Source organism: Gopherus evgoodei, chromosome 5 (genome assembly GCF_007399415.2).
Source record: "Gopherus evgoodei ecotype Sinaloan lineage chromosome 5, rGopEvg1_v1.p, whole genome shotgun sequence".
NCBI classification, from domain to species: domain Eukaryota; kingdom Metazoa; phylum Chordata; order Testudines; family Testudinidae; genus Gopherus; species Gopherus evgoodei.
The window spans coordinates 36,644,895-36,768,549 of NC_044326.1; the positions used below are offsets into that span (position 1 = coordinate 36,644,895).

At 40.6% G+C, this 123,655-nt stretch overlaps 2 protein-coding genes across 7 annotated transcripts in view; one reads left to right on the forward strand and one right to left on the reverse strand.

Moving 5' to 3' along the window:
- The first annotated feature begins 5,511 nt into the window (after positions 1 to 5,511).
- On the forward strand, positions 5,512 to 88,957 carry RBPJ (recombination signal binding protein for immunoglobulin kappa J region). Of its 6 annotated transcripts, none has more exons than XM_030563112.1 (11): positions 5,512 to 5,837; positions 54,635 to 54,673; positions 59,418 to 59,513; positions 68,574 to 68,739; positions 69,384 to 69,558; positions 73,781 to 73,918; positions 74,122 to 74,234; positions 76,608 to 76,748; positions 83,284 to 83,439; positions 84,453 to 84,556; positions 84,739 to 88,957. In XM_030563112.1, exons 1-11 carry the CDS (start codon positions 5,677 to 5,679, stop codon positions 85,052 to 85,054), a joined length of 1,605 nt encoding a protein of 534 aa, XP_030418972.1. In that variant the 5' UTR covers positions 5,512 to 5,676; the 3' UTR covers positions 85,055 to 88,957. The 6 variants fall into 6 exon arrangements, with proteins under 6 accessions (XP_030418972.1, XP_030418975.1, XP_030418973.1 ...); XM_030563115.1 differs by lacking the exon at positions 5,512 to 5,837 and adding an exon at positions 28,779 to 28,810; XM_030563113.1 differs by lacking the exon at positions 5,512 to 5,837 and adding an exon at positions 36,204 to 36,228.
- Positions 88,958 to 123,308: 34,351 nt separating this feature from the next.
- CCKAR (cholecystokinin A receptor) overlaps positions 123,309 to 123,655 on the reverse strand; it is a 7,049-nt gene continuing 6,702 nt past the window's right edge. Inside the window, exon 5 of the mRNA XM_030564280.1 lies at positions 123,309 to 123,655. This exon is cut by the window's right edge and continues 557 nt beyond it. The gene's annotated coding sequence lies outside the window, so the exon portion shown is untranslated.

Here is a 123,655-nt window from a genome sequence, read left to right on the forward strand (position 1 = left end):
AAAGGATGTCTTTAATAGCAAGCATTTTAACTCACTTATTTAGGGACAGTCCTGGGTGTAAGATTTGGTCCAGCATGCAGGTAGGTCACTATTGTACATGATGAAAAGCTTAGAGCTGAAGCAGCACCTCTGGTTAACTACTTTTTCCTGCATGATGGCTTCCATTTTAAGTGTACTTTATTTTTATATTATAGGTGATAGATTGGTACAATTATTTAATTGCAGTGTAGACATATTCATTGAATTCCAGCACTGTAAAGGTGCAACTATGGAGTGCCCATTACCTCTCTTATACATCCATCAGTCAAAGTTCAGAACTGCTGACATTTTCAGGGCTCTTGAGATTGTAAAGGCCCTGCCCTGGTGTTAGTGGGAGTGTTTTCACATCAGTTCAAAATTGTAGCTGTTACAGATTCAATCCAGGGTGCAATTTTAATTATAGATAAACAGCAGATGTCTTTTTTCTAGGATGTATTTTTTCTATGCTTATTCTTAAGGATCCATAAAGATATAACTCCATTAAAAATAAAATAAAAATGGACCACTTTAATTCCTGTTGTAACTCCATTGATTTCAGTTAGGTTAAATCAAAAATGAATTTGCTTCTATGAAACTATTCTCATCATCTCAGAAGCAATCCTATATGTAGAATAAAGAATGGCAAGGAGGTACACAGACAATATATCATCTCACTTTTCTCTAGCATATTTTGAAAGATTGGGAGAGATGCTATGGAATAAAATTCCAGAGGTTATTTGTTATTTCTCTTTTTAGTAAATTATTTTGTAATCATATCTATTGCTTTCTTAATACTAGAACAGGTTTGGTGTGTATTACATATTTACCACTGCACGAATCAAGTACTCTAGGAGCCACAGCTCCAATAGCTCCCTAAACTCCCACTAACACCAGGGCAGGGCCTTTACAATCTCAAGAGCCCTGAAAATGTCAGCAGTTCTGAATTTTGACTGTTGGGTGTGTAAGAGAGGTAATGGGCACCCCATAGTTGCACCTTTACAGTACTAGAATTCAATGAATATGTCTACACTGCAATTAAATACTTGTAGCTAGGTGGTGGTGTGGGTGACAAATGGTAATACAGTATGAGGGATTGTGGTTTGATAGGGAATTTTTAAAATGATGCTAAAAAAAATTATGTGATTCAGAGCCATCAGGCTGTGTACACTGTTAACCTACATAACCACATGATATTAATACTGTTAACCTCATCCTCCCTCCCCCCTTCCTTCCTATTGTTTGTAATACTCACTTGTTGCAGTTTGTCTTTAGATTGTAAGAGGGTGTGTGTGTGTGTGTCACAATGCAGCCCCAACCTGACTCTAGCATTTGGAAGCTACCATAATATTAGTAAAATCATATATAGTAAGATATAACCTATTAGCATTAAGATTTAGACAGATTATAGGGTTTTTTTTTTGTCCCAGTGGCCTACTTGAGAATACAACACACAAGTGTAAACTGTTTAATTTAAAAACCATACCTTTTTGAGACTGCTAGGAATAACTATTCTTATTGATTAAAAGGAGACACTGTAATATCTCCTTTTCTTTCAGCTATGCTGAATAAGAACTTCCATTTTAACCAGCAAAGGCACTTCTGAGATCTAGCTGTTCAGTTAGCAGTTTAAGTGATAACTTTTGTTGGCGTATACACACAAGCTTAGATGTAAGATATACTCTGTGGCCAACTGTATTTATTTTCTTTCCTAGAAAAGTGGTTAAACCATATTGCACATCCTGTGCTTATAAAATTCCAGAAAGGCTGTATCATAGTAAGTCCTAGTAGTTTATGTGATTTACATCCAGAAATGTAAACTGAAACGTTGTGAGATGAAATGTATTACTTATAATGAACTAAGATATAGATAGGCTGTGAGGTACTGACATATATGCTGCTTGTTAGGGTCAGTATCTTTTATAAAGCAGCTAGGGCTTAAAAATACAATTATTCACGACTCTTATGTTTATTAAAGCAGTAAAGAATGGGACCCCATTGCACCAGGCACTATACAAACAGTAGTAGTAGTAGACAGTAGTTGCCACAAAGAGTTTATAAACTAGGTTAAAAACAGTAATTCCTTATTTCGTCACTTTTGAAAATTTTAATCCTACTGTTTTCAGGTGCCCAACTTGACACCTTGAAAGGGGGCTAAATTTTAAAGGACAGGTGATCAGCACTTTCTGAAATCAGTCCCCTTTGTGTCTCAAGTTGGGCTCCCAAAATGCAGTTCCTAATACCTGATTTAGAACTCTTTCCATTGAGTTCAATAGGGGCTGGGTTAGATACAAGATTGTATATTGGAGTGGCAAAGACTAGCTAAAGCACTGACTTGTATAACAAATAAATCCAAAGTCTACTGCCCTATACTGTATTTAAAGTTATTCTTATTCCTCAAATCTGGTACTGTCTTCCATTAAGGATCAGATGTTAGGGCTCTGTCTCATGAAGTGCTGGATGCTCTCAACTCCTATTGAAATCAATAGGAATTAAATACTCAGCACTTAGTGAAATAACAAAAAACAGTCAGTACTAGCAATACTGCAAAAAATCCATACAAAAATTTAAATTTGCCTGAGGTTTCTTTCTTTCCAGAGCCTGCCTTGTCTCTGACTTTATGAGTTGTGTTCCTGATTTTTAATTCTGGACTGTGAGGGTAAGTGACCTTTTACACTACTACAGAATCCTTATAATTTCTTAAAACAGTTTAATATTTATCTTGGGGTTTTTTTTTAAATGCATCTGAATCAGAGATAGGAAGCACTTTTCTCAAATTATTAATGATTAATCCTTGGAAACAATATACCTTCCTGGGATCCAATATTTTAAATAAAAATATGTCCTCTTTGGAAAATATTAAAGTCTTGACATATGGCACACAAGAATATTTTTAGATTTTCCAGTTTGATTCAAAACTCACAGAAAAAAGAACAGGCCCCACAAAGTGACTATGTACAGACAAACTAGGGCAAAAATCCAGAAACCATTCTTACTGCAATGGAACTACCATGAACTGAGATCATTCATCAGTCTTGGAAAAAAATATGTTTTCAGAAAGAGCTCTTTAAAAGGGGATTGTGAGTTACTGCTCAACAAACAATACAGAGGATTTGTAGTATGCATTGTGCTTCAGATGAGGAGTGTGCCTGTAAGGAACCAACCAAAATCCTTTTGGAACTAATGAGGCGGGAAAAATCATGATGGGAAAAGAATATTCGTAATGATAACTAACACTAGTTCTTTATACAACTCCAGCAAACTCTGTGGCAAAGCAGTCTTTTTAAATGCACAAATTTAGTGTAGTTTGTCTAGGAAGGTGTTCTCCATTGCGTTATATTAGCATTACCAGTACAGAGTGAGCTGAAGAAGCAGACAAAAACTCAGATGACAGAAAATTCAATCTTTTGTATGCATGTGAGCCAGCCCTGTCAAAGTAAAGTGATGATAAGAATGAAGTAAACTTTAGAATCTCATTCTCACATTGCATTTTTTTATTAACATGGAGGATTTGAGTGTTAAACTAGATGAGTTACTGATACCACAGATGCAGCAAGAGGAATCTGAAGGAGTGAAAGAAGAGCTAGTAGTGAACTTGTGCACCAGTAGTTTACTTTTCAAATGTAAATGATAGACTTCCAGACCCTGAACTGGAAAGTCATAGTGCACATTTAGTTATGAAAATGACCTTTTATGCTCCTAAATGCCAATTTCAGGGCCCCAAAGCAGGATTTCCCACTTCCTCTTAATCCCTACTGCAAGGACTATTTTAGACTATAAGGTGGATAGAAAGCTGGCTAGATTGTCAGGCTCATTGGATAGTGATGGATGTCTAGTTGGCAGCTGGTATCAAATAGAGCATCCCAAGGGTCGGTCCTGGGGCTGGTTTTGTTCAACATCTTTATTAATAATCTGGATGATGAGATTAATTGCACCTTCAGCAAATTCGCAGATAACACTAAAATGGGGGAAGAGGTAGATATGTTGGAGGGTAGAGAGAAGGCCCAGAGTGACCTAGACAAATTGGAGGATTGGGCAAAAGGAAATCTGATGAGGTTCAACAAGGACAAGTGCAGAGTTCTGCACTTAGGAAGGAAGAATCCCATGCACCGCTACAGGCTGGGGACTGACTGGCTACGCAGCAGTTCTGCAGAAAAGGACCTGGGATTACAGTGGAGAAGCTGGACATGAGTCAACAGTGTGCCCTTATTGTTAAGAAGGCCAATAGCACAGTGGGCTGTATTAGGAGCATTGCCAGCAGATCAAGTGGAAGTGATTATTCCCCTCTATTCGGCACTGCTGAGGCCACACCTGGAGCAATGTGGCAAGTTTTGGTACCCACACTACGGAAAGGATGTGGTCAGATTGGGGTGAATCCAGCGGAGGGCAACAAAAATGATTAGGGGGCTGGAGCACATGATTTCTGAGAAGCTGAGGGAACTGGACTTATTTAGTCTGCAGAAGAGTGAGAGGGGTTTGATAGCAGCCTTCAACTACCTGAAGGGGGAAGGGGTCTAAAGAGGATGGAGCTAGGCTGCTCTCAGTGGTGGCAGATGACAGAACAAGGAGTAATGGTCTCAAGTTGCAGTGGAGATCTAGGTTGGCTATTAGGAAAAAATATTTCACTAGGAGGGTGGTGAAGCACTGGAATAGGTTACCTAGGGAGGTGGTGGACTCTTCATTCTTAGAAGTTTTTAAGGCCTGGTTTGACAAATCCTTGGTTGGGATGATTTAGTTGGGGGTTGGTCCTGCTTTGAGCAAGGGGTTGGACTAGCTGCCCGCCTGAAGTCTCATATGTGCACATCATTTAATATCCTGGTTACTCCCATCACTTCTCTTGCCTGCTCATTCTCCTCTCTACCTTTCCAGTACAGCCAAAAGGCAGATGCCAAGTTAATTATATTGAAGTGAGGCCCATGCTCGCCACCATGGCATTTCTCTAGTTATCGGTCTGTAACGGAGCTGGGGAAACGGGGATGCACGCGGATCCCCTGCCAGTTGGGGTGCACTGGTAACGTAGCGGGGGGGTGTCCCATGGAGGCCCGGGAGGGGCTGGGAGATGGGGGAGCCTAGTCTGGAGGGAGGAAGGACGCGCAGCCTCGGCAGAGGGTAGGTTTCAGCGAGTCTCTAAATAGAGGGGCTGGAGACTGGTGGGCCGCAAGGAGCTGGGACATCATCGGTTACCCAGCGTGCAACCCCTTAGTGCGGGCGGCTGCCTGAGCCGGGCTGGGCCGTCCCGCCCGGCGGAGAGGGAGGCGCTGGAGGGGAGGCCGGGACTGCTCCCACCGCTGCGGCTCCACGCCCGGCAGGGGCGCACCCAGCCCCGCGGCCGGGCACGTCGCGTGCCTACAAGAGGCAGAAAACCGCTCCGCTCCTGCCCTGTGGGAGAGCGCCCGACTGCCCACGCAAATGTTCCTCCCGCCCCTCTCCCCGGAATGGTTTGTTCCTCGCCTGCTGCCGGCTCAGGACAGTCACAGAGACAAGAACCACAAACGCGGAGAGCGGCAGCGAGAGACTCCCCCACCCCCTCTCTTCACTTTCTTCTCGCGACACTAATCTGGCTTCTCCCTTAGTGCCCGGCAGGCCGCTGCAGGAGTTCTCGCGAGTCTTGGGCAGGTTCCCACGCCTGCTGCCGCTGTTGTGTCTGAGGGGAACCCGGGAATGAGGGGGCGGCGCGCTCCCCCATTCTCTCCCCTTCGCGACCGCGTGTGTGGCTCACGGACACGCGCACGCGCGCACTCGGCCAGGGGAGGAGGAGACATCTCTCGCGAGAGTAGGAGTTTTGGCGAGAGTTTGTGGAAGATGGCGCCTGTTGTGACAGGGTAAGTGCGGGGGGTTCGCAGCGCCGGGCCGGGAGCGATCCCTTTCTGCTGGCACTGGGGCCCACCTACTGTCGCCCCCCGGTTCTGCTGCTTCCCCGTCCGGGGAGGCGGGAGCTTCTATGCGGGCGATCCAGGGGAGGCCCCGAGATACAGACCCTTGGGGGCTGGGACCCCCCCCCCAGGTGGCTGCACTGGAGAAGGCCCCCGGGCGATAGGCCGGGATCCCCAGGTGGATAGTCTGGGGGCGGGTACAGGGAGGCCCGAGATCCCCAAACCCCAGGCGGGACGAGGGGGAGGCGGGCTTAGTGCCGGACATACTCCTTCCCCGTCCCTCCTCCCCACGAGGTGGATACCTGTTCGTGGGGGTTCCTAACCTGGGTCCGGGCGAGGGCCCCCTCAGCCCCCGGCCCTGGGGCACCAGACAAAGGCTCCTGTCTGGCTGTGGGAAAGCCGACTGGTGGTGTCCTCCTTTCTAGAGGGGCGCGATGAAAGGGGGCATAACGCTCCTTCCCCGTGCGCCCGGCTGCGCTGGATTCACCAGGCTCTAGGTCCCATTCAGTAGGAACAGCCTCCTCCCAAGCAAGACCCCTGCTCCCTTGCAGAAGTGAGTGCAAGTTCCCCTTTCGCTGCTTGTTCACCGTTCTCTGGGTTACAAATGAATATTCTTAGCTGCTTCCCTCCTGAGAGAAGAATAGCAGCCTTCCCACTCCCTTTGCTCCACATTGACTCAGCATGAAAACTACTTGCCATCCCCATTAATGCCACTGGGTCATACTGAATAATGGCCTTCTACCTGTGAACTGTCATGGTAATCAGTGACATACTCCTAATCAGCTGCTGTTAGGTAATAATGGTAGATTCACTAGTGGTACGGTGTATCAGTAGCTGTTTTGCACACCTCTGCCACATCTTGAGTTACACTTCATGTAGCAGGCACCATGGGTCTTGGGTCCCACTGAGTAGTTGCGTCTACTCCACTGAACACATACTGAATCTTGAGGAATGGGGCTGCAAGTACAATAGCAGGCCTTGTCTGCTCACCACCTGTTCGTTCAAAATAAAATACTCATTGGTAAGAATATTGCTGGGTATCTTTACATGGTGCACTTAGTTTGATATTTTCACAGTGAATGTCACAGACACACTAAGTATTCATTTTCCCGTGAGATTACACTGTCTCCAGCCATGGGTATGTGGTTAGAGAGACCAGCAGCCTGTTTAGGGGTGGGGTGGGTGGTTGTTGCTTTTGTTCTCTTGGCAAAAGTGGCATTGTTTCATTTTGGCCTTGATGGTGGTTCCATTTTTTTCTCTTGATTGTTGAAAACAAGATCTAAACTGCTGCCTGGATGTTGCCTGGTTTCTTTCATGTTCAAATGGATCTTGCTGCTGTTGCTTGTTTTTCCTATTTAACATTTTTAAGTCAGCGGGTGTTTTTTTCAGTTTCCGTGTGATACTATTTGGAGCCCTAAAGTTGGGGAAACAAGACAAAAAAGTGCTTTAAAATGTTTGTTTTAAATGTTTCTGTGGCGTTAGTTATAGATTAATTGTATTCCAGTTTACATTCATTTCGTTTAATTGTCTGATCATGTGACAATTATTTTCTTTGCTTGCTGGTTAGCCAACTGCTGTCAATAATGCTCTAGGTCTGTGTCATCCTGTCTCTTCTTAGGAGATACGTACTACATTTTGACTAATTCATAATCCTAGAAAATTTCTTATGAATGATAAAACCATGCTAACAGTAGGAGAGAAGTAAATATGTTGTGCTTTAACATGATAACAGAAAAGACCGTGTATGCTTGAGGATTCTAAAATTGGTTGTATTGGTCAAAACCTGTATAAATTTACTAATTCCTATCAAAAGAAGAAGTGCAATGTTACTCCCTGAAACCCTGAATCATAATACTTAATAAAGGTGGGAGTTCATTTGTTACTACCTGAAACCTTGAATCATTTATTATTATGGATAATCACTTCAAACATATTTTTATCACACAGGTAAACTTTAAAAGACATGCTAAAATTTATTAACAGGTGTGGCTTTGTTGTGTTGAGGATTATGCATTAGAATATTGAATGATAGTCTCAGGACCTGCTATCTGGTAGAATCTTGCTAAATGCAGATGACTAAACTTTGACAGGTGTAGTTTAGTTTGCCATGATTTATAATATTTCATATTATAAAATGGAATGAGCTGATTGGTTTTTTTGAGAATTATCAGGTTTGTGGATTAACAGTATTATACTCTAGTTTTGAATTAGCATTGTTATACTAATGTTATGCAATGTTATATCCTGTTTTCATTGTGGATATGTTAAAATTAAAATCTGATGTGTCCTTCAGTAAATGAAAATTTTTCAGTGGTGGCTTGCAATTTCTATTCACACTGAGATTGCTAGACAAAGTACGTAAGTGATTGTTTTCCAGTCAATGCAAGTTGAATGTCTTTCTATAAAACAATCTTTCTATGAAAATGGTGAATGCTAAAACTTTAATTACAGTTAATAAATCTGCATGCATCTATTCACATGTACCAGTAACTTGTTCATGAAATAGCGAGGTTAGCACTTCACCACAGAAGTTGTTTTTCTGGTATGGCCAAAACATACCTGATTTCTTATCTACATGAAGTTACATACTATACCATTTTATTTCAAAGAAATTTTTATTGGAATAGTGAAGTATGCATTCATTATTATGACTGAACCTAAATTACTTACTTCAGGGGCAGAGAGAGAGGTAATGAAAAATATGTTAGAAATGTAGCAGACAAGTAACTGAAAATGTCTTATTCCCAAAAATATTTTACTGATGGAAATGGATAACTTATGACAGAATATGATAAGCTTTTCTGCATGTGAATGATTTGGAAAACTTTAATCATTTTAAGGCTATGAAGTATTAATGAAAATGTTGACTGCTAGAGATGCATAGATCCAGTAGGAAACCTTCATTCTGATCAGGTTTGTATTATGCAAGAACCTAAAGGCCCCAATTAGGTCAGGAACCCATTGTGATAAGCCTCCTACAAATATGACATAGTGAAAGACAGTTCCTGCACCAAAGACCCTACAGATTTGTTTAAAAACAGAAGGGTGTATAAGCAAACAGAGGAGGATGGGGTAACAGTAGTGTGAACTATTTCATAGACTTAGCTGTGTGAACAATGGATGGTTATACAGTTTTTAATTATAGTTGTAAAATTATCAGATTTATTATTGTTTATTTGTTACTGTAGTGCTTAGGAGCACTAGTTGTGGACTAAGACTCCATTGTATTTGGGTGCTGTACAGACACAGAACAAGACAGACAGTCCCTGCTTCAGAGAGCTTACGTTTTAAATATAAGACATGATAGCTATAAACAGACAGATGAGACAGTATCGGTCAGCATGATAGGCAGTGGTACTAGTACACCAGCAGCATTTCCATTGTCAAGTTTTTTTGTAGGTATCACAAAAACGGTGTGACAAACACACACACTATATGCGTTTATAGAGGGGAGCGTGCACATGACTGCGTGTGAGCAAGACAAACTTTTAAAAAACAAACCAATTCCAAAACAGCTAAATGGTCTTGAGCCAGTAAGTGGCCACTGAGTCAGCAGTGTTCACTATGTGAAGACCTCTGGGGAACCCAACACAAAAGGTGACGCCATCCTGCACAGCATTAAAGGTATACAGATAGCTGTCCTTGATTCTCTAGGCATGGCCTGTCTTGGCATAGCGAACCATGCCATACCTAGGCCTATTAAACTGTCTCCAAAGGTAGCATGGGAGACCAAAGCCAGGTTTGCTGTTCATCCAGCCTAGTGATGATGTGAGAGTTACAGGTGGTGGGAGAGGTTCTCTCTTAATTCTGACCACCACAGTGAGCTGAGGATATCATCAGTTGGATAGAGAGTGTCCAGATAAGATTTCTGCTATGCAGTTGATGATGGGGTATATCCCATATATTCCTGAAGAGTGGCAAGTGTGGCATTTGCTATATTTTGGTGTCTTGATAAAGGTACCTTGCACCTTGATCAGTTTATTGGCTGCATTCTGATGCCAGCTGTAAGGTTGAGGATTTTTGGCTAGAATTTGTAACCATACAAGTTTTGTTGGCTTCAGTGTGCCTGTAATAATTCTCACGGTATGACTGAGTTGTTTGTCTGATAGTGTAGCACGTGCAGAGCTTAACCAAATGAGCACAATATTCTCCAACTCAGTAGCATATGGTGAGCCCCAAACCACACCGCACGTTGACTCCAAGAGAACACTACTAGTTTGTTCAGAAGACGGTTTCTGCTCTTGATCTTTAGTGAGGTGGCATTTGTATAGAAGTGTGTGACTTAGAGTTACCCCTTGATACACTGGTTTTAGAACATGTGCCAACCTCTGACCGTTCAAAAACATATTTAAGCTCAAGTTGGCTCTGAGCATGATGTAAGAGGAAGCAGTGTTTCGTGTACTTGGTTTGTCTCCATTTCTTAGAGTAGTCACCTTTGGCAGCAATATCGCTGTTCAGGTTCTCTTCGATCTTTCAGAATTTACAGTCCCTGGAGGCCAAGTAGATATCACGGGACTACCTGAATCTCCTGGAGATGGTGTATGGCAAATTGTTGGTGAACGCATAAGAAATTTGATTCCAGCATGAAGCTTTTCTACAGTCTATTGTTCTGGAATCTTCAAGTGCTAGTTTTATGGCCCAGAGCCACTTGCACATGTCTACCTTGGAGCAATAGCTCAGTTGCCTTGACAACCTATCTAGGAAGAATTTTTGACATCTTGTACAGCAAACCTATGTGCCAGATGGTGTCATAAGCTGCTGACCAAAAGAGAGTGCAGATGTTTAAAGGGAGTTCCTCCCAAGCATGAGAGACAGCATATGAGAAAGCATCAAAGGTGTTTTAAAAATTGAACAAGTGCATGATAGTGGCTGGCATCATGGGTTGATTGGAGGTAGGAGTAGATGTTTGTGTGGCATATGAGTTAATAGGTAGGGAGGAGACACAGACAATGAAGGGCCTTGCAAATGAAGACAAGCAGCTAATGTTTGATTCAATAGAGAAGAGGGGAGCCTGTTGAGGAATGCAGAGAGAGGGGTGACATGGTCGAAGTGCCATGCTAGGAAAACGGTCTTTGCAGCAACGTTCTGAATTAGTATGAATGGGGCAAAATTGCATTTGTCAAGGCCAGAGAGTAGGATAATGCAGTAACTGGGATGCTGGATGAAAGTTTTGACTCTGTGGATGAATAGAATAGATATCTTAGAGATCTTATGCAGAAGCAATCAGCAAGATTTAGACATAACCTGGAGGTCCAGCTCAAAGACGATACTTTGAGCATGAGTGACAGGCAGGATGGTGGTGGTGTCCATTGTAGCCAGGAAAGAAAGTAGCAGGGGGATTGTTGGGAGAGACTACAAGCTTTGTTTTAGCCATGTTGAGGATTTGGAGAGGTCAGCGAGAGAGGCTGAGATTTTAGTGTAGACAAAAGGCATGTAGAGGAGAAAGAGAGGAGTAGAGAAGAAGCTGTGTGAATTGTCAGCATAGAGATGGTAGTGAATTTGTGTTTGTGAATGAGATTACGCAGAGACAAGATGTAGAAGGAAAAGAGAAGTGGGGACTTAGAACAGAGCTCTGGGGAACTGCCATTGAAAGTTGGAGGGTGGATAAGGATATGCAAAAGGAGTGATTAGAGAAGTAGCAGAGCCAGAAGAGGACAGTCATGGAAACCAAGGGAGAACAATATTTCAGTTAAGAGTATGTGAAAGGCAGCTGACATGTCAGGGAGTACTGGTTCTGAGCTTTAGCTAGGAAGAGGTCATTAGAGGCTTTGGCAAGAGCAATTTCAATGGAGTGCAAGGCACAGAAGATGGACTGGAGGGGATCTAGGATGGAATTGGAGGAAAAACTCCAGACGCAATTATAAACAGCTGTGCAGTGAGCTTAGTGATGAAAGAGAGAAGGGAGATGTGCCTATCGCTCTAGGTTTAAATTTTATGGTTAAGATTTGAGAATAGTAAAACTATGGATGTTTGTACTATATGCACACATACATAGTCTAGAACAGGGGTCGGCAACCTCTGACATGCGGCTAGCCAGGGGGCCAGGCCAGTGTGTTTACCTGCTGCATCGGCAGGTTCGGCCGAGGTTCGCCCTCCACATGCCTCCGCCCACACCGCTTCCCGCCACCCTCATTGGCCTGGGACGGCGAACCATGGCCGGTGGGAACCACAATCGACCGAACCTGTTGACAAGGCAGGAAAACAAACAGGCCCGGCCCGCCAAGGTAAGCACCCTGGCGAGGTGCTTACTAGAGGTTGCCAACCCCTGGTCTAGAAGGGTTGTTTTTATAAAATCATTTATGCTCAAATGGGTAAAAGTCACACAAGCAGGAAGTATTAATATATAAATAATTAGCCATGAGTGTTACTGTTCTGAATTTGGCTATAGAGAAACCTTTTGGGAATCCTTGAAAATCTGAGATAGTTCTAAACACATTTTTGATGGTTTTATTAAGGATTGTTGTATGAAAATATTATCATTGATTTTTAGTGTGTTTGCATTTGCTGCTTATTCATTGCCTTAAGTCCTCTATGACTGTTATTTAGTTGCTGCAAAAAGGATTGCAGTGTCCAATGCAGGAGTAGAGTGACTTAAAAACAAGTATCTTGTTTTTATTCAGATTATGGTAATAGGTAGAATTTCACTAATCTGTACATATTTTTTTATTTGACACACACCAAAAAATTTTGGTCTCCATTTCTTAGCAAAATATTTTAGAATATTATGAAGTCAGAGTAAAAAAAAATACTGTACATTATGAAGTATAATTTATTTAAAGGAAATTGCACTTGTCAAAATACGAGAACAGAGTACTTTTTTAAATTAGCAATAGAACAATTAATTCACTATAGTGTTCTTTGACATTAGCATCTTGTTATTTTTATTATTGTACTAAAAAGAGAAATATGGAAAGAAGGAGAAATGTCTCTAGCTGGATTGGCTTACCAAGATATTGATCTTCATGGTCAAAGTTTGGTACTAAACTATATAGTCAATAATAATTGACTTTTACTCTTCTTTGGTGGCGAGCAGGATTTGAAGGGGGAAGAAAGAAAAAAGCTGTGCTTTTAGATGTCCTAAGATGTAAATTATATAAACATCATAAATATTTTGGTTTATGCAATACATTCTTATATCTCTTGGGGTGTAATTTACCCAGTACATAATTTTGATTTTGTCTTTAGAAGAAAACTGTGCAAAGCAGAACTTTATGTAGGCTTTTATCAGTAAATATTAGTAAATGTCAATTTCATTGTACACACGCAAATGAAAAAATATTTCCATTGATGATAATCAAAATTTACATATCTGCAAAGTAAGAAAAATGCTGCTTGGGAACTTATTAAAATTTGATTTCAAGGATATTTACTCTGTATATTTTGACATGTAATATTGACAGTTTTTAATGTTTGTAAAGATAACTTTTTTAATCTGTATCTACACAGTCACCAAATTTCCCACAATTTTGAAAGTTTAAATAGATTAAAAATAGAAGAGAAATGCTTAAAAATATTGATATTATCTGTCTTTAAAAAAAATCAAGTTTTCCAAGCCTAAGTTTATGTACGCTGTTATTCTCTTACAGTACTCTTCATCCCAAGTCTTTTGAAATTAATAATAAGCACTTCATTAATTGACCTACATGTTACTATAATATATTAAATTGTTGGCTCCCAAGAAGCATTTTACAGGAAAGGCATAGTTGAACATGCAAGTGGGTTTTTAATAAAAAAAATACTTTGATTACATTAGCTGAATAAAAGGAACAGTTGTAACGTTCATTAATTTAAATATAACCAGTGCAAGTGTTTATATTCTAATAAAGCTGTACATTTTTCCAATATAAAATTGACCTCTTACTTGAATTTGCTGAGTGATTGATGTTCCACTGTGGAAGGTCATCATACAATATTAAGAAATTCACAGTAAGTTTTCATAAGTGTACCAAGACATGGGTAATATTGATTCTTACACATAATTTCAATAAGTAAATTTATATGATTCAGGGGAATAGGCTATGAAATAAGCAAGCAACAAAAGAGCACCTGTCCAACAGCTGATCCATTTATTTAAGGAGGAAATTGAGACTAGCAGTTCAGAAATCAGTATACCATTATTGAATCTAAGAACAGTAAATTTCAAACCCAGATCTGTAAGTTTCAAACCCAGTTTTGTCAAAAAATAAGCAGAAAGGGATTGAAACACACACAAGATGGCAAATCTGTAATAATTTAAGGTGGTATCATACCATTTCATACAATCAGAAGGTGTACATTAACAGTAAACTAGCTTGCAGCACACTAAGTCTCTGTGTGGACCCTGCTACTGGGCACTAAAAGTTACATAGTGTACTTTGTCCTCCTGCTGTTTGGAATGAAAGTTCCACTAAATTTTTAGTGAAAGGTAGGTGGTCAGATTAGTGCATGGAAGGCTAGTGGGATGAACTGTCACAGCCTGACTTGCCTTTTGCTAAGTCTCTGTATAGACAAGCCCTAAGATTACACCTGTGCCACAACTCCCATGTGCAGCAATTTTGCGGACCACGAACATCAAACTCAGAATGAAATTTGACAAAAGCCTACTCAGTTTTATATACCTACCTTAAGTTTGGGAAAAGGCACTGCATAGAATGGGGATGGTTAACTGGCAAGCTGGGGGACACATTTGGCTTGCCAAATCATTTTATTTGGTCTACCTGGAGGCAGCTAATGAAAATATTCTCATGCGTGGGAGGCTGAGCAGGGTTGAACCCCAGCCTACCCAATCAGCTCCTAGGCTCACCCAATCTGAGCACCAAACACAATGCTTAAAGTGTGGGGTGTGGTGGAGCAGAGCCTAGAACTGGGTGCAGGAGCCCAGGCACTTGGTCACAATACCACTCACTGGCCCAACCACCTCAGTTTCACTGATGCAGGGAAGGGGCGTCTCTCCAAGCCACCTGGCTCTAACTGTCTTCTCATTGGCTCCCAGCTCCCACAGCCAGTCTGATTGGGGCCAGCCTAAACCCCTCCCCCCCCACTCTTCAGGCTGTGGATGAGTCAGGGCATATGTCTGCCAATGGGGAAGCAGTAACCAGAATTGGGTAGTGCAATGGCAAATCTCTTCCCTGTTGGTATGTTGAAGGGGTGTTCGGGCCAGATTTGAATGGTGTGACCTCACACATGAAATTCTGCTTCTCTCTGCTGCACCATGCTACACAGCTCTGGTTACTTCCTTCCCATTGATGGGTGGATAGGGGAAATGTGGTTCTTATTTCCTAACAGTCAGCCAATGGGGCAGTAGCTGGAGCTGGATGGCATGGACTAAAGTCAGAGCCTGTGCTGTTGGGGAAGTGGAGCCTAGCGATGTGAGACAACAGCAGCTTTTTTAAAAGACTGCACCCCTTAGTAACCCAGTGCAATTTTTTTGAAAAACAAACAAACAAAAAACCCTATATGGCTGCCATAGGGGTTTAGTGGATTTTGTGCCCTAGTCTACCTTAAAGTTGCTCATCTCTGGCATAGAAAGTGGTGTTTTGCTCAGCAGGGCGCTGTGTGAAACTTACTAAACATGTCAGTTTCTCTCTGGTGGGCAGCTGCTACTTTGGGTAGTTCTAATATGTACTAATTTTGTTATCTGCAGGGAACTTTAAAAAGGGGGTTGGAGAATAGAGGGAATATTTTCAAGCCCACTCTGAATTTATGCCATTATATGTAAGTTCCAAGATCTGCACAAACAGAATATACAATACTTGCAGCTTATTCAGTGATTCTCCGCCATAGATCTGAAAGCACTTTTGATACACGGGGAAGTTGAAGCAGAGGGAGGCTGAAAATTCCCCAAGGTCATGCAGAGTCAGTGGGAGAGATGGGAATGAGTCCTGGTCTCCTGATTCTCTGAATTGTGTTCTAGCTCCTGGGCAGTGCTCCCTTTCAGGTGTTCTGTTATTGACAAGTGGAAGCAGTGTTTTATCTCACCTATCAGAAATATGTAGAATCAGAATACTGAGGGAAGACATCAGAATTACATAGTTTTGTGTGTCTTATTCAGTGAAGAACAATATGGAAAGAAAAACCAAAAAGGAGTAATCATTTGCATGGTTAATCAGTTTTAATAGCTTTAATTGCAACTAGCGTGAAGCTACAGTGGCAACAGAAGGGATGTTACTCCCTTCATGTAAGTTCTTAAGGGGCGTAACAATCAGACATCAGGAAAAGTGCAATTGTAGAGCTCTTAGCAGAGCAGGCATGAAACCTTCCACGGCCATCTCTTTATTTCTCTATACAAGTTAATCTGCATAGATGATTGGGTTTTTCTTTTATGCCTATACCACACTGAGTAATTCAGACAGCCGACCAGGGAAATAACCCACTTCCTTCCCTGACAGACCAAGGGATGCACCTCACCCATGTACCTATCCGCTCCACTGATACGGACTTGGACTCCTTATTCATTCCATGGGCGTCATACCCGAGCCCACTTATCCATTGACACTTTAAAAACCCTTGCTCCCCAATCTGAGTCTGTTCCGGTTATGCAATATGTATGCATCTTTTCATCCTTGCAAACAATACCTGTAACCCCCTGTAACCAGGCGCGACTCACCCCCATGGTGCCTCCTGCTGGTTGCTTCAGGGATTAGCTCAAGTTCCAGTGGAGCGCCCTCTGCAGGCCGGTGATCCGCCTTGTTTCCTGCTACAGGCCCCGTGTCCCTCCCTGGTCCCCAGTGCCCCTTTTACATGGGGTTCTGCCCCATGGCAGCAACCCCTTTTCCTTAGGAGTTTCCCTTCCCTGGGAACCCCCCACCCTCTATCCCCACTTTGCTTCAGTGTAGGCTACTGCCAGTCATTGTCTAGCCCCACACACTGGGGCAGACTGCAGTATCAGCCACTCATCATCAGCAAAGGGGTTTAGACCTGCTGCCTTGGCCTACCCCTGGGTTACACCCTACAACCCCAGTACCTCCTGGCCTAATTCTAGGCCACAGCCTGGGGCTTTCCAGGCAGGAGCTCCCCAGCTCTACTGCCTTTCCCCAGCCCTGCTTTACTCTAGGTACCTTATCTCAGCTTCCAGCAGTCAGGCCCTTCTCTCTTTGAACACAGAGAGAGAGTGTCTGGGCTCCTGGCTTCCCTGGCCTTCTTATTAGGCCCTGTCACTCAGTTTGGGGCATGGCTCCCAGCTGCAGCCACTTCCCCAATCAGCTCAGCCTAAAAGGCTGCTTTCTCCAGCCCCAGCCCTTCTCCAGAGCTGTTTTAACCCTTTCAGGGCTGGAGCAGGGGTCTGCCCTGTTACACCCCCCATAACCCAAGCCTGACCCCAGATGGTACAGTACCTTCCCTCTCAACCTGTGTATAGTTCATTTCAAACATTTACTTTAATAAAATTTTTATATTTCTTTCCAGCTTACCAAACAAAAGTAAGACAAAACTGTAGTGAGCTGGAGGAATGAAAATAGGGCAAAACCAGTTATATCGGGGAAACAGATTTTTCCCCTTCTACTTTTTGATTGATAGATCAACTAGTCAGTTCTTTCTATATGTTGTAATGTCTTCCAGTGATAAGTTCTGATACTTCTTCCTCCTTTGACCAAATCTCCTGTGGCCAGCTGCTTTCTGAGCCAACATTTATTTTTCTTCCATTGTGCTGAGCACTTCTGCCAGCATTTAGTCTTTTTGCATTCAAGATTTTTTCTAACATTTCATGATTGGTTGAGGTGAACTGGGAATTCTCCAGCTAACTTTTTTGAGAGTGTACTGAAAATAACTTTCCTAATCACAACTTTGCTTTTAAAACCTAACTGTGTTTTATCGCAGGACTGTAGAGAGGTAGTAGAGTAGTTAACCAAAATAATTAGTTGGGACCATGACTCTCTGTGTGTGAAATGAATTTAAAAATATTTTCCAGCCTTTTCGTATGAATGATTAAGATACTAAACAGCTATTTCACCTCTCTCTCCTTCCCCCCCCCCCCCCCCCCCCCCCCCCCCGCTTCTGGAGTTTCACAGTCACTGCTGATAGCTACCTAGCAAAGCAGATACACATTCTTTAGCATGCAGATCTTTCTCGGTTTTAAGTTCTAAACACAACTGATACGGTTTTTTTTAACAGAGAGATTTTTCCCATTTACACCAACCCTTAAACAATTGTAACTGTTATTATAGAGTATAAAGGAGATAATTACGTCCCTGCCTTGTTTGAGTATTTATAATGTTGACAAGTTCAGGAGATGTTTAGAGCCATATGTGTTCTATGATTCTGTAGCTGATGAGTTGCATTGCAGAACTTAACCTTCTAGTCCTTGTGGAATGAAAGATCTTCTGAATATGAATCTGTCCATTGTCTTCCTGATACTGCAGTGAGCCAGTGACAAGTTTGAGACATACCCTGTCTCAGTTCAGCTCAAGTGATCATATCTATGCATCCCAATGACTTAACTAATATTTAGCTCTATATAACACCTCCAGAGATTCAATACACTTTACAAAGGAGGCCATAAATGCCAATATTATCACTATCATTTCTGATTGTTAATAGAAATTTATAGTTTACTATGTTTATCTTACTGGATGCAATGAAAAAAATACTTGGGATAGGTGACAGTGGGACAGTTGGTTACTCTAAATTACTCTTGGGGATGATGTGATCGGGCCTGGGGTCTGTCATCTAGTGGTTACAGTCTCTGGCAGTTCCCCTACCCCCAGTGGTTACGGTCTATAGTAGTCCCCCCTGCCTAATGGTTACAGCTGAAAGACTAGGGGAATGTGGGCTCTCCCGCTCCACCAAGTTCTGACCTATGCCCTGTGAGGCCTGTCTACCAGCCTTCCCCTGGATTGCCTCTAGTTAGCCTCCCTGGGCCACTACCTACCTCCATCTTATCTTCTGCAGTCTGTCCTAGTTAATGCTATCCTGGTGGTTGCCTATCCCCCTGCTGTTCGCCAACGTGCCTTCACTCAATTTGTATCTGGCTGCCTTCTGCTCTGGAGCTCCGAGAGTCAATCCTCCTCCCTGCTCTGTCCACCCTTAGGTGAGCATCTCCTTTGTAAATCGTGCCTCCAAGCAGAGCATGCTCTTTAACTCCTGGCTGTCTAGTGAGGGTTTCATACCACCCTGTCACAGATGGGAAGCTAGGAATTTAATTTGAAGTAACGTTTGACCCTGCCAATAAGGGTCTTCAAAAAGGGAAAATTTAAAAATGATATAGAATGTTGTTGTAGTGTAAAAATATTGGACTGACTAAACTGAATATGTAAGGGACTAATACAATAAAATCTCCATTGGAGACTTGCTGCAGAATAATGTTTGCTGCACTCTTCTTGAGACAGAGAATGGCTTTTGATAACACTGACAACCACTAGCTTAAACAAATGTCAGAGTTGCTCTGTAACATAAGTCGCCTATGTTTTGCCTATTCAGCTATGATAATGAGCAAGTATTTTCTTTGTGAATGTAATTTGAACATTCTTGCTAGCTATATTAAGATTGAGAGTTCCCATTATAAAATCCTTATTTGTTTGAACACGTTTACCCATGTCTATTAACCTGGATGAAAAATACCCGTGCTACTATACTGCCTTCCTTCCCCTTCACTTAAGCTATGTCTAGATTACAGACCTTACAGCAGCACAGACGTACTGCTGCCACTGTGTAGCTGTTCTATGCTGACAGTTCTTCTGTCGGCATAATTAAACCACCCCCAAGGAGTGGCACTAGTTATTGTGGTGGAAGAGCATCTCCAGCAAATATAGCGCTGTCTACACTGGTGTTTTTGTCAGTGAAACTTATATCAGTCAGGGGTGTGCTAGTGTAGACATAGCCTAAGAAACACTCATTGCAGTCTGAAGGAAGAAAACAGTTCTATGTTGTTTGTTGTGCTCTGTATTTAGTTATAGCATTGTTGATCAGCTGTCTATTTAATTTAAAATGTTATAATCTTCCTGTGATTCTAATTATGCTTCCTTTCCTTTCTGACTTCATTGCACACTTTTTCTGCTTTTCTGTCGTAGGTCCTGGCTAAGGCTAATTGTTTCTGTCATGACACAAAAGTTTAAAAATGAAGAAAAGGATTAGTCTCAGAAAAATGCAGAAGTCACAAGTTTATAGAGAAGTGCAAAAGTAATGGTCCACATTTTTTAAGAAAATTATCCCTTTTACAATAAGAAGTAAAAATTATTTATTTACTAAATAGCATTTAAACACCCTCATTCTGATATACTGGACATAGATAGAGAATGTTTGGAATCATTAAGAAAGGGATAGATATTAAGACAGAACATATCATATTGCCTCTATATACATCTATGGTATGCCCATATCTTGAATACTGCATGTAGATGTGATTGTCCCATCTCAAAAAAATATACATCTCTACCCTGATATAATGCGGTCCTCGGGAGACAAAAAATCTCACCACATTATATCAAACTTGCTTTGGCCTCCCATGTTCCTTATTCTCTGACTGCCCCCTCCAGAGACCCCCATCCCTAATCACCCCCAGGACCCCAGCCCCTACCCAACCCTCCTGTCCCCTGACTGCTCTGACCCCTATCCACACCGCCTGCCCCCTGACAGACACTCACTGGCCGTGGCTGGGAGCTGGCGGAGTGGAGCTGGCTGGGGCCGGGCTGCTCCGCTTCCTGCTGCCAGTGAGTGCAGGGAGGTTGGGGAAAGGACACCCTCCACACTCATCTGCGGCGGGAAATGGAGCAGCCCGGCCCCAGCCAGCTCCACTCCGCCAGCTCCCAGCCGCGGCACTGTGCTTCCCACTGCAGGTGAGTGCGCGGAGGTTGGGGAAAGGATGCCCCTCATAATCACCTGTGATGGGAAGCGGAGTGCTGCGGTTGGGAGCTGGTGGAGTGGAGTGGGCTGGGACTGGGCTGCTGGTTAGTGTGGGGCGGAGGTCACTTCCTCTAGGCCCCTTCCCTTGAGCGAGCAGCGTGTTGGAGCTTTACCACATTGTATGCGAACCTGCGTTATATTGGGGTAGAGGTCTATGTTGGAATTGGTTCAGAAAAGGGCAACAAAAATGATTAGAGGTATGGAACAGCTTCCATAATTAATAAGACTGGGATTTTTCAGCTTGGAAAAGAGATGACTAAGGGGGAATATGATAGAGGTCTATAAAATCATGAATGGTATGGAGAAAGTAAATAAGGAAGTGTTATTTACTCCTCCTCATAACACAAAAACTAGGGGTCACCAAGGGAAATTAATAGGCAGTAGGCTTAAAAGAAACAAAAGGAAATATTTCTTCACACAATGCACAGTCAACCTGTGGAACTCTTTGCCAGAGGATATTGTGAAGACCAAGACTGTGACAGGGTTCAGAAAAGAATTAGATACGTTAGTGGAGGGAAGGTCTATAAATGGATATTAGCCAGAATGGGCAAGCATGGTGTCCCTCTCCTGTTTGCCAGATGCTGGGAATGAGCGACAGGGGATGGATCACTTGAGGACTACCTATTCTGTTCATTCCCTCTAGGGTACCTGGCATTGGCCACTGTTGGAAGACAGGATACTGGTCTAGATAGACCTTTGCTCTGACCCAGCGTGGCCATTCTTATTTTCTAAAGCCAGTTTCTTAAGGAAAATAATAAATCATACAGTTATCTAAATCAGTTTAAATCATGATCTCTAGCAACATACCAAACATTTTTTGGGGGAAAAAAGTTAAAATTAATAATGCCTAATAAAATTTTACTTTTTAAACAGGAAATTGTCACCTTGTCTCTTTGATTGTATTGGGCAGTAAAAAAATCATTTCAGAAGTCCAACAGTAACAGTAAAAACGTAATTGATAAATACTCCAACAACACACTGACATACCAATTATATTATAAACACAAACATTTTTAAATTCATAAGTAATCCACGTTAGGCAGTCCATAAGAATGGTGCAAAAAAAGTTTACTAACCAGTTGATCCAGATTGTTCAGGCATATGTCCGCAGCCACATCTTCCTAGTCATTGACTTCTGAGGAACATTTTTCATAATGTTTCATTTTGACAACCAGGTTTTGCAACTTTGTTGCCCTGTTTACATTGGTATGTGTTCCTTTTTACCTGAGATACAGAAATTTATTGAAAATACTCCCAAAGAGGGTCTGTTTTGTAACCTGCAGCCATGGTAGGATTTTTGTTCTTCAGTTCAAATCAACTGTAGAGACTGCTCTCTGAAGAATGCTGTCCCTTCTTCCAAGTGTCTTGTTTTGACACCAGAGTTGCTTCTTTGTGGTTGCACACTCTGCTCCTTCTCCCTTGTAACATAACTTCTTTGCTGCACCCCACTCCAACCATTACCCCCAGAAAAACAAAACCTAACGGTCGAAGACTTCTGCTTGTGTAACCCACATGCCTTTTGCACTGTAATACACCTCAACCCTGATATAACGTGACCCAATATAACACGAATTCGGATATAACGTGGTAAAGCAGCGCTGGGGGGGGTGGGGTTGGGGCTGTGCGCTCCGGAGGATCAAAGCAAGTTCGATATAGTGCGGTTTCACCTATAATGTGGTAAGATTTTTTGGCTCCCAAGGACAGCGTTATGTCGGGATATAGGTGGTATTTTATTTTTTTGGAGACAGAAGGCGGAGCTGGAGAAATTAATTGATTTCTGTGTGTTTTGTATCTCTATACACACATGCAAGGAAAATAGAGCAAGACCATTTACTTGAAGTGCCTAGGACCATCCAGAAACAGGCTGGTAGTTACTGGGCAGATAAGTGTTTTCCTTTAGCCACAGAGTACATATGGTGGGTGGAGTCATAAATAGTCATGATTTGAGAACTGAGCCAATTGGAGCTTAGATATTGAGAAGCTGTAAAATAGGAGTAAAATACCCCTCAGGTGGGCATAATGAGTGATCCTGATGAGATAGATAAATAATGGTGTCTCCTGGAATCAGGGGCCTTGTCCCAACATTTGTGGTGATTTTGCCAGTTTCTTGCACTCAGTAGCAGAGTGCCTGGATCCCCCACAGTATCAAGGTTTCAATACAGTACATGACCTACTGTGCCATATTTATAAAGGTTGACCTCAAAAGTTAGATTTCCCCCCCAATTGTTTCTTTATATATAAAAACTCAGTTTTTGATTGAGACTCATGGATTCAGCATATTTATTTTTTATTTAAGTGTTTTAAGACAGTGGTTCTCAACGTTTCCAGACTAATGTACCCCTTTCAGAGGCTGATTTGTCTTGCGTACCCCGAAGTTTCACTGCACTTAAAAAGTAGTAGCTTACAGAATCAGATATAAAAATACAAAAGTGTCACAGCACACTGTTACTGAAAAATTGTTTACTTTCTCATTTTTACGATATAATTATAAAACAAATCATGACCCCTCCAGTCGAGAAACACTGATATAGTATATAGAGCAATATAAAGAAGTAATTGTATGAACTTCTAGTTTGTACTGACTTCGCTAGTGCTTTTCATGTAGACTGTTGTAAAACTAGGCAAATATCTAGATGAGTTGATGTATCACCTGGAAGACCTCTGTGTACCCCAGAGGTATGCGTACCCCTGGTTGAGAACCACTGTTTTAAGAGGTTATAAGGTTAGGCCAATAACATTTTTTGTATTCAATTCAGATTTCATTGTAAACAGGTTTCATTTTAAAAAGAAAACCTTGTTATTTAAATAAAATCAAAGATCGATTTAAATGGGAAAAAAATCTAATTTAAATAGAAAGTTTGATTCTCTCTCTTCGCCTCTCCCCCCCGCCCCCAATCATTGACTTTTAAGCCATTCTCATTTAGAGTAAGTCAGATTCGAGTGGTGGGAGATTCCAAATACCCTTTGGGGAAGAAAAAAAGAGGATGAGACTGAAATAAAGAGAAGGGAATGAAAGAGAGCTAAAATTCATGATGCAGCTAGTTGAGGGAAGGGAAATGGGCTGGAGAGGAACAGAGAGTAAGAGCTTCACTATAGGGGAATTTTTCTTTATTAGTTTCTTTTGGCTTTCTCTCTCCCCTCAAATTTTACTGTTCTTTCATAGTTTTAGAAGTGTGTGGGAAGCTATGGCTGTCTTCTCTTCCTCCTGCTGCCCCAAGAGAGACAACTGAAATTGAACTTGTGAATGAGCAGAAGAGAGGTATTTCTGATACCTGCTAGGAATCATTCTTATAAACATAACGGGAACATTTCCTAGGCACAAACGAAACCATTAGGCATCCAATTCTCAATGACTTTTAATGAGGTGAGTGCTTAACTGTCATTTGTGCCTTTGAAACACTCCCATCCTGATACTTTGTTTGTTTTTAGTCCATTGAGTTTTTTAACCAGCTAGGAAGAACTTATTTTCACTTTTTAAAATGTATGTAAGATAGAATTCTTTACAGTATAAAAATAAGTGTAGTGTGACTGACTGGTACCATAAACCATTTTTTAAAATATATTTTCACTAAATTTTCTACTCTGCAGGATACTAACTACTAGGTTAGGACACAGTTGGATAGCTGTTGTAGGTCTTCTGTTGCACAAGCATTCACAGTAAATGCTTGTGGTTTTATAGAGACCCTTTAGAATAAAGACTGTAAAAAAAAAACAAAACAGCAGAACATCTTAAACTTTTATTATAGTGGCACGTTTACAAGGGAATGGAACTTTTCTGGGGGAGGGAGGATTAAGATAGTGTTTGGACCTGCCGAAAATAAAAAAAAACAGCATTTCTAAATGCTGAAATTTACAGCTAATTAGTGCCTAAAATAAAATACCTGACTTAAATTTTAAAATAATTTATTATGCAGAAGGAGTTTTCTTGTGACTGTATCTGTGGTTAGGACAGCATTAAAAACCTGCTACGTAAAACCATAATGGTTCTTTTGTTACATTAAATTTTTGAACGTGCTATTCCAGCTACGATATGAAAAATATATTGCATTCTTGTTACATTAACTTTCTGAACATGAGCTATTAAGCCACAGTATGAAAGAATTAATCTGTTGGCAGTGCTTTGATATGATATCTTCTCTTTCTGATAGAATCCACTTCCATTATTGTATGACAAATGTATGACACTTATTTCTAAAAGTTCACTCTGGGAAGATATTCCTATAAGTATGTGAAACAATAGTGTTACTTCTTTGGAATCTGATGCCCAGCTGCCTCTGTTTACCCTTTGTGGTCATGCTGTTAATTTAGACCTTTGATTTAAATTACAAAAATTCACCTTCTGTGGTATACAAAAATCCAAAACAAACAATAGCTCCATAAAGAAGCCAGTCTTTGTCCTTTTTGGGTCCTAACGGTTTTTCAAGGGTCTGAGCAATCTTACTCACATCTGGTATTGGAAGCCTAGACCCTGGGCCCTGGAAAAGAAAGCTAGCACTAAGTTTATGTCACCAGTTCTTTATGTTCCCTTTGTCCATAGCCTTTTTCTTTACTCCGTTAGTCTCAGCTTTGCTCCTGGGACTTGACTGCTTTTGACTATTTAGCTTAAAATTATTTCTGTCCTCTCTAGTTGCCCTACCTTCCTCTCCTCCCCCCACCCACCCCTCCGATCCCCAAGGTTTGTAACAGAATCCGTAGAATTTTCTTCTCTCTTGGGTTCCTTACTCTTTTGTCCACCTGCCTCCTAGGCTAGCTTCCCAGACCCGTCATCTCCTTAGTCCTTCTTTGTTTCCTTCACAGGAGAACCTCTTCCCTCAGGTGTCTCCAAAGAACATGAGGAACATAAAATATAAGAATGGCCGTACTGGGTCAGGCCAAAGGTCCATCCAGCCTAGTATCCTCTCTACCGACAGTGGCCAATGCCAGGTGCCCCAGAGGAAGTGAACCTAACAGGTAATGATCAAGTGATCTTTCTCCTGCTGTCCATCACCACCCTCTGACAAACAGAGGGTAGGGACACCATTCCTTACCCATCCTGGCTAATAGCCATTAATGGACTTTACCTCCATGAATTTATCCAGTTCTCTTTTAAACCCTGTTATAGTCCTAGCCTTCACAGCCTCCTCAGGCAAGGAGTTCCACAGGTTGACTGTGCACTGTGTGAAGAAGAACTTCCTTTTATTTGTTTTAAACCTGCTGCCCATTAGTTTCATTTGGTGGCCCCTAGTTCTTGTATTATGGAAACAAGTAAATAACTTTTCCTTATTCACTTTTTCCACATCACTCATGATTTTATATACCTCTATCATATCCCCCCTTAGTCTCCTGTTTTCCAAGGACGGCCATACTGGGTCAGACCAGTAGTCCATCTAGAGCAGTGTCTTATCTCTGACAGTGACCAGTGCCAGAAGCTTCAGAGGGAATGAATAGACGAGGGCAATTTCAAATGATCCATCCTCTGTCATCCAGGCCCAGCTTCTGGCAGTTGGAAGTTTAGTGACACATGGAGCATGGGATTGCAACCCTGACCATCTAGGTTAATAGTTATTTATGGACCTATGTTCCATTAACTTATCTAATTCTTTTTTGAACCCAGTTATATTTTTGACTTTCACACAGTCATCTGGCAACAAGTTCCACAGGTTGACTATGCATTGTATGAAGTATTTCTTTTTGTTGGTTTTAAACTTGGTACCTATTAATTTCAGCAATGACCTCTAGTTCTCATGTTATGTGAAGGGGTAAATAACATTTCCTTCTTACATTCTCCATATCATTCATGATTATATAGAGCTCTATCATACCTCTCCCTTAGTAGTCTCTATTTTGTAAGCTGAACAGTCCCAGTTGTTTAAATCTCTTCTCATATGGAAGCTGTTCTGTCTCCTTGTTATTTTCATTGCCCTTCTCTGTGCCTTTTTCAATTTTAATTTATCTTTTTTGAGGTGGGGTGACCAGAATTTAAAGCAGTATTCAAGATGTAGTTGTACCATAGAATTATACAATGGCACTGTTATTTTCTGTCTTATCTATCCCTTTTCTAATGGTTTCCATCATTCTGTCATTGCACATTGAGTGGATGTTTTCAGAGAACTATCCATGATGACATGAAGATCTTTCTTGACTGGTAACAGCTAATTTAGATGCCATCATTTTGAATGTATAGGTGGGATTATTCTTTCTAATGTGCCTTACTTTGCACTTACCAGCACTGAATTTCATCTGTCATTTTGTCACCCAGTTTAAGATCCCTTTGTAACTCTTCTCAGTCAGCTTTAGACTTAACTATCTGAAATAAATACTTTTATATGCAAATTATGCCTCTTCACTCCCTTTACATTAATGTTGAATAGCACTGGTTCTAATACAGTTCCTTGGGGAACCCCACTATTTACCTCTCTCTGTTGTGAAAACTGACCATTTATTTCTAATCCTTTGTTTCCTTTCTTTTAACCAGGTACTGATCCATAAGAGGACCTTTTAGTGCTTCCTATCTACTTTCCCAAAATGCAGGGCTGCCCAGCCAATAATTCCTGGTGTATGTCTGGAAACTCCTAGTTTCTGAGGGTGAAAGTTGGAACAGGGAGAGCTGGTCCTATAGCCTGCCTTAAAGTGCCAGCTCACCCTGTTGCACAAATTTAAAGCATTTAGCTGCCATTGTTTTCAGTGATGTACAGCAGTCTTTGTTGCTACTCTAATTTTTACATTGTTCCAGTTTGAAAAACAAAGCCAAAGCCGGTGTAGCTCCATTGTTTTCCTTTTTGGTTACTAGAGGCAATTAAGGCTGGTGCTTCATCATCATAGGTACTATAGATTTGGCATTCTGTTAACGTCCTTGCAGGCGACCAAGTGTGGAAACCTGGAAAATTTTTAACTCTCCTTTATTTAAATTCTCATTCTTATGTTTGCATTAGGAAGTTAGTCTTCCCGCCCACAGAGGGAATTTCCTGTATACATGAAAAAGTACAAAACAGAAGTGAAAAGTACCTCAAGCTTCTGAACCTGTCCCCCACCCCTCACTTCCCCCATCACAGACAGCTTGCAGCTCTTTCTACACCCCCACACAGTGACATCATCTACTAAAAAAATAGTACCTATAAATTAATACCAGCATCCTGAAAATCATTAGGGAAAGACAAAATTAAATCTCTCTCACACACACAAAATATTTCCTTGTGTATCATTAAATTGCCAGTTTTCTATTAGACATTCTCCAAACTAGTAGGCAGTTGGTTCCTGCTCTAAGAAACTTTAAGATAAAGTTCGTATTCGTCCCATAATTTTTTTTCTTCAATTTGTATGAGTCCATTTCAGGCAGGGACTCTAGAATTGTGTATAATTTTAGAATTAAATTGTGATATTTACTTAATAACTTATTATAATTCTGGAAAACCCTCTATTTATAACCATAAAGTTGGACAAGGATTTGCCCTTAGTTAGACTTGGGTGAGTAGCATATGTTCGTATTATGAGAGGGATACCATGTGTATCATGGCAAACTGAAAAGCCATGTAAGATGGAGCCTTGATGTTATATCCAACTACATAGCCTTGTTTTCTTAAAAAAGGGGTTTAAAATTACCATGATTCACCTAAAAAAAAAAAAATCAGAGGGATAAATACGAGAGAGAGGAGATATTTAAATTCAGCATCAGTGTAGACACAAGAACAGGTGACTATAAACTGGCTATCAATAAGTGTAGGCCAGTGAAATTAGGCAAAGGTTTCTAAACATGAGAGAAGTGAAGTTCTGGAACAGTCTTCCAAGGGGAGCAGTGGGGGTTAAAAACCTAATTAGCTGAGCTTGATAAGTTTATGGAAGGGATGATATGATGAGATTGCCTGCACTGGCATGTGGTCCACTGGCGACTGCCAGTAGCATAAATCCCCAGCTCCTGGAGACAGGACAGTAGATGTGGAGGTCTCTGAGTTACTACAGAAAATCTTTCCCAGGTATCTGCCTGGTGGGTCTTGCCCACATGCTCAGGGTATAACTGATCATAAGAACATAAGAATGGCCCTACTGGGTCAGACCAAAGGTCCATGTAGCCCAGTATCCTGTCTTCCAACAGTGGCCAATGCCAGGTGCCCCAGAGGGATTGAACAAAACAGGTAATTATCAAGTGATCCATCCCCTGTCTCTCATTCCCAGCTTCTGGCAAACAGAGGCTATGGACACCATCCCTGTCCATCCTGATTAGTAGCCATTGATGGACCTATCATCCATGAATTTAGTTCTTTCTTTGAACCCTGTTATGGTCTTGGCTTTTACAACATATTCTGGCAAAGAGTTCCACAGGTTGACTCTGTGCTGTGTGAAGAAATACTCCCTTTTATTTGATTGCCATATTTGGGGTCAGGAAGAAATTTTCCCCATGGACAGATTGGCAGAAATCCTGGGGGGGTTTCGCCTTCCTTTGTAGCATGGGACATGAATCGCTTGCACATTTAAACTAGTTTAAATGGTGAATTCTTTGTAACTGGAAGTCCACTTCCTCACCCTCGGAGGGTGAGGAGCCCCGGTGTGCCAGCCTATACTCTACCCTGGTCCCGAGGCCCGCCAGGGAAATCAGTTGGCGGCTCCTCCACGGTGCCGAGAGCACGGGCGTGTACTTGGTACGGTTTACCCCTGTCCCAGACACCTGCCCCTTCCGCAGCGTGAGGGAGACCCTAGCGCACGTCTACTTAGAGTGCGCCAGGTTGCAGCCCCTATACCGGCTCCTCACCAATCTCCTGTTGCGTTTCTGGCTGCACTTTTCCCCTCACCTCCTTCTCTACACACTCCCTGTCTGTGGCCCCACAAAGTCCCGGGACCTCCTGGTCAACCTCCTCCTTACCCTGTCTAAAATGGCCATCTATACAACCAGGGAGAGGAGGTTGGCCGATGGAGGCTCCGGTGACTGTGGGGCTTGTTTCTGATCCATCGTCCGTTCACGTATTCAGGTGGAGTTCCTCTGGGTGGCATCCACTGGCTCCCTTGACGCCTTTGAGGAGCAGTGGGCGCTGTCCAGGGTTCCCTGCTCGGTGTCCCTGTCAGGTTCCCTTCTTATGACCCTTTGACCGCACTCCTGTCCCTGTTTTTTTATAAGTTGTCCCCCGAAATCGGTGGGTCCTGTGGTCCTGTGGGTCCTCCCCTTAGGCTGGAGGGGGTATCCTTTAGCAGTGGGTGGGCTTCGCCCGCCCACTTCCCAGACACCCAATAGATGCATGCCCAAAGAAGGCTGTTCCAAACCTAGGGTCCTGGAACAATTTGTATAGTGTGGGGGCTGAGAGCCATTGACCTAGTCTGTAAACCCTGTATATAATGAAAAGCACTTCAAGCCAGGGGGTGCAGTAGCCCCCCCTCACCGGTTCCAGCACCTACATCCAAACCCAATTTGTGATGGTACTTTGAATGGAGTGATCCGGAGGAAAGATCCCACTAACGGTGTAGGGCGCCAAGCGTTCAGCCACGGTAACCAGTCCCCTCTCATTTCCCCAACAGTTGCATGCCTTTCTATGAATTGCAGTTATACACTGCTGAGGAAACAGGAAAGTTCCCCAAACAGAAGTGATAGCAATACTTAAAATCTGTGTGGGTTAAACAGTATCTCAGAGAGATCAGCTTTCTGTGGTTTCCATTAAACATGGTGCGATGAAGTGGGGGATTTTCTTGTTTTTTCCTTGTTTTTCCCAATGGTTTGCATGCAGACAGGGAGCCGGGGTCTCTAATTCTGCCCAAACAGACAGATGATGAAAGAATATTACGGCGGGAGAGGGCGTGTTAAGCTGTATTTTGTCTGGATTAAAATTATGTGAAGTTTAAAAAAACAAAACAAACAAACAAACAAAAAAACTGAAAGTCCTTAAATCATGATTTGAGGACTTCGGTAACTCTGCCAGAGGTTTGGAGTCTGTTTCAGGAGTGGATGAAGTTCTATGGCTGGCAATATGCAGGAGGCCAGACTAGATCACAGTGATCCCTTCTGACCTTAAAGTCTATGAGTCTAATTAAACCAGTTCAAAATGGACTTTCTGAATTCTTTTTCATCATCAATCTAGAGAGTAATTTGTCAGCATTACTTGTTGACTACAGAGGGTTTCCCTTGTGGGTTAGATAAGACAGTCTTTTCTTGGTGTGACCATGGCCCTTCTTCATGCCATTTTCGTAGTGTAACGCTGACAGACCCCCGTTGTCAGTGGACGAGATCAAACCTGGGACCTCTGAAGCTTAGTGCATGAGCCTCTACTGCATGAACTAAAAGCCAACTGTTAGCTAGGGCTGTAGAGCAGACTCATTTTATCTCTTTCTCTAAGTGGTCTCGATGCCACTAGATGAGACAGAACAATGCACTCAGGTGTGTGAGTTACAATAACACACATCACATTATCCATATTTCCAATGAAAGATTGACACCCTGAAGGAAGACACTGGGAATCTAATATCTGAGCTTTAATTTCTCAGATAAACACAAATTCCCGCTATTTCTGTCCATCTATCTTAGCTATAGAAGAATCTTTGCGGCAACTCCACACTTTTTTTCATGGACGATCTAAGGTCTCCCAACTGGTAAGCTGTGTTGTTGGCTCCAGTTCAGTGCATCTGCTGAAGTTGCTTTCTTCATTGCTCTTTCTTGGAGAGACCATCTACCTCTCTATCATCATGTGGGAAGTGGCAATTCCAGATTTTTTTCCCAATGAATCCTTGTATCAGCCATGTACCATAGCTTCCTCTGACCCCCTATGTTCAGCAATCTCCAAGTGTTTCAAAGATCGTACCAGACTAGGTCCTCATTGTGGAGTTGGGGCAGCTGAAAAAAGGCCTGCACAGTTCTTTGGCATGTCATAACAGTTCTTACAAATTCACCTTGCTTGAGAATATTCTTTAGAAGATGAGACTTTTAAAAAGAGGTTGGGTGCGGAACTGAGGAATTGGTGTCCTTACAACACTACTTATGTGCTCTTAATTTTGTCTTGCAGTACAATCATAATGCTAGGTTTGTGATATTATGATTGTCATTATGGGATCTCAGTATTGTAATAAACACAGAATTATGACCATTATGCTTAAGCAAAAGTAGTTAAGCTCTGTGAGGTAGAATTTTCATTTAAAACACTAGTTTTGTAGTGATAGCAAAGGGAGCTCAAAAATTCTAGGCAAGAAAAATTCTAATTGAAAGCATTTTTGTTTTCAAGTTTGCTTTGTAATATGCAGGAACTTCACTGTGGTTCATGGAGAAGTTTTAACTGTAATTTGCCTATAGGTGGTGTTTAAATGTGATAAACCTGAAAAACAAGGCTCCTGACACTAGTGAGATACATTTGAACAACAATTATTTGTGTTTTGAAAAATATATTTTGTACAATAATGACTTTGCATTTGTTCATTGGAGAGCTCCTTCATGTGACGATCCCCCATAGAAAACATGTGTTTCTCCTCCGTGGATGAAATAATTAGATTTTTCTTTTAATGTCTTTTTAAAAGTAATAAGATTTTTTTAAAGAAAACATTACATTTTGATGAATATACTTAGAGAAAGAAGACATTAAAAAACACAACAAGATACATAGCTGAGATATTTATAAATGTGCTGTTTTACACACCCCTATTTTATACTGAGATTTTGTATTAGATGCTACAATTCAAATGGAGCAAAAAGAACAGAACATGAGATACTGACTGAAGTATGATTGAGATGTCAGTGTATCTGAGTCATGTGATATATTATAGAAATACTAAGATATGAATAAAAAAGCATATTTCAGAAATGTGCAGGTAACCTTCTTATTCCTACATCATTGACCAAGTTAACCATAATAGTATATTAGGTGTGGTGCTTTATTCTATGGATTGTCACAAGTGGTTTGTGTATTTAAAAAAGTAATTAATGATATAATCATAAATACTAGGAGGCCTTAATAACTGGTTAATAAAACATCTAGCATCAGATATTCAACTTTAAAAATCTTTTTGCTCTTTAGAAAATGTAAATGTCTGATTTTCTCCATAAAAATAGTTGATAACACAAATTATATGTCAGTTGTTGCTAACCCTTTTCTGCAGAGGGCAGACTCAATTCTATGAATTGATTTCACTTAGGAAATAGCCAGAGTAGAAAGAAGTGGCTTAGTTTTGCCTGGAGATTAATTTAACAAAATAATGAAACTTTTAAGTCATTTAAAATTTTTATAAAATTATGACATTTTAAAACATAAAAATTACTTGGCTGCCATAATACACAGGAAAAAGTTGGTAACTCTTCTCACTTTTCAACATTAACTTTTTTCCAACATGTGTATGCATTGCTGATGTTTGTATATTCATGGGATGGTGTGTTATTGGGTATATTGTCTCATAGTATTGCTTATTTAAGATTAATTCTAGACCATGACACTCAATTGAACGTTCTGTAACCTCATACGTCTTGGGTGATGTAATTGATCACTTTGAAATCTAAGAAACCATATAATTTTGTAAAATTTACTGTTACTAAATATGATTTCATTAAAATACACAGAAAATAGACTGGCAAAACCTGTGCATTCACACATTTCCTCACACTGCTTTTGTCTAGTGAAGAAGAAAATGCTTTTAGGGAAGTTAGGAAATGGCCCCATTGAATAACTACCAACAAGTTTATTATGGCTTGATTTTCATCCTCTGCCTAAATACTGTTGATGGTTATAATCTGTCATTTTCTGAATTCAGGACCAACAGGTGGAGCACTCTCTCCCATGGAACATCTTTTATCACTCTAGCAATCCTTTCTTACTGCATTAATGGCCTTAATAAGTAGTAGAGGTAGCTGCAACCATTCCTTGGTGGAAGGGAAGATTAATGTGATGCCTTTGAAGGGGGAAACAGGAAATAAAAGGGAGAGGGAGATATAAACATCGTACACCCGCTTGCTTCAAAAAGGTTTTCAAACGCAAAATGAAGAGTATGACTGTCTTGTCCAAAAATAATGTGATGGGGTAGGGAGTAGAGGGGTTACAAACAGAATTGAAAGAAAACAATTTTTTGGAATGTCCTCTTCCCCTCTATTGTTGGTTATGTACACAGCCTCATGTGGTACACAGAAGCTTTCTTTTGTAATAGAGCTTTCCTCACTGGTGTCTGATTATTTTACTACATGTTTCAAGGGCTTACCTTTCAAGCACCCGCATAGTCCCAGACAGGTTGATATTGGAACGTCAGGTTTTTTCATGTGTCAATTTGTCAGGGAAGAAGAAAAGATTGAGATAAGTCTTTCTTCAGGATAATTTTCAGAATAAACCCACTCCCCACATGTTGGTTATCAATGGTAATAAGATTTTTATTTCTGCTGGGGAAGTGTTTTTTCTGTTTTATGTCCTTACCTACAGCATGATAGGGGAGAGTAAGAGGATTCCAAAAGTTACTTAGAGCAGTGATTCTAAAATGGTCATAATATCTCTCCCCAACACAGTCTTATTGGTCTTTCCACTGAAACTTGATAAAATTGTATGTAAATAGAGTAACCTGTTCAATTTTTTTTATTTTTATTTTTAAAGAGGTGTTTTGGACATCAGTATTTGGATTTGGAAAAAGCAGAATTATTGATTGACTACTAAGTTGAAGTTAATTATTTTATTAAATGGTTCTACTTTTGAAGAATTCTAAGTAGAAAGAATGTCATGTCCCTCTTGCTTTAACTTGCAAAGGGTTTGGTGTCCTTTCACATATGGTTATAGTCAGAAGAGTGACAGCGTATGAAAATGATACCTTCATACTCAACAGTTATATTCTCTCGGTGTAGTCAGTCTCTCTGTCTATCTTACCTTGGTGACAAAAATATTTGAAACTGTTTCCCACACCTGTAGGAGAATGATCTAGATTCTGCTTTGACTCACGCATCATAAATAGAATTGTTAATTGAATTCCAGCTGCAAGATCTCTATTAGACTTAATGATGGATGAGCCAGAAGGAACACAGCTTGTCTCTGAAATTTCAGTTTGAGTTTGCAGTACTGGCTCTTGCAAGGTGGTGGGGAGGAACTTTCTCAGGAAGGTACTTTTAAAAAATAGAGTTGTATTTCCACCTTGATAGTTTAATTGTACCTCCATCACAGAGAGAATTTAAGACTTCACTATACTTGCAAGAGTAATCAGTTATGTAATCATATTTTCACATATTCTCAAGTTTTCTAGATAGTATACCTGGGATGTCGCTGTCCTTTTTTGTGGTTGTCTTTAGTAGACTAGTTCTGCCTTCTTTAAAGTGCAGAATGTTGTTTGTTTGTTATTGTTTTAGTATTTCAATATAAATGCAAGATACACAAGTGATACTTTAGCTCCAAGTTATACTCAAACAATATAACGTTATTACACTATGTGTAAATATCTCAAGGGTTAACACATTTCACTGCCACATAGGGTTGTGTTCTGTAATCCCCATATATTTTAAATGTCTGTCCAAAGTTGGAGGAAAGCAGCAAAACAGAGTCTAGTCAGGCAAGTCAGCAACACACTGAAACAATACAGCTAAAGTACTCCTAACTTCTAGTTTCTAGAATAAAACTTTATTATCCAGATTTTACTCCTACAAGACACTTGCTTAAAAGCTGCGGATTCATTGTCCTTTTTAATCTTAGGCCTGGGTCTACACTTACTGTTAGGGTGACCATAACTACAGCACTCAGATGTGAAAAATTCACGTGTTCAGCTGACCTAACTCCTGATGTGTTCTTCTGTTGACCTAGTTACCGCCTCATGGGGAGGTGGATTACCTAATCTGTGGAAACCCCCCTTCCATCGCTATAGCAAGTATCTGCATTACAGTGCTACAGCGACATAGCTGTAGTGCTTATAGCTGTGCTGCTGAAGCACCCGTAGAAATGGCCTTAGTTAACAATTGATCATTTTTTTGCAACACCAGTCTAAGATTTATGGCAGACTTGTAGCTACAATCATTTCTTCTTGGAAAGATCTCCCTCACCTTCTCCACCTCTGTTGTGAGAGACTGTGTGGAAATACTGAACAAATTTTTTGTTTCCTTCAAATATTAAGTCTCTCTTTTGAGATCCTGCTAGGATTCTCTGTCTTCTCTTTCTTTGAAATTGTAGCAATAACTGTATTTTATTTTGTTTGCTATAACTGATCCGTTGGTAGGGAAATAGTGGTTGCAGTAGTGATGATGAAATTCCCTGTTGTAAGGCATAGGTAAGCATAAGAGCACAAAAGAATGATCACCCTTTCCTACTTAGTTGAGCAGTGGGTAGAAGTCTCTCAAAAGTGGATTGTGAGCATCTTGATCCAGAGCCTGAAAGATTGTTTAAGAGGGTCAGAAATGCTCAGGAAAAAAAATATTATTTCCTTTTAAGGTTAGCAGGATTGGTTTAGTCTTGCAAGAGCCTTCCTCCTTGGTAATGACACTATTGCAAGCTCAGTTTAGTCCTTTACCACTTCCTTGTTGGGTCACTCATAGTTTCTCTTTATAGTGTGTAGTACTAGCATTGCGTGGAATGATGGCAGTTAAAAGAAATTCATTATGGCTCAGGATTTTATGTGATTCGTATGAGACACCTTCCATGTGAGTATAAGATTAAAGTCTATTACTGTCTTCCACTTCAGGGATGGAAGGTATAGTTAAGAACAGGAACGGTTCGGACATTGAAAACAAGATAGAACAAAACCTCATATTACACTGTAGAGAACAACCAATCCCAGGCTGGCAGGAAAGTTGCCTAAATAGCCAAATAGTAGGTTTCTTTCATTTCTAACTTCTTTCAGTTTATGATGTTTAAGTAGTCTAACAACAGAAGTAAACATATAATGTATTGAGAAGGTTTATTTAATTTAAATTAACTCCTGCTGCAATTTAGAAATTGCTGCTATAGTCTGAACTCCACTATGCATTTTTGGTCAGAAAACAACTGTAAAAAATGGTCCTTCTGACTCAGTCTCTCTGCTTCTTTATATTCACAGTTTCATCAGCTGAAAAATAAGTTTTTACTCTGGCTAGCACTGTAGAACTAGTACAGCTTTGGGAGAGTGAGCAGGATTATCTTCTGAGAAATAACTAAATTCAGTTGCAAAATCTCTTACTGATTGTGATATGTGGATCAGGTCACATTTACATTATAGGTGCTACAGTAGTACTGCTATGCCACTGTAGCTATTCCACTTAGGTGCTGTAGTGTAGACAGTTCTTACAATGATGGAATGGGGTTTTCGACCTCTCCAAGTAGCTAGGTTAATAGAAGCATTCTTCCATTGAACTGTCTGCATCTACACTGGTGATTAGGTCAGCATAGCTACAGCATTCAGGAATGTAAATTTTTCACACCCCTGAGTACTGTAACAATGTCAACCTAACTTTTAAATGTGGACCAGGCCTCAAGAGAGAACAGAACTTGACATTGAGGTCCCAGAGGAAGTTTACAGGGCTGGCAGTTAGAAAAAACATCAACTTGTAAGTTGAGCAAATTAGGTAGCAGTCATGAGATGCATTAAATACGTAACACTATGATATCACTCCAGAGTATGACCACCTGTTAAATTCACTGATCATTTCAATGGCTAGTTTTCTGAACTACTTGTGTATATTTTACCTCTTGCTATCTCAGTTTCATCCCTTTTTTGGTAGATAAAGATATTTCAGACTAGAGCCTTACATTGAACATTCCCAGTGTAATCATAATAGCTGAGCCAAATTATATTGTGTTTTAGGGACTGAGATTCTCTTGGCATGCCGATTTTTTCAAGCTGATATCTCTTTCAGTTGCTGAGGTAAGTGTCTGAAAGTCTGCAGTTTGCACTGAGCTTTTCAGTCAACCTTGTTAATTCATGAAGGGTTAATACAAAATGCAGTAGCTCTTCTGATAAAAGATAAAATTATTCCTTTTATAGTGTGTTAGAATAAACATGTTAAATTTTGGTTTTCTGTATTTATATTAATCTTTCATAGATCTGAGATAATTGGAATAGTGCAGCCTATAACAGCAGATAACTACGTACCATTTGAATACATGAAAAATATCGTCAGATTTATGGTCAGGCGCATTATTGTCCTTAGACAAGTTATCATACTGGCTTTCTTGGTTAATTTATTTATCCTTGTGGCAGAATTGCATGAGTTTTAGTTGGATTAAAATGCTAACTGCTTTAGGTTGGACTGTAGCTTGTGTTCCTTGGAGTTAGGTAGCAAAGTTGTGATAACTTACTAGCTGAGTTTTTCTTCCAAATGCAAAGTGATACTTATATAAATAAAAGTGAGCTTGTTACTCTTGTAAACTGTTTAAAAGTTAACCTACTTATTAAAACTGACCAACGATGCAGCATTGCAATTGTGGCTGCCTATGTTTTCTTGCTGTGAGGATTGGAAAAGAGAGCAGACAGCAATGAAAGAACTGTGGGAGGATGAAAGAGGGTAAGAAAAGGAGGAGAGAGAGTTTCTAATTGAACAAGTGATTTCCAGTGAGAGGGTGTGACTAAGTGAACCAGTGCTCGTCTCTTGTATTTATGTGAGCTTTATTTGGTATAGTGCCAAAAGTATGTGTAGTGCTGTACAATAGGAGACTTGTTTCGAACAAGTAGCACGTTCTCTGTTTTGAGGACTTGCCGTCTGTGAATTAGTCTGGTGTAGTACAGGACCATGCCGTACAAATATATAATGGTGCATGGTCCATGGAATTCATCATGGAACAGGTGGGTTTTTAAGAAAGTTTTGAAGGACAATTGAGGGATTTTCTGTGTATTGATTTGGGGAGGGGGGGACCTGTTTTATTCTTTTACTTCTGGACTCCCCAAAGAATCATGTTGGAGTTAGGCCGTCCAAAGGGGGAAGAGCAGCTGAAGTGACATTGGAGCACAGCGGTAGGAAATGTCATGCCTTTATTCATTTTCAGTCACTCAGATACCATTAGGTTGGTGCAGTTTTTTAATTCTTGTATCTATTTCTGTATCTTGGGCAGCAAACAGTGGGTCAGCAGTGATGAAGCAAGCTACCTACAGTATGAGCATGGGTGCAGATGTTGCATTTCATTTTAAAAGTGGCTGAGGCTAACTAATGATGTACCTTTGACATTGTCTGTATTTGTTATCGTTTGTCTTGACTGTTTCTAAATGTGTTTATATGACTACTAGAGCAGTGGGGCCCCAATCCAGATCACAGCCTCTAAATGCTTGTAGCATATAACTAATAAATGTCTGCAGTGTCATGGTGGCTGAAAGCGATTTTGTCAGTGTATACGCATACCTTGCATAGGCTGAGGCAGGAGGGGTGACCTTGTGAACTCTTAGATTTGTGTTGACTGACAGACCCAGACCCTAAAGGCTGTGCTTATGATATAATTGTACTGGCAGGGGCGAGGACAGCAAGATCATTTTTTCCAAGAACAGTGCCAATTCTTCAGATGCAAAGTACCTTTGCAACACCATTTATTAGGCTGTCAGCATAACCAGGCGTTTTGTAAAAAGAAAACTTCATTTTGGAGAGAGTCTGCTGAGTATTTTAAACAAATGAGCCCTTTAAAAAATGTTCATTACTGTGGTACAGTGGATCTGTATAATTTTCAGTGATTTCTGCATAGAATTGAGCTTCTCCAGCAGCATTTTTATTGAGGAAATGACACAGAGACAACTTTCATGGCCATACTTAAGTGAGAGGAAGCAGCAAAGGGCATCTGAAATGTTTAGGATGTGAGCAAGCTGAGGAATTTTAAGATTCCTTTCCCTCAGAAGTTACCCAGACTAATAAGCAGAAGTTGTAAATTTTCACAGCTTTTATTGACTTGGGCTGCAACGGCCTCTAAAGTTCTGATAATCAGTAAAAGTTAACTTAAGAGGGAAGGTTGAGGATGAGAGCAGCCAGTGCACTTAAAAATTCTAAAGAATTTATTTATGGAATCATAGAAATTAGAGAGAAAAGACCCATCAAATCATCTAGTCTATCTCTTTCTCAGTGCAGGATTGTTCCCTACAGTAATACATGTTTCTAGTATTTTGTCCAGTTTGGTATCAGATGTCACTAGAAATGTAGCTTCCACCATATCTCTTAGGGAAGATACTCTACAGTATAATAATAACATTTTTCTGGTTATTCAACCTACATTTTCCTTTTTAGAAACTAGGATTTTTCTATTGAAGGTGCCTTCTATTCCCTGAATTTTAGAAAATTCGAACAAATTGTAATACCAGTGAACATTTAATTGAGTGTCAAGACACTTGATTGTCAGCTGTCCTTTTGTGCCATGCCTCATGCAACATTTGGAATAACAAAGTATGAAATGCCTTAATATTTCAATAAAAAAATTCAAAATATGCATATTGGGGCATATGGCATCTTAATAGGTTGTGTTTATTTGCATATTAAGTGACAACAAATCTCAAATGGCTCTCTAGTTCCTGGGATAGCCTCTAAAAAAATAACCTTCAATTTTTTTAACTGCGTCTAGAGGCAGTTTGTTTTTAAGCCAGAAGTTCCTGGCTTTTGTGTGTTACAGATTTTTAGCTTTGGGAAACTCTAGGACGCAACCTGCTCAAATACAGATCTCATATCAAGGTCTCAACAGCACATTGCATGTTATTTGATGCTTCTTGACACCTGGGTCAGCTGTCAGAAAACCAAAAATCTAGTCTAGTACAAATCAAATATCTAATTCAATCAACCTCATCTGACAACAATCAAATATTGAAAACTGAGAGTCAACAACTCAGGTTAAATACACAGTTGTGACACTGAGTTTAATAGAAATTATTGTGTTATACAAGAGGTCGGACTTGGTGATCACAATGGTCCCTCTGGCTTTAAATCAGTGAAAATCATTCATGAATATGCACCCACAGAATGGAAAAAAATCATGAATGGATAAGGTTGTCTTTTAGGAGATTTTGTTTTTGTTTCTGAGGACATCACTACATGGGAGGATTACAGTTGTTTTGATGATATGCAGACAGCAATCTTACCAGTGTTTACGGTCACACAGATCTTCACAGCCTTAAACAACATAGGCAAATATATACTTTTCAAATTAATAATTTAATTACAGCATAGAGAAATCCCAGATGCTCAAGGTTCATGTATCTGTCTTTGGTTCCTGTCAGTATGGTTCCCTAGCACCTAAGTCACTGATGTGTTAAGTACTGCTGTATACACATATGTAAATACAGAACTAGTGGGTCTATAGATATTAAGCTTTTGAAGTCTGGATCATACTGCATATTTAAGATTTTTACATATTGCTTCCAAGTTCTTATGAAAAGTATAATCAAGAGAACATAAAAGGATGGCAGTGTTATGGTCATTACACCGTACATTGGCATTTACAAATTTAAGATGTCAACAACTATATATGCAAACTTCTTAGAGTCCTTGAAATCCTTGAAACAACCTAGGGTGTCTCCATCTTACATACCATTGACTATGCAAACTTCTGCAGTATCAGGCCCTAATTGTGAACTATAGTAAAAAAAAAAAAAAAAAAAAAAAAAAAAGAAGAAGATTTGAGGCTGATGTCTCTATAGGGTTGTTAGAGTTAAGATGATTTTAGTTTTGCAGACAGTTTTTCACTCCAGGATATATGTAAAATTTGATTTAATTAAAAGTCCTGTTAAGCAGAAATTGGTTTTTAATATTTGCTTTTTCAGTGATGTGTGTTGAGTGGTGTGTTTGGTGTAGAATTGCAAGTAGAAAAACTTGACTACAAGTTAAATTTTTTTTGCATTATACCATTTGTCTATCCTCACTAGTGTTTGCAGCCTCTTCCAATTTTGTATCACCAGAAATTTAATGGGTATACTCCTATTTTCAGAAGTATTCATATTTTAATAACTAGCTGAACTCTGATGGCAAAAGATAGTCCCTTCTCTAACACCTCCACTCCCTTTCAGTTTGAATCATTGTACTTTATTATTAGCCAATTTTAATTCCACATGATGTTATTACATCCAGGCTAATTTGAATACATTTTCAGGATTTCATGGGACTCTGTCCATATATTTTACATCCTTTGCATTCCCATATTCAGTAATTCTGTAATTATACATTTTTATAAAAAAACTGGCACTCCTCGTCTCAGTGACAATTAAATTTTACCTGAGAGAGACCAGAAATAAGATAAAATATGTAAAGGAGAAGTAGAGTCCCAATATGGCTGTTTGGAAAAAAATAAAGATTCTAGCAGGTGCAGCTTTTGCTCAAGCCAATTAATTGCTGAAAGAAAGATTACTTCCTTTGCAAGTTTCATAAATATAAAACTGACCAGGCAATTGTGAATTTCATTCTCTGCATTTTTTTTTAATTGAACCTTGTGCCAGTAGCAATACTTTATGCAAAATCTATAAAAATACTATAAGTAAAGTGAATTTTACCATTGCAAATATGAATATGTAGGGTACAAGGGTCATCAATAGACAAGAATAGGACTCAGAACAACATAGCAACACAATATATGCTTTTTTAAAATATGTTTTGTTTATATTGTGGTAGCACTGGTAGGTCCAAGTCAGGATCAAGACCTCATTGTGCTAGGTGCTGTACAAACATACAAGAAGATATGATGCCTATCCAAAGATCTTGCAATCTAAAAAAACCCATAAGTGACCTACAAAGAGTTGTGGGGAGAGAGAAAACATGTAAGTACAGTGGTCAGACTGATTTTGTTAGGGCCTTTAAAAAAGTAATAATGGAAACTTCCCTCCAACTGTTCCTCAACCAAGCTGAAGTTATTTATTATTTTTTCACTTTTTCAAATTTAACTGTTACAATGTTTGTGTCATATGGTTTATAAAATAATCACATCTGTCAGCTGCGAACTTTGGTTTTTAAATGAAGGATTAAAAGTCATGTTGTATGCTAAAGCACTAACCAGAACGTCACCCAAAGTTCATTTCAATGCCATTCCCCATAGTTTCCCTTTAAGGACCCTCAGTGTACTACCCATTTGCAGAAATGAGCAAAAAAATGCTCTATTATCATGCTCCCAAGTCTCCGAAGTTGCCCTCCTGCTTATCCTTACTGCTCTGGCAGACGCCAGAAATTCTCTTACACTCTATGGGGATCAACAAAGAAGGAAGTATCAAAACTCCTCCACTGGTTTTTATGAAAATCTAGAGTCCTGTTCAAGGTTCTCTGTCTTTCAAGCGTTACTCTCCTCTAGCAGTTAAAACCAATGCCTTCTTTATCTCTATGACCTCCACGTAGGGTCTGGTTCTTTTAGCTGCCTTGCTCCAGTAATGAGCACACAATTCACAGGGCTCACCTTCTGTAACTCCTGAGTAGAGTGGAATCAGTCCCCTACTCAGTGCACTTGAGTGACATCTAAAAGTGTGAGAATATTCACTTGATAAATACATTTAAGAATTTTCATATTGGATCATGTAAGTCTAGTATCTTATTTCTGACAGTTGCCAGTGCCAAATGCTTTAGAAGAAGGTGCAAGAAACCTTGCACTAGGCAACAGGATAACCTTTCTCAAGGGAAGTTTTCTCCTCACCCCAAATCTGGAGCATTGGCCTGCTAAACCCAGGGTTTTGAGTTCAATCCTTGAGGGGGCCATTTAGGGATCTGGGGCAAAAATCTGCATGAGGATTGGTCCTGCTTTTGAGCAGGGGGTTGGACTAGATGACCTATTGAGGTCCCTTCCAACCCTGATATTCTGTGATGCTACAATTTCAATATAAAGGTTAATGCCCTCTCTAAGCATCTGTCTGAAATATTGCAAAAATCTCTTTGGCTCATGAAAAGTTGTTTGAACCCTCTAAAGATGTTCTGTAGTATAGACCATCCCTGCAATACTAACCAAGTTTTAATGCGTCACTGATTTGAGATTTTTACAGTTAAAACAAGAGTTCATTTCACAATTCAGTGGCTTTTATAGTGAAGTGAAATGTGCTTTTGATTGAACCTAATTTGTCCCTAATTTGACCTGATTTGTGCCTGAAGTTTGATTGCAAAATTTTCTTCTGTTCAATTTTGTGGATGAAAATTTTGTGGGCAGAAATAGTACCAGTCATTTTCTGTGCCTTTTTGAACATCTGCTTCATGCTTTCTGTGTAGAGCTGATTGCACATTTTTCATCAGCATGTTTTTTTCTTACAAGAATGTCATTTTTTAGAAAATTTAAATTTTGCCAAAAATTTCTGTTTTTTTCCCATTGGGGAAAATTAAAATTACTGCCTGCCTGGAAGGCTCTTGTCAATTTCACATTCTGCAAGTGAAGTTGACAAAAGCTGTCCCTTAGAGTTGGTGTGGCAGAGACCCCATTGCTCTGCCTCCACCCATGAAATTGATGAGAGCGCACACACACACACACCCCCTTGTTAAGACAGTTGAATTTTCCAGGCAGGTGGCCAAAAAAAAAAAATAGTTTTGGTTCTCCCAGAATGGATTTAAAAAAAAAAAATTTCCAGTGAGTAATTCTGTTTTTTTGACATTTTGTAGTAGTTTAGGGCAATTTTTTTCTTTAGAAAAAAACAAATTTTTCATGGGAAGGGATTTCCATGTTTTGGCCAACTCAGCTTCTGGGAAGGAAGCAGGGCTTTTTCCTTTTGAATTCTCTTCACAAGGATATTCAGAGATTTTTTACAGCCAGAAGAAAATATTTTACATAATCCAGTCTGATCTCTTTAATAACACAGGCCAAAGAAATTAGTAACCCAGTAATTTCTGCATCAAACCCCTTAATTTAGTTTGACTGACAGCATATATTTTAAAAAGAGGTCTAGATATTTGCTATAATATGTTTCTGGTTCCTTTGAGGGAAGACAAGACATTTTGTTCTATTTTACTTCAGAATTTCTGCATTGTTATATTTTGTGTTTTTTCATTTTTGTTTCTAGTAAGATGAGCTGTTTTCTCATTTTTAACTGTGCCTTTATCAGGCATTTGTTGGGGCTTATTAGCTTAGTAGGCTACATGTGTGAATTTTGTTCTGTGGTTTCTACTGTATGACTTCCTATACATTATAATGTTTAAAATATAAAGTGACAGTATATTTCAGCTCCTGTTCATCAGCCAGGAAACTTTACGGGAGTCATTCTTCTGTTCAAAATTAGTCTTAGTCTCTCGGGAAGTCTTACTGTATCTATGTATCAGAGAACTAGGACTTGTACACATGAGAGTCCAAGGAATTCTGGATATGCTAAAACAAGTGAAAATAGATGTTGTTAATGGTATCTCATCACTGGGGTACTATTCCAGCTCTGTGACAGGAAAGAATAGCAGGAATGGGAACGAAAAAAGCAGTTAAGCATTGGTGTTCACTTTTTTGTCACGTCCAGATTGCCATAGCTAAGCTACTAATTTGTGGTACCATTGTAATTAGGAATCTTGTTGGAATTCATACATGTGACAAAATTTATTTCCTGTAGTATTTCAAAGTTACACGGAGAAATGTAATTACAACATACCCATTTAATTTTTTATTCATTTTAATCCTTAAACCTGGAGCAGTATAAATGAATAAATTAAATATTGATTTAAGGACAATTAATGTTGCACTTTGAAGATGTTTACAATAACATTTCAAATTCCTGAAATCATCATTTAATATAATTTAAGGAAAAGTGTAAATATACTGGGGTTATTCACTGCAGAGCTAACTTTCATAGCAGAGTAGGTGGGATATCCTACATTAGGTCTACACAATTTAGAATGAAATAGCTGCTTAAATTAATCTAAATTGTGGATTCCATGAAAGGTCTTATCTGATACCATTGAAATCAGGACACATAATTAAATTTTAAAATTCAGTTTTTATTTTAGCAGTCAATATGCTAGAGAGATAGCAGGAACTAATATAAAAATTGTTCATTTTTACTTAAAATAACTTTCTCAAGGTTTTAGTTAATTTATAACTAAACTTAGGGGCGTATGCCTTTGTGTTGGTTGCTCTAAACAGTTGTTGATGTCATACAAACTGTTTCTCATCTTTTGAAGGGAGCTAGTCTGCTCCTACAGTTTCCACTTGACATTGCCACAATAACGTTGCAAAGTCAGATCATCTTGGTATCTGAATCTCTTCTCTTCTCTTCTCTGCTGTTTTCCTTCGACTGGGACTCTCAAATGGTAGTTAAAAGGCCCAGATTGACAGGTCTTAGTTAGTATGAAACAAAACTTTAAAATAGTTTTGAAAACTGTGCCATATGGTAAATGTGATATCATACAATGCAGGGCTTGGTAAACCTCCTTGCCCAACACTAGTGTAGGCAAAACTCAGTCACTGTTATCCCCATCATCTAACGCTGTTCAGAAGGTTATATGACACGTAAGTAAAAAATGTTTGGGCCTTGTCTACTCTAGTGTTTTCACAAATGTTAGCACTGAAGGAGTGCTTCTTGGTGGTAATAACAAGAAAGTTTGTATAGCAAGCATGAACTCATGATGGCTATTTCCTGTCCATCAAGCAGTTTTTTTCCCTCCCTTTGTTTACTTCACCTGAGCCATGCAGATACATGGTAAGAAAATAAGGTTAAAAAGTTATCTTCAGCTACCTGACCCAGAAGTCAGGCTAAGAATCCATCTACTCTAGCTACTTATTACCATGCTCATCACCATGATGTTTGAGGATGTCAGTGAATTACACACTTCTTCACCCAGTTTTCTGCTGAGGAATCAAGTGCAAGTGTCTGCTCTTGATCTGTTTAGGACCTGTTTTCTCTTTGACACAAACTTTGTTGCACTCATTCATACATGGCACCTCAGTGCAACTTAATCTTTTTATATTTCATTGTTGTCAAAAGTTTGGGCCTGAGGTATCCCACTAATATTGGGTGCCCAACTTGAGACCCCGGGACCTGATTTTTCAGCATACTTAGCATTATATGTGGGCTTGAAAGAATTAGTTTTTTTAATCACTAAATGTTGATTTCGCCATGCACATGCAAACTGAAGAAGAAATATTTTCATCAAAAATTACAAATAGACAAAGTAAGAAAAATGCTGCTTGAGAATTTTAGTCAAAATTCAGTGATACAGACGTTTGAATTAGGCTTGTTACGAACGGAGTGGTGAATGAATAGTAAAAACAGGTATGATTTGTTGATTTAAGGATTTTGCACAGGCAACTTTAGTGTTGGCATTTCCTAATTTTGGAACTTGACATCGCAACCTTAATGTGTTTTACATAGTTCTTGTGTGTAATTTCCTAGGTTTTTCAAAATGCAGACTGAAAAAGTAGAAATGCAGTCACACGGTACCATATTGATACCCACGTGGTTCCTGAGCAGGGTTGGAACCTTTAAAACTAACACAGACCTTTACACTTTGTGCTAACAGAGTAACCGATGCAGTAGAAGGTTCTTGTCCTCTCTGGCTAGAGTAGTGGTCTCCACACTAGGGGGCACACCCCCCTAGGAGGGTGCAGAGGAATGTCCGGTTGGTGTGGCTGGGCACGGGCCAGCCCCACAGGGCGACATGGAAGAAGCGCCACCCATCCCCCCTCTGCCCCTAGCTCCGCTCCTGGCCCCTGACCCTGGCTGCAACTTGGCCCCTGGCTCCTACTCTCAGTCGCCGGCTGTGGTTCAGCTGATGGCTCCACTCCAGGCTGTGGCCCCCAGCCCAGCTGTGACTCAGCTCCCAGCCCAGTGTGTGTGTGTGTGTGGACACATGCCGTTACTGGTAAAGGGGAAGAAGGATGTGGGAGGAAAATTTTGGGTACCACTGATCCAAAGGGAGTGGTACACATTGCTAGTAGGTTTCACAGATAGTCGTGGACAGCAGAGGGGGAATGGTGAGAATCAAGAATCTTGGGTTCCATGGAGACAAGTGTATTCTAGTCTGCATGGTCTCTTCTGCCCATTCCACTCAAGCATTACCCCATATGTCATGTCCCCTTCAACCTGACCCTGTCCCAGTTCTGCCTTCTCCCTACCCTGACTCCTAGTTCCATTCATGTTCTTCTCACCTAGCCAGTCCTAGTCATCACTCTTCAGGCTTTTGATCCCAAACTTAGTGTCCTTGTTCAGCAAGTCCTAGTCTTACCCCTCCAGACTCCCAGTCCCAGTTTTCTTGCCCACCAGTCCCAGTCTAACCCCCCAACCACCCAGTTCCTTCTTCCTCCCTCTCACTCACAAGTTCCTCGTCCGCGTTGGCTCCCAGTCCCAATCTCCCTGCATGGGTGGCTTGTCCAATCTGTTTCTTGCCTCTCCCCACTTCTTGGCTGAAATTGGGCTTTTTTCACATGGATGGCAAAAGTCACATCCTTGGCACAAATGTTAACCCCTGCCAAATTTCAGGTCCCTGTTCCAAAACCTTGGGGTGCGAGAGCCGTTAAAAGAAAGGGTTGACAGAATTTAACAGGAGCAAACAGGATCATTTCTAGTCTTGTTCTCAGATATGGCTGAACCATTTTGGTTGAAGTTTTCCCAAAAAAGTCAATCTGAGTCAGACATCCAGCATGGAGAATTTTTTGTGTTCACAAGAGGCAGTGAATAACCTAAACAGCACATCGTTCCACCTTACTGCCATAAAAGCAGGAGCCAGCATGTGATACAACAGCTGTCCTGCCTTGTCAAGACCACCCTTGCCTAACATTAAAGGTGTATTCCCTGGGGAGAGAATGTGATAGGCAGGGATTTTGCAAACAAGCCACTTGAACTGGACAGAACTCTGTCCCACCAAGGATGCAAAGTGTGCAGTGGAGGTGCAGAAACTGTGGAGGAAAGGTTGTGGCAGCCCAGGGCCAAGCTGAGGAACTGCTACTGTTGGTCTGATCTCTGTCTGGCCAAGGTGCAAAGTATGCAGAGATGGATTAAGGTTTCAGAGGGGTAGCTGTGTTAGTCTGTATCAGCAAAAAACTGAGGAATCTTTGTGGCACCTTAGAGACTAACAAATGTGTTTGGGCGTAAGCTTTCATGGGCTAGAACCCACTTCATCAGATGCATGGAACGGAAAATACCATAGGCAGGTATGCGTCTGATGAAGTGGATTTTAGCCCGTGAAAGCTTATGCCCATGTATATTTGTTAGTCTCTAAGGTGCCACAAGGACTCCTCGTTTTTGTTTGTTTGTTTGTTTGTTTTTTAAGAGTTGGATTAAGGCAATCTTTGGGGCCCTAAGCACACAACACAGGATAACCCACCAATAACTATTGCATCTCCACCAGTAACCCCAATGCCCACTGGAGTGTCAGTGGCACAGGGCCCCCCTTAGAAGTGTGGCAGAAGCTGGGGCCCATAAGGGGTGGGGCTTTACCCAACTATCATATACTGTCTCCAGAAGCTGAGTGTTGTTTGTATAGGGATTCTCAACATTCAGCCTTACTGGGAAACTTCTGCCCTTATCTAGAGATCCCGTAGAAGATGTTACTTCACGTCAGCTATACCTTATGAAAAATCAGCAAATTAACATAATTAATATTTCAGTGCAGGTATGTGTTACCTGCTGTGGAACTGAAGAGTACCTGCAGCAGAATTTGGGTCCATTGTGCTGCTGAGTGCATGGAGCCCTTTATGTTGTTCACTGAACACTGACAGTCTGCTAAGCAGCATATGTAAAAGAGACTTGTGTCCTTGGTACCAGTTAGATACAAACAATACCTGTTCACATTGCTTTCCATGCATAAGGCAAAAGATGTTAGTCAGTAAATTATATATTAGTATTGCTGTGACTGTGACCATTTGTGCATACAAAGCTTTGGACTTTAGAACCTGTTTGTAGTGAGAAAAGAAATATTGGTCAGGACATAGAGGGTAGCATCCTCTTTTCCATTTGAAAAATGCCATGATATGACATTCACCTGTCCATGGACTTGAGGGGACTGAAATAACACAGTTGTAGAAAAGGCAGCTCTATTTAGTATAGGCAGTCAAAATTTGGGCTTACAGTAAACAAACATGGACCTATAACCCCAAAAAGTATTTGTATTTTAAAAAGATAGCAGCTTAGAGAGTTAATAGTTTGTTCTCTCAGGCTTGATTTTAGATTTATATGCTTAGAAATAGTTTCTTTAAGTAGAGGCAGTACCTATACAAGGTCACACATTGGTTTCAACAAAATCTATAACTTTCATCTGGAAGTGTACAAAGTGAGGCTGGTTTGGGGATTGACTCGGGATATTGGGGATCAATTCCTGGTTCTACCACAGACTTATGTGGCCTTGGGCAACTCACTTAATCTCTCTGTGCTTCAGTTTGCGATCTGTAAAATGTGGATGATAATACTTTTTGTCTTATCTAATTAGACCCTGTCTAAACAAGAAAATGATACCAATTAAAAAAGTTGAGAAACTTAGTTAAATCAGTGGAACTACCTGGTGTGAACACTCCAATATAAGGTGTGTCTTGGAAAGTTCTTCCCCATATTATTATATCATCTATGTACACTTGTATGCCATATATATTTTCAAAAATGTTTTGTATTGCTTTGTGAAATGCCTCAGGAGATGAACATAATTCAAAAAGTGATCTTTTAAAACATAACATCCAAAAGATGTATTAAATGTGCATAGCAATTGACTTTCTTACTCCAGTACTATTTGTCAAAATCTATTCAAAGCATCTAAAGAAGAAAAGTACAGTATTTTGTTCCTGATATTTGTCCAAATATTTCTTCCATGGTAGATATTTTAAAATGTTCTCTTTTAACATATTAAATTAAGTCTTTGGAATCTAAACATAACCATCAGAATCTATCTTTGTTTTCTACTATTACTAATGAATTCACCCACTCAACTGGCTCTCACACTCTTAATTATATTTAAATTAACTAACCTTTCCAATTCCTTGTGTACTCTATTTCTTAAAGCTAAGAGTATTTTTGTAGTTGCATGTATGATTGGTTTCTTTGTTTCATTTAACTCTATTTTATGCATTGTAACTAATTAACCAATGCTAGTGAATAACTCTGTAAATTGATATTATATTTTCAGTGTTTCAGAATCCTGAGTAGTTTGAATTCTACCAGTGCTAAACATGTTTCTAAACCTAAAATAAAAATAACTAGTCCCTTAACTACTACAAAAAACTTATATTTTCTAAATTATCTTTAACTATGACTTGTAATTCACAAATACCCAAAACAAGAATTTTTCACCACTGTAAGTTTTCAAATAAATATGTAGTTCTCTTAATACAAGTTTTTACTTTTAGATATTTTGTAATTTCTTAAGTTATCTTAGCTTGTGCACCTATATCTATTACATAGGAAATAAATGTACCATTAGCAGATAGTGTACTGTCCAGTCCTTCTTGTAATTCACAAAATGACTCTGTTTCAGCATACCCAGAAACAAATTGTCTTCATGTGTACTATAAACTCTGTATTCCTTATTCAGCATCTTCTGAGACTTTTGAATTTTGAACTAAGTGTATATTTCTAATTTTTTCAACTTTTGTTTACAAATTTTTGCAAAAGAATTTTGTTTCTTGCAGATATGACAGGTTTGACTGTATGCTGGCTGTTATTTAGATTGGTATTGTCTTCCATATTTAGAACATTCTTTCATATGCTCATATTTTCAACTTTAATATTTTCACTGTTTCCCTTCATAGACTTTTTCTTATTAAGTGTATATTCACATCAGTGTGTTTTCTTTCTAAAATGTAAAATTATTGTTGATTAAGTTCAGCAGTTTGGCAAATTCTCACTGCTTTTTCCAGATTCAGATCTGGCTCTTCTAACAGTCTTTTTCTTCCACTGATATCTATTATACCCATCACAATTTGACTGCTTATCATTGACTCAGAGTCTTGGAAATTACGTTTCTGACTTATCTTTAGATCTGTTAAAAATGATGCAGAAGTCTCTTCTTACTTTTGATTTCTTGAGTGAAATCGAAATCTTTTGAATGTTTCATTTCTTTTTGGTAAATAGTATTCCTTACATTTTTTTAAGACAAACTCAGTGAGCTCATTCTCGAACATTAAGCTCAAATGAATTATATAATGAAATTCCTTCAGTACCTGCAATATTAAAAAAGATGGCAGTCTTTTGTTCATCTTTATGATTAGATCCCTATGTCCTCATAAATCAATCAAATACTTGTCGAAACCTTTTCCAGTTTTCCACAGCATTTCTCAACATTTTTAGAAATGTGGGAATTCTTAATTGATCCATCTTAGTTCAATCAAACTTGTTTTTCAGTTCTCTATAACTTTTACTGTCGGTGGTTTTTTAACATCTTTCATTGCTAGCACCTCAACTATAGACTTTATTAGGTACATAGCTAACATATATACAGGGCATCTTAACTCAGATCCATCTATCAGTCTAACCTAAACCCAACTTCTTCCCCTCACTGTCAGCTCCCACACACTGGAGATTCTATTCATTCTCTTAAAGCCACAGTAACACCACATGAGACTCTTAAACTGAAATAAGAGAGTCTCTGCAAGGGAGTTGCACTGATTTAACTCAGAAAAAAGTGTGTGTGTAGAGAAGGCCTTAGATTGTGATTAGTTAGGGGCAGGAACTTTTCCTTTCTTTGAATAGTACAGCCTCTTGTACAATAAGATCCTGATCTAGATTGCGGTCTGCAATTGCTACTGTAATATAAATAAGTAAATGAAATTTTAATAACTGATCTGGTCAGAATATAAATATAAAAATTTGAAATCCCACTTTTCTCACCCAGCATTGGACCCTAATCAGATGGTCTTAGTGAGTTGCACTACATAGGTGGCATTGCAACAGAGAATGCACTTCTCCACAAAGTCATATTGCTTACTCAACTTGCAGGTTCTGCTTCCTTTGGTCAGATAGCATTGGTTAGAGAGAGTTCACTGCCTGGTCAGTGAGAGTCTCAGACAGGTGAATCTTCAGGTTTTTTTCACCCTATTTATTCCTTAAATTGTCGTAAGTCTCCAATAGTGACTAAATAGATGTTAGTGCAGCTTATATTCTTGTTAAAATTACACGCACACTTTTACATTCCTAATAGAAGCATGTAAGTTCTTATAACGTTCAAAGGCCAAACAGTTCAGCATTGCACTAACACGTAAGAAATAAAGTGAAAGCAGCTACATACTGATCATAAAAATAAGTGAAATTGAGCAATCTGCATTCATTATTCAAGCTGAGAAGAATGTAAAAAAGAAACAAAGCATAAATAATGACAAGTAAAATCAATTTTTATACACTTTTTCGGTTTTAGGCCAACACTTGGAAAAATGACAAGTAATGTTGGGTACTTCCATTTTGGGGTGCCCAAATTGAGACACTTTAGAGAGACCTGAATTTCAGAGAGTGGATGGTTGTCATCTGCTCAGAACTAAATGCAAAATCCTTCACTCAAGCTTGTGGATTTATTTAAAACAGACATGTCTTCCAAAACACTAAGGTCTGGTCTACACAGAAAGTTGAACTGGTTTAATATTTCAGGTGTGTTTTTAAATTGATGTAATCACCTTAAATTAATGCTGCTGCCTGTCCCCTATAGTTTTTTCTCTTTTGGTGGTCTCCTGAGCAAGATGGCATTCCTCTGTTACAATGCAAATTAATTTATGTGCATTAATTATATATTTTCACTTTGTGGTGCATTTCTGGAATTACTTAAATAACATCTAAGTGTATTGAATAATTGCATAATCAGTTGTACTTGCTTTGCTACAGAGTTCGTTGCAGATCAGCTCCATAAATTAGGGGATCTCTTGTCATGTAATTTTAGGTCTCATGCTCCTTATTGCAATAGGGAGCCTCGAATATTGTAGTGCAATATTATAGATGGATTTTCATTGTAATTGAAGCATAAAGGGAAAGATATATCTGTTTGATATACTGTAGCAAGAACATTGCCGTTCTGAAGTGTATTTACCAGTAATGGCTGCGTATTCATTGCATGGTTGAGTTCCCTGTCTCATATCATTTATTTTTAGGTAGAAGGGTGTTCAGCTAGGTGCTGCATGTTTCTTGTTCTCATTTTAGCTTGTGACTGTACTTTCTTTAAGAGATTGAACATAGGAACAGATGTGTTGTGAGGCAGAGAAGCAATATCCTTGCCTTCCTTTTCTCAAGACTTCTTGACAATTCTGACGTAATCTTTTTGGTTTGCTTTGTATTGCTGAAGAGGATGTTTCTATACAACTGCATGTGTGCATCTTCTTACATACTTTAACATTTTTAGGAAGATTTAGCTTAAAGTTTGTGGTGAGGTAGTATTACCTCACAATGCCAATGGATTATTAGATGTTTTTGAATCGCCCTCTCTGCACCTACGTGTTTAGCTGAGAACTTAATTTTTTTTGAGTCTTGAGACCATTGTATATAATAAACTTCATCAAGCCTACTGTAAGAAGTTACTGGGGGGAGGAACCCCCAGTTTCTTAGAAGAGTCATTCTGATGTGCAGTATTTATAGTGCAATGTATTTGCCAACTCAGAATCAGACAGCTGATGGTCACAATATTAGTAATGTTGTTGTCTTTGTGTTGCTAGTAACAGTTCTTACTGGCACTTCTAGTAGATGGTAATAGCAGATCATCTCTGATTTTTGATGTAGTTAAGAACCTTGGACTTTTAAGTAAACTTCAGAAAAATGAGGCAAATGTGACTTTTTGCAGAAGGCATAGTAAACAAAGACATTAATACGGATTGTACTACATTTCCCCCCCTAACTGGACAATAATGAATGATTTCATTTGCCAGGCCTTTTGGTACATTAAAAATGTTTTCACAGTGAAGGGCTTTTTTTCATTTTCATTAAAATTTGAATAATATGTGATTTTTCTGATTTATTTGAGTAAGGAATGTCTTTAGTATTACAGAAAAACTCTGTAAAGGAGCTGGTTTGCTTTAAAAAATAGAAATGGAACATATTATATTTAAAACATTCTGAATCACAAATGAATTATCGATACTTTTACTGTGTTTTTAAATATCTCTCTGTGTGTGTATGTATATATAAAAATATAATATACACACATACTTTATTATGTCAGCATAAAAGAAAAGAAGAATAATCAAGGAAATAAGATACAGCACTACAGCAAATTTTAATATTAAAGTGTAAAAATCTATCACAGAATGTTTGTTTTAAATTACTGGCTTCTTGTTTGTTTACAGGAAATTTGGTGAGCGACCTCAACCTAAACGTCTTACCAGGTAAGCATAGAATAGTTTATCATTTTATCTAAACTTATTTTTTCCTTTAAAAAGTTTCAAAGATAAATAACAAATTGTAGCTTGTCAGCCTTGAATTTCAGTGCTGAAAGATAGTCATTCGGCAGAGAGTGAGAGTACATTTCGAAATTTTAGTTTAAAATCTTTTCCGAAAAATGGAAAGCTTTAACAAACACATTATCAACCAGAAATAATACTGTGACCATTGATTGCTTTCCTTTCATTTCTTGGTTTAATCTGAAATTCAGAATTCTTTGCAGAAATCACTTGGCTTTTATGTAGTCAAGTGTTTATTATTTGTAGAGCATCATAGTAGGTATTAATCTGCTCAGATCTAAGTTTCCAGAGATGACTTCAAACATCTCCTCATTGACAGGTATATATATTCTATCCCTATGTTCTATATTCATTGGTAAGTGTGGCTGATGAAATCACATCAAATGCCAAAGCTCTTCTACTGGCAGAATTTAAATATTGTATTTGAGGGCTTTTGTGGTGCACTGTATATCACAATCAAGAATGCTGTCAGGGAACGATTTTAACCTAAAAGTTTTGTGAAGTGTGACCAGTGATAAATAGTACCACATTCTCAAGGGAAGCTGTTCATGAAAGGCTGTGAGAAGGGCTGTGAAGTATTATATCTGAGTTATTCCTGTTCCGTTTTGGAATAACTTACTGTAGAAGCCATAAAATAGTCACCATTTGCCAATTGTTACCACATAATTACTATAAATACTGATTATTCTGTGGAGAGGGGAAAACTGTAGTAATCTTGGATACTGCTTTGTGGCAACTGTAGGCAAATGTTTACTTAATGATGGCCACTGCGTTTGCCTGATGTGCACAAAAACTGCACTTTTTCCATAGCACTGTGTGTGAACAATAGTATTTGGGGGCATAACACACCCACTGGTACCCTGGCCTACTTCCTTTTATGTTGGGGAGCAGGATGCCTTATGCAAAACAGGAAGAAACATGTTTTGTGTCATGTCAGGTTTGGGATACATTTAATCAGGAATGCATTTCCAGATATACTCTAGCTTTGTGATCAACTTGCTTTATATTTAGGCTGTGAGTACTTATAACTCAAACCAGAGTTTATCCCACAATAGTTTTAAATAAGCTCAACAGGTAATTTTCTATTTTCCTATATGACTTGTACAATTATTATCTATACCTATCTGTGGATTTTTTTTTTTGAAAGGTTGGGTTTAAAATCATGAAGTATTTTCCCCTCTTGGAGGTTAATCACTTTTGGAATTTTCTGCTTCTGAAGTTATTGGTAGAATCCACTTTCCTGAGATTAATTAAAATTAGAAAATTGATTAAACATCCTGTTGTATATCAGGGCATAAACTGTATTGTGTGCTTAACTTTGATGAATCTAGGTTTTATGCACAGGGTTCAGCTACTTGGTTAGTAAAGTATCTTCCTCCTGGGATATTGACAGGGATCCTGGGAACCATTTCCCATGTGTGAGAGTGGGTGGTTCTAAATTTTTTTTTTTTTTTTTTACATACCAAGACCTCATGTTCTGAACATGTAGTAAAATGGTTAGGGACTGCCATCCCACAAAATCTGAACAAGGAAATGCCCTCCCCTATCCCTTACCTAGCAAGACCTCCCAATACCTCTTGTGGTCTTGACTTCTACATTGAGAATCTATTCTTAAAGAATTGAGCAGAGAACATCTTTTAGGATCTGGTAGACGTATCCCAGAAGATAGATTTCTTGTGAGTGTAGGAGGGCAAAGAGAGTGGAAACTGGTGAATTGGAGTCCTTTCTTATATCTCTTTTTCCCTTTGAATTAGCAATCCTATACTGAATACATAATAGACTATGTAAGTAGGAATATGATCCATTCAGATAGTCTGAAGAATATACCGTTATGTTAAAATTCAAATGCTCTTTTAACTAAATTCTTTTCTATATATGAAAAGTCCTATATGACTAATGGAATATCATAGAATCATAGAATATCAGGGTTGGAAGGGACCTCAGGAGATCATCTAGTCCAATCCCCTGCTCAAAGCAGGACTGATCCCCAAATACATCATCATCACAGCCAGGGCTTTGTCACACCTGACCTTAAAAACCTCTAAGGAAGGAGATTCTACCACTTCCCTAGGTAACCCATTCCACCATCCTCCTAGTGAAAAAGTTTTTCCTAATAACCAACCAAAACCTCCCCCACTGCATCTTGAGACCATTACTCCTTGTTCTTTCATCTGCTACCGTTGAGAACAGTCTAGATCCATCCTCTTTGGAACCCCCTTTCAGGTAGTTGAAAGCAACTATCAAATCCCTTCTTTCTTTTCTTCTGCAGACTAAACAATCCCAGTTCCCTCAGCCTCTCCTCATAAGTCATGTGCTCGAGTCCCCTAATAATTTTTGTTGCCCTCCACTGGACTCTCTCCAATTTTTTCCACATTCTTTTTGTAGTGGGGGGGCCCGAAACTGGATACAGTACTCCAGATGAGGCCTCACCGATGCCGAATAGAGGGGAATGGTCACGTCCCTTGATCTGCTGGCAATGCTCCTACTTATACAGCCCAAAATGCCATTAACCTTCTTGGCAACAAGGGCACACTGTCGACTCATATCCAGCTTCTCATCCACTGTAACCCCTAGGTCCATTTCTGCAGAACTGCTGCCTAGCCACTCGGTATCTAATCTGTAGCAGTGCATGGGATTCTTCCGTCCTAAGTGCAGGACTCTGCACTTGTCCTTGGTGAACCTCATCAGATTTATTTTGACACAATACTCTAATTTGTCTAGGTCCCTCTGTATCCTGTCCCTACCCTCCAGCTTATCTACCACTCCTCCCAGTTTAGTGTCATCTGCAAACTTGCTGAGGGTGCAATCCACGCCATCTTCTAGATCATTAATAAAGATATTGAACAAAACCGGCGCCAGGACCGACCTTTGGGGTACTCCACTTGATACTGGCTGCCAACTAGACGTGGGACCATTGATCACTACCCATTGAGCCTGACGATCTAGCCAGCTTTCTGTCCACCTTATAGTCCATTCATGCAGCCCATACTATAATGATGGGTAATGGTGCTTACCTCCTTAAAGTGCTTTGAGATCTACTGGTGAAAATGGCTATATAAGAGCTAGGTATTCTTGTTCTTATTGAACATTTTCTTGATAAGCAGTAGAGAAAGAAGAGTAGTCTTTGTATTCTTAGGAGGTTAGGTCTATGTGGCAACTGTGATTTTATGAATACAGCCTTTAGAGCAGGAGAAAGGGGCAGAGATAATTTGATCCTGACACAATGCTTAATATACACTAGAACTGACAGACCATGAGCATTCTTTACTATATTTGTAGCAGTCTTTTTGAGAAATTGTTTAACCTGAGTACCGTAGATATTCATGGGTATTACGTAATGCACTCTGCATCTTGAACATATGTTTATGACTAAGTTAAATGAAGCTAAAATGAAGAATTTTGTTAGTACTGAAATATGTAAATATAATTCATTGAGAAAATATTAATCTTAGGTTTGGTAGTTATAAAGTACTGAACATCTGAATACCTATATAAATAGTCTCAGTATATGTAAATATACTTGAGAGAAACAGTTTTTTATTGTCTATACTTTATGCCTATATGCAGCATAGTATCAATGTTACTAATTATTAGCCAAATTTACCGAGATCAAGGTAATCCTGTATTTTTGTATCATCTACTTATATACTTATTTCTGGTGCACCAGATACTATGATGTCTATGTGCCAGGTATAAGAATTTAAACTGAAATGTCATCACAGTTGGATTATGTTCTGTCCCCTACTCTCCTGGGTGAGTTTTTATTCCATAGGCTCTCTTTATCTGAGGGGTCTTTCTACTGGAAACAGATCTTATCAACTAAGAATATTGTTTCCTTAGTTGAGTAAAGTTCTGGGTCAACAGCCTTGATGCCATTAAAGAATTATCCAAATATTGGTTGAGTTTGATCTCCTGAGTGGTTGCCTTTGGGTGGATGGCCTTCACCAAAAATGTCCTGAAACCCCTTCCATAGAGTTTTATCTCTACTTCTGTCAGTTTCAGTAGGTAGCTTTCAGTATTTGCACTTATCTAGTTATGCGCTTTGAAGGTAAGGACCAGGGGACTCTGAATTGGTTATAGTACTTAATGGAGGGCTGGTGTAATATGCAGAAGACCAGTAAAATGATGTCATCTACCTATTCAACTCAAGAGATGCTTGTCTTTGTTTTTAAGCAAAACAGTTTCTGTCTGGCTTTTGTTGTCATTGTATGGCTGAATGTTAGAAAACCAACATACACCATGTATGTCATGTAAGCACATCAGTGTGGAAGACTCAGATAAAACTAAGCAAGGAGACCTTGAACAAATATGGGTAGCAAGATATTGTAAATAGTAACAACGAGACCTCAGCACATCCCTCCTGTTGTGAATAAATGTATTGAAGTAAATACTGTCCTTCTGCAGCACCCCAGACTTTCCCTGTGGTGGAAAACTCTGTGATGATAGCATAACTTACAGTAGAGGGGTGCAAATAGAATACTGGTTTTTTGCCCCCAAAATTATCTTTTAAAACATCTGGTTTAAACCCAACTCTGTATTGTTAGTGTGCTGCATATCCCCCTATTTTGTCTTCTTTCAACCTCAGCTGCATTTTTTTCTTAAAGTTCTATTTGAATTATTATAACTACAAAACTTTCAAAACTTATTTTCTCTTTAAATTAATTTTTAGGGAAGCTATGCGGAATTATCTAAAGGAGCGGGGTGATCAAACAGTACTAATTCTCCATGCAAAAGTTGCACAGAAGTCCTATGGAAATGAAAAAAGGTAAGGAAGAGTCTCTCCTTCTCTCATATCTCCTTCCCTCCCCCTCTCCACCAATCAAGGGGGAAATAATTCATCATCTGGTGTGTCGTTAATTTTAGCATAGTACCTAACAAAATTGTCTTAAATTAAGAACACCGTAATCTTACTTTAAATAAATGTATTAATGAAATAGATCAAGTGTATTGCCAAAATCAAGTTAGGTGTTCGTATAGTGAAAGTTGGAAAACTGCTGCTTTTAGTACATAGATGTTTGTGTCTGTTTCTGCTGGCAGTTTCAGTCCCCAGCTTCGCTTCACCTGGGGATTTCTTTCTTTTATCTAGTTCACGTGGTTGGGAGAGCGGTGAGGTTCTATAGATCCTCATGTCCCTTGCGGGTGTTCCTCCCTGCACAGTTTGTTTTCTCTGGGGAGAGGGATATCCTTAGCCTGGGCGTCACTTCTCCTCCTCACCCCAGTAACGTTGTTGTATCTGCTGCAGCTGCTTCTGTGTCTTTTCATACCAGCTGAGTTAACTAGTTCTCCAGTTACTTGTGGAGCATTTTGAGGTAGACAATATTTCAGAGTTTAATAAATTAAAAAAAACCAAAACAGCCAAGTTAGAGTAAGAACCTTTACTGAAATAAAAAGTGACATAAACCCTCTTTTGGTCACTTTTGAGGGGATCAACAATTGAGATTATAGTAAAAATTAGCCCTAGAAAAATGGGAGAAAGTCTTAGTAAGACTTTCCTATTAGTATAAACTATTTTTCCATGGTAAAGTGTCTGTTTAAAGTATTTTTTTTGGAGGAAGAGGTGGTGGTGGAAAGGTTAGCTTTTTTCTTTCAGTAATTTTAAATAAAAATATACATGGCCCCGATTCAGGACAGCACTTAAGCACTTGCTGTCCTGAATCAGGCCTATAATTGCAATAGGACATATCGAGATGTATCATTAAAATTAGTATAAAGTATGTCTTGTTATAACAACTTCTTGTCAAAGATGGGTCAATATATAAGTCGTAAGATGCTATCTATCTGATCCTATTTGTATAGATTTTTATACTGCAGCTATCAACCACATATCTGATCACTGCATTTTCAGGCAATTGTAGTACACTTCAGATAGTTTTTAAGGCACGAGGCTGCAGAAGAAGCATTTTCAGAAGGCTTTTTAGTGAATATGTTTTATGAATAAGGTATGTGTAGGTTCTTCGGCACTGTTCTGCTGGTGCACTTAAATTCTGACTTGCAGCACCAATAAGATTCCTTATGTCTAGATTTCTAATTACCTTATAACGCACAATGACTTACTGTAAGATGTACATAACAAATTTCAGAAGTTAAATTGTTGAGCTAAAAATACTGGACTAGAGCAGATGAGGTTTCAGGCACAGATATTATCTATATGCAGTACCACAAAACAGCCACAGGTGCTGCATGTATTGTTACTTTTGATGCTTAATATTTCTTTCTCCACCTCGGTCCACATCCTGTTGTATCATATTGCTTGTAAAATTTCCTGAGGTTTGAGATATTAAGCATCTCAATGTACAAAAGCAATTCCAAATCAGAGTCCATCAAAAAATTGCCTGCAGAGTTCTGAGAAGTAATCCACTGATACAAATTGATTTATTTCCTATCGTTGGGCCTCTGTTTTTCACGCAAAGGCCACTGTTGGCTGTTCTTCACACTTCTGTGCCTAGTTACTAGTACATCAGTGCATTTTCACTCTCCTGAGAAGACCTCCACAGCTTGCAGTCTTCGCTAAGCTTCTCTTCTGGGCAGTTTCCAGGTTCAGCAGTTTGTTTGAATTGTTAAGGATTTTTTAGATCTCTTTAGGGCCTTGCATTTCTTATTGAGAATCAAATAGGAAACTCAATGAGGAGGAAAAAAGGACACAAGTGAACAAGTACACTATGTGTATATGATGCAACTATGCAGCCCTCTGTTGCTGACGGCAGCATTTTTAGACACATAGCAAGGGGGTTATAATTCAAGGCAGCGTAGCAGTAAACAGTACCTGCTGCTTCACAAAGGAGGATTTTACAGCCATCAAGATTCATCATGACTGAACAGCAGGAACACATGGTTAACTTCCCAGATCACACCGTATTAAAAATAACATGGTTAAGGAGTACAGTGTACTGAATTAATTTATCCCCTTTGTATGCCTCCATTGGTTGGAAAACACGTTTCTAACGAGCTTTCCTCTGTCAGACAGAAATCTGTTCCTTCTCTTGGGCCCAAAGTACTTCAGGAGTAGGAGTCGTCCACCATCCAACTCTTTTTTAGGGATAGATTTACTCTTTTCCTGTTTGGATTGCAGTAAAGGAAGGGGGGATGGCTCATTTTATTTGAAGATTGAAACTCACCATTTGTGTTAGGAAAATGTGTAAAGTCCCCCCCTTCCTCCCCAAAATGACCCTGAGAAATGTGAGGTGATACTTTCAAGGTGGATCTTTGTTCCTAGCAATTTCCAAATATTCCCATGTGCCTTTGACAGGTAATATTGCCCCAAACAATTCCTTGGATAAATATAGAGTAGAGCTTCGGGCATTCTTGATGTGGCTTGCTGATTTTCATGAGTATATATTACTAATGTTAGTAAAACCACTATGGCATGCATACAAGTATGCTTTCCCAACTCCTGAGAATTGCTGTCCTTATGCCAACTAGTAATCAAAACATGCAATCAGAATGACATTAATACTACGTAAATAGAAAATACTAAATGTTAAAACACCAAAGTTCTTCTGAGCGGGAAGTGTTCTGTGGTGTTTGATATTGGATCCTCATCATCTGGTACCAAAAATTTTACATCACTTTTCAAGGGTGTCATGGCCACCATTAGTGGCTCAGAAACTGAACTGTAATTGGATATTGATTAAAATAGATACATATGTTTTTGCATAGCATGTTCCTCCTCCACTCTGTAGACATTGTGGAAGTAGATCCATCCACTATTTATTTAGTATAGCTGGAGTGTTTCCTCACACCAGTTATTTTGAATTCTTGTCCTAGTGATAGACTTACCAAATGAGTACAGATTTCTTTTTAGACATTCAGAGTTTCAGGAAGAGAGTGCTCAAGGGTGACAGTGTCTGGGAGGTCAGTGTAAGATTATAGCATCATTTCCAAACTGATTTTAATACTGATTTAGTTATTAAAAGAAAAATTGTTTAATATTTAAACAAAATGTATAGTTATAAATATTCCAATCTAATTTTTATTCTCCTTCTCAAACCAGTGTTTAAACCAGCACAGAAGATGTACTACAGTATTACACTAGACTCCCAACCTTCTGGCATCACAAATGATAACTACATTATTATTCTTAACAACTAAATTGCCGGTATCAACAGAATCTCAGAAGTGCCAGTTGTAGTTAAATCTTTGGATTCACTTCTGCCGCCAGATACTTCGTGCAAATGAGTGCAGATTTAGGTCCTTGATTTTCAAATTCATTTTACTTTACTCATAGCGAGACATGCCTTATTCCTTTCTTATTGCTGGCTAAGCAAAGTTAGCAAAGGTTTTACGGCTATTTTATTATAATGATTAACCAAGTTCATGGGACATTCATTTTATTTATTTTTTTTCTTGCATTTCCAAAGAGAGAGGTTTTTAATTGAACCATTACTAATTGTGCCTATGGTTACACTGTATTTTAAGCTTCATGGAAGGATCTCTCCATGTTTTTTTGGTCCTGGACTTTAATGTGATAAGGAAGTATCTTGGCTCACTTTGGATGTGTAGAGAATAATCCATCTTTACTTGACCAGGCTTCTAAATTTTCAGAAGTTGGGGGGTCCTTTTGTAATTTCAGTTTCCAGTCATAGAGATAGTGTAATCTAGAGGCTACAGAAACTCCTCATTTCTGTTCCTAGCTCTCTCTTGGTTTGCTATGAGGCCTTGGAAATTTTTTTTAACCTTTTTGTGTGCAGTTTATCCATCTGTAAATGAGGGTAATAATTACCTTGCAGGTGTTTTGATGAGGCTTAATCAATAGTGTGACATACTTGGTGGAAAGGAACCGTATGATGCGCAAATGTTGTGTAGTGTGATTTCATTTAAGAATCTTAGAAAGAGGCATTTCCAGACTTAGTCCCCAAGTACCTGGCAATGTCTTTGTTACTTGTCTGTACGCTGATCATTGATTGGGGTTCTTAGATGTTAATGTAATAGGAATAATAGTAGACAGGTCCTCTGCTCTTCTAAGATGAGAGCATATTACTCTTTAGTAATAATAGCCTTTGGAATGGCAAGGGTGATGCAAATTTCTTCTGTTAAATTTGCAGGTGAACCATTTGGCAATGGCATGTGTACATTAGTTATTGTTTACATTCTCAGATGTTGCATTCAGCATAGTTGTCTGGGTTCCCGCTTGGGACTTTGATTCTAGATTAGATTTGTGCTAGTTATGTTTCTGTAAAGATACTGTCCACCAGAATTTTCCTTCCTGGTTCTTAGCTTCTTGGCATGAGACAATCACAGCTCCCCAAGCTATTGAAGTGTTTTCAGTCTCAAAAGATGCTTATGACTGGGTCTGTGAGCCAGTCCCCCTACTAGTGGTCACATACTACTATCTGAATTTGTTCAGTGTCCTTGGAATGTTCTAATTAGCAATTTCTTGACAGCTGTTAGTGAAAGAACTCCTTCCAGAAGCTGCACCTCACAGTTATTGCTCAGACTTTTCTCTGCGATGTATTGTTGAGTATGCTCTACTATGTGCCTACTAGGTCCTGGTTGTTATTGCTAAAATTGTTTTGTCATTGAGTGCTTTGCATTTTTCAAGGCTTGCCACGTGGCTCCGATGTCTATTTTTAGCACTCTGGCACCTAATTATTTTTCGTTTTTTTTTTTTCTTGTTGCATTATATTCTTCAGTGGATGTTGTCAGTTTCTTCAGCCCCTAAGAAGGAAAGAAGACTGCTGAGTGGTTTCATGCTTAGAACAATGTGGGTAATTGACAAACATATCTTCTGCCTTGACTGTCTCCAAGTCGACCACCAGGTACAAGGGGAAATATTGTCATGCAAATGTCACCTCAAACGGTGATGTATTCTCCAACCCCACATCAAGGGAACCTATGAAGACTTCTTTGAGACCAGCACAGGGCTAGGCCAGAGTGTTTCAAAAGGTAAATCCTTGAAGCAGAAGCCAGAGTTTAACAGGAGTGCTGAGTGCCAGGACTCAGTAGTGTGGCATAAACCCATTTTTCCCTGGTAAGCTTAGTTAGGATAGTTTCTCTACTGAAGCACCATGTTTTCCCAAATTCATTGGCCTTAGTGGTGCCATGTGTACAGGGGCTGGGAATGCACATGTACCCTTACCTGGGGATTTGGCTGGTCAAGAACACCACTATGGAAGGAGTCGAAAGAGGAGTCTGTTCGCTTTTCCATGTCATCACGAGGGTTTTGGAGTCAGTAAGATTCAAAGTCTCTACTTTTCCCCAGCAGACATTTGGAGTACATGTGAGCTCTGCTAGGCATGGATCTGCTTGGTCTTCCTGCTGCAGAACAGGATTCAACGCATGACCAATCTGATGGAGAGGATTTGTCAGATCAGATGGATGATAGCATGGACCATACTATGAATACATTTGAGTTTTGATGGCCTCAGCTGAATTAGGAGTATCGTGGCTTTTCTTCTCATGAGAACAACTCAGTGATCTTGAAATCACAGTGGAAGCAAGCATTATAGGGGGACTTGCATCTCTTCTGGATGATGGACAACCTTTGGGCTTTTCTGTCCTAAGTGCCAGTCCAAAGATGAGCTTGAATTAGGGATTTAGTTCAAACTCCAGCCATTCAAATTGTAGTGACCACAGATTCGTCCAACGTGACATGAGGCGCATACAGAGAAGGTGCCTCCCCACTCCTGTCAAGGACCTGTATAGGACCAACAACAGAACATTTTCTGTACAACAGATGAGTGGTTCTAAATATAAGTACCTTCAGACACCTGATATGCCAAAAGGTCGCCCTACTTCACACATACAATAGGGTCACTGTGCTTGTACATCAGGAAGCAGGAAGGGACCAAATTTTGCATCTTGTGTTGCAAGGCTTGGCAAATATGGGAATGAGCTTTCCCAGAAGACACTTCTGATTGCCATATATTTAGCAGGGAAGAAGAACTAACAGAAAGAGCTGATCCATGACAGATCTTCACAAGTGGTCTGTGGAGCACGTAGTAGCATACCTACTTTACAAAGGAACATTGGAGGTAAATTTCTCCATCCCTTACTTGAAAAAGAAGCTACCAATCTTCTGCTCATGGCATAGTGGAAAAAAATTAACAACGGAATACCTTATCTATCCAATGGATAAAGGGACTCCTATATGCCTTTTCACTAGTACTTCTTATAGTCAGGGTTCTGGCAAAGGTTTGGAGAATCAGAGGTAATCGTTTTTTTTAATCATTTTCTTTTTTTGCTGGTCAGATTACTTCTTTGGAAACTTCCATCTCCCACTCAATTAGAAGCTTATGGCCTTGTGGTTAATATAGAGGACTAGAAGTTAGAAGACCCTATAAATTGAAGATGAATGGGAAAGCAGTTTTCTTTGTTCCATACCACCTAGTCCCACTCTATTTCTAATTGTGAACCCTGGAAATTGTTTCAAACTAAAAATAGTTGAAGGATTTTTTTTCTCTTTTCATATGTAGCTGAAAATCAGCCCATCGTCAAAACTTAGAAATTCTCATTTATTACTTTAACCCATTTCTTCCAAATGCTTTTTCTCCAAGTTATTTTAAACTAATCAAAGACTGGGTCTTCTTTTGTCCCATGTTAAATGAGAAATAACTGCATCAGTGGTGTACATGCACACTTGACTGTACATACAATAGAACCTCAGAGTTACAAACACCAGAATTATAAATGGACCAGTCAACCACACACCTCATTTGGAACCGGAAGTATGCAGTCAGGCAGCAGCAGAGACCAAAAGAAGCCAACAACCTCGAATACTGTACAGTGTTGTGTTAAACATAAACTGCTTAAAAAATAGAGGGAAAGCAGCATTTTTCTTCTACATAGTAGTTTCAAAGCTGTATTAAGTCAATGTTCAGTTGTAAACTTTTGAAAGAACAACCATAATGTTTTGTTGAGAGTTACGAACATCTTCTATTCCTGAGGTGTTCATAACTCTGAGGTTCTGCTGTATTTTACACAATATAGTTGAACTCTTCTTTACAGGAGATCATGGGATTGTTTGTATACAGTTAGAAATTGAAAAACCAATACTTGCCTCCATCTGGAGGTAGAGGCTAACCCTTAAGTCTAGACCAATAAGGGAACCAGTCAAGCAGGTCTAATAATTATGATTATTTCTCTTGTTTGCAGTGTTGTATTCTTGTTGGTCCCACAAAATGAGAAAGACAAGCTGGGTCAGGTAATAGGTATTGCCATTTATTGGACGAACTTCTTTTTGTGGAAGACACACACTTCTGAGCTCCACAGAGCTCAGACCTGAGAATAGCTCTGTAAAGCTCAAAAGCTTCTCTTTCACCAACAGAAGTTGGTCCAATAAAAGATATTTCTTCACGCACCTTGTCTCTCTCTCTCCTTGATTTGACAGGTTGAAATCAGTTTTTTAAAATTTAGTAAGCCAAGAGTCTGGATATGATTTTGATTTACAATATAATTCAGTATTTTTGATGTCCTTAGCTTAAAAGAAAGTTGAATTATTTGCAGCCAGTTTGTTCTTAAAATGGGTTATAACTTGTTTCCTGGTGGTCTCTATTGCCTCCTAGTGTCCGTTGGGAAAAGCTTTTCTGTACAACATAAACTGAAAGTACTTGCATTTGGAAATATGTAAACACTAGCATTTGCTCAATTGCAAAGACTGAAAATAATATAGATATACTTAATGCAGTGCATGACATTTGTAACATATTTTTTCAAAGCTTGAATTGACCTCAAAAGTTAAAGATGCTTTTGCCCTGTTTGTGTATATAATTTAGAAAGCAGTACTCTTTTTAAGTCATTACAATTTGAGGGCTCACTGGGATAGCCTATTATTTGTATTTATTTAAATTATTTTAATAGAATGTAGTAAGTTTTGTCCTTTCCATAGTTTTGTCATAATTTCAAATTTAATTTAGGTTTATTTTAAAAAAGAAAGAAATATTTAATTTAGATTTTTAAAAATCTGATATAAAAATATTTTTAAAGAAAATCAGATTTTTATCCACGTTGTCAGAAAACCAGTCTTGTCTTCATTTGTCATTGATGAAAGGATGTAAATATAACAATAAATACTAAATTAACATTTTAGAGTGTTTTTTCTGAAAGGCTTATGTTTTTATTATTTTATCTGTCAGTCAAAGCTTTTAGTATCTCTACACCAACTTTACGGTCCTTAGAGCAGTGGTTGGCAACCTGCAGCCCATCAGGAGAATCTGATTGCGGGCTGCGAGACATTTTGCTGACATTGACCATCCTCAGGCACACCGCCGCCCCATGCCCCCAGCTCCCGGTGGCCACGGTTCACTGTTCCCAGGAATCTACACACACAAAGATGACAGTTCCCAGGATAAATTGCTTAAAAGAACCATGTTTGTTTAATTTTGATTCATAAACTAATTAACAGATTCACTTGAGAAAATCCTCGAAATTCAGTTTAGTCACAGATTATATGCTGTAAATTTGGAGGAAGATACAGTATACTTTTTATGCAAAACAGAGTTTGCATCCTGGCTTAAAGTGAAACTCTCAGCACATCCTTAACTGAGAGGTTGCAATCAATCGTGTGTGTATGTGTATGTGAAATATATGTAACCTACAAACACCCACTCAGTGTCATTTTAAGTACTTACTAGGGGTATATTTAAAAGCTCTGAATATCTCCTTTCCAAGAGTAAAAAAAAAGCTCCTGATTTTGATCTGTACAGTTGCAAGGTGCCATATTTTTAACCTATCTCCCCCTTTATGCTGCAGTGGAGGGCTTTTGTTCCAGTATCAAATGCTAATTTGTCTAGAAAGGCTTTGTGTTTGCCAGGACAAGACTCAGTTTTGTTGCTTTTATGCAAAGGTTTTTATAAAAGCTGTATGTAATCTGTAAATTGTTCATTTTCAGGTTTTTTTGCCCCCCTCCATGTGTGTACCTTATGGGCAGTGGATGGAAGAAAAAAAAAGAACAAATGGAACGGGATGGTTGCTCTGAACAAGAGTCACAACCATGTGCTTTCATTGGAATAGGAAATAGTGACCAAGAAATGCAACAGCTGAATTTAGAAGGAAAGGTAGAGCCCGTATAATAATTACTCTTGCAGGTTATAGCATGGGACATTCTAACCACTATTGTCTCTTTCAGCAAATGCATTCAGGTTGCTTTTATTTTCTGATCACTAACTAGTTATTGTGGCCTAGAAGACATTAGGGTGGGGAAGGTTTATCAATTGGCAAAGAGAATGAAATTATCAAGTTTCTAAGCAGGTATAACAAATGTTTAAAAGGAGGGAATAAAAATACTTTTAAAAGAATTGATATAGTATTTTGCTAAATGTAGAGAGATGTTTTACAATAATACAAATTACAATGGGATGTTTTCTTGTGCCATCAACGAGCTAAGATAGCTAGAATAAAACTGACCTTGCATAGGTTTATGTTGTTTGTAGGTGTTGCAAGCACTGTTTCAGTTACCTTCTATTTGCAATGTAGTTCCTTCACTGATGCTATAAATATCTATTTTACAATGCTCTTTATGATGTACGCTTTAAATAATTGGAGCAGAATGTTGTGATTTCAGGGAATTGGTAAAGAAAAACATTCATTTAAAGATGAATCCCGCCCATGTCATATTTTCTGATTATTTAATGTGGTGTTTCTGCTATCTTGAACTAAAAGTTTATCTGAAAAAGAAACAGTAGTTTGTTCTAATCTACAGAACTATTGCACAGCCAAAACGTTATACATCTCTGACTCAGACAAGAGAAAGCACTTCATGTTATCAGTAAAAATGTTCTATGGCAATAGTGACGACATCGGTGTGTTCCTCAGTAAACGGATCAAAGTCATCTCCAAACCTTCTAAAAAGAAACAGTCACTGAAAAATGCAGACTGTAAGTATTTAGTTTGCAGATCTTTACTTTATGTGGTGATATGTTTGACCTCACATGACTTTCTTCTTGTATGGGTGAGGTTTGATTGCAACTAAAAATAAATACAGTGCAATTTTCCAGTTTTACTGTTAAATATTTAAGACTTCTGCACACTGATGTATTTTGCAATATTCCCCTTTGTTTACCTGGTTATGCTGTAATTGAATTGAATATGGTTAGCATTCGCAATATAGATTGATAGGCTTAAAAAATTGCCTTCAGCAGATTTCCGGTCATGGGTCAGTATACTTATACACTGGCTTGTCAAGAACTTCCTTATCTCAAAGTTCTAAGCTGTTGATTCTAGCAGGTCAGGACCCTTCTTGCTGAGGTACTTAAGCTACCTCCAGTAGTCAACAGCAAAGACATTGCTTTAGGAACATTAGTGATTAGCTCCATATCACCCCAACCAACTCTTCACTTCTCTTCATCACTCTGTCTCTCACTATCTTTTTTCTCATTGATGTCAATTTTATTTATAAATTTATTTTGTGAGATTATCTTCAAGGTATTGACTTTTATTGGAGTTTGAGACTCTTCATGTTGTTGATTCTCAAGGCTTTCAGCTCAATTTGCTTGCTCATTCTGGAACATGTTTTTTTGTTTTTTAGCTCTAGAATTCTTGGGTACTGATGCACAGCTGAAGCACTCCAAGCTTTAATCTCCCTGGCATTTTTCCCCTCAGAGTTTTGCTTGTCCACTATCGTTGCACATTAGGCATTGTGTATTTCTTTTTTCTTGATCCATGAGATTCTCTTATTCAGATATTGTAGTCTAATCTTCTCCAATCTCAGAATCATGCATTGGGATTTCCAGACTAGTTCATTGGGGTGCAAGGCTAAGGAGAGGGAATTGGTGTAAGTGGGGAAAGCTGAAAGACCCCAGTCCCCAGAACCAACTTGCAAATGTGCAGTTAAAGTAGCAGATGACTTCTTGAAAACTCCCTGCCTTCCCTCTTGGTTGTCTTTGCGGCCTAGTGTAGTTGGAGGAGCAGTTCATAAGTAGAGATCTGCAGATGAAGGCAGTTGTCTGCCAGCCTAAGTGTCTCTTCTCTGCTCTTGTGGAACTCATCTTAGGCAACGTCCAGACTAGGTATTAAAATCGATTTTAGATACGCAACTTCAGCTATGAGAATAACGTAGCTGAAGTCGAATTTCTAAAATCGAGGTACTCACCAGTCTGGACGGCGCTGCATCGATGTCCGCGGCTCTCCGTGTCGATTCCGGAACTCCGTTCGGATTGATGGAGTTCCGGAATCGATGTAAGCGCACTCGGGGATCGATACATCGCGTCCAGACTAGACGCGATATATCGATCCCCGAGCTATCGATTTTAACCCGCCAATGCCGCGGGTTAGTCTGGACGAGGGCTTAGCCTTAGATGCACCAGTGGACATCCCTCAGTACTAAAAGCATTCAGTGGAGGGAATGGAGAAGGTTAACTGAGCTGCCGAAAAGGAAAACAAAAGAGGTTGCTGGATGAGAGGACAAGTGCAAAAAACATACAGAAGAACAAAAAAATGGAAAAGGAGGGGGGAGAACACTTATTTTCCTTCCTTTCTCTTTCCTGTATGTTTTGAAGTAAGGGGAAAGGGAGAAATCGTAGAAACTGTGTCAGAGCATTGTGGAATGGGGCTTGTAGATGGAAGGTACCCACTGCTCCTAACAACAAAAATTGGTCTACAACAACAAAAATGACTGGAAATCACTACTATAACCATTTCTCAGCTCATAAGTCAACATGTGAGGTTGTTCTGTGTTTTTTTCTTTTTTTCCATTCCCTTTTTTGCTCAAACATATGGAGAAGTGACCCAGTAGCTTTAAAAAAATACTCTGAAATGTGATTTGGTTGTTGCAGTAATGGGGAGGAACTGCTACTGTTCTGTGCCTTGGAAGGGCTGTGATTTATGGCTCCAGAGACCATCACAAGCCGTGAGGTACCAGAATGTTTACCTTATAGCCCTCCTGGTCCTTTCCAACAGTTCTGTTGTGATTGTCTATTGTCTGTCATGAAACTGGGCTAGGAAACCTTAAATGATATGTCTACACTGCAGTTAAAAACCTGCAGCTGGCCCATGCCAGTTGCCTTCAGCTTGTGAGGCTTGGGTTAAGGGGCTGTTTAATTGTGGGGCAGATGTTTGGGCTTGGGCGGGAGCCCGGACTCTAGGACCCTGCATGCACGGGGAAGGCTGGTTTTAGGCCAATTCCCCAAATCGGGCCCCGCACCCTAAAGAAGAGCGCCTAACTTTTTAATTTTTACTCATCTGGCAGCAGTCTGGGTCTTCGGCGGCACTTCAGTGGCGAGTCCTTCAGTGTCATGGAAGACCTGGAGTGAGTGAAGGACCCACCACCAAAGACCCGGACCGCAGCCAGGTATTCGAATTGGGCCCTGCATTTCCTAAAGCCGGCCCTGGGCATGGGACAACTGCAGGTGTCTAACTGCAGTGTACACATACCCAAAGACTTGAGCCCCAAGAGCCAGAGTTGACACTAGTCTTGGCTCAAGGCCTCTGTAGTTCAACCTGCACTCTAACAAAACATTCATCTGTACCAGCTGGTATATTTTTGATATTAAAATACTCTCTGGGAGCCCTTTTCATAAGCTCCCATCAGAATTAATATATTTTCAAAAATGAAAACATTTAACATTGGTTTTAGAGTTGAAATGCTGATGCAGCTGTTGGTTCAGTGTTTTGTTTTCTTCGGGATCTTAAATATCACGTCAATATAGTGTCATTGTTTGGAGGCTCAAGTGCAATTAGAAATAGCCTTGTTGTTGTGTGAGTCCCACCAGTGTGCTAACAATGTGCATTGTTGATTTATGTTCTTGTAGCCAGTCTTGCAATTCTGGCAGGTTGTATTGAGCTTTCTTTGATGGCAAATACCATGTAGAACAGGGGTGGGCAAACTACGGCCTACATCATGTGGGGTGCTGAGTTGGGGGCCACACCACACAGCTGGGCCCCTCTCTGGCCGGGGCCCTGGGTCGGGGGCCACACCTCACGGCTTGGTTATGCACCAGCTAGGGCGCAGGGCTTGGGCTCCACCATGTAGTTCCCGGAAGCTGCAGCATGGCCCCGCTCCGGCTGCTATGCGCTCCATTGGGAGCTGCAAGGGCCGTGACTGCAGAGGGGGAGCGTGCAGAGACACCAGGCCAGGCCTCCGCATAGGATCCGGAGAAGGGACGTGCCACTGTTTCCGGGAGACGCTTGAGGTAAGCGCCGCTTGGAGTCTGCACCCCCTGAGCCATTCCCCACACCCCAACCTCCTGCCCCAGCCTTGATCCCCCTTCTGCTCTCCAAACCCCTCGATCCCAACCCAGAGACCCTCCTGCATCCCAAACCTCTCATCCCCAGCGCCACCCCAGAACCTGCACCCCTTCCCACACCCAGGCCCCAGCTCTGATCCCACTCCTGCCCTCCAAACCCCTCATTCCCAACCCAGAACACCGTCCAACACCCCAAACTCCTCAGCCTCACCCCAGAGCCTGCACCCCAACCTCAATTTTGTGAGCATTCATGGCCCGCCATACAATTTCTATTCCCTGGCCAAAAAGCTTGCTCATCCCTGGTGTAGAAGAAAGATTGCATTTAGGTGTACTCTGGCCTCAAAGAAATCTGAAGAGTTCAGTAAGCAGGTTTGTGAGGGATTATACTTTGCCAGACTCTCTGAATCTTTTGTACTTTCAAGAGAAAGTTCTGAGCAAATCAGAGAGTTGAAGTTTCTGTAATTTTGGACAGTTTTTTCTTTTTCTTCCTTTTTTTTAACTGGTCTTTATAGGAACATCTTTTCCTTATTCTTGAAAAGAACTGGGCACTCAGAGTAGCCTAAGTATTTCAATGGGGTGGGGCAATGCAGCCTCTGAGTCTAGTGGTTTACAACTATGAGCTAAGGACATAGATGTCACTCAAAGACAGATGCACGTGTCCAAGAGTGGCAAACTGACAAGAATTTATAGTATCTTCAGAGAACAGCAATTAGAGATAAACAGTTAACTTTTGTAATTGTTACTGTTTTCCCAAGTGTCACAAATGTGTTCAGTTTACAAAGAATGTAGTTACAGATTGATGAGGGAATTACAGTCTGAATCAGTCTATTATGCATCTGTTTGTTGATTTTATTAATGTTGCATTATTAAAAAACATTTTTACAATATTAAGTAAGTCTTTATTTTTTTCTTACAGTATGTATTGCGTCAGGAACAAAAGTGGCACTATTTAATAGACTTCGATCCCAAACAGTTAGCACCAGATACTTGCACGTAGAAGGAGGTAATTTCCATGCCAGTTCACAACAGTGGGGAGCATTTTACATTCATCTCTGTAAGTAAAAATAACAAAAAAACAAAAACACCCCTCAAAATACAAACCTCCAGTTTTATTCCCTTTTAATCAATTTTCAAAGTAAAGATTCAGTCTCAGTGTGTGTATATATTTGTGTGTAATATAGTACCATTTTATGTCCTTACCATCAAGAGAGAAATGAGTTAAACCATTTAACATAGAACTTTGTCTGCTTTATGCAGTGGATGATGATGAATCAGAGGGAGAGGAATTCACAGTGCGAGATGGCTACATTCATTATGGACAGACTGTCAAACTTGTGTGTTCAGTTACTGGCATGGCACTCCCAAGACTGGTACAGTATAACTCCTCCAATGCTATATCTAATTTGTAATATACTAATTAGAATACCTGGATTGTTTTAAATGCAAGTTCATGTGTTGATTAGCATGTATTTGTTTTTAGAAGAACTGCCAACTTGGCTTTGACTTTTTTAAAAACTCTTTTTTTGCTGTTGTTTTATTTTTAAAATTTTTAATATGATATTTTATCTTTATTTCTGTTTTGCTGTAGAATTATTCTTTTAGTTAAGGATAAGGTGTGTAAGTATAAACTAAACAGAAGGCATGATACACAGATCAATCAAAATGCTAAATGTAGGTTACCCTGCGAGCTTTTAAAAAAGATAGATCTAGCTTAGCAATGACAACAAAGACACCAGGGTATTAAAGCACCTAAGCATGTGAGTAGTCTCATTCAAGCCAGTGGCACTTCTCTTTTGCTTAAAGCTTTGCTAGAATCAGATCTAAAATCATTCTGTATACTTATGTGCCCTCTTACAGACAAGTAGAATATCAGTATACTATACAAAGTAATTTCGGGTGAATACTGGCACTGAACTTATTTAAGCATATATAACAATAAAAATGCATATAATAAAAAATTGCACATCACCATTACTATGAACAAAAGAAAAATTGTGTTTTTGGTTCTGTAAGCTTACATGATAGTAATCAGTTCTGCCTCAGTGATTGAGAAAGGTATTGTAACTGTTTAGGACTTTTTTTAACAGGCTAATTATAGATATATGTGCACCAAATGCCCCCAAATAGCCAGCCTGGGAGGCATTAGTACATAACTGATTATAAACCTTCCATTTATTTAAGTGTCCTAAAACCAATAATCATTAGCCTATTAGAGACTTCCCTATTACCAGTCTCTTTTACTGTAATCTACTCAGATAACATGATGGTGACAGTATGAAACTCTGACAGATTTAATTCCTGCTGTATAAGATATCCCAGTATGACTATGTTGAGAATTTCTCTCTACAACCATATTCAGCTGGAGGATGGAAATGATCTGCTGAGGGGAAAACTTTTGTTTATTTTAGCTACTGAAATGGTATAATATTATAAACCTCCATTTTGTTAAGCTGTTATATCAATTAATAGAAAATTCCATCATTTACTGAGTTTCTAGGGATTTGATCCAGTATACATGGAAATCAGGGAAAGATTCCCTTTGACCCTAATGGGTTCCATATTGAGATATGACAGCATCAGTAGCGTGATTCCTGGGCCAGGCACCAGCTGGAAAGGTGCCATCATCTGCAATTCCAGAGACCTCTAATGGGAAAGGGGAAGTAAATTTGCATTTAGCATGACATTTTATTTTTTACCCTTGCAGTTGGGAACATTCAGCACACACCCTTACAACTCTTGTTATAAAATATGTTTGCACGTCACCTTTAACTTTATTATATTGGCTGTAGGATTTTAGGCGAGAAACTACATTTTTTCATAAAATTTCTAAAGAAAAATGTGAACCTTGAAAATAATGTTGCTAATAGTTCCATTTATCATCGTTAGAAATCCCAGAGGACATGGTTGGCTTTCTGATTCGTGGCTTAGAAATCTTCAAGTACTATGGCTGCTGCTTCTGCTGATGTTGCATAAAATGGAGTACTAAACTTTTTTTCTAGAAGTTGAGTTAAAATTCCAAGCTTCAGATTTCCGTTGTCTGTAAGGGAATACTTATCTTTTTTTATGTTTTTTATTTTTAAAAATTACATACTATAACTCTTTAGAATTACAACAGTAGGTATTTTTATGCTGAATTGTCAAATGTAGGAAACAGCCATCCTTTACAGGTGTATTGTATAGTCATGCCTTAACTAATATTCATCATGACTAGTTGTCAAGAGATACACTATTGTAATGTTGCATTTGCAAAACTATCGATAAGGATGTGTTAATACTTTTACCATAAAACCCTATTTTTAAAAGTTTAAATTCAGTAAGTGGCCCACTATGCTGCAGTTGGCTATATGAGTTGTCAAACCTGGAGGCATTTGCTTCTGTAAAATTGTGTATTGATACTTGACGGCTGCTCTTTTGCATCAGGAGACCAAGCAGAGAAATCAGATTTTGCTGGTTTCTGATGCTTTTTTCCTCTCTTCTAGCAAAAAAGTTGAAATATATGCATGCAGCACGCACTCACTTAGGACTCTGAAAAGTAGAGAAGCCTCCATATCTGTCCTTGTTTTAGAAATTGCAGGGATTTTTAATCAAATGTTTAAAATTAAACTTGCAAATATATGTGTTAAAATGTCTTGTTACCGTACCGTTCATGTAAATTGCCAGAAATAAATGTATAATCTCTGATGTAAATAAAACATAGATTGCATTGTTCTAAGTGTATTTCTTTGTGCATTTTTTACCAACAGATCATTCGAAAAGTGGATAAACAGACAGCGTTACTGGATGCAGATGATCCAGTATCGCAGCTCCATAAATGTGCATTCTACCTTAAAGATACTGAAAGAATGTACTTGTGCCTTTCCCAGGAGAGAATAATCCAGTTTCAAGTGAGTTATTTAAACAGATTGTATTAAATGAGAAATGTAATCATCAAGTTTGTTTCAGAAATATCTGGGAACAACGTTTTTGGCCTCAGCAGCCTGATTTTAAAAGAAACTGCTATAGGAAGTACCAAACTTTACTCTTCCCAATCTGTTAAATTTTCTTTTCTTTCTCCAGTTTTCTGTATCAGACTTGACTCTTGAGCTGTAGTTCCTCCCAGTCAACAAATGGAAACAGAACATTAAGACTGTAGATTATGTCATACTCTCACATATAAGTGTCTGTCATCTCTGTCTTCAATTATTCCTTTCTCCAGTAGGTGGAGAAAATTATTCCTAGCAAGCTTCTGCACCACAAGTGAAAAAGCAGATATTGGAGGCCTAACAAGAGCCTGGTTACATACCATGTGTGCAGCTGATCAGACAGCACAAATGACACACTGACATGATCCCTCAATCTCATCTGATATGGTGGGCCACTCTTAGCAGGCGTTTAGTGTGGGAACAAGACTGGGGCCAAATTTCAACTCAGCTGAGCATTTCCAGACCTGAGCCCAAACTTAGAGGTGATGAGTAGAAAAAAGTGTCCCTCCGTGGAGCTTGGTCAAAGTAGGGGTCACCATATAGAACCCTCTATTTCATGGGCTTGCCTTATTTGGGCAGGACAGGATACAGGGGCTCCTCTCCAGGATAAGGAAGATAGGAGTAGAGGACGAGCCAAGGCGTGCTTCTGTCATGCTTTGGACAAAATCTTCCTTCCAGTATAAGGAGGGAGCAAGAAGACTCAATCCTGGCTTTGCCTCAGTGAATGCTCGATCCTTGCTCTGAAGAGAGACAGTGTTCCCAGAAAAGAACCTAAAGTAGCTGGGAGAAGCCCCCTTGAGTGTCTGGAAGCATCCCTAGCACAAACTATGGCTCAGCCTTAAAATGTGTCCACTAAGCAGGAACAGTCGTAACCTCAGATCTTATCCATTAGGAAAACACATCCTCCATCAGGGAATAGAAAACCAAGAAACACCAGGAATGCTTAGGTACCAGCAGCTCTGAGAATCAGCTCCCTGATTGTACCTCCCCTCATAGAGCAGCCTGGGGAGTCGAGAGAAAAAGCAGCTCCCGCTGCTCTGGAAGTTGCTTTAGAGTGCAGTACATTCAGTCTCCCTGAAAAATGCTTATGGAGACTCAGAGGTGCCCTTCCACTGTAACTATTCTTGCAGCACTCATCAAGCCCAGTCAGATCAGAGCCAGCTCTTCTCAGGGGTAGCAACAAGATTAAAGAACAAAATCATCAACTCTTCTAATTTCTCCCTTGGGAATGGAGGGGGAGAACAAAGGAAAGGCTGCCATCTGCTTCCCCTCCCCACTGATTCAACCCAGCTCAGGCTGCACATGGACCTCTTCCCACTTTCATAAGAACATAAAGGCTGTCATACTGGGTCAGACCATAGTCCATCTTGCCCAGTATCCTGTCTTTGACAGTGGCCTGTACCAGAGCTTCAGGGGGAATGTACAGAACAGGGCAGTCATGGAGTGTTCCTCCCTTGTCTTTCACTCCCAGCTTTTGATAGAGGTATAGGTTATGTCCTTGCTCATCATGGCTAATGGCCATTGGTTGACTTATCCTCCATGAACTTATCCAGTTTTTATTTGAACTCAGTTATACTTGTGGCCATCACAACATATGGTGGCAATGAGTTCTGCAGGTGTTAGGTGTGTGAAAAATTCACACACATACATTCACTTGTTTGTATTAAACCTGCTGCCTATTAATTTCATTAAGTGATCCCTGTTTTTTGTACTATCTAAAGGGGTCAATAACACTTATCTGTTTTCTTTCTCCACACTATTCATGATTTTGCCGGCCTCTGTCAGATCCCCGCCACCCTTAGTCATTTCTTTTCTAATCTGAACAGCCTTAATCTTTTTAGTCTCTCCTCATGTGGAAGCCATTCCATACCCTTGATCATCTTTGTTGCCTTTCTCTGAACCTTTTCCAGTTCCACTATATCCTATCTGAAATTCGACCAGAACTGGACTCAGTATTCATGATGTGGACACACCATGTCTTTATATAGTGGTACTATGATACTTTGTCTTATTTTCTATCACTTGTCTTAATAGTTCTTAATATACTGTTAGACCTTTTGACTGCTGCTGTGCATTGAGTGGAAGTTTTCAGAGAACTATCTACAGTGACTCTCAGATCTTTCCTAGATGGTAACAGCTAATTTAGAACCCATCATTGTATGTGGATAGTTGAGTTTAATTTTTTGCACTTATCAGTGTTGAATTTCATCTGGCATTTTGTTGTTCAGTCATCCAATTTAATGAGATCTCTGTTACTCTTTGCAGTCGGCTCTTGGCTTTACTATCTTGAATAATTTTGTATCATCTGCAAAATTTGCCACTTCACTGTCCACCCCCTTTTCCAGATAGTGTGCTGTTCCACAAACAATCTTCTTGCGGAAAAAGGCTCTATGGAAAAGGAAGCCTCTACATTTATTGCTAGAGGCAGAGTCTCATCTTCACCTGCTTCTTCCTACACAATCAAGCGTGAGCACCAGGCTGCTTATTTCAGAATTACAGCCCAGATTCTGTGGAGTCTTTGGAACTCTACCTTCTGTAGTTTAAGAACAAGCAGAGATGAAGGGAACATCTTAGCTCCTTCTACCTGCCCATTACAGAGGGGAAATCACTGAGCACATGCTATTGAATACCACTCAGTGGACATCAGCCTGTCCAAACACCAGCCAGCATATAAGATCCCACCTGAGAAAGAGGGCAACTAGCAGCAGAATGAAGATAGCCAGGAGGAGAAAGAGAGAGAGGACAAAGGAAAGGAGACTATGGAAAAATCAGCAGGTCAGTCTAGCTCCCTAAGCTCAAGAGTAGGGTGAACTTTGCATATTTAAGCAGGACCAGCTAATGCTCTTAATGAAGATGGCACATACTCTGGAGCTGGAGGAACTGTTGGCTAGAACCTCTGCCAGGGAACTTTCCTAATCTAATAGGACCCTGCAGCTGCTGACCATCCACTCCTGTGTCAGAAAGAAGACTTGACAATCAGCGGACCCTAAGCATGGCATTAAAGGCTCTCTGTCCTCTCAGTGTGTCAGATGTGGATATGATCATGGAGCAGACACTGCCAAATGAGAGGTAACAAAGAGGACAATAATTCCTGTGGAAGAAGGATTAGCTCTTAGGGATCTCCGTGACAAAAGTAAGGTATCCCTTAAAAAAGATCTTGTCAGATCTCAGGCCTGTCACTGCAAGCTCCAGTTTATGCTCAGGCCAGGGTAAGGTGACTTCAGAAGTAGGGTAGATATGCAGAGGCCAAAGATGAGGATGCTGAACTGATCTTGACCTTCCCATTTCTGGACTTCATACTCTCATTCATGTGTGAAACCAGATATGACAGTCTATTCATCTTCTGGAGCCAGGGCCACCTTAGTGGCAGGCAGGAGAATTCTGTGACTCAAACCATGGGTAATGGATTCTTCCTCTAATGTCAAACTACCACCTGTGCCCTTCAAAGGCAAATTTCTTTTCAAGGAGGAGTTAGAGAAGATGCAACAGTCCTTCACTGCTTCAAAGTAGTGAGGCCTCCCGCAGCTGAGGCCTATGAGTTCTAGGATTACAGTCCAAGAGGAACAAATACAGCACAGCTAATGCCTATAATTAGGGCCCTACCAAATTCATGATCAATTTTGGTCAATTTCACAGTCATAGGATTTAAAAAATTGTAAATGTCATGATTTCAGCTATTTAAATTTGAAATGTCACAATGTGGTAATTGTAGGGGTCCTGACCCAAAAAGAAGTTGCAGGGAGGGGTTGCGGTACTGCTACCCTTACTGCTGCGCTTCTGCTGGTGGTGGCGCTGCCTTTAGAGCTGGGCTCCTGGTCAGCAGCTGCCACTCTCCAGCTGCCCAGCTCTGAAGTAAGGATGGCGTGGTATGGTATTGCCACCCTTACTTTTGCCCTGCTGCCTGCAGAGCTGGGCCCTCAGTCAGCAGCCACCACTCTCCGGCCATCCAGCACTGAAGGCAGCAGCGCAGAAATAAGGGTGAGATGGTATGGTACTTCTGTGCTGTGGCTGGTGGGGGCACTGCCTTCAGAGTTGGGTACCTGGCCAACAACCATCGCTCTCAGGCTGCCCAGCTCTGAAAGTAGTGCAGAAGTAAGGATGGCAATAAGTAGGTAATTCCCCTAAAATAATCTTGTCACCCTTCTGCGACTCCCTTTTGGGTCAGGACCTCCAGTTTGAGAAATGCTAGTCTCCCCCATGAAATCTGTATAGTGTAGGGTAAAATCATACAAAACACCAGATTTCAAGGGGGGAGACCAGATTTCACGGTCTATGAGGTGTTTTTTATAGCTTTGATTTGGTAGGGCCCTACTTATAATTCAGGAAAAGGGAGGCAGAATCACAGTAAAAAGGTAGGCTTGAACCAGAAAAGAGGTAACAAACATCACAGGTAGGCCCTTCAGGTTTTCAGCAGTCAGGCTGAAGGTGCAAGGACTGAACACAGAATCCCGGGGAAGAAAGCCAAGGAACTACTTCTGTACCTGGGACCGACCAATGTTTCTAGGTTCTTGAAGGCAGCAGATAAAGTGAGATTTGTAGTTAGCCTCGTGGTTCTGAGCTAAGGCTTGAAACTGGTGCTAACTGCCATTTTGAACCTTCTGAGAAGTATTTTGATGAGACTTCTGTATTCAAGTCTTGTTCTTGATAAAAGCATGGTGTTATCATGCCTCGCACAATGAGGTTCTCACCTGGTTAAGACTCTGGGCGCAAACCTTATTAATAATAATAGGAGCAAGAGGAGTTGAGGAGTTCCAGGCCTTTTCTGCAAGCAGTCATATGATTTTTCACCTGGTTGTGGCCAGGCTGACAACTCTGCCTGAGTTCAGGCTCAAGACTTCATCAGTCTTTCTTCTGAATTGGGCAATCACTCTACCACATCACTCATAGAGGGAAGGCTACATTGACCGGGCTCTGTGGACTCAATAGAAAGAATAACAGAATTTAAGCAGTAATAAAAGTATTTCGTCTCACACCAAAATGTAAAGGTCAACATGTACCTCTGAATTCCTCATCAGATGATGGATTAGGGAATTGGTCAGAGTGTCTTTATGTTGCAGCAGGAAAAAAAAAAAACACTAGAATCTTTTAAAGCTCTCTTTATCTGGTTAGTAGAATCTTCATGGGCAGAAAGGTGGAATCTCCTTCCTTATAGGTTTTTAAGGTGAGGCCTGACAAAGCCCTGGCTGGGATGATTTCGTTGGGGATTGGTCCTGCTTTAAGCAGCGGGTAAGACTAGATGACCTCCTGAGGTCCCTTCCAACCCTGGTATTCTATGATTCTATGAAAAAGCCAAAGCCTCTTTAATAGAGATTTGCAAGGCTGCCTCAGGGCTTCTGCCCACATCTTTGCAAAAACATTGGAGAATAAGATAGTATTCGCAGCCTTTGTAGAAGGTTGTTACTGGCACTAGTAGTTTAATGACAATCCCATCCATACTAAAACAATGAACTGCTTTGGAAAGTTCCAAGCACCTGGACTGGTACAGAAGATCATAGAAGGGGAAATTTTATTATCTTTTTGGAATCTTCTAGATAAGTTCCCCCCCCCACCTCCCTTGCTTGGCTGTCTACCTCATTACTGAGAGGTTTAATGCCATTTCTAAATCAACCCCATGTTAAGATTGCATCTTCTACTTACTGAACTTATTTGTTAATGGTTTTTGAATAGCATCAATCCAATTTTTTGTTTGATACGTCTTTCAATGAATTCAACAGAAGGTTGACAAACTTCCAAATCTTTGTATGTCACGGGTGTGGTATCAAAAGTGTAAATGCTCTGTCTCCATCTGTTGGTTGGGAGGAACTATAACCCAGGCTCTAAAGGGATCAGATAAAGTAAATTTACAGATAAGTAAAATTTCTCATTTTGTCACATCTTTTGGATGTCTGACACTGAACCTGGACACTGCAACCACCTTCTTCCCCCCGCTCCCCCAAATTAACAAAGCATTAACACAGAACACTTAAGCATATGAGCTGACATTTTTCAGCTCTGTATTTCATTCAGTAATTGTACTTGTTCTAGTGCAGTGGTTATCAATCTTTTCCATGCCATGACCCTATGTCATAATGGAGAAAAAATCAAAATTTTCCCTCCTATTCAATCATTAAAAATAGTGAAGGGTGTTCCCCCTGGATCTGTTCACATTTTCCAAGTTTAGAACTCATCTTTCTGCTTGAATATTTTTGTTGTTTATTTTGTGTCTTGTATGCTTTGTAAGGCTCTTGATGACTATTTTAGCACAGGAGGATGTGTTGCAAATTTCAGTCCATTCCGCATTGTACAAGGCATTGTTCCTTGACTATATTCTGTTATAGGAAGAGCCACAGGGAAACTAAGTTGCATAACTTTGAAATGAGACATTGTGACCCACTTCCTCTTCCCAATTCTAATTATTATTCTGGTGTGAATATCAAACCAATATACAGACCAAACTTCTAACCATTCTTTCTTAAAGGCCACTCCATGCCCAAAAGAACCAAATAAAGAGATGATTAATGATGGAGCTTCTTGGACAATCATTAGTACAGATAAGGCAGAATATACATTTTATGAGGGGATGGGACCAGTCCATGCTCCGGTAACACCTGTGCCTGTTGTAGAAAGTCTTCAAGTAAGTCAGTTGTTTACTTTTTCTGTTCTTGTTAATAAATTTTGCATTTACTGTAGGGCTCCTCATCTGAGCATCTTTAAATCCTTCAGTCTTTAATTAAACTTCATAGTACTCCTGTGAGATGCTGTAGGTAAGTATTATGTAACCAGTTTTATAGATGGGTAAACTGAATCAAAGAGAACTTTAATAATTTGCCCAAGGTCACTCGTGAGTCAATGGCCGAGTTGGGAGGAAAAGCAGAGTTCTGATTCCCAGTCTCTCCCTCTCTTATCAATAGACTGTGTTCTCACACTTAGAAAGCATCTTACAAATGCTCTTAAGCAGAATAATTCTGAACTAGTCCTACATTATATATCTGCACCCACAAGAGAGTGTTTTGCTAAGTTAAAATACTGTTTATATTTCCATAAAATTTTAGCTACATTTTTCAACTCTGTTATGCAAGACAAGAACACATGCTTGATAAAGAGAACATGGACTTTGTGTATTTCTTAACAATTGTTGAGCTTCTTAAAATTGTTCTCTGTAATAAATCCGAAGAGCTTTATTTTTGTTTATTTAGAAATTTATATTGACACCTTATCAATAACAACTAATTACCAATTAACACACTATGACCGAACCCTTCCTTGTTCACAACAACCCTCATTCTGTTTGAAAGAGGACTCAAAAGGTTGGCTACACAAAAGGTCATATCCTGTGTCCTGAAGTTCTTACTTCTTGGGCTTTGATGAACTACCAAATGGTGACGACGGTGCAGGCTCTTTACTCGTAGATGCTTGTTTGCTGGCTGTTTCTATTTTGTGAAATAAATGGTCTTCCTTGAAGCATTGCCATTCACTTCAGAACACCAAACCATTTGGAGCTATCTATCATGTGATTTCTTTTATTGAGTTGAATTTGTTTGCTGCTTTTATCAATTAGAAAAGTAATAAACAAGTGTGTATGGTACTCATATGTACTACAAGAGTAATTCCTTCTGATTTTGTATATCTGGTTTATCTTCTTTCTAGTTAAATGGTGGTGGAGATGTAGCAATGCTGGAACTTACAGGTCAGAATTTCACTCCAAATTTACGTGTCTGGTTTGGGGACGTGGAAGCTGAAACCATGTACAGGTGCAGTATTATTTTCTACTTCATTTTTTTGGTGGGTGGAGTTCTGTTTACACTTGGTGTTGAAGTTCTAGCAAGTGTATATTGATTTTTGTTGTTTGTTACATATCTCTTTGTTTTCTGAGTTACTATCTTTTTTACTGAATACCTGCTTGGCAGCTAACGTATGTCCTTTCTCTTGTCAGATGTGCAGAAAGTATGCTGTGTGTTGTTCCAGACATTTCTGCATTCCGAGAGGGCTGGAGGTGGGTCCGTCAGCCAGTCCAGGTTCCAGTAACTTTGGTCCGTAATGATGGCATAATCTACTCCACTAGCCTTACCTTTACATATACACCGGAGCCAGGCCCCCGACCACATTGCAGTGCTGCTGGAGCAATTCTCAGAGCCAACTCAAGCCTGATGGCTTCCAGTGAAACAAATACAAACAGCGAGGGAAGTTACACAAATGTCAGCACAAATCCAACCAATGTCACATCATCTACAGCAACAGTAGTTTCCTAACTACAGTGTTTGCTTGGACTTTAACAGACTTTCAAGTGCTACAGACAAGACAACTGAACAATTTTGTGGTTTCATGGGAAAACACCTTTCCATGCTAAGTAATATTATTTGAACCTTGTTACCTGCAAGTGCTGACCTTAAAAATAGAAGCCACAATAAAAAAAAAAACATCCGAAATGTATAAACTTTATTAAAATCTATTTTTCAGCTGTTTTTTTTTAATGGGCAAGAAATTGAAATGTGGCTGGGATACAAGTTAAGCAAACTAGAAAACATGAACATGACATAATTTTTACGGACCAAGGAACTTGTATAAGCTTTAGTATAAAAGGTACATTTTCACCATACCTTTTTTGTATCACAACATATAGTACACTTTTGTTACCAAATAGTTTCTATTTTTTTTCCTCTGAGCTTTTGCTCTGAAGTATATTCAGGTTCCAAGCCTGACCATGCTTGTATAATCTAATTACCATACTCTTCCAGTTTTAAAAAATATATATATTTTTGGTCTGTGGCTGGAACTGTTCCTTTTTTTAAACTGAAGTCTTATGACTTTTTATGAACTGAAATTGTTTTTATTTCAGCAAGTAGAACCTTGTAAAGGCCAGCATATTTTTTTTTAAGATTATATGAAGTCTGTGCAAAAGCTTTAAAATAAAATGCCTCTGCCTTGCCTGCAATACATGCAATGTATGTTAACGTTAGTGCTCTGTTTTCAGTCATTGTTAATAGTTATTTCTATGTTTTCCTTTTTTAAAAATATGTATTTATAGTGATAATTCATGAGGGTCTAACATTACATGAGTTCAAAATATGTGACCTCTCAAACAGTCGTGTTTATGATTGGTCATGTCACAGGAATATGTTGGTGTTTTGAAGGGTGGTTTTTGCGCCCTTCCCTCCTAAAAGTCAGAAATGTATCATAAAGTGTTTCAGGATCCATTCAGGTTTTTTTAATCTTGTACATAATTTATATGAAGTGTAACTTAAACATTTTATTTCAAAAGTCGAATGTTCCCAATAACTTCATTTGGCAGCATGTCTTCTGTCTTGTTGGCATGTAACTAAAATATCATGAGAAGTATTTGCTACAAATGAGATTGGTAGATGATGTCCTTCATCATTACACAATGAGAGAAATCACGAAAAGCATGGTTTTTCTTCCTACTGTTCAGTAAATTAGGCCAAATGTTGGTGTAATTCTTGTCTTGAGATGTCCTTTCCTTGTGAAGTGATCATACCATAATAATTAGAAATAAATTTTAGTACTTAGAAATGGGCAATTATAAGATTACAAAAGCACTGTAATGAAGTCAACTCCCAGATCTCTGTGTCCAGGGTTTTTTCTCTTTCCCTGCGAACAATTAGTGCAATGTTCAAACCTTCTCTCCACCAGAAATTTAAGGCTCAGTTTGACTCAATTGATTTGTGTTACTCTCATTCTGAACTTGCCTTTTTTTTAATCCCTCTCTATTTAATTGATCACTTCAACTATATTTGAAAATATATCCTAGTGGCTCATTTGCAATCCCAGAACCAGGGATAGGGTTATAGGATGTAGTGTAACCTTCTCCTTCAAGGACAAGAATATAACCTCTATGAATTGCTCAACCTTTACCATCCCATGAAACAGGAACCACAACTACTGTATACATGTGAACCTGTGGTTTACTATAGAGCATAGCCTGCAGGCTTACCCATTGACTATTTGAATAGATTTCCATTGACCACTTTAAAAGTTTCCAATTTCAGCACCAGCACCATTTTAAAGCATTGCTTCTCTGCAATATGTTTGTCTTCTCTGATGCTCTGTTCTGCGTGTTTCCCTCAGCTGCCCAATGAACATGTTGGTTTTGCATTCATTGAAGACTGAAGACAATGTGGTTAAGGGAAGAAATCCGTTGTAAAACATATTCAGTTAGTTGTTAAATCAGTGCCACTGTCCTTTTAAAATGTGCTTGTATTCTACCACAGGCCTTCTTATTTGCCATTTTATACTATGTAACCTTCCGTTGAACATTGTTACAAATACTGCCTCATCTCTATTTCCGTGGCCAAGGGCAGACTTCATTGTGGCCTTATCTCTGTTTTAAGCAGTTTACTGGCATTTATTTGCAAATCTGTTTACTTGTCTGTGTGCTATTTAATTTTCTCTTGGTTGTGTTGACAGAAATCATTTCACAATGTTTTTGCTAGAAGTATGTTTTATACAGTACTGTTTAACTTATGGGCCTCAGGTTTTCTTCACTTATTAGCTTGAGGATTAAAGGAAGTGGGTTAATAATGGAATTACTATAATATTAAAGAACAAACCGTTACATACACAGGAGATAAAACCATAACAAGCTTTTTAACTTTCAAGGAATATTTTTAAATAGCTTTTCAAACCATAAGAGGCACCTGCTTTTATATACATTATTTTAAAATGTTTTTACATGTAAATGCAATAGACTTTTGTATTCAGTTTCTTTCCTTGCAATAAGTTTGCCCAATGGAGTATACACAATATTCCTGGACTTTTAAAGAATCTAACAAACATGATGCATTTTGCCTAATTTCTGCCACTCTACATACCACAGACTAGTGGGTGAAAAAGTACATTAAATTCCATTTCAGCAGTATCTGCTCATGTACAATTTTTAAAGCTCTTTTTGTTGGCTTTTTCCTGGACTTGTGGCTCCATTGTCTTTAGTAGATAATTAGTAACACAGGAATTGTCTTCCAGATCCACACTGTCACTCAGAAAGATGCTCAGTTGTAATTTAAATTCAAATAACTTATTTTCTTGAACTCTTTCCTGTGAGTGGCTTTGTTGCTTTTAATGGCATCAAGAGCTGTTGATCATCTTTCATGATACTGATAATATCCCAAAAATGCTAAAAATTTCTGTTAAACTACTTATAGAATGTTTCAATATGAAACTATAGAACTGTTCTACTGTAGCTGTTAAGTCTTGTCTTATCTTATTGTTTCTAAAAGTATACTTAGAAATTGAGTCTGTTCAGAATGTTTTTATAGTTCCAACTAATAGGATGAGAAAGCAAGTTAAATGCTCAAAGCTACCTATGTTCTGTTTTTGTTTAGAACTGCACTTCAGAATTCAACACTAGTATAATATAACCTGCTGCTGACATTTTCCTAATTTTATCTGAATGCTCCCCGCATCTGTCTTTTTGTTAATTCTGATATACACTATTTCACTTCTGTCTTCATTGCACAGACTTATAAGGTATCATACTGGTTACCTGAAAAGACATGAACCGAAAGAAATAAAACCATGAAAACTCCTAATACAAATCTGACACAAATGAAACAAGTGAGTTACCCACTTTAAACCAAATAACTATAGAGGTGTCAATTTTGAAACAAAATGCTCTGTAATTATTAACCATGTTATTTACTTTTTACTTTCAAAAGCAGCTGTGTTTATGAGTACCGAAAAAATGTGTGTACTTTCCTGTGCCAGACAGTTGACTTTGTTTTCAAGCACTGTACTGTGGGGTTGAGTGGCAGCTTTGTTAGAAACAGTAATATATTAGGATTTCTACCTAACCCTTCTAGGACTGAACTGTTTTCTCCCTTCGTAAAGTTACAAAATGGATGAGTCCAACTTTGTTGTAAACATTTGCCTACAGTCAGTACTGCTTTTGTGCAGCTGTAGGTGCTATGCTTAGTTTTAGTTTGTTTCTTGAATCTTGCAGCAAGTATATGCATTCAGTCCTTTAAGGGTTATATTTTACAAACTGTGCACCTGTAAAATTTCTTAGCAATAAGGTAGAAAATTGAGAAAGTTTTTACCATAATTTTGTAGAAAATTTGAATTGCTCAGTTCCATATTTCATCAAAAAAATCTGCAATATGGGCAGTTTCAAGGAATAAATAAAAATGAAATGTAAACTACATAAGTGTTTTGTCCAGTGTGTGTAAGCACATATAATATTTCATTTCAGTTTTTTTCTGTCAGGTTTTAGTCACGATGAAATGTCATGTTACTACTCCTGTGACAAACTTATTTTAACAGCTGTATGATGATACTATATAGGGAGTAATTTGATCACATTCATTGAAAATTGCTACATTTTTGCTGACATAATGTTAAAGAAGAAATCAGGGTTTTTTGGCTTGTAAACAGTGAGGTCATCTGTGGAACCAGAGCAGCAGAAGACCAAGCCCAGGAGAGGAAAAGTCATCAATAGATGTGAGGGCAGGCACCCTGGCCTCCACTTAAACTGGATACGGAAAGTCCATGTAAAAAAACTGGTTTCAAATCTAAACCTGTTTCTCTGCAGCTTGTATAATTACTGAAGTTAGACAAGTGACTGTTGTTTTTCCAGTAATGTAAAAAAAGAACCGGTTCACTTTTTTGATATTATTTATTAAATAAGAAAAAAATGAACTGTTTGTTTAAATGTAGCAGTCTTACTACTACAATTACTTAACCTGTTTTATTTTTCATCCCAGGCTGTAGTTGCATTCTGTCTGGGTGACCATTTTTCAGGTGTTGGCTAATAGCTAGGCTCAGTTTTCATCCTTGAATATATAACAAGCTAGTTTATGCCTTGGTTTTAGGGAGAACATGAACCAGCAAGTCCAAATGCTACAGCTGATTGAGGTTATCTCCTGTTTGGGCTGCCGTCACACAGGATTAATTCCATTAGATACGTAAAAATACAAAACTCTTGAAAGGAGATGGGGAATAGATGTGGCATACCAGAAAATGGTTAGGAATAGCAGGAGTGGCAGGTTTTGCACTCATTAACAGTGGTGAGATTGTGGGAGGGACAGAAAGGAGCAGGCTATTGCTAGATAAGCAAAGCGCTACTAGGACAAAGACACAAACTGGAGTAAATTGATAGAGGATTTTAACCATAGGAATTATTTTAGACCTTTGAAAGACGGGTACAATTGAGTACTATCCATGTAAAAGTGCTAGTTCAAAGTATAAGATGAACAAAATGGAGAAAGTTGATAACTAAGACTTGAACTTTGCTGGTCCTTACAGGTAATGGGCCCACCACTAGAAACATTTTTAAAAATTTTTTTTCAGTTAAGATAGAAGAAGACTCATAATATGAAGGAATTATGTCTGCATAAATTGAGGTATGATTCCTGGTGTATTGCAGCTGCACAGAGATGAAGGAGAAGGAAGAGAGGGGGGGAGAATGTGGCCTTATGAATAGTCAAAGTAAATGGCTCAGGGAGTCTTGTTGGAACTACACTGGAACTACTGACTGCTCATCAAGGGTCTGATTCTCATTTATACTAAGATCCTTTAGGATGGTCTGGAAGTATAAATAAACTCCAAATTGTAAATTACATTGAAATCCACTTTAAAGCCCCTTTCCACTTCCATTGCTGCATTGCAGTTGATTATGGAGCATTTGGGAACTGCAGAAATGGGGAAATTCTTTTGGACAAGGCTTTGACAGAGATAAGACTGGTGGTACAGGAGGAAAAAAAGAATGGTGGGAAAAAAATAATCTAATCTATATTAAACAGTCTATGGGACTTTGTGACACCCCAGCTGTTAAGCATTTGCCATGATAAATATTGATCACTTGTTACTAAGGCTTTGATTTAGTCACTAAATCTGTGACTTCCAAAGACCTATGTGAGTTCAGCCAGTGCCAGCTGGGAACTGCAGGGTCCACTGCCGCCTAAGGAGGGAGGAACCTGTGGGGTATCCTTGCCCCCCCACAGGCAGCAGAGGGACCCTCGCCGCTCCTGGCTGCTGTGGGTGGCAGGGTGGACCCCTGGATCTCTCTGCCTCTGTGGGTGGCAGGGGGAACTGACAGAACTCCTGGTAACCCCAGGCTGCAGGGGGGGACCCCTGCTGCTCTCTGCTGCCACAGGCAGCAAGAGGGACCCCCGCTGCTCCCATCTACCCTGGGCCGCTGAGGTACCCCCTCTGCTCCCATCTACTGTGGGCGTCAGGGGGAACCCACGGAGCTCCTGGCCCTGCCCCCCCAGGCCACAGAGGGGATCCCTGCTGCTCTCCACTGCCATGGGCAGCAAAAGAGACTCCCATCCACTGCGGGTGGCAGGGGGTACCCCTGGAGCTCCCAGCCGCCCGCAGATGCCCAGGCTCCTCATTTTTTCATGGATATGTTTGGTAAAGGTCAGCGACAGTTCACGGGCTTCCATGAATTTTTCATTATTGCCTGTGACTTGTCTGTGACTTTTACTAAAAAATATCCCTGATAAAATCTTAGACTTATTACTACTGCCTTCTGTTTCTTTGCTAGTTTCTGATCCATAAGTGTCTCATACCATGACTTAGTTTCTACAGTAGCCTCTTTTGAGAGACTTTGTCAGTTGCCTTTTGAAAGTGTAAATAAATTATATCAACTGGTTCTCCTTTAGTCACTGTTTCTCTGATATATTCAAAGAAATGTAATACATTGGCAAGGCTTGCTTTTCCTTTGTGGAAGCTGTTGTTTAAACCCTAGTGTATGATCTTCAAGGAGTTCTATAATTCTGTTTTAAATTAGCATTTCAACTAATCACCAAGTTAAGAAGTAAGGCTTACTGGTCTGAAATTCCTTGCACCATATCTACTGCTTTTATTTAAATAGGGGACAACATTTACTACCCTCCAATCCTCTGACAGATTAGTTGATTTTAACGGGTGCCTATTTAAATTTTTTTGGGTAAATACCATCTGGGCTTGATGACTTTTTGCTCCCCCCCCCCATGAACAACTTTGTTCTAGTATCCCTCTCTTTTTAAACCCTCCGTCTCTGATAGCATCTCATCTAGTACATCTAGAGCTAGTAGATGTACTGTTACTTGCCTAAGTATCTGCACAACATCCTGTGTGGTGAAGACTTGTTCAAAGAAATCATATTTCTTCCTTGGGTTATGTCTACACTACAAACTTTGGTTGAGGCAAGTTAAGTCGGCATAAAACTGCCGCAGTTACTATATTGTACACCTGCATACTTGGCTCCTTGTGTTGGTGCTGTATATACTCACCAGGAGCACTTGTCTTGATGCACTGTGTGGTGCACCATGGGTAAGTATCCCAGTTTGTAACCCGCCGCTGTGCAGTGCTGTCCTTTTGGAAGTTTTGACAATGCATAGTGGGGGCAGAAGCAAGTTGCATGGGGTGACTGGAAGCAAGGGATCAACTTCCCAGCATGCATCTGTCTCCATCCCATAACATTTTTGTGCCTTTTTTTTAAAAACTCATGAACCTGCATGGCCCTTCTTGCTATACACCATCTGTGACAGAAGCATGGAGCCTTCACGGCTCTACACTATTGTTATGAGCATTGCAAGCACAAGGCACACAATACTCCAGTATTTGCAGAGCTGTAAGAGGACTCAAATCAGTGTGGAATATGACAATTTTTTGGAGGACAGATTGCTGTGGGAAACAGTGAGAACCAATTCAAGGTTGTTGGCAGTGTTCACGTAAGAGCTGCAGGTGTGAGCATAATTTCTGGGCCCAGGAAACAAACTCCAACTGGTGGGATCACATTGTGATGCAGGCATGGTATGATGAGCAATGGCTGCAGAACTTTCAAAATGAGAGCTACACTGACAGTGGAGAAGCAAGTGATGATCGCACTGTAGAAACTTGCAACACTGGACTGCTTCTGGTCAGTGGGAAATCATTCTGGAGTTGGAAAATCCACTGTGGGCAGGTCATTGTCATGTAAGTGTGCAGGGCCATTAATCATCTGTTAGGCAGGATTGTGGCTCTCTGCAGTGTGTGTGCAGGACATAGTGAATGGATTTACAGCAAAAGGATTCCCAAACAGCAGTGGAGCAATAGATCCCTATTTTGGCACCAGAGCACCTTGCCACGGAGTACATTGACAGAAAGGGCAACTTTTCTACAGTTATTCAAGCACTGGTGGATCATTGGGGACACTTCACCAATATCAGTGTTCACTGCTTGGGGATGGTGCATCATGCTCGCATATTAAGAACACAGGATTGTTCAGAAATCTACAAGTAGGGACATTGCCAAATGGCAGATTACCATTGGGAATATTGAAATACCAATAGTGATCCTGGGGGATCCCGCCTACCTCTTGCTCCACTGACTCATGGAGCCATACACTGGGCACCTTGACAGCACCAAGAAAAGATTTAACTACTGGCTCAGCAGGTGCAGAATGACAGTTGAATGTGCTTTTGATAGATTGAAGGGATGCTTGTGATGTTTATTCACAAGACTGGATCTCAGTGAAAAAAATTCCAGTGGTTATAGCAGCAAAGAATCCTGTGGCAGCATCTGACAAAGTGGGTATTCACCCATGAAAGCTCACGCTCCAAAATGTCTGTTAGTCTGTAAGGTGCCACAGGATTCTTTGCTGCTTTTACAGATCCAGACTAACACGGCTACCCCTCTGATACTTGACACCAATGGTTATAGTTGCCTACTCTTTCCTGCATAGTATCTGTGAAACAAAGGGAGGGAAAGTTGCTTCCAGGGTGCACCGGAGTGGCTGTCTGCTGATTTGAACAAACACAAAGGGCTATTAGAAGAGTTCAATGCCAAGCTATATGGTTCAGGAAGACTTTAACAGTCAGTCACAGTAATGCATTGTGGTGTACTGTATTCTGCCTGGCCCCGCTGCTTTGGGGCCTGTTAGGAATGCTATGGTGCTTGGCATACATCTATGAATATAACTCCATCAATGCATCCTTTAGTTTTGTGGTACTTGCTGTATCTTTGTGGTTATTACACTTTGTTACCCTGTGAGCTGTGTCACACAATACAGTACCAAGTGGGTTCTTTCAGAATTGCTATGCGCTCTGCAGCATATATTCTGAACTAATAAAGAATTATTATTTTCCAGATAATAGAGTTTTATTCAGTAACAAAATCTGTGCAATTTAAAAACTTAATATGTTAATGGACCAGAACTTAATAAAGGGAAAGAACATGTTACCTACACATACAGCTGAGGCAGATCAAGCTTTTGTGAGGCCCTGGGCCAGAGCAAGTAGAGGCCCCACCCCATCATTCCACCTGCAGTCCATCCCACCTCCTCACGCCCCTGCTGGAGAGCAGGGTCAGGGCACAGGGGCTTCCCCTGCTTCCCAGAGTGTCAAGCAGGCAGAATGGGTTAAGCACCCATGTCCCAAGCCCAGTCCCCGGCAGAAGTTCCATGCAGATAGCACATGGGGGTGCCCATTTTGCGGGCCCACATAGGGACAGAGAGGAGAGGGAGTGCAGGCAACATGGAGGAAGGGGAGTGGAGGTGGCTGAGTAGCGATGTGGGGACACATGGGGACAGGGGGGAACAGGGTGCCTGAGTGGAGGTGCAGGGCTGCATGGGGACAGAGGCAGCTATGCCTAGCTGAATGGAGATGCAGGGACACATGCAGATATACCTGGCTGAATGGGGATGGGGGTGCAGGACACACGAGGATAGGAGCAGATATTCCTAACTGAACAGAAAAGGCTAGGGGGTCAGCCAGGGACTGCAGCGGGGAGGCTTCCCAACTCCCTAACAATCCCTCCCCACCAAAAAAATCTGTTTCATACTTCTCCCACACCCAGCAACCCTACAGATTCACTCCCAGGTTCCTTCCCAGCAATTATTTCCCTCTTTCTCAGCTCCTCCATTACCCCTGACTCCTCCAAGCCTTTGCATTTCTTCTGAGGGGTACTGGAAAATGGTTCTGTACTGTAGTTTAAATGAATTATTACTCAAAATTCTGTATTAATACATCTAGTAAGGAATCTGTTTGTCAAAAAAATTTCCTGAATCTTTTTTGTTGTCTGTATTGTTACGGACCAACTTGCTGACAAGTATTTTGAAAGAAATAAAAAAAATTGAAACTGGTGTCAATATATTGTGCTCTTTTGACACAATATGCAGAATTTTAAAATATTGTATGCAGAATTTTTAATTTTTGGCGCAGGATTTCCATAGGAATAAATTATCTAAAAAGCATTAACACCAACAGGCAAATTTGAGGAACCTCAGAGTTGTTTTCCTGCTTAATTTCTTAATGTTAAAGCCACAATTTCTTTTTAAACGGTTTACGGGGTTGTTTTTTGTTTTTGTTTGGGTGTTTGTTTTTTGCACTGAATGAAATGTGTTTAAAATATCTGAGAAATAGTCCTTGAAGTTTCACTTTTTGTATTGCTGTGAATGGAAAGAAGCCCATTCTCATATTTATAAGTTAGATATTATATATATATATATATTTTTTTAAATAGATTTTCAACGGTTTATCAGGTAAGTGGAGTCATGTTTGAACTCATTTCTTTATATTACTGGCTATCCACATTCAAGAATTTTGCTGATTCTCCCCATGTCCCCAAGAATAGAGAGCCTTCAGAAAATGGAAATCCAGCCTTCATGAATCCAATTAAAAGGGGTATAAATTACACCAGGCAATACCGAAAATTATGGGGACTGAATTGGAATGTGAAGAGCAAATACCTTATAGCATTAAAAACAAATAAAAAGAGTTTCTTTAACTACAACAGAAACAGGAAACCTGCAAGAGGATTGAGTGGGGCAGAGGTGTCAAGGAGGAACTTGGGGCTGGTCTATACTACAAAGTTAGGTTGACGTGCCCCCTTGCATCAACCTAGTTGTGCATGTGTCTGTGCTTAAACATGTCTCCCACCAGAGTAAGTGCCTGTTACATCAGCAAAGTAACACCAGCTCTTTCAGCAGCGTTGAGCCACAGGTGATGTCCTGAGGCTGACCCAACGTGAGGGCAGACACTGTGTTACTTATGTCAACCTTAACAGTCCTCCAGCAGCTGTCCCACAATGCCCAATACTGACTACTCTGGTCACAGCTGTGAACTCCACTGCCCAAAGGGCACAGAGACCAGAAGTCCCCTCTCCCTACTGAAGCCCTCTGGAATTTCTGAAATGCCTTTTCCTGATTGCCCAGTTGGCGGAGGACATCTAGCAGCTCTCCATTGTTGTGTGCAATTGCCCAGCTGGCCGTACCAGCTACATGCTCCTAGACAGGTTTGCTTCTCTTTGCAATCCATGGAGAACTCGCTTACAGCACCTCCCTACACATTCCACATGATTTTAGGGGCTGCATCTCTATCCCTGCCACTCCACATTGGGGAATATTAAGGATAACCACAGCTTCACATACACTGACTTGTGAAAGCCATGGTTGTTGTATGCAGTGGTGGATTAGCCACTTGGCCAATGGAGCCCATGCGGAGGGGGCCCTGGAAAAATGGGTGATCCTGGGCCCTGACCCACTCCACCCATCTTGCACTCCTGCCGGGGAGCGGGGTCAGGAGAGCTCTGCCTGCCCAGTGCTTTTACCAGGGATCAGGGGAAGCCCCCGTGCCCTGACCCTGCTCCCCGGCTGAAAGGGGGACTGCAGGCAGAGAGGGTGTGGAGGGCCCCTCACTTGCTCTGGCCCACACATATATGCCACACAAACATCAACTCCTACCTCTGCTCTGATTCAGCCCCGGCTCAATGTTGTCACCCCATTAGCTCCTGTGCCCCAGCCCCACTCTGTCCCCCACACTAGCCTGTCTGAGCCCGAGTCTGTGATCTGCCCTCAGCAGCCTTGTGTGCTCCGCTCTGTCCATCCTCCCCCATACCCTGTGCCTCTTCACTTGGCCCCCTACCTCAGGGCGCTGTGAGGATGGCACCCCCTCCCTTGCTACAGCTGGCTGCTCCAGCCCCTGAGCCCGTTGCCCCCTCTCTGGCAACACCTGCTGAGCAAAAAGTGTTATTGCAGCTTCCCACCCACACCCTTGCAGCTTCTGATGGGAGGAGGTGAAGGGGAGTCTGCGGGGGACATTCATTCTGTGCTTGTGCAGTGGCACAGAATTCCCTCAGGAGTAATAGTTGCTGCTTTGATCTGTAAGCTCCTTGAGCAGGGCATGTGTTTTGTCAGTGGCCCTTGTCCTACAATTAATTCCATGTGGCCATAGAGGTTTAACCACACAGAACTCATTGTAGGATTGGGGCCTATATTTTTAAAACACTTTGTAAATGTATGGTTAGCTATTAATTTGTACAGTCTGCCGTATAATACATAGGTTTTGTTCCAAATGTTTTTTTTTTCATTTTTATATAATTATTTTATGAGATGCCGGTAGTAGTGCACTATTCTATTGACATATAATATGAAAATAATGGCTGAGATATTCCTTTTTTTAAAAACTGCTACTTAAAACTAATTGAAAGATTTTATCAGTGTCTCCTTTTTGTCTTTTAATGAGATAGTTTGACTTTTGATCTAAAAGAGGTCTGCCAATCAATACTAAAGTAGCAGCTGCCCTTAATGATTTTTAAAATAAATCAGAATTTCAGCTGTTATGTCATAATAGGACATGTCAGTAATAGTGGAATGCTACTCCATATATGAACACGTACCATTCACATGTAATGTAATACTGTAAAATATTTTTTAAAAATGAGAAAACCCATCAAATAAAGCTTTCAAAACATTTCAAAATTCCAATATGTAATTCAAAGTTTTCCAAACAATTTTTCAAAATGTAATTTTTCATTTTGATTTTTTTTCAGGATTTTTTTGTGAAATCTAAATGATTTCATGAAAAAAAAATGCTGATGTCAAAACAGCTTTTTCACTGAAAATGTTATGATGAAAATTATCTGAGCAGTTCTACTTTTATAGATCTAAGAGATTTAAAAATCAACCCAAGCCAGAAGAATTGTATATTCGCTACTGTAACTTATATGTAAGGTTTATGAAGTTCTATTTGATGTTATATATTTAATTACTTGAGAAATCATTTATGCTGGCATACAGATAAATATGAGAGACACAGACATAATGGTAGGGGGCCAGAGTTAATGCTGAGCTTTCAAACATAAGGTTGCACTGCCTACTAAGTGCTTCATTTTTCAGTATAACATTTTTTATTGTGTAGTATTAATCTCTCAGGAATATTTCTACCATGGAAAACAGGAAAAAAATTGCCAATGCAGCTTGTAAATTCCTTTTAAGGTACCATTTGCCTTTCCATTTGCGCAATCTTAACTAACTGACCTATCCTAAACAGACATCCATAATCTTAAGACTTGTGAACCAGGGTGCCTTAATGCCTGGACCATTTTCAAATTCTAAAGTTTAGATAGATCAATAAAAGTTGGTAGCAAATATCTAGATTTGTGCAAAACTTCCTGTGCTCTTAGCTTACGGGTGATTTAAAACAAAAAAGCTTGAACTAATTGAAATGGGTTTTTTTTTACATAAGTATATGTTAAAAAATCACTCCTTCAAATGAGAAATTTTGTGCACACACAATTTGAATGTCTAAAAGCTTCAAACATGCCTGGTTTGTAGATCATGCCAAGACACAAAGAACAATTTAAGTTTGAAAGATAGCTTTTGAGAAGTTTTAAGTTCCTGAGGGTTTCAATTTGGAGATGCAAATGTAACCTTTGGGTGGGCTAGATTTCCCTTCATTGCCCTTCTGCAGTGCCTTACAAAAATGCAGTTCCCATAGAAAAGCAGATGGACACTCAGAATTCAGTCTCTAAGGGTTTTCAGAAATGACTGCACAGGGTCAACCTCCCACATTCAAATACCCAAAAGAACAAAAGGAATTAATTAAGTATCATCTTTATGTGTCATATAAAGAAACATAATAAATAGTAGTAACTTAATTTTTACAACATAACATGGCTATTTTATAATCCATAGACATTATCTTCACAGTTATACATAAACATACATAAAGAAAACATATTAAATCTAACCAGGTCAGTCCCCACAGAAACACAGTGGGAGATCTCAAAAGCTTAGGTTGAGTGCACTTAGGAGCTACCTGTTAAGTGAAAGCTTAGACTCTGAAGTAGAATTATGCAGCAAAGGGTGGATTCTGCAGCTGCAGAGTCATAGAATACACAAGTTTTTGCTGATCACTCATGGAAACTCTGTTTTTTTCCTTATCCATATCTAATTCTCTCCTGGCATGTGGTCTTTTGGGCCATTCTAATCCGTTTTATTCTACCATCCTTACACATGCAACATCATCACTGGTGATGATGTGGGTTTTGCCTGAGTGTCGATTGCAGAATGAAGCCATAAATTTGCTGTAGTTGCTTTTACTGGGGTGGGGGTCGGGGGGGGGGGGAAGAGGGAGCAAAAGTTACCAGCTCTTTGGCTATTGCAGAGGAGTGTTTCTCATTTAATTTGGAATAGTACCAAGGCTGTTCTTCGGCTTGTATTTTAATAAATATTGTTTTAAAGATTAGCTTTGGGAATGGGTCTAGCAGATAGGCTGCTCATAGTATGTGGTTCAGTCTTATCTAGTACAATTTATGATGAATGATCTTTCTTCACTTTTTTCTAGATTGTCTCCAGCTAAGAGAGACCAGCTTATCATCCACACCAGCTGATTGTCTCACAGTGGGTATGAGCATAAATTTGATCAAGTTGGTGTTACGGAAACCTTATGAGATGATTCCCATGATTGGAATGTTAAAATAAATGGTTATAACCTATTTTGAAAGGATCGAATGGGCAAAAGGGGATGGGAGTGGCACTCCATCAAAAACGGCATCACCTGTTTCTGAATCCCAATAACTCAGAAGAAAGTGATCCTGAATGCATATGGATCAATGTCCTAACAGATAAAGCAACAAGATGGGTTATTAGCTGGTGTCTCCTCCAGATGATAAAATGGCATTAGGGAGCTGGATGACCAGCTCCTTACACGCCTGTCTATATAGTGTTGGGCGAAAAAAGTTGTGTGATCATGGGGGGCGTCAATTTGCGTGACATGCTGGAGGGCTCATGTTGCCAGTACTAAAACATCCTTGAAATCCTTGAAATATCATAGATGACAATCTCCTAATCCAAAGTGTTGAGATCAGCAAGAGGGAATTCTGTATTAGACCATGTCTTGACAGATAAAAAGAAATTGATCACAGAACTAAAAGTTAATGATCACTTGGGTACAAATGATCATGACTTGAACACATCTATAATGTGCAAATAGAATAAAGCCAGAACCAATAATACATATTACTTGGTGCTTTAGAAGGACCAGTTTCACAAATCTGAAAATAATTATGAGCAAAATCAACTAGGAGGAAGAATTTAATCAGAAAAATATAAATGACAATTGGAAATTGGGATAATTGGGATAATCTAATTCTATTAGATATCCGAAAAGCTACAATCAAGAAAGAAGGAAGGCCATATTGGTTAAAAAACTGACCTGGGGAAGTAAAGGCAGTTATAAAAAAATTGAAAATTGAAAGGTAATAGAAATGAATATAAATCAGAAGCTAGGAATTGTAGGAAAGCAAAGGGACACAAGGAAAAATCTATGGCCAGCAGAATTAAGGACAATAAGGAGGAGTTTAAGTATTAGGAACAAAAAGAATCCTAACAATGGTAGAATTATCAATAAAGATGCAGAAAAGGCAGAAGTGTTCAATAAATGTTTCTCTTCTGTATTTGGAGAAGAAACAGGTGATGCAGTCATAGCATATGGTAACACTTTTTCCAGTTTATTAGTATCTCAAGAGGATGAGTGTAAGGAGGCGCCCTCGGGGAAACGCTGACAGAAGAGCAGCTGGAGCAAACCCGCTGCCTCCTTCAAGCATTCCCTCGCACTTTTACGGCCCAGCCCGGGTACACCTCCATGGCCTATCATCAGATTCAGACGGAGCCGGGAGTGGTGATCCGGGCCCCGACCAGACCCCTGCCGTATCACCGAAGGCAAATCGTTGAAGACGAGGTATGGGCGATGCTAGACCTGGGAGTAATTGAGCCGTCACAAAGTGAGTGGCGTAGTCCCATCATCCTGGTGCCTAAACCCGATGGCTCCCAGCGTTTCTGTATCGACTTTAGGCGCGTTAACGCCATCTCCAAATTTGACGCCTACCCCATGCCCCGAATAGACGAGCTGCTGGCCCAGTTGGGAGAGGCCCGCTATATTACGACCCTGGACTTAAGCAAGGGGTATTGGCAGATTCCCCTGGATCCGGCCTCCCGGGAGAAAACCGCATTCGCCACGCCGACCGGCCTGTACCACTTCATGCGGATGCCCTTCGGCCTTCATGGGGCACACGCAACGTTCCAGCGCTTGATGGACCGCCTCCTCCAACCACATCATGACTACACCGCAGCCTATCTAGATGACGTGATCATCTACAGTCGGCAGTGGGAGACCCACCTGAACAAGGTCGCCGCCATCCTAAGGTCCTTGCGGGAGTCTGGGTTAACGGCCAACCCTAAGAAGTGTCGCATCGGCTGGCGTGAGACCACCTACTTGGGGTATACCGTTGGCAATGGACAGGTGAAACCTCTTGTGGACAAGGTTCAGGCCATTGCTGCCTGTCCGCCGCCAACCACGAAGCGCCAAGTCCACCAGTTCTTGGGGCTGGTGGGATATTATCGGAGGTTCATCCCCCAGTTTGCAGCGGTGGCCGCCCCCTTGACCGGGCTCCTTACCAAGGACAGCCCGCAACACGTACGCTGGACCCCCGAGTGTGACGAGGCTTTCCAGTCACTGAAGGCAAGCCTCTGCAGCAAGCCAGTCTTGTTTAGCCCGGACTTCCAGCGACCATTCGTCCTACAGACAGATGCATCGGAAGTCGGGCTCGGGGCTGTCCTCTCACAGGAGGTGGATGGGGAGGAGCATCCGGTTCTTTACATCAGCCGGAAGCTGTTTCCCCGAGAACACAACTACGCAGTCGTCGAAAAGGAGGTCCTCGCGGCGAATTGGGCCTGCGATGCTCTGTGTTACTACCTCCTTGGGGCCCTGTTCACTTTGGTCACTGACCACTCCACCCTCCAATGGCTATGCCGGATGAAGGACCACAACGCGCAGCTTCAATGGTGGTACCTAGCCATGCAGCCCTACACCTGCACCGTCCGCCACAGGGCAGGAAAGGACCACGCCAACGCGGACTTCCTTTCCCGCCTGGGGGGCATGGACGAGCCTGGCCCCGTCGCCCGGGAGCCAGCCTTGAGGGTGTGTGTGTGTGTAAGGAGGCGCCCTGGCTCCCCGCCGCGCCTGAGAGGGACGAGCCAGAGCAGGTGCCTCAGTGGGCGGAGTCAGCACAGCCTGTCCCCGCCCCTCGGAAGTCAAGGGGCGGGACAGGAAGTATAAAAGCCCGGCCCCAGCGCTCAGTTGGGTGCAGGCTGCCGGAGAGGACAGATGCTGGTGCCCGGGCTCCCACCGGGCCGGACCTGCCCCACGCCCACTACCCAGAGAAGCGCTGGCCTGACCTGCCCCGCGCCCATTACCCGGAGGAGCGCTGCCCGGACCTGCCTCGAGCCCACTACCCAGAGGAATGCTGGCCGGACCTGCCCTGCGCCCACTACCCAGAGGAGCGCTGGCTGGACTTGCCTCAGACCCAGTACCCGGAGGAACGTCGGCCTGACCTGCCGTGTGCCCGATACCCCGAGGAGTGGCCTGAGCTTCCCCACGACCGGTACCCGGAGGAACCTATGGTCTGGGACCCACCAGACGATGCTGGCAAGGACCAGGTACCCAGAGAGGGGGAGGTTGGAAGTAGTCTGGGGATAGCCGACCCTGGTTTGGCTCCTGAAGAGCCAGAACTCATGTCAGTGTATTGCGGCCAGGATCCCCACTGACCGCAGCGGGCCGTGACCGCTGTTAGGGCCCCGGGCTGGAACGCAGTGGAGTGGGAGGGCCTGCGTTCACCCTGCCACCCGTAACTGGGTGGCAGACTCCCCCTCTTCCCGCCTATTGCCACTGCTCTGCCCTGACCCAAAGGGCCAGAGCTAATTAGACTTGTGTTTGGTGCCCCGCCCAAACCAAGGGCTGGGCCCCTTTGACTTTGCCACTGCTCTGCTCTGACCCAAAGGGCCAGAGCTAATTAGACTTGTGTTTGGTGCCCCACCCGGACCAAGGACTGGGCCCCTTTGACTTTGCCACTGCTCTGCCCTGACCCAAAGGGCCAGAGCTAATTAGACTTGTGTTTGGTGCCCCGTCTGAGCCAAGGGACCGGGCTGATACTGTGTTTGCTCAGCCCCAGCTAGAGGCCTGAGCCTGAACTATTACTGCCTGCCCTGTCCAAGGGCTGGGGCTTATCTACTTTGAGAGCCTCGACCCCGGCTAGAGGCCCGGGGCTCTACCTTGTTTACAGGCCTTGTACCCCGCTCAACACCGGCCACGGGGCTAAGCCTACCCGGACTGCGGTGCTTAAGGAGGCACCCTGGCTCCCCGCCGCGCCTGAGAGGGACGAGCCCCGACACGACCGGCTTACAATGAGAAACAGCAATTACTAAAGTTAGACACTTTTAAATCAGGATAACTTGCATCCAAGAGTTTTAAAAGAGCTGGCCGAGGAGCTTGCTGGACAGCTAATTCTGATTTTCAGTAGGTTTTGGAACACCAGGGAAGTTCCAGAAGACTGGAAAAAAGCTAATGTTGTGCCAATATTTCTAAAAGATTAATATGGTACCCTGGATAATAATATGCCTCTCAGTCTGACACAAATCCTGGTGAAGACAATAGAGCAGCTTATCAGGGATTCAATTAATAGAGAATTAAAGAAAGACAATATAATTAATGCCAATCAAAATGGGTTCATGGAAAATAAATCCTATCAAACTAACTTGTTATCTTTTTTTTTATGAGATTAAAAGTTTGGTTAATAAAAGCAGTAGTGTTGTCATAATATACTTAGACATCTGTAAGGTATTTGACTTGGTACCACACAACATTTTATGAAAAAACTAAAATGATATAAAATGAACATGGCACATATTAAAAGGATTAAAAGTTGGCTAACAGATAAGTCTCAATGTAATTGTAAATGGGAAATCATCAATGAAAGGGTATGTTTCTTCTTGTGATCCTCATGGAAAGTTCTTGGCCCTACACTATTTGACTTCTTTATTAATGACTTGGAAAAAAACAAAATCATGACTGATGGAGTTTACAGATGACACACAAATTGGGGGATGGTAAAAAATGAAGAGGACAGGTCACTGATTCAGAGTGATTGTTTGACAAGCTCAGCACACATAAGCAATATGTGTTTTAATATGGTTAAATGTAAATATATACATTTAGGTCATATTCACATGTTGGGGGATTCTATCCTGGGAAGTAGTGACTCTGAAAAAGCTTTGGGGGTCATGATGGATAATCCACTGAACATGACTGCCCATGTGATGCTGTGGCCAAAAGTGTTAATGTGATCCTTGGATGCATAAAAAGGGGATTTCTAAGTAGGAATAGAGGGGTTATATTACCTCTGTTTTTAACACTGGTTCGACCACACTGCTAGAATACTAGTCCAGTTGTGGTATCCACTATTCAAGAAGGACTCAGAGAAGAGCAATGAGAATAAGGATTAGAAAAATCTGCTTTATAATGATAGACACGGGCTCAGTGTATTTCTCTTAACAAAGAGAAATTTAAGGGAGCTATTACCTACATGGAATCTATAAGCACTTACATGGAGAACAAATATTTAATAATGTCAAGTATCAGAGGGGTAGCCGTGTTAGTCTGGATCTGTAAAAGCAGCAAAGAGTCCTGTGGCACCTTATAGGCTAACAGACATATTGGAGCATGCATCAGACAAACTGGGTATTCACCCACAAAAGCTCATGCTCCAGTAAGTCTGTTAGTCTATAAGGTGCCACGGGACTTTTTGCTGCTTTTATTTAATAATGGGCTCTTCAACCTAGCAGAGAAAATTATAACATGATTCAATGGCTGGAAATTAAAGCTAGACAAATTAGGACTGGAAATGAGGCATACAGTTTAACAGTGAGAGTAATTAAGCATTCAAACAACTTCTCGGGTGTCTTGTTGGGTTCTCCATCACTGACAATTTTTTAAATGAAGATTGGATGTTTTTCTAAGAGATCTGCTCTAGGAATTATTTTGGGGAAGTTTTATGGCCTGTGTTATACAGGAGGCCAGACTAGATGATCACACTGGTTTCTTATGGCTTTGGACTCTAAGAATCTATGATTGGAGGTAGCTGTGTTAGTCTGTATTCACAAAAACAACAAGGAGTCCGGTGGCACCTTAAAGACTAACAGATTTATTTGGGCATAAACTTTCATGGGTTAAAAAATCCACTTCTTCAAATGCATGAAGTGAAAATTACATATGCAGGCAATTTTGTTAGTCTTTAAGGTGCCACCTGATTCCTTGTTGTTTTTATGAATCTATGAGTTTGTGAAATGGTAAATATAGAACAACTGAGCTTCATAGTAAGAGAGAAGTGTTAGTACCATTGTGCAAAGCACTGGTGAGACCTCTTCTGGAATACAGCGTGAAATTCAGGTATCTCATGTTTAAGGAGGATGAATTCAAACTGGAACAGCTGCAGAGGAGGGTTACTAAGATGATCAGAGAAATGGAATGAAAGGAGACTTAAGGAGCTTGCCTTGTTTATACTAACCAAATGAAGGCTGAGGGGAAATATGATTGTTCTCTATAAATACGGCAGAGCAATAAATATCAGGGAAGGAGAGTCATTATTTAAGTTAAGGGCCAATGTGGACACAAGAACAAATGGATATAAACTGGCCATCAACAAGTTTAGGCTTGAAATTAGCTGAAGGTTTCTAACCATCAGAGGAGTGAAGTTCTGGAACAGCCTCCCAAGGGGAGCAATGAGGGCAAAAAGCCTAACTGGCTCCAAGACTGAGTTTGATAAGTTTATGGAGGGGATGGTATGATGAGACTGCCTACACTCGCATGTAGCTGATCTGCGACTGCTAGCAGCAAATATCCCCAACGGCTGGTGATGGGACACTAGATGAGGATGGCTTTGAGTTACTATAGAGAATTCTTTCCCAGGTGTCTGTCTGATGGGTTTTGCTCACATGCTCAGGGTCTAACCTATCGCCATATTTGGAGTTGGGAAGGAATTTTCCCCTGGGTCAGATTGGTAGAGACCCTGGGATTTTTTGCCTTCCTCTGCAGCATGGGTCACGGGTCAAGTGCAGGTTTAAACTAGTGTAAATGATGGATTACCTATAACTTTAAATCTTTAAACCATGATTTGAGGACTTCAGTAACTCAGCCAGAGGTTATGGGTCTATTACAGTAGTTGATGAATGAGGTTCTGTTGCCTGCTATGGAGGTCAGACTAGATGATCATGATAGTCTCTTCTGATCTTAAAGTTTATGAATATGTGAGTCAGTTATCCCTCGAATAAGTCAACCCAGATATACTTAGCATTTCTTTACCATCCAGTTATAAATTCAGAAACCCAGTCAGTTTGCAGGTAAAAGCCCTAATTTGATTTTGTCATTTCAGATTCAAAAGCGGGGGGAGAGAAATGATTATATCTGAATCTGTGAAGATAAAAATTCTGGAATGAATACCACCTACCGCTCTTGGGGAGGGGGAGGATACAGACCGTTGGAGAAGGTAAGATGCAGAAACAGAAGCAAATTCTTCTCTCACCACTTTTCATTTGGGAAGAGAATTTTATTTGTCTCTTTTGAGACTTTCCTGATTGCGACATCAGGAACGCATTCTTTTGAATGCCAGTTATTTTTTATTCCCTCTCTTCTTTATTTATTACATGCTGACAATGCACTTTTCACCTCCATGAAACACAAAATAAAGACAGTCCTTGCCTGAAGTCTGTAACTGCAAAACTCAGATGTTCAAAAATCATGAGCCAGGCCCCCAAATAGTCATGATGATGAAAAATAAGCTGGGTTATTTTTATTTGCTTTTTAGTTTTTAGAATTCACTCAGGTCACATTTCAAGCTTTTCCCTACAGCTGAGGACTAGCAACTTTTTTTAAAAAAAATAAAAGCTAAGATTCTTATGGAGTAGGAGCCTGAGGCATTAAGTAAAGTATCAATTATTGCAAGACTCATGGTACAATTACGAGAGTTGGCAACACTACATTTCCAATCTAATGTTCTGATCTTGCACGTTTTGTACATGCCTAACTTTAAACAGGTGGATAATCCCATTGATTTCAGAGGTACAATTAATGGAATTAAAAGTGAAGAATGTGTAGGAGTTTGCAAGACTGGGTTGGACAAGTGCGATACAGAGAAAGTCCAGAGAAGTTTCTTCTTCAGTTATTGAAATTTAATTAATCCTCTTCTTGTGGGCACTATGGAAGAAATGAGTTTTTAGAAGGGACTGGACTGAGAAGAAAAATGGATCTGTTGTGAATTTATTCCTTCTGTGGGTATGGAGCCTCTCCAGAACAATAGAGAGAGATTTAAATATCGGGGGTAGCCATGTTAGTCTGTATCAAGAAAAACAACAAGGAGTTTTTGCCACTGAGCAGCACAGTATGGGGAGGAGGTGACCAGCTCTCTGTGGAGAAAGAAATGGTTCAGGACTATTTAGAAAAACTGGACGAGCATAAGTCTATAAGGACAGATGCGCTGCATGCGAGGGTGCTAAAGGAGTCAGCAGATGTGATTGCAGAGCTTTGAAAACTCATGGCAATCGGGGAGGTCCCGGCTGTCTGGAAAAAGGCTAGTCTGGTGCCCATCTTTAAAAAAGGGAAGGAGGAGGATCTGGGGAATAACAGGCCAGTCAGCCTCACCTCAGTCCCTGGAAAAATCATGGAGCAGGTCCTCAAAGAAACAATTCTGAAGCACTTCGAGGAGAGGAAAGTGATCAGGAACAGTCAGCATGGATTCACCAAGGGCAAGTCATGCCTGACTAACTTAATTGCCTTCTATGACGAGACAACTGGCTCTATGGATGAAGGGAAAGCAGTGGACATGTTATTCCTTGACTTTAGCAAAGCTTTTGATACAGTCTCCTACAGTATTCTTGCCAGCAAGTTAAAGTAGTATGGGCTGAATGAATGGACTGTAACAGGGGTCAGCAACCTATGGCACGTGTGCCAAAGACTGCACACGAGCCAATTTTTAATGGCACACTGATGCCTGCCGAGGTCCCACTCAGCCCGCTGCCAAACCCCGGCAGGCAGCAGAGTGCCATTAAAAATGCTGCCTGACCGTGCCCGCTCTTCTCTGCCTTCTGCCTACCACTCTCTCTGGCGGGGGCAGGCGGCAGAAGCAAGCTTGATCCTGCTGGCTGCTGCTGTAGGATAGGTTCTCCCAGCAGCCAAGCTTCCCCCTCTCCCATCTCTTCCCCCAGATGCTGTGTCGAGCCTCGCCTCCTCTCTCTCCCTGCCACTGATGGCCCTTGCGAGGGAGGGGAGAAAAGCAGCCCCAGCGCCCTCGCTGCTCAGACTGGTAAGGAGGCAGGGAAGGGAAGCAGAAGCAGGGCCTTGGGGTAGGGGGGTAGGAATGGGGCATATCCCTCCAGCCCCCTGCCATGAGCCACTCAGGGCAGGGGGCTGGAAGCCCCCCCCCCGATCCCAGCCCACCCCCAGCCCTCTGCCCTGACCCCTGCACTCTCCTTGTACCCCATTCTCCTGCATCCCCCCCACAACCCCATCCCTGATTCCTGCACCTTCCACACATACCCAGCCCCCTCACACCTCATGCCCTGTCTCCTGCACCCCCTTGTATGCCCCCAGCCCTCTGCCCTGACCCCTGCACCACCCATGCACCCCAGCTCCCTGCATCCCCCTCAAGACCCCATCACTGACTCCTGCACCCTCCACACATACCCAGCTGTCCCACCCCCTGCCCTGACTCCTGCACTCCCCACACATACCCAGCCCCCCTACACCTCCTGCCCTGACTCCTGCACTCTCCACACATCCCCGCTCCCCACCCTCAGCACCAAATGGGAACTCCTGCACACACACACCACATTCCCACCTGCACCCCTTGCACCAAATGGGAGCTGCCCAGGTAAGTGCTCCACACCCAAACCTCCTGCCCTAACACTCATTCTAGCTCCTGGCCAGACCTTGCACCCCAACCCCCAGCCTGCTCCTTCACCCCCAACCCTGTGGTCAGTGCACCCCCACCCTCAGCTCAGTCCAGAGAGAGAGAGAGAGAGGAAGAGAATGGGCCAGAACCAGGGAGAAGGTAGGTACCCACTCTATGTGGGCAGGGCTGGGACCCCAGGCTGGCAGTGGGCTGAGCGGGGCTGGTGGCTGGGACCCCAACTGGCAAGGGGCTGGCAGCCAGAACCCCAGACTGGCAGTGGGCTGAGCGGGGCTGGCAGCCGGGACCCTGGCTGGCAGGAGCCAGAGGATGGAACCCCAGACTGGCATCGGGCTGAGCAGCTCAGCCCACTGCTGGTCTGAGGTGCCAGCCCCGCTCAGCCCGCCACCGGTCTGGGGTTCTGGCTGCTGGCCCCTTGCCAGCTGGGGTCCCAGCCACTGGCCCCGCTCAGCCTGCTGCCAACCTGGGGTTCTGGCCGCAGGCCCTGCTCAGCCTGCTGCCGGCCTAGGTGAATGGAACCCTAGGCTGGAAGCAGGCTGAGCAGGCCGGCTGCTTAAGATCAGCATTTTAATTTAATTTTAAATGAAGCTTCTTAAACATTTTGAAAACCTTGTTTACTTTACCTACAACAGTAGTTTAGTTATTATATATAGACTTATAGAGAGCGACCTAAAAAACGTTAAATTGTATTACCGGCACGTGAAACCTTAAATTAAAGTGAATACATGAAGACTCAGCACACCACTTCTGAAAGGTTGCCGACCCCTGGACTATAAGGTGGATAGAAAGCTAGCTAGATCATCAGGCTCAACAGGTAGTGATCAATGGTTCCATGTCTAGTTGGAAGCAGGTATCAAGTGGAGTGCCCCAAAGGTAAGCCTTGGGGCCAGTTTTGTTCAATATCTTCATTAATGATCTGGAGGATGGTGTGGATTGCACTCTCAGCAAGTTTGCAGATGATACTAAAGTGGGAGAAGTAGTAGATACGCTGGAGGGTAGGGATAGGATACAGAGGGACAAATTAGAGGATTGGGCCAAAAGAAATCTGATGAGGTTCACCAAGGACAAGTTAAGAGTCCTGCACTTAGGACGGAAGGATCCCATGCACTGCTACAGACAAGGGACCAAGTGGCTAGGCAGCAGTTCTGCACAAAAGAACCTAGGGGTTACAGTGGATGAGAAGCTGGACATGAGTCAACAGTGTGCCCTTGTTGCCAAGAAAGCTATCAGCATTTTGGGCTGTATAAGTAGGAGCATTGCCAGCAGATCGAGGGACGTGATCATTCCTCTCTATTCAGCATTGGCGAGGCCTCATCTGGAATATTGTGTCCAGTTTTGGGCCCCACACTACAAGAAGGATGTGAAAAAATCTGTTAGTCTTAGAGGTAGATTTACTGGTTCCATTCACTGCAAAGAAATACAAAGTTGGTGGAGCTCAGGGTTCCTGTTGCAAGTAACTGATTTTACAGTAGTTTTGTTTTGAAAACAATTTTGAAAGCCTTAGAAAAGAATATCCATCTTGCTAACAGACCTCAGCTGCAGTGGAAATCCAGACATATCAGTAAGGCAAGGTTGAGACTTTCACAAATCTGACCAAAAACGGCAGGGGAATGAAGTAAAATAGCAATTGTTTTAGTTAGGTAAACTTGCTGAAACTAGAGTTCTGTTTCTATACAGCAAGGCCCTCGAGTCATGTGTGGTAATATTAAACATTTCCCCCTATTTAATGTACTCTGTGTGGAAAAGAAGAGAAATCCAAATAAGAGATACCTTGAGTTATTATAAGCTGATTACAGTGAGTAATGCAAGAGATGCAAGAGACAGAGTAAAGAGAATTTAAGCCTGCTATGAAATATCTAATGTATAAAATAGGTAAGCAAGAAGCTACTTAGTTGTATTAAAAAGCAGGTGTTTCCAAATGAGCAGGTGAAGAAATGTATCATTTACTAGCCTGATACTTTCTTCAAAAACCCACCCGACTTTTATCTGAGATAATGGGTCTCACAGGTGGAGAGAATCTCACACATGCTGAAAGGTCTTGAAAAAGCACACACACAAATTTGCCTCTCCACTGAGGACAAGGACAAATGTAAGCAAATAAGAACAAATTTTGGCTCAGACTGAAGTAAAACAGTCTTTTTTGAGCCAATAAGCAGATGGAAGCAAATACTGGAGTTCTTCATTTTCTTTTCTGTGGTGAGAGATGAGACAAAATTGTTCAAGGATAATTCAGAGTAATTGCAGGTATATTACATAGTCACTCAGTGACTATGTGTAGTCACATAGTCTAGTTACAGGCAGAGGCTGCAACTTTATTAAAACCTTTAACCAAATGGGACTGTTCCTCCATAAAGTACCCAACGGGGCTGTTCCTGTGTGGATTTAAACTGGGCATCAATGGCCCCAGGTTGTACAATGTCCACTCTACATCTCAGGCCTGCCCAGAGTCCCAACCTGCTCCCCTCCTCAATGCAGGAGGTAAGAGAGATGAAGGGAGTTCCATTCTATGCGAGACACAAAGACATACCCACACACCAGGCAATGTGGTGCTCAGAAAATAGCCCACTGGGTTACAGAGACCTCGCCTCAGACCCCTTTTAATCCACAAATTGCACTGGAACCTGTCAAGGTCGCAAGAGTGTAATTTAAGTGACCTCAGAGATGCTGGATGGAAGGTGAAAAAACCCTCTCAGCCTTCCAGACTCCAAGTAAAGTTTGGCTTCAGACCAGCATGGCAAAAGATCTAGCTCCCTAGATAAGGGTGGGTGGGACAAGGCGGAGCAGAGCCAATCTGGGAACTCACCAATAGAAACAAAAGTGCTCAAAATGGCTACTTCCAGCCATAAAACCAAGTAGAAGCCACACACACCCTTCCACCTGCCCCAGCAGGCTAGAGCCAATCAGCCAGCCCCTCATGGCTCCACTGTGCAATGGCAGTGGGAGTAGGTCTGGCTCCCTTATCTGGCAGCTATGTGGGATAGTCCCCATTGCCAGGAAAGGGAGAAAGGGAAGGAAGAACAACATCCTCCTCATATGTTCATACTGCAAGGATGGAGAACCAGGAAGAACATAGGCAAACCTGCCCCAGCACTCCTGCTTGGATCTTCACTTTCCTCCCAAAACAAGGGTATGTGTGGAAGGGAGTGTTCCCATTGCCTATCAAAGTTGCAGCCCTGCTAGCTAAGTGAAAACTGTCTTCAGAGGCAACTCTCAGCAGGTGAGCATCTATTGAAACAGAATAAGAAACTGCTTTGTTTGCCTAGGAGCTTAGGCCTTGTCTACACTATCCCATATAGCTATACCAGGAAACCCTAATTCGTTCAGGGAGCTGGTGTAACTTATATTGGCAACATAACTCTTTCGCCAGGTTAAGCTGAGTCTACCTTCTGAATGCATCCACATAGCTCTGCACTTTTTCAAAATAACTGGGCAGACATCCCAGGATACAATGTTCTGCCACTAGGCTCTATGCACTGTGGGTGTTTTCTCATGGAACATGGTGGGTTGCCTACCTGAACCTGCTAGAATTCTGGGATTTAAGGTAAAACTAAATTCCTCCCACAATTCCTCTCCTGGCATCCCACAATTCATCTGTGTTTTGCAAGTCAGTGCCATTTTCTAATTGCTGTCAGGTGCCGAGAAAACACTGCTGAGTGCTGCAATCCAGATCATCATTAATATGGACAGGCTGCTCCATATGCCTGGGCTGTCACTGAGCCAGATGACTTTGGAAGGATTGTGAGACAGCCCTGGCAATGCCACAGCAATGCCAAGATGAGTAGAGGAGAAGGGTGAAACCAAGTAGTTATTTCTCCAGGGTGCGTTCCTAGACTAGCTTCACTCGGTGGAGTGCCACTGCTGGAAACAAACACTAGAAATGACTGGTAGGACAGGCCAATGCTGCAGCCATGGGATGATCAGCAGTGACAGCAGAACTTCAGGCTGACACAGACCACTTTCCTAGTGATCTGTACAGAGCTCACCTCACAGCTGCAGGAGCGGAACACCGACATGAGAGTTCCCTTAAGTAGGAAGAAATCACGTGGCCACTGCAATCTGGAATTTCCCCATTTCTGATTGCTACCAGTCAGTAGCTAACCCATATGGTGCGGGTAGGGGTAGACCAACTGTTAGGGTTGTTCTCACGGAGATGTGCACTACTACTGACAGCATGCTACTGGGTCAGGTCATAAAGCCAGTCAATGCACAGGTGGGTATTGATGGGCTTGCATGGTTGGGTTTTGCTAAAAGTACTGAGGCTATTGATGGGACCAGTGTGCCTATTCTTTGCTCTTCATCCCAGGCCTCAAAGTACATTAATGGAAAGTGGTATTTCTCCATGGTGCTGCAAGGGCTGGTTGATCACCTCACAAGGTTCATCAGCATTAATGTGGGGTGGTCTGGAAAGGTCCGTGATGTCAGGTCCTGATCTCTTAACTGCAATGAGAAAGGCGACTTTTGCTCCCAAGACTACTACACCTGTTAATGGTGTTGCAACTTCTCCTGACATCCTGGGAGACACAATTCATCCTCTCCTTCCCTGGCTTATGAAGCCTTTTACTGCATACTTGGACACAAGAAAGGAGCTCTTTATGCTCTAGGCAGCTGCGGAATGTCAGTGGAATGTGCGTTAACAATGTCTGCCTTGTGTGATAGGTGCTGTGAGAGCAAGGGGGAGTTAGCGGCAGAGAGACTTTGTGGAAGTTACGACCAGAAAAAGAGGGTGCCTCTACGAAGTGCCCCAAGCGGTCTGGGAAGCAGGGTCAGGCATGTGTCACACTGCTAGTTTGAGGCCAGAGTGTAGAAGATAGAACATGAATATGCTGTAACCAAGGAAATGTGCTTGTGTAAACACTGTATGATTTATTGGTGTTCCTGGGGACAGGGAGCTGAACCTCAACGAAATTTCTCAGCCAAGTTTTTTGTGATAAAAACATCTCTGCTGAAATGCAGTGAAGAGATCAGCAAGCAGCAACTCCCATGTCCTCTTTTGCTTCACTTTGAGATTTTTCAGATGCTCAGCAACTGATAAGACCCCTGTCCATCAGGGTCATGGCATTTCAGATGCTAGGGGAAGAAAAAAACAGCACAAGTAGCTATTTTCCCAAGAGTGGTCTCCATGCCAACAATGATGAAAAGATGCTTTCTTTTTCTCAGTTTTAGAATGCCACTGCCACCAGCTCTTCCCAGAGTGCAGTGTGCTCAAGGATAGAAAGGTTTTTTCCCACCTTACTTCCACTGTCTATAGGCTGCTTGTACCAATGCTGGCTGGAGGTGGGAGACGTAACGTGGGCAGAGTAGTAGCTGCATGTGCACCTCTGTCCTATATTGGAGGATGTTACCCTCGAGTGTGTCTCCATGCATCGGAGAAGGGCCTTGGTCAAAAAGGCAAGGGGCAAAGTAAAGAGATATGCAGCATTGCTGTTTCCCAGGGTGGTGTCTCCTACAGCTGGTGCAGGTGTGGACGGAGAAACACCACCTATCTTGGCAGCCTAGCAATGTGCATGCTAAAATAGAGCACTATTTTTTTGCCTTAAATGATTTCATAATTCCTGTAGATCAGCACAAAGTCCATTATAAAATATAGACTTTTGCAATAATTGGTTTGAACCCAAGAAGGTCTGATTAAACATAACCACGAATGCTGTATAATCACTGTTGACAGCACTGCCATCAGTCTGGCTCTCAGTGTGGAGCCTTTTCTTTCTCAAACTTCCAGTATATCCAGGCTGGGATCAGTTCTTCCTCAACACCACATTAAATACCCAAACTTCGTTTCTTCCTGCACGTCTGCCTCTGCTCATCTCCTGCCATTATTAGTGTGACCATCTCTCCTCACTGGCCTCCTTGATTCCTACACTGATCCCAGCCAGGCTGTCCACAATGCAACAGCTGAAATGATCTTCTCTAGCCACAGATCAGACTATGTTGTAGCTTTCCTCTTTCAGTCAGTCTCCTGGCTCTTTCTTGTCTGCTATAGAAAGTTTAAACTTCTCGTGCTCACCTTCATGGCCCTGCACAATTGTACCTTCATCTACATCTCACTGCCTTCTGTGCTGCCTCTAGGAAACTGCCTTTAATCCCAGTGCACCAAGCCCCATTCTTTCCTCCTTCATAGCCCTCCTAAAGACTCCCATTCTCCACCAGGCTCACAAATGGTAATCCCTTTGCCATCCCCTTTTCAACTTCTCATAATAAGGAAGGGAGAAAAACCTCAAAGTCAATATTTTCCTCTGGGTTTCCCAGTGAATCTTGTTTTATCTATGTCCATTTTTCTCTTGCTCTTTGTCTTTATTGGTGACTTGTACAGCACTGAGGGCACTGTTAATCCTTACAAGATAATAATGTATTAGTGAGACAGAGGAATCAAAATGTGTTTGGCCGCTAGTTAAGCAGCTGACAGTATCTCTCAATTTCCTGAGTCGTCCACTCCGAATTTTTTTTTTAACTATACTGAAGGCGAATAATGCCAGGCAATTCATAGTTAAGGCTGACATTCTCTCCTGGATTGAGTTGTTTTGTTTCAAGCCCCTTGACACTATTTAAACAGTTTTATATATTTAATAAACACAAGGGCACTGAGAAATGTTCCCTGGAGCCCATCTCTCACTTGTATCATCTCAATAAAACCATAGCTAGAAAATTGGCCAGAACTTTCTCTCTGCAAAAAGGAAACACTGTCTCATGGTTGAAAATATTCCCCCTACTTGCTACTATGCTTATGAAAGGCTTATTTTTGTGAATTTCAGCAGCTTGATCGCATCTTGATCTTGAAATAAAGTGAGCTTTTTCTGCAAGAGGCAGCTCGGCTTCAGAAAGGAGCCTTGTACTGTGATCTTGTCTGATCTCATTAGATAAACAGGATTGGGCTAAGTTAGTCCTTTGAAGGGAAACTTTCAAAAACTGTAGGTGACCCCAGAAGTAGCGCTGGTTATCCAGTGTGTTGGCTCTGAGCTGGTTCTGATCTAATCCCTCAGTATAATACCAGAGGGCACTGTGCTGCCAAAGCGACCCTCTTCCAGTGAGGTGTGAACCTGAGCACTTGGGATCATTAAAGATCCAAAAATGTAATATACCTGATCTGGTGACCGAAATCCACCCTGGGTATTGCCTTCTGCTTACCCTAATTACCCTGCAGTGCCAAATACATAAAATATCCTTCACTTCCTGTCACTGACCGTGCCTCTTATCAATTGTAAAACATGTCTTACACTAAGGACCTCAGGCCTGTCATCTTTGGGGTGTTTTGCTATGAGAGAAAGCTAAGCCGCATGAACAGCACCCCATCTTCTCCTGGGGTTTTAAATTCTGCTCCTTTTATTGATTTGCATACTTGTGTTTGAATACCAATATGACTACCTTTTGCAGGAGCCAGACTGGAACTTCTGCACTGTTTTAAATCAAACCCCACATAAATAGCATTTCTCCATTTCTGTTCAGGGTTTGTTTTTTATTTTAAAAACTGCTGAATGAGCAAGAAATCAGTTAAAGTCAGTATTTATCATCAGCAGGAGATGATTTACCCCCTGATGTTTGCTACCTGCTGGCTATAATGAGTATGTCTTGCTGTTGTCTCAAAGTGCAGAATGGCAGCTGTTATCTCACTAGATCAAAATTAGTGCTTTTGGGCACAGCCGGAAAGTGAAGGAAATTGTTCATGCAGTAATTGATCTCCAGAGACCACACTAAGTCATCCTAGCAGGGATCCTTTGCCATTAGTCAGACAAGGTAGCAGCTTTAAAATTCGGGAATATTTCCCTTAAATTGTTTTCTTCCAGTTGGAGCCTTGTGCACCTTAACAGCATGGAACAAAACGAGCATCATTTTAGTGATGCGTTCTGTTTACCAACAATTTACACAGAGAAATTCTAACACATTCAAAACACACAGCACCTTGCGGGAACTGTTAAGAGAAAAGGCACACAGCGATTGTGCAGACAATAAAGAACTAAGTCTGTCCAACCAATGTAAACATTGCATGGAGGGAAGCGAGTGGGAAGGATATGTAAGGCTGCTGAACTTAGATGCATGTTTGCATAAAGTGAAGTGTGATTGGGGTGGCTAGAGCCATATTGTAAATGGTATCTCAAGATGCTTTGCACAGTTAATGTATTTCAGTGCTTTCTATGGTGTCTATCATACTATACCATACTGTATTCAGGAGTAGAGTGCAGCCTTTGCTTTGCATGCAATCCTGCGCACAAGTAATTGCCTTCACCTTTCTCCGCCTCCCTCAGGGACAGAGTTCTGTTTTCTTCAAGAGCGTCAGAAATTTATATCTCCAGGATTAGTCAAAACCCAGTTGGGTTGAAATTAAATCAAAATAAATATTTATTGAAATTCTACAGAATAGAGAGAAAATAAATAAAGTTCTTAAATATTAAACAGATGATGAACTCTGGTAAATCTTAGTTTGGATAGGAAAGGCTGACATGGGAAATGGATATCTCATGAAACAGTTGGCATAGAATCATCTTTTTATCTCTCTCAGCCCTTTTGAAAACAGTATGTCTCCATCCTGGCAATGGAAACAGACTGGGCCACCCAGCTTCATCATGTGGGGGAAATTCTGGTGTCCACCCTTTTAAAATATGAAACAAATTGGGGAGGATTCAAAGAAGAGCTACAAGATTGCTTAATTGTCTGGAAAATACACCTTACAAGGAGAGATCTAAAAGACAGTTATTCTCTAGTTCAAATTCAAGTTATTAGCCTTGATGCAAAAATCATTGAGTAAAATGCTGTGTGCTGCGTTATGCAGGAGGTCATGCATGATCCTTTCTTGTCCCTTTAAAAACTATGAATTAGGCTTTCAGTTTTCTCCCTAATCCCAAAAATTCTAGCAAAAAATAAAGAGCAAAGACTCTCTCTCTCTCATTTGTAGCAAACATTGAGAGGTGTATGTGTGTAAGGAGGGAGAGTGGGAGGTTAGACATTGTTTGTAAATGTTTGTTATATTTATTTACTTTTCTGCAGTGCCTATTGCTGCAGGATCTTGGCATTGTAACAATGTGAACCACCACAACATAGCCTCATTGAAGTAATTATCTGTCATATGGTGGCACTGTGTGCTAACCACCAAACTTTGCTTTCAGAAGCTATTGGAGGTATTAAATTCAACCTTGTGAGGGCCCTTGGCTGAAAATAACCTGCTGGCTTTCTTGGACAACAATCAGAGGAGTAGCCGTGTTAGTCTGGATCTGTAAAGGCAGCGAAGAGTCCTGTGGCACCTTATAGCTCAGGAACCAATCTATGCAACAAACCTCGATGCCAACTCTGCCCACATATCTACACCAGCAACACCATCACAGGACCTAACCAGATCAGCCACACCATCACTGGTTCATTCACCTGCACATCCACCAATGTAATATACGCCATCATATGCCAGCAATGCCCCTCTGCTATGTACATCGGCCAAACTGGACAGTCGCTACGGAAAAGGACACAAATCAGATATTAGGAATGGCAATATACAAAAACCTGTAAGAGAACACTTCAACCTCCCTGGCCACACTATAGCAGACCTTAAAGTGGCCATCCTGCAGCAAAAAAACTTCAGGACCAGACTTCCAAGAGAAACTGCTGAGCTTCGGTTCATCTGCAAATTTGACACCATCAGCTCAGGATTAAACAAAGACTGTGAATGGCTTGCCAATTACAGAACCAGTTTCTCCTCCCTTGGTTTTCACACCTCAACTGCTAGAACAGGGCCTCATCCTCTCTGATTGAACTGCCTCATTATCTCTAACTTGCCTGCATTTATATACCTGCCCCTGGAAATTTCCACTACATGCATCTGACGAAGTGGGTATTCACCCACGAAAGCTCATGCTCCAAAACGTCTGTTAGTCTATAAGGTGCCACAGGATTCTTTGCTGCTTGGACAACAATGTTATAGGCACCATCAATGAGTGCAGTCCAACAGCTCTTGATCCCTGTGACAAGATTACTCATATAACAAGGGGCTAAACCATTCAGGTCTTTACAGATTTTAGGATAGTTAACACATTGAACTGCACTCAAAAATAGATGATATTGTTTGCTCTGCCCTGACTAAATGGTGAAGTAAACTTAGCAACCTACCCCACTTACGAAGAGATTCTGCATTAGCTAAAGCTTAGGAATTTCTTTAAAGGTAGCTACAAATAAAGCCCATTGTAATCGTCTAGACATGAAGCTGTGGGGTATGTGTGTGCAGGGGGATTATGAGAAGATTTTGTGCGGGATTTTGTATATATAGGGGAATTATTATAAGAGAGGATTTGGGGGTGTGCACTCCGGGAATTGATGATAAGAGGAAATAATGTGAGAGCTCATGCATGTGGGATTATGAGAAGTGATTGTGGAAGGTGCAATTATAAGAAGGTTCTGCATAGGTAGTGGGATTAGGCGAGGATAATGTAGATGTAGTGTTGGAGCAGGAGAGAAGACAGACTTAAGAGGGGGAGAGGAAGGACAGAGAGTGATAGGTGAAAGGAAAACAGATCTGGCAGGAGGGAGAAAGGGAAAGGAGGGCAGTGAGAGCAGGAGGGAGATGATAGACCCTGGCAGTCAGTGGGAAAGAGGAATAGGAGCCCTCTCAAATCCAGGGGAGGGGAACATTGGGGTCCAGAGCAGTGATACTCAGACCTCAGTGGTTCAGGAGCCAAATTAGTGATCAACATTACCCAAAAGAGCCACAATAGTGTGAATTCTTTGTTTTATTTACTATAGTACTATAGTACATATTCATATTTAAACAGGATGATGGGAAATATTTAGTGTGCGTATGTGTGTATATATATATATATATATATATTATAATTAATAATTTAATATATATTATTCTAACAGCAAAATGACTAACCAAGTATTATTTTAACAACTATAATTGGTTAATAACATAGTAAAAACATCGTGTTTGGTTACTAATGTAGATTGGTTAATAATTAAATCCCACAGTTTAATCCCAAAGAGCTGCAGGAGACACATTAAAGACTCACTTGTGGATCTTGAGCCTCAGTCTGAGTATCATTGGTCTAGAGAAAAAAATGAGGTTCCTCAAATGAAAGGAAGTTATGAGAGATGTTGAAAAGGGACAGAAAGTTACAGGGAATAAGAAAAATAAATAAGAGAGAAAACACAAGGAAGCAAGTGGGAGACAGGGAGAGAAACAAAGGGGAAAAGAAAATTAAAAGAGAGCACAAGGAAACTTACACTAAATCTAAAATGTAAAGTGTATGTCTTCATTATTCTGTACATTTTTGGCTGCATCTGGAAAGAGCTTTATCTACAGGTGTCTTTGCTACTAACTGTAGTAGCAGATTTTTAGGAAGCGGTTGCCCTGCAACTGGCCAAAAAGATGTTAAAATAATAAGACTCAATTTGTTCCTTTTTTAAAATATCATTTTATTCAGCCCATATTTACTCTCTAACAAATCACATTTCCACTGATATCAACAGCGTCTGAATGGAAGGTGTTGGGGAAGGATTTCATTGGCTGTTGTGAGGGATCCTGCTGTATCATCATTTTATCCTTTGGCGATTTTTGGTTTGCCTTTGGGACACACAGAATCATGCCAGATGGCATGTGTGGTGTAATAGCAAAAAATTCCAAGAAGGGGGGGAAAATCCCTGAGGCTTTATCAGCCAGGAGATTGGGAAGGAGAGGGCGGCCCAAAGGGCAGGTAATAGATATATAGGTGTATCCCTAGATATAGCTTGATTTAAGGCTAATCAGATTCAGGCACAGGCACTCTTGTAACTGTGTCACTTCATGGAAAGATAAGCTCCTCTTTTAAAAAAATAAATACATGCACATACTAGTACTGAGAAAATATGATTTTTTTTATTCCATGGCAGAACCACAAAAATCAGAAAAAAAAAATTGGTTAGGGTTGATCCGAAAGTGAAATTTTTCACTTTTTCTCTCTGAAACAAAAAATTGTTTTGAGTTAAAAAAAACATTTCAACCTAATATGATTTTTCTTTTGTTTTTTTCCTTTTGTTATGTTTGTCATGTCTGTTTACCCTTTTTAAATGTTTTGCAATGAGTCTAAATTTTCAAACAGAATGTCACAAAAACAAAAAGTCAAAACTTTGTTTCAAAAATTTTGAAATGATTTTTTTAAGACTGTTGTCATATTTTTATTCAGCCTAAAGTTGCTGAACTCAGCCTGAGTTTGTGAATAATTTTGTGACCAAAAATACATTTTCAGTGAATATGCTGAATTTTTTTCCCCGAGCTCTAGCATGTACCCTGCTGATGGAAATAGGTAAATTTCACTCTCATTCCCTGATTCTCCTTATTCCTCAACTGCAGCCACCCCACCACTGCCATGCCTTATGCCTTGGTATATTTCCCCTGATTCTTTCTTTTTGTCTCCTTCTCCCACTACCTCTTTCCTCCCTCATCTCCTCCCTCAACTGATGTGCAATCACAGCAATCAGAGGCTCCCTATGTTTATGTTCTGGCCACTAGTACTGCAAGCCACATGGGCCCAATGATCAAAATAAGCCTTTGTTACATCACATTTTTCATCTGTAGACCTGAAACTAGCACAACCCCCTGCAAAAAACAAGTATTATGCCAAATAGATCAGTGTGGTGGGATGGTGTGCATGCAAGTCAACATATTCTGATTGTACCCGAAAATTTACATTATAATAGGAATATTTTCCTACATTGGACATAGAATTCCAAACTACATCTTGTCTTTAAACTGAATATAGTCATCAATATTCACATCTATTATAAAAATGTGTTTCTTTACATAAATAACCATCTATAAACTACACTTTATAATGGATTTAAACATCTGAAAGGTACAGAATTATATTTATTTTATGAGATGCTAAAAAGACACTGTCAAGTGTGTTTTTAAATAGCAAAAAATCAAATCATTTTCTATGTCTATGGAATGAAATATATTCCCAGCTTGAAATTATTAATTTTTTCCCTACTCACTGTGCTTTTCAATTTAAAAAATATTGTTTCTCTACCCAGTGGATTCTGGACTGAAGCTAAAATTAACATAGCTGGTTTTGTTTAAAAATTTCAACCTGCTGTATAGCTATAAATTATACAGTGCCCTGCACCCCAGGCTGGGGTCTATCCTCCACCCTTACTTAGATAAAACTTTCATAATTAATTCAATAGGAGTTATGCCTGATAAGGACAGAGGGTCAGATCAATGTCAAGAGTGTTAGCACAAGTGCGGGAAGAGTGCTACTTCAATTTAAAATCCATTTTGGAAGAGGTCACATTTAAGATTAAAAACCTTGACAGTGCTTGCCTTTAACATCCACATCTACTTTCCATTTACTACCAAAGTCTAATTTCTATCTAATACCAATTTTGAAAAATTACATTTTCTAAACTAGAAGATAGAAGAATCTTCAACAAGAAGCATCCACAAAACAAAATAAGATGCAGTATAAATTATGTAAGATTGACTGTCCTGTTCTGGAGAACTATGTGTATTGTCTGAACACCCAAGCTCACTCAAACACTGAACAATTAAGAGGAGATTGGATTCCTTACATAACAAAACACAGATGAAGTACACAATTTGTCACTCTTTCTAGTCTATGCCATATGTATACACATATATCTATATCAGGAGAGAGAAATCCTTCCATAGTCTCCACATAAATCCATAGACATTTCTGACATCATGCCCAATCCTTCAGTCCTTGTTTTTTATTGTTGTTTACTTCTTTTCTCCATTTAATCATTTCTACTTTCATGTGTGGGCAATACCACAATGTGATTTGGATATGCTGTAAAAGCTGTTATTGTAATAATTTATGTTTAATATCTCAGGCCTGATTTCTCAAAAGGACTTCACCCCAGTATCCTTTTCACATAGGCAAAGTTGTGCATGCTAACACCTCTGTGTGCACTTTTCTATCACTTGCACCTGCGTGCTCTGGTAACAGCATTGCTACACACTCAACTGGGCTGGTGTTAGACTCTGTCACTTGCATGCCCGGGTGCTGAACAGTGTGCGCGCCAGTATATGCATGTGCACAGAAGAAAGTCACTTTAGAAAGTCAGGCCTTTAGACATTCCTCTTGCCGTTTAAAGTTAGAATATGTTAAATTGTCAGAATCCTTATATCACTTCAAAAGCTGTCACAGGCTGCAGTCTGGAAGAAGTGTATTTCATCTGCCTGTAAACTGCTAGTCTTTATTTCCCTTGTTAACTTTCAAAAAAAATATTGAAATAAATCTACTTTAAAAGTGTTCTGGACCCATTGCTTTGGATCAATAGCCCTTTCTTTTCTCCAGCAATAACCTTTTTTTTAATTGACCATTAAACCAAGAATTTCAAAGGGTGGTAGCTCAGCTAAAATAAGGACGACAAAGAGTTCTATGAAAATAGCCAATATATTTTGATTTCATGGAACTGATATTTAACCATAAAATATAAAAATAGAAATTTGTAATCAGGACTGATAAGGAACCCCAATCTATTAGTGTCTTGGAAATGTCAAGAGATACTCTGAGCTATATCTAAAAACTGCAATTTTGCATGAAAAGGGTGAGCCAAACTGCCGGTGGAAAGGACACCCTCAGGTTATAGAATGTGTTTACAGGAGGCTTTAATACAAATGCACCATGCTGGAGGGCTGGTTTCAAAGTCCCTTATCTCCACAGAGCCTAATAACTCCAGTCTCTTTTTAGAAATGTAGGTGACACAAAGCACAGACCCTAGCAGTATCTATGGCCCATACAATTCCCTTGGCATTTCCTACCAGCTAATTGCTTAACTGTGGTGTTTTCATCTTCTCAGAACTAAGTCATGTTACAAATCAAACCTTAGTTGCCTTTCCAAGACCAGACAAGAAGATAAGGATTTGAAATTCTCTTGGC

Coding starts and splice junctions, on each gene's coding strand:
- RBPJ (XM_030563112.1), top strand. CDS start 5,677: ATGAGGGGGCGGCGCGCTCCCCCATTCTCTCCCCTTCGCGACCGCGTG. Junction 59,514..68,573: donor TCCTATGGAAATGAAAAAAG/GTAAGGAAGAGT, acceptor GTTCATTTTCAG/GTTTTTTTGCCCCCCTCCAT. Junction 83,440..84,452: donor CTGTTGTAGAAAGTCTTCAA/GTAAGTCAGTTG, acceptor TCTTCTTTCTAG/TTAAATGGTGGTGGAGATGT.